Source organism: Callithrix jacchus, chromosome 13 (assembly GCF_049354715.1).
Source record: "Callithrix jacchus isolate 240 chromosome 13, calJac240_pri, whole genome shotgun sequence".
Classification (NCBI taxonomy): domain Eukaryota; kingdom Metazoa; phylum Chordata; class Mammalia; order Primates; family Cebidae; genus Callithrix; species Callithrix jacchus.
Window position 1 is genome coordinate 10,470,822 of NC_133514.1, and position 131,786 is coordinate 10,602,607.

At 48.7% G+C, this 131,786-nt stretch overlaps 1 protein-coding gene, 1 long non-coding RNA gene and 1 pseudogene across 3 annotated transcripts; 2 read left to right on the forward strand and 1 right to left on the reverse strand.

The window, feature by feature from the left end:
- Positions 1 to 27,411: 27,411 nt before the first annotated feature.
- Positions 27,412 to 108,213, reverse strand: BLK (BLK proto-oncogene, Src family tyrosine kinase). Its single transcript, XM_035269856.3, has 13 exons — positions 107,987 to 108,213; positions 55,320 to 55,428; positions 52,578 to 52,629; positions 50,561 to 50,654; positions 49,573 to 49,671; positions 46,018 to 46,121; positions 38,356 to 38,502; positions 37,760 to 37,912; positions 36,426 to 36,605; positions 35,195 to 35,271; positions 30,538 to 30,688; positions 28,843 to 28,974; positions 27,412 to 28,095 (listed from the first exon to the last, which is right to left on the reverse strand). Exons 2-13 carry the CDS (start codon positions 55,425 to 55,427, stop codon positions 27,890 to 27,892), a joined length of 1,503 nt encoding a protein of 500 aa, XP_035125747.3. The 5' UTR covers position 55,428; positions 107,987 to 108,213; the 3' UTR covers positions 27,412 to 27,889.
- On the forward strand, positions 34,730 to 46,346 carry LOC118146725 (uncharacterized). Of its 2 annotated transcripts, XR_008475871.2 has the most exons (4): positions 34,730 to 35,292; positions 36,602 to 36,681; positions 37,077 to 37,254; positions 44,520 to 46,346. It is a non-coding gene; the product is annotated as an uncharacterized LOC118146725 (long non-coding RNA). The 2 variants fall into 2 exon arrangements; XR_013525452.1 differs by lacking the exon at positions 37,077 to 37,254.
- On the forward strand, positions 62,251 to 62,769 carry LOC100412531 (glycine cleavage system protein H (aminomethyl carrier) pseudogene; annotated as a pseudogene).
- Positions 108,214 to 131,786: the final 23,573 nt, after the last annotated feature.

The following is a 131,786-nucleotide window of genomic DNA, read 5'->3' on the forward strand; positions in this document are numbered from 1 at the left end:
TGGTAAGTGGAAGGCTGCCTATAATCCCTGGTCCTGCAAGTTCCTCCAAGGAGATTCTGTTCCATCTATCACGAAAACAGATCCACCACTCAAGACTTTCGGGGTCAACGTGCCCAATTTAAATCTCTGACCCTGAAGCCAAGAAAGATCCCTTGACTCCAGAAGCTCCCAGGCCCGGTGAGGAGGCTGTCAGCTCGGCATCCTCACATGGAAGACCCGTGACTTCTCGCCGGCCAGGAGGTGCTGGCCTGGGCCCCCTGGCCCTGCAGCTCAGCCTCCCGTCACTGGAGGCTGGACACACCTGCTATCCCCGGCCCGACTTCCTCACCCCAGCTGCCTGGAATTTCCCTACGGTGTCCCCACAAGGTTCAGTTCAAATACTCCGTCCTGCTGTGGGAGCCAATGCTTTGAAATGCCTCCTGCCTTCCCCCTCCTGATCTCACCCTCCAGGGGAGGGAGGCAGGTATCAGGCAGGATGGAGGGGATGTGGCTCTCGGGAGCGGTGGGTGAGGTGGCATCCTGGAGGGTGGCATGGTGGGCAGGTAGCCCTTTGCTTGGCTTCTCAGCTCTTCCATCCCTGGGTAACTGGTTCCTCCATTCATAGTCCCACTGCTTTAACCTCAGAATAGATATCTCTTTCCTGGCTGGACCCTGACTGGTGTGCTTCCCAAGGACAGTCACGTTAATACCCATTTCACAGCCAAGAGGAACCGAAATTCCCAGGAGTAAAGTGACCCATCCAAGGCCACCCAGCCAGTGTGTGGAGATGCAGGGATTTGGACCTGAGTCTGCTGTAGTCTGCATCCCAAATGCTGTTTTCCCCATAGCTGCTGACAAGGCCGCTCCACACTTGTGTGGTTCACAGAGTGCTCTGACATCCCTGTCTCTTTGCTCCTTGTTGACCCTTTAGAGAGGAAGTGGGCTGGGATTCACATTCTACATTTTACCCATAAGGCCTAGAGCTATTGGGTGACTTTCCCCAGGTCAGCGAGCATGCTAAGGACACCAAACTCCGCTTCGTACTGAAGGGGGTACTCCATGCCTTTGCACTGGCTGTTCCCACCTCCCGGAATGCTCTTCCTGCCTATCTCTAATCGCTACATCTACCTGTTTTTAAGAAAATTATTATTACAGTAAAATAAAAATAACATGGAATTTATCATTTTGACCTTGTTTTCAGTTCCATGGCATTAGGGAATAGAGTTCAGGGACATGAATTCACCCGGTTGTACAACCATCACCACCATCCATTTGCAGAACTTGTCCATCTTCCCTAACTGAAATCCTGCACCCGGGAAACGCTAACTGCCCATTCCCTTTCTCCCAGCCCTGCCCTCCCCGCTTCTGCCTCTGTCTCTGAATTTGACTCCTCTGGGGACCTCCTGTAAGTGGAGTCTTGCAGCAATTGTCATTTTGTGGCTGGCTTATCTCACTTAGCATGATGTCCTCAAGGTTCAGCCACCTCGAGGTTCAGGGATCAGAACGTGAGTCCTCTCTAAAGCAGAGGACTATTTCATTGCATGGATAGACACATTTTGCTTACGGGTCTATGACCACTTGGGCTGTCTCCACTTTTCTAAATCTCCCGGTCTTTTAAGGCCCAGTGCAAACGTCACTTCCCCTAGGAAGCTGCACTGCACAGGATTGCTGAGCACGTCCAGGAGTGGAGGGACAGTGTCGCCAGGGGCTTGCACTGGGGAAACAGTCTTTCTCCCACCCCAGTGTTCCCAGGCAGCTTGAACACAAGAGAGCAAAAGTCACATGTTGCTCAAAGTCTCTGCCGACTCGGAGCCCTCCATTAAATTCCTGGCACTGAAATTCACCTGTTGGAAATAACTGAAAGAATCAGACCTATAGAATGGCCTTTTCTTTCAAGAAGGAAATGTGAGCGTCAAGTTTAAGTCGGACTCTTAACCAGGCTGGAGGTACTGGAAGGTGAGGATTGGGGCTCTTGACCCCAACGCGGCCCCAGCTGAACCTCTGTGTCTTTGGACACAGAGGACGACTGAGCTTGATGCTCCTGGGAGCTCTCCTGGGTGGCTCAGGGTGGGAGAACTGTAACCTGGTTTCTCCTGTAGCGGGTGTCTCCATGGCCCATGGCCTCAGAGCCTACTCCAGGATGGGGCAGTGGGCGTCAGGTCCTGGGAATGAGGGACCAACACAGCAAAGAAAATGAAAGGAGGCAGAGAAGGAGGCCACAAGCATCCAGTAGTGTGACACATTTTCTGAAAATTTGGAGGATTGCTCTAGAGGCTTAGTCATTTTTTGTTTGCTTTTAAAAAGACAATGGAAAAAATTCACTTTGGCTTTTGCCTGCAAACTACCGATCCCGTTCCAGTGTTGAGGGTCTTGAGCAACCCTCCTTCTCCCACCCCACGGTGAAGTGAAGGGCACAGAAGCAATGCTGGGGGCTGGGAGGAGCCAGGGTCCCCTGGGGCTGCTGTGCAGGCTGCGGGCTATGCAAGTTCATTATGGCGACCCTCCAGCAGGTGGCGGTAATGAGTCTTGGGGAAAGGCACCTTTTTCTAATTCAGCCACGCGCCCTGCATGGGTTCCCTGTGGCTTAAGGGTAAAGTGAGGGGTGTGGCTTAACTTTACTTCAGCATTTGACAGCTGTGGAGTATGACCTGCCCCTGGGTTAGCGGCTACTCCACACGAGATCTTTAGAGGTGGGTCATACTTGCTCTGCTCTGAGCCAGTGACATAGGCAGACAAGTGTGAGTTTGACACAGAAGGCTCTACAGGAACTGCAGTGCCAGAGATCTATGGTAGTGAGGTGCCCATCACAGGAAGTATTCAAGCTGAGGCAGATGATTATTTGTTAGTGATATTGTAGAAAGTCCTAAAACGTTAGATGGGACAGACTTCCAGGTTCCCTTCCCGCCCAGAGAGCCTACACTGGTATTTTACTAAGCGGAAAGTGATGCCAAGCTCTTGAGCTCACTAAGGGAAGGAATGTGCCTTGTCATCACATTTCCCGTCCCTAGCAGCACATAGGAGTTCGTACATATGACGGGCTTCATTGAATAAGTGGGGACGGAGAACTGGGGTCAGAGCTGCCATCTGCTCAGCTGAGAGACTCATGGGGCCCATCTCACCTCACAGATGGTTCCCCAATCTGGGCTGCCATCTTGAAACTCTGGGTGTGCATCAAAGAACCCCCATCTCCAACACCAGCTTTCCACCTCCAGGGACAGAGGACTGGTCATGGCAGCAGCCCCCAGTCTCTCTTTTGTCCTCTCTGTCTCCCTCTGGGGACGGAGCAAGGCAGGAATGACATTGCCACTCGGCAATGGTCTGGACAGCCGGCCTAAATCCAGTAGAGAACTCCGAGTGTCCTAAAAATACCAGTCCCCGCCCCAATGCCCTACCCCAGCCCCCACCCCCAGAAATCCCTGACAGTAACCATGTGCCGCCTCCACGTCACTCAAGGAAACCTTGGCAAATGTCAGCCGCAGTCGCCTGTAATCTTCGGGGAGGTGAGACGGTGCCAGAAGTGGCCGGTTTCTTTATCCACATTGCTCAGATATAAACAATATCGGGAAATAATGACAGGGAGATCCTCCTAGGCCAGCCTCCCAAAACATTTCTCAGTGAGTGAAGTCTCCCCCAAAGCGCAGGCCGTAATGGCCCCGGGGGTGGCAGCTTCTTACCTTATCTCCTGGAGGCAAAAGTGCCTCCGTGAAAGACATTTTTGGTGCCGTGTTCTGGATGTCTCGGTAATCCTCTCATTTATGTACGCAGACAAGGAGATCAAAGCCCTTGGGGAAGCATAAAGCATGTCAGGGCCGGGAGTTTTACATCCATTAGAGCTGACAAATGCTTTGTCCAGCTGATGGGATGGCCAGATAGCCACCCTGAGGACCGGAGGGCCGTGAGGAGGTGGGCTGGCTGGGAGACCCCAGCTGCCCTGGGGCAGGCACAGAGAAGGCCAGGGAGCAGCGGATATGGGAGGAGAGCCGGAGCCAGGCCCCTGCCTCCATCAGCATCCCCAGGTCTTTGATAGAGACCATTGGTGTTTTCTCAATTTTATGAAAAGCGCTGTGAGAAACGCAGGCCCAAGACACTCTTCTAAGAGCCCCAAGGCCCTCCTGTGTGGACATCCTGGAATCACCTCTGGTGGGGAGAAGGCAGGCGTGCAACAGCCTGCCTGAGAGAAAGAGGGTAGAGAAAAGGAGTGAGAAAAAAGCCAGAAAGAGAAGAAACTGAATATCATCAGTTCTCCTTTAGAAGTCACAGGATTGTAGAATTCACCTGCAGCCCAGCCTGTCACCATGGTGGTTGCCATCGAGTGCCCCAGTTCTTCTGGGACAAACAGGAGTGTGCTCCTTGGATCTGTGGAGGGGAGAGCCCTACCAGAGGAGCAAAGGGTCCCTGAGGTGACTGGGAGCTCTCCATGTCCTGGGAGGGCAGAGGCCACTGTTCACCCCCAAATAAGGGGAGGGCTGAAGTGAGAATGTTCGTGTGTGTGTGTGTGGGTATGCGTGCACATGCCTGTGTGAGCATGCACATGGAGGGGGCAGCACCCAGGAGCCATGCCTGCTTCTTCTCCTGGGAACAGGAGCACAGACAACAGCTCTCATAGGTCCAAGAGTCTGCAAAGTGAGTCAGTGATATTACTGTGGTTTCCTAACTTCAGTGCATTCCTGTGGAGCCTCACGGGGACTACTGGGTCTTGTTGGATAGTCGTATCTGGCTTCATGTTGCAAGCCTCACTTGGAAATGGCAAGTGCCTGGAAGTCTCCTGTCAAATTGCCAGGGAAACCTTGCCTTCAGTTCTGTACGCTGTCCTGCCCGGGGCCGTGAGCACAGCCGGTTGCCGTGGGGGTCACTGGCCCTCACAGTGGCTTGGGCTCTCAGCTCCTCTGCTCCTGTGTCCCTCTGTGTCCCAGTGCAGGGTCCATGGTAGTATTGCTAGAACCAGAAGCTCAGTCGGTGAGTCCTCTGTATTTGCCACGTGAAAGAGCCGTGTTGGCCGAATCCATCAGTCTGCGGTTACCCATCCACTCTCCTGGCGGACCTGTCTCAACCTTAAAGTGAAGGAAGTGATGATTCGGGGAGTGCCTTCTGTGTACAGGTTCCTTTGGAGCTAGTCACACGCTTCCCTGTGGAAACAATGTGATACTTCCAAAAGTCGCCCAAACCCATTTCCTAAAACGCCATGTATTCCCAGCAAAAGATGCCATTCTGTTGCAAACTTGCATGTAATTTAAATCAGCAGCCCCCTAACCTTGTTGGCACCAGGGCCCAGTTTTGTGGAAGAAAATTTTTCCACGAACCAGGGAGAAGGGATGGTTCCGGGATGATGCAGGCACATTACCTTATTGTGCACTTTATTTCTATTACTATTACTACATTATAACATATAGTGAAATAATTATGCAACTCGCCATGATGTATGAACACTGGGAGCCCTGAGCTTGTTTTCCTGTAACTAGACGGTCCCATCTGGGGGTGATGGGAGACAGTGACCGATTATCAGGCATTAGATCTCGTAAGGAGTGCGCAGCCTAGACAGGAGGTGGAGCTCGGGCAGTAATTCAAGCAATGGGAAGCAGCTGTAAACACAGATGAGGCTTCCTCGCTCACCTGCCGTTCACCTGCCGCTCACCTCCTGCTGTGCCACCCAACAGGCCACAGACTGGTACCAGGGGTTGGGAACCTCTAATTGAAATGAAAAAACAATTTGATGAAGCTATCATTTCCTTTCCCCAAATACTGATTCTTGAGGGAAAAATTAATTTAATCAACAGAATGCAGAGAGACATACAGAGACTTTTGCGTTCATCCAAGGCCTGCAGGTGCAGTACCGTGAAGATGGATGGCATTGCGTGTTTTTGTTTTGTTTTGTTTTGTTTTGTTTAGATGGAGTCTTGCTCTGTCACCCAGACTGGAGTGCAGTGGCACCATCTTGGCTCACTGCAACCTCTGCCTCCCGGGTTCGAGTAATTCTACTCCTTCAGCCTCTAAATAGCTGGGACTATAGGCATGCACCACCACACCTGGCTAATTTTTGTATTTTTAGTAGAGATGGGGTTTTACCATGTTGGCCAGGCTGGTCTTGAACTCCTGACCTCAAGTGATCTGCCCACCTCAGCCGCCCTAAGTGCTGGGGTTACAGGTGTGAGCCACCGTGTCTGGCCATGAGGTTCACTATGTTTTGGACAGAGGACTGCAGATTGCTGGGAAGAGGTGAGGGCAGGGAAATGGCAGAAGGCATTTGTGCAGCCAACAAACATATGAAAAATGCTCATCATCACTGGTCATTAGAGAAATGCAAATCAAAACCACATTGAGATACCATCTCACACCAGTTAGAATGACGATCATTAAAAATCAGGAGACAACAGATGCTGGAGAGGATGTGGAGAAATAGGAACACTTTTACACTGCTGGTGGGAGTGTAAACTAGTTCAACCATTGTGGAAGACAGTGTGGCAATTCCTCAAGGATCTAGAAATAGAAATAACCATTTGACCCAGTAATCCATTACTGGGTATATACCCAAAGGATTCTATTACAAAGACACATGCACACATATGTTTACTGAGGCACTGTTCACAATAGCAAAAACTTGGAACCAACCCAAATGTCCATCAGTAATAGACTGGATAAAGAAAATGTGACACATATACACTGTGGAATATTATGCAGCCATAAAAAAGGATGCATTCATGTCCTTTGCAGGGACATAGATAAAGCTGGAAACCCATCATTCTCAGCAAACTGACACAAGAAAGAAAACCAAACACCGAATGTTCTCATTCCTAAGTGGGTATTGAAGAATGAGAACACATGGACGCAGGGAGGGGAACATCACACACTGGGGCCTGTTGTGGGGCAGGGGACTAGGGGAGGAATAGCAGGGGGTGGGGGCTAGGGGAGGAATAGCAGGGAGTGGGGGAATAGGGGAGGAATAGCAGGGAGTGGGGGAATAGGGGAGGGTTAGCATTAGGAGAAATACCTAATGTAGGTGATGGATGCATCAAACCACCATGGCACATATATACCTATGTAACAAACCTGCACGTTCTGCACATAGACCCCAGAACTTAAAGTATAATTCAAAAATAAATAAATAAAAAATTCCAGGCAGAATCTAAATATGGTACAGCACAGATGCTTGACAAAACCTTCCAAAGTGTGTAGGTTTAGCAGGAAAACAAAAACAAAAGCAGGCAAAGACCAGATTGTAAACGGACCTTCGGGAACCTGGCCTTTGTTTTTTGCATAATGTGGTATAACTAAGTAATTTTGAGCAGGAAAGTTAAGTGATCGGCTCCGTAGTTAATGAAAATAACTGTCAGCAGTGTGAAGGTGAGACGGGTCGGCAGATGTGGATAGGGAGCAAACCGGAAGCCGACTGCAAAGCCTCGGAAGACACCGTCAGCGGCTGAACTAAGACAACGGCATTCATGATTTGAAGACGGGGATGGGAATCAACTCACAGAACTGACCGGAAGTGTTAACATGTAAGAGAGGAGTCTGAGATGGCTTCCGGTTTCCACTTAGATGGGTAAGGGGACCATTAACTTAAGATAGTTAACACAGGAAAACTAATTAGATTTGGAGTTTATCGAAGTTTGCTTTCGGCTGCAACGATAATATATGATGGAATTAAATGAATGAATAAACGAATGCGCTGATGAATAAAAAACATTTTACTATGCTAACATGCACTAATATCCAAGGAGCGGACATAAATCGAAGCGTTTCCCAAACTCATTTTATCACTGCCATCTTTTCTCTTTGGAAAGAAGTCCATCTTTACATGGGGTTCTGGGGTGCCCGCTGTGGGAAACGGATACATTTCTTTATCAGTTCTCCTGTGAAGCACGCTTGCTGGAAGACAGCAGTGGGATTGCATTTTGGGAGACTCGCCGTGGCCACAGTGATGTATGGTCTGCTTGCACGCTTAACCATGCGTCTGCTGCGCTTACACTGCCTTCTAATGCTAACCACACGAGCTATTCATCTCTACGATGTGTAGGACGCTCACTGAACCTTAAGCGAGGCCCTTCTCTCAGAGATTCCCTTCTTTCTGGTTAGCAGATTGGATTCATTTTCCTAATTTGGGAGTTTTGCATTGTTTGTTAATATTTTCCCTCTGTGCCCTTTCGCTGCATGATTATTTCTCTGGGGTTTCCATGAGACTCGGTAGTCACTAAGTGGCCTTCTTTGCTTCTTGGGAACACACTTGCCTGGGAAAGTTCCCAAGTGACCACTCATGCAGCCTGGCCCGGGAGCATCTGCAGGTGGTCTCACAGACTCCAGGAATCCCGTGACTTGGGACGGGGGACTTTCCAGGGTCACATAACCCATCTCCTGCCTCCAGGAGTGGCCCCCTTACTTCCCATAACATAGTGCCTGGGATGACAGTCTTTGAGAGGTGGCTGACTCTCAATCTCATCACTGACCTCAGCCCTGGTGGCAGCCCCCACCTGCTCTCAGAGCTCCCTCTCACCTTTCTCAAGGGGAAAGACTTGCACAGTGGATGTGGGAGGTTTCAATCACAGTGAAAGAAACTGGGATTACTCACGGAGGAATGTCCCATCAATCACAGAGTGTTAAAAATGCGACCCAGAGGGATTTAAGAGCATAGACACGGACTGTCTGCTACATTTATTCCTGAGGGAGGAGATGAACACCAGGACTCCTGAAGGTCCCTGCCACTTGGGGCACCATGGCGACAGGGAAGGGAAGATGGTGGGTGGAATCGGAGGTAGAAATAAGGTCAAGCAGGGGTCTTCACTTGATGGTCTCAATTCGCTCACTCCTCAAGCATCTGCTGAGCGCCTGCTGTGTGCCAGGCACCGCCTCTGACCCAGGAAACTCAGCTTCAAGTGACGTGCCAGCTCTCTCCAGGCATCCACAGGGCTGTCCCAGAGTCCTAAACAAAACTAACTTGTTTAGTGAACACTTTTTGAGGGCTACTATTTGCCAAGTTAGGCACCAACTTTAATTTTTTAAAAGTTTTGTTTTAGGCCGGGTGTGGTGGCTCACGCCTGTAATCCCAGCACTTTGGGAGTCCGAGGCGGGTAGATCACTAGATCAGGAGTTCAAGATCAGCCTGACCAACATGGTGAAACCCCATCTCTTCTAAAAATACAAAAATTATCTGGATGTGGTGGCACACACCTGTAATCCCAGTTACTCAGAAGGCTGAGGCAGGAGAATCAGCTGAAACCCAGGAGGCAAAGGTTGCAGTGAGCCGAGATCATGCTGTTGTGCTCCAGCCTGGGTGACAGAGCAAGACTCCATCTCAAAAAAAAAACAAAAGTTTTATTTCACCGTGGTAAAATACACATAAAATTTACCACCTTAGCCATTTTTAACTGTACAGTTCTGTGGCATTAAGAACCTTCACAGTGTTAGACCATCGCCGTCATCCATCTCCAGAACTTCATCTTTCCAAACTGAAGCTCCCCACCCATTCAACACTCACTTCCCATTCACCTTCCCGCAGCCCCTGGCAACCTCAACACTGTCTTTAGATTTGACTCCTCTGGGGACCTCCTATAAGTGGAACCACGCAGCATCTGCCCTTTAGTGGCTGGCTTATTTCACTTAGCATAATGCCTTCAAGGTTTGTCCATGTTAGAGCATGGGTCAGACTTTCCTTCCTTTTTTTTTTTTTTTTTTTTGAGACAGAGTTTCTCTCTTTTTGCCCAGGCTGGCTTGATCTCAGCTCACTGCAACCTCCACCTCCAAGGTTCAAGTGATTCTCCTGCCTCAGCCCCCTGAGGAGGTGGGATTACAGGTGCCCGCCACCATGCCCAGCTTTTTTTGTATTTTTAGTAGAGACGAGGTTTCCATATTGGCCAGGCTAGTTTCAAACTCCTGATCTCAAGTGATCCACCCGTCTCAGCTTCCCAAAGTGCTGGGATTACAAGCACAAGCCACTGCACCCAGCCCAAATTTTCTTCCTTTTTAAGGTTAAATAATATTTCACCGAATGGGGTAGACCACGTTTTGCTTATTCATTCATCTGCCGATGCACACTTGGGTTGTGATATGGCTTCCCTGTGTCTCCACCCAAATCTAATCTTGAACTGTAGCTCCCATAATCCCCAGATGTCATGGGAGGGACCCGGTGGGAGGTCACTGAATCATGGAGGTGGGTCTTTCCCATACTGTTCTCCTGATAGTGAATAAGTCTCTCGAGATCTGATGGTTTTATAAAGGGCAGTTCCCCTGCACACTCTCTTGCCTGCTGCCATGTAAGATGTGCCTTTGCTCCTCCTTCACCTTCTACTATGATTGTGAGGCCTCCTCAGCCACATGGAACTGTGAATCCATTAAACCTCTTTTTTTCTTTAAATGAATTACCCAGTCTCGGCTATGTCTTTATCAGTAGCTTGAGAACGGACTAGTACCGGCTGCTTCTACATTTGGCTATTGTGAGTCCTGCTGCTATGAACATGGGTACACAACCAACATTAGTTTTACTTTAACATTTACAATAGCTGCAGGCACTCGTCCCTCCTGGGAGGAGGAGGAGGCATCCCTGAACTACACCAGGCATGCTAGCATGTCGCATGTCGGTGAAGGCGCCCGGCTGTATGAGCGCTTGGTGGCTGTAGCGTTGCTCCAATAGCTCTGAGAGACAGGAAGTGGAGAGGGAGAGACTCCAGGGAAGACCTTGAACTCAGTCCACGTGAGCCATGCAAGTTCAGGGAGCAGAGAGATGACCTAAGAAGGACGTGTGAAGCAGAAAGTGAACCGACCTCGCTCTCCACCCACCTCACTTGGTGAGGCCAGGTGAGCAGGTTTTATAAGTGAGCTGATGGGGCAGGTGGGAGCCTTCCCTGTTTCCTTCCTTCCTGCAGAGGTCACCCCATCAGTGGACAGCCAGGCCGATGAAAGGCAAACCTCAGGATCTCATCCCATTCCGGAATTCTGCAAACCCACTAGACTATGGTGAGTATACGAAACCCAGCTTCTGATCTCTCAGTAGGGGACTTTGCAGGCCCCTCATCTTCCCATCCTAGCACCTCTGGTCACCTCTGTTTGCTGCTTACTCTAAACATGTACAGAGGAAAAGAAATGGCAGCAAACACCGATCCTGCAGTGGAGATTCTTATGAGCAGCCCTGACCAAGAAGAGGAGATCAAAACCTCCTCCAGATGCGTGGAAGCGTTGCCTCCTCCTTCTATGCGCCTGGAGGCAGGAGCATGGGCATGAGCCCATGGTGAGATAAAGTAGGAAAAACACCTACCTACACCTTTAAAACAATGCAGAGAACTAGTGAGAACTTTTTAAAATCATGAAGCATTTTCTTGTATCTCACCTCATTTGTGTGAGGTTGGTGGAGCAGGTGTTATTACTCCAATGCCCACATGAAGACCAGGACCCTGAGGCTCAGGGCATGTGAGCACCTGCTCCACAGCCACACGGCTGGGGAGTGAAATCCAACCTGAGCCCTTGACCAAGACCTGTTTCATTGAAAGTGAATGTCTGTGTCCCCCTACAGTTTACACATTGAATTCTGAATTCATATAGGGCCTTTGGGAGGTGAGGAGGACATAAGGGTGGAGCCCTCACAGATGGGATTGGTGCCCTTATAAAAGGGACCCCAGCATGCTCTTGCCCTCTTTTTTCCAGTTGAGGGCACAGCTAGAAGTCAGCAGTGTGCAGCCACCCAACCACGCCAGCAGCTGACCTCAGACTTCTAGCTCCAGAGGTGCAAGAAGGAAATCTCCATGGCCCGTAAGCTGCCCAGCCTCCAGCACTTCATTACAGCAGCCCACACTCATGGACCCACCCAGAGTCCTTCATAAAGCAGAGAGACGGGACTGGACCAGCCCAGCTCGGCGGCAGTCTTTCACCTTCAAAGGTCTGCGACTCCATCGTGACACTCTCCTCACTGGCAGATGCCACAGACTGGCCTGTCTGTGTGGCTGATCCCAGGGACCTTAGCACCTTGGAAAAGGATGTCTGGAGAGGGCAAAGATCTGGGTGCTCGCTGGTGCTGAGTGCTTCTTTGGGCCTGGGCACTGTGTTGCGCACTGTGCAGCTAACTGAATGCTCATGACCGTTCCAGGCCATGGTAGGGAGGTAGGAGGTATTATTCTCTGTAGAAGAGAAGACTAAGGTTCATAGAGGTCCCATGGAATTCAGAGAATATGGGAGCATGCCAGGAGTAAGTAGAAAGCCAGAGGGGTAGCATCGCTTCGCAAACCACACACATAATGTGCGTTAAACACACCTGCGAGGCCCTGGGCCCTTGGATCGATCGGGCCCTCTTACGCTGGGATACTGCTATGCTCAGCCAGGCCTGAGGCTCCCGGCCCAGGGAGAGGCGCCCAGCTCATCGGATTGGCTGCAGAGGCCGGGTGTTTACATGGTCTTCACTGAGGTGACAGCTCCAGCTTCCAACACAGCCCCTCCCAGCAGCGGGGAGAGTGGCCGGACTGGACCAGCTGCTGGCCCCGGGCTGACCCCCTGACCCCAAAGCTGTCCCAGGAGACAGTTCTGCGGTGGGCCCAGACCACCAACAATGCAGACAGACCAGGCGGAGGTGAAGCGAAGCGAAGGGGGAGCCAGAGGGAAGGACCCCTCAGGCTTGGCCCAGTTTTGGCTCCACATGGGTTTGCACCGAGTGCCCACTGGTGGCTCGCACAGTGGCCGATACACCAGCCAGCCTCCACTGAGCACCACACAAACACCACCGCAGGGCCCTCACCACAGCCGTGTGCTGCATGAGGCACAGCAGAGCAGCAGAGGGTCAGCCACGTGCCTGAGTTTACTACCCCCTGGGGAGGGGCAGAGCCAGGACCTGCATCCTGGCATGGTGGCATTCAGAGACCCCCCAGAGCCCTGCCTCACTCCATTGCCTGGGACGAGATCCCACAGAAATTTCCACCAGAGCCTTTTCAGCTGCATATGTGGTGGGAATGCCAGGGTGACACAGGGACTCAGAACACTGTGGGGGATGAGGGTGGAATGTTTCACGGTCAGTGGGTAGAGGGTCCACCACCCATCCCACCCCAACCCCACCCGCCTAGCATGGCTTCCTTGAGGGAATGCAGCTGTCGCCTGAGGGCTCGTCCAGCCACAAGGGAGGGAACTTGTCCAAAATCAAGCGTGGCTTTCCCAGGGTGGGGTGGTGGTGGTTGCAGCAACTTCCAGTCCTTGTCCCAGGAAGACTGGGCACAACTGCAATTCAGCCCAAGGAACAAGGCATAGCATCCTCAGTTGCACAGAGGTTATTTCCACCAGCCCCCTGCTTCCATCCCCAAACCTGGCCTTTCTAATGAAGCTCTGTCCCATACTGCATGAAAACGGCATGTCATGCAGTTCACAGGCTTCTCCCGCCAGACCCGTTAGGGTGAGCCACATGAAATCGTTAATATTCCATGATTTTTCACCTACGAAATTGCACTTTCATATGGTCCAACCTAATAACTGAGCGGGTCACACTGGCCCAGCAGAATTTGCTGAAAAGCCCTGATTGGAACCCTTAAATCCTACTGTATGCCAAGTCCTTTCGTATGTGGCTGACTCTGTCCCTGCAAAGTGCTCTCCAGGGCCAGCTGTGCCGGGAGCAGCTGGGCCCACCCTGTCGGCAAACCTTGCCAATGGAGGAACGCAGGAAGGATGCTGGACTGGAGGTCAAAAGCCTGTGACTTGGGCAATTCACCCAAATTCCCCGAGCCGTGGTTTCCTCACCTGTACCTTCCCACAGGCTTATCATGCCATCCAGTGAAAGGATCTGAGTGAAGCCTCTCCCTCCAGGTCCTCAGTCAGTGCTGGGTAAGGGGGTGGGGAATTAGTGGGAACCACCAAGAACCATGTTCAGCTCAGAAAGTCTCCGTGAAGATGCATGGGCAGAACAGAACGCTTCGGCATCAGCCAACCCATCCCAGCTCCACTGCTGGGCCCTAGAGGTGCCTAAGCCACTGACGGCCACTGCGGTGGCCACAATTCCCTCTCTGCATCCAGTGCTCGGCCTGCCCAGCTCTTCTGCCCGTCTGCCTGGCTGTGGTTCTTCACACGCTTGTTCGGGCTTGCTGGGTGGGGTGCTCTGGACTTGGAAGGTTGCTGCCCTCCGCTCTACTCCCATCCCTCTCACACGGACCCCACAGCCCACCCAGCCCTCTGAACCCCACTTCTTATAACACACCCACACTTCCACAGCCCTGCCCATAGCCCCTGCCCTCATGGTACAACCACCCCCACAGCCACCTGCCTCTGCGACACCCCACTCCCCATGACCCACCCACCTCAGGACACACCCACTCCTGGGGACACACCCATCCATCTTTACATCTTTCCTGGCCTCCTGGGGAGGAGTCCCACCACTTTTACCTGCCCTGAGAATTTTTTGTTTTTTTTGAGATGGAGTCTTGCTCTATTGCCTTGGCTGGAGTGCAGTGGTATGATCGTGGCTCACTACAACCTCCATCTTCCGGGTTCAAGCGATTCTCCTGTCTCAGCTTCCTGGGTAGGTGAGACTACAGGTGTGCTCCATCATGCCCGATTAATTTTTGTATTTTTAGTAGAGACAGGGTTTCACCATATTGGCCAGACTGGTCTCGAACTCGACCTCATGATCCGCCTGCCTCGGCCTCCCAAAGTGCTGGGATTACAGGCGTGAGCCACCGCGCCCGGCTAAAACTGTTTTAATTTTCATAAGAGAAAGCTGAGGAATCACAGACTTTGAGCTCAGGCAGAGACCACTCTGCGCCCCTCCCAGCTCTGAGCATCTAACGGTCCTCTCTGTTGAGGAACAGCTTCCTGCACTCGTCAATGGCATCAGAGCCCGGGAGGAAGCTACGAACAGATGCCCAGTCTCTGAAAACCGAGGCGACCTCTCCAAAGATTGGAGATTCCTGCTCTCTAAGTTCATGAAGCGATTTTATCCAGAATTCTCCAAAGCTCCCAAAGTCTCCGACTTCAGGTGAGTCTGGGCTCAGACTAGACTCCTGCAAAGGTGAAGACTGGGAAAGTTAGGCTGTCCTATTACTTTCGGAACATGAAGGAACCCAAGAGAGGTTGACCGAGCATCAGCAGGGAGTCGCTTTAAAAGGGAAGATTACTGGCAAGCACATCCAGTAGGTTTCTGGCACATCCAGTAGGTTTGTTTCTGGAGGTGCTGGGAAGCCTTTGCAAGGCTTTTCTTTCCCACTCAGGTGAAATACATTTCTCCATTTGCATTGTTTTGGCAAATCCTATTTCCTCAAAGAGTGTGCCAGAGAAACTCCACCCTGCCTCTTCAGAGTTCTGGACAAAGTCGGAAGAGACCTAACAGCCCTTCTAGTGTTTCCTCTTAAATATGAGGAAGCCAACGTCCCGAGGCTGACCCTGATGCTGATGGTGACGGTACCCAGCTCCTGACACCAGGCTGGCCGGGTTCTAGGTGCTTGTCTCCATGTACTTGACATCTCTGCTCTTGGCATAGGTTTGACACCTCCCTTACTCGCGTGGGTACTTTTGCTGTTCCTGCGTTACAGATGAGAAAAGCGAGGCTGGGAAACCACACAGCTGAGCTCCAGAGGTCCTGGGCCCGGCCAGGGCTCTGACTCCACCCAAAACCACTGCCGGGAAAGCTGGGAAGTCTCCCATTCTCTACTACTGGGCTCAAGTGAGGGATGTCTTTTCGAGCCCCTCTTCTCATCACCCCCAATGGAGAGGGTCCCTCACTCACTGTCAAGGATAAGAGGGCGGAGTGTGTTACCACGTCTCACAAGGGACACTGTGGGAGAGCCAGCGTGGTGCTAACTGTGTTCACCAGAACCCCTGCTTTCCAGGCAGAAGACTCTGCAGTGACCTGTCGCTGTGTTTGCACAAACCTGGGATCTGGTGACCTGGTCCTGGTTCTCCTGTGTATTTTCTAGTGACCTGGGTCATTTACTATCTCTGAGTGTTTCCTCATCTCTGAAGTTAGTTAGGATTGTGTAAAGATGAAAAAGGACCTGGCGCAGTGACTCACGCCTGTAATCCCAGCATTTTGGGAGGCTGAGGTGGGCAGATCACCTGAGGTCAGGAGTTCAAGACAAGCCTGGCCAACATGGTGAAACTCTGTCTTTAATAAAAATACAAAAATTAGCCTGGTGTGGTGGTGGGTGCCTGTAATCTCAGCTACTTGGGAGGCTGAGGCTGCACTGAGCTGAGATTATGCCACTGCACTCCAGCCTGGGCAACAAGAACAAAACCTAGTCTCAGGTAAAAAAAAAAAAGATGAAAAGGAACAAAAAGCACGTCCCTTGCCTGGCGCAGTGGCTGGTCCTAGTAGGCAGCCATTGACATCGATGCCAGGCAACACGACTGCTATTGTAGGAAGTAAGGGTGTCTGAGTAACACTCTCCTTGGGATGGCACAGCCAGGGAGCTGTCCCTAGTGGCCAGAAGTCTCCTCCCCACAACTTAGGATGCTGGCCTGGGTGAAGGGGAGGGGCCTCCTTCTCGGCTGGTGGGTGCACAGCCCGGACCCCCCAGCAGCCTCTCTGGTGCAGGGACAGGGACGATAAGCACTGATGGACTGTTCTGAGGGCTCCCCAGCGGGCACAGGGACAGCGGCGCATTGTGGGGTGGCCTCCCCACTGATAACCTGGGGGAGGGCGCTATCAGGAGAGGAAGTGGGCAGGGACGGGCCAGAGGGGGCCGCTGGAGCCCCAGGGCGGGACCCAACCCCAGGGGTCGCGTCATCCATTCTCTGCCACCAGGCACAATTGCACCAGACCATCCATCACTGCCTGCCGGCCTGGCTTTTTTCTCCTCCAAATGCATTAATGCATTCTTACTACAGAAGACTCAGGCAATGCGGGTAAAATGCCAGCGCCCTTCCTTATCCCTCTGCGCTGACAGCCCCAGCTGCTCCCTCCCCAGAGGTCACAGGGCTCTCCTTGGTTGGTATCACTGGGATCCCTTGCTGCACATTTACACAAATACACGTGTGTGATGAACATGAAATGGCGTGTGTGTGTGTGTAGGTGTGTGTATGTGTGTGTGCGCATGTGTGTATGTGTGTGTGCGTGTGTGTGTATGTGTGTGTGTGTGCGTGTATGTGTGTATGTGTGTGTATGTGTGTGTGTATGTGTGTGTGTGTATGTGTGTGTGTTCTGATCTTTTCCCCTCGCTTGATAGTCTTGGCCATGTGTCAAAATTGGAACCTATGAAGTGCCCATTCATTTTTTTCAAGTTCACTTAAAAAACGTATTTTCTGTAGAGACAGGGTCTTGCTGTGTTTTCCAGGGATTGACCTCAAACTCCTGGCTTCACCCTCCTGCCTCGGCCTATCAAAGTGCTGGGATTCTAGGTATGAGCCACCATGCCTGCCCTGCCCATTCATTTGAATGGCAGGATAGTTTATAAAATAAGTATGCCTTTCTAGCTGGCCCTTTGGACAATTAAAACAATTGTGCCCTAATTTCCTTCAGCTGCCCTGTTGTACCGTTAAGTTGTTTCCATGGTGATTACAACTAAGCCGCAGTGAAGAACGTCGTGAGTTTATCTCTGGGAACAAGAGCACGTCTCACCGTAGGATACTTTTCTAGAAATGCAGCAGCTTTTCGGCGTGTGTGCGCGTCAACATTTTGGAAGCCGAAAACTGCTTCCCCAAAAGGCTTTATGGAATTACACTGCCATTAACCTTTATGAGAGTAACACCTTTACCAACAGCACTGGATGTTAGCAGCATTGCCGTTTTGCCACCTGATGGCAAAACTATCAGGCGCTACTATTTCCCTCGCATTTTTCCGCGGACTGTTGTGGCCGGGCTGTTTGCTTCGTTAGCAGTTCCTCGTTGTTCTCCTGCGCGGCGCCCATTCTTACCATTCGTTCATTTGTCTTCGGGTTGTTTCGGAACAGAAAGAACTTCTGCAGTCTCCTTTGCAGCCGTCCTTTGTGATACGGGCGCTGCACATGTCGTCCTCCCGCCTGACACTCGGTTTAACTTGGTTCACAGCGTCCTTCGTCCCCCTCTGAAGGATTAGCAACCATGCTATCCTCTGCTTTTGAGTGTGTAATTCACACTTCTGTTTTTCACTGACATCCAGTAAAAAATTTTAACAGCTTCCTTCTGTTGAATACCTGACTGCGCCGGGCATTCTGCTGAGCACTGGAGAGGCACTGTGTCGTCCGCTCCGGGTGAGGCTGCTGCTTAGCAAAGGTGCTTGACAAGTGAGGAGACAGCTCAGGGAGGTGGCTGCTTGCAGGAGGCCATGTGGCCGGGCAGGCCTTGCGCCCACATCTGTCTGGGCCCAGAGCCTTGACCACCGTCCTTCTCTTCCTTTCAACCCCAGCTGGCTTTTCTTCCAGCTCAAACCATCCTTGCCTGAGCCCTGACCGAGCATATAGTTTTGGATTAAGATGTTACCAGGTATGGGATATGCACGAAGAGTAAGATAACGACTTGTCCCCATTCCTTTGTGTATCTGACAAATATCCTTTGAGAGCACGTTCTGTGTACCAGATCCTGGGATGCAGGGGCGATGTGTCGGTGGAGCTAGGCCAAGTGTTTAACGCTAGGAGCTAGAAATGAGTAGCCCCTACTCATCAGCTGTTACATGGGCACCTTAGAGAAACAGCGCAATCTGGGAGTGATGCTAGTGATGAAATGCCTGCAGTTCCACGACCGTTTCCTTCTAGAAACCCTGGTTTGGCTAGTTACACGTGTAGGCACACCTACCACAGGCACATGCACACACCCCTCCCTGCTCCAGCCTCCAAGGTGCCGGACATGGACTGTATCGGCTCTTCCAAGAGCCAAGGGCATGTAGCCCAGCGTGCCTGTGGAAGCCCAGGTCCTGTTGGTTCATGGGAAAAGGCTGCCTGGTCCAGAGCAGTGAGCAGGAGGCTAATTTTAACTAAGAGCAGTTGAGTGACCTTGGTATGGAAAGGGAGGCACCAACACAGATGCTCCTAGATGGACCCCTGGCCCTTCCCGAGATGTCAGGCTGAGACTGGAGAGCTCTCCTTGCCCTCCTGCCTGTCCTTCCTCCCAGGCAAGGCTGTCAGCTCTGGGCAGCAGTCCCTCTTCACCTCATCAGTCCTCCGTAATCAGCCTTCAGACCCCTTGGGGCTGGCTCCCATCAGCCCTGTCAGCCTCTGCAGCCCACAGGGGCCTGGGGGCCCAGGGGCCAAGCTGCTGATTGGAAAGGGAGGAGGATGGGACCAGGGTGGGAAGGGAGACCAGGGGTGTCTGGCAGGCTGGGCTCCCAGGTGCCCCCAGGGAAGGTGCTGTCTGGCTTGGGGCTCTGCTGTCGTGGCTGTGTGGGGAAAGGGAGTGTACATATATTGACAACCTACTGTGTGCACTCCATCATGGCCGAAGCTTTGTGTACATTATCTTAGCTCATCCCCAGGTTCCCTTTGAGACAGGTATGCTTGTGTCCATTTTAAAGGTAATGAAACTGAGGCTTAGAGAGGTTAATATGCCAAGAATCCCACAACCGATAGGCGGCAGAGCCAAGAGGTGACGTGAGCCCTACCTGACTCCTCCAAAGCCTGCTCTTCTACGACACAACCTGCAACTGGCAAGGGAGCCGGGCGAGAGGGGTGTGGGCAGGGCACAAGCCTGGCGGTATCTGGATCCAGCTCCCGCTCTGGCTCTTGTTTGCTGTGTGACCTGCAGCCTCAGAGCCTTGTTCTCCTCCTTTCCCAGGAAGCTCTGGCTGGAGCGACTCTGCTGAGTCCTGGGAGGAGGCCAGGCTGACCCGGGCTTATGTCCCAGCTGCGTGGGCTTGGCAGGTGACCTCAGTTCTTGGAACCTCCATTTTTTCATCTACAAAATGGGACCAGTAGCAATCTACTCCTGAGGGCGGTGGTGCTGGCACCTGGAGCGTGAGCATAGTGTCCAGTACACACACGGCTCAGTGGCGTGACTGGCAGGGACTGCCATCAGCATCTGTGTCTGTGAGCATGGGGAGGCCCTTGCTTCCGGAACGAGGGTGTATGACAGAGCTCCCTGGGAGTGGGGGTCTCTTCCGCCTCTTCAGGGTCAAGTGAAAGCCTGAGAGGCCACCAAGTCCCCATGGTGCCAAGTGGAAATTTTCTGTGTGCACCCACAAATTTTAATGTCTCCACATGATCTCTTGAACACACCCAGGGCTATTTTTCGGTCTCTGGCTTTGGTCAAGTGGAGGTGTCTCTCTCTGGATCATCAGCAGGGCCTCCCGCACGGGGACCCTGGCCACTTCACCCCTCCAGGAACTGCCTCACTGAGATGAGAATGTGGATCCATTAAGCCTGGTGGCCCCGTCCACACCAGATGTTTCTCTTCCTCCAATCTTTTCCACCAGGCTCTCACGAACCTTCCTGTCATCCTCTCGGCAGTTTGCTTAACCTTATTAAAAGGATTGCCCCCCGAGGGCCACCGGACAGGCCCTGTGGGTTACAGCTCCCTGCTCTTCAAGTGCTCAGGGGCACATTTAATCTCGGTGCCCTTCAGGGCCCCTCGAGTGCTGGCCATGGAGCTGAGCCCAGGACTCCAGGTCTGGCCCCACCATTTCTAGGGATGTAATATGGATGACAGGCTCAGCGTCTCTTCCCTTCTTCCGTCCAGAGTGAACAGAATGAAGATGCCACACATCCAAGAGGCTGCTGTGAGGAGCCTTTGAGGCAAGGCACAGGAAGCCCCTTTGGAAACTGGAGCGCAGTGGCCATACCGTTTTGGAAGAAAGGCTGGGAGCTGTGGGTCCCTGTTCTACTATTTATCAGCTATGTGGTCTTGGGACAGTTACTGACCCCCTCTGGGCCAGCTTCCTCATCTGTAAAATGAGGATCAGAAGACTACCCCGGGAGTGCTCAAGTCATCGGCAGCTTACACTCAAACACGGTGACTGAGTAGGAAAGGCTCTTTAGCTGTCTAAAGATTCTAAGCATGGTATCAAGTTTCAGCCTTTAACTCCGGAGACTCTGCAAGCCCAGTGGTGCCATGGAGAGTGCCCACAGCCCAGGTCAGGGGCCTGGTGCCTCTGCCGTTCCTGATCTGCCTGTGGATCATGGTGTCACTGCCTTCTGCTATCTGTCCTTGTCACCTGAGACTGAGCGCCCAGAGCCAGGCACAGTTCTTGCCTGTGATGCTTGAGATGCTGTGCATCCAGCCAGTCTCTGTGAACACTTTAGGGTGGGGGTCCAGGCATGTGCACATAGGGATGCAGACCCGCCTGGAGATGTCTGGTTTTGGGGTGGGGGTCCGGGCATGTGTCCATAAGGATGCAGATCTGCCTGGAGATGTCTGGTTTTGGGGTGGGGGTCCGGGCATGTGTCCATAGGGATGCAGACCCACCTGGAGATGTCTGGTTTTGGGGTGGGGGTCCAGGCATGTGCCCACTGGGATGCAGACCCACCTGGAGATGTCTGGTGAGAGTCTCAGCCAAGTTCCCTGAGACCCTGAGGCAGCGCAGGGCAGACCCACCCAGGGGTAAAAAAAAAAGCTCTTTCCCAAGGACAGAACCAGGGGCTCTTCCAGAGGAGAGGACTCCTGCCCCCAGCACAGGCGGGCTTCTCTCAGCCAGGCCCCTGAAGCCCCTTCACCTTCAGTGAGGAACAGCAGAGACTGAGGCATTGGGCCTGAAGGAGCTTGTCAGGAGCACACATGAAACACCTGCGAACCCCAAAAACACGTGAGGGCATTTCAAAGAGGGCTGAGATCCCGTGGGGGCCAAAGTTAAAAAAGATGGGGTCATTGCTCTTAACACCATGTGCCTCGCACCCACTACTAGGATGGCAACTGTTTCCAATGACAGAGAATGACGAGAGCTGGTGAGGATGGGGAGAGAGCGGAGCCTGCATGGCTGACGGGAGTGTGGAACAGCCGCCGGTGGGAAAAGCCGTGTGTGATTCCACAAAGCATTCAACCCGGGGTCACCATGTGATACAGCCGTTTCGAGGAGACATTCGTACAGCAGACTCACAGCAGCATTATTCTCAACAGCCAACGGGTGCAACCAACCCAGTGTCCATCAGCTGAGGAATGGATATGCAAAACGTGATGTATCCATAACGGAAAGTGTTATTCAGCCTCAAAAAGGAAGGAAACTCTGACACGTTACAGCGTAGATGAACCTTGAAGACACTAATGCTGAATGAAATGAGTCAGTCACAAAAGGACAGACACTGTATGATTCTTGAGGCCCCAAGAATCAAAGTCATAGAGATAGAAAGTAGAGCGGGGGGTGCCAGGCTGGAGGTGGGAAGGAATGAGGAGTTAACATTGAGTGGGGACAGAGTTGGGTTTGGGAAGACAAAACAGGCCGGGAGATGATGGTGGCGGCGGCCCCACGGGAGGTGAATGTGTGCAATACACCGGATGGCACCCTCAGCAAATGCCAACAATGGTAAATTTCATGTCATGTGTATGTATTTTACTACCTTAGGAAAAATCAAGGCTGGGTGCGATGGCTCACACCTGTAATCCCGGCACTTTGGGAGGCCGAGGTGGGTGGATCACCTGAGGTCAGGAGTTCAGATCCAGCCTCACCAACATGGCAAAACCCCATCTCTACTAAAAAATACAAAAATTTGCCGGGCGTGGTGTTGGGCGCCTGTAATCCCAGCTACTTGGGAGGCTGAGGCAGGAGAATCGCTGGAACCTGGGAGGTGGAGGTTGCGGTGAGCGGAGATTGTGCCCTTGCACCCCAGCCTGGGCGACAAAGCAAGAATCTATGTCAAAAAATAAATAAATAAAAAACAACATCATGAGGCCTGGGGAAGCTCGAGTCCTACGTTTTAGTCTCTAATGGAATATGTGGTGGAAACTTTCATAAAATATCTCATTAAAGGCAGTTCTCTCTTTGGAGGAACTCTGGATTTTCATATGCGAATTTGCTTAAGGCTGGTCCATTGGTGTTCCAGCTTAGCTTTGGGTCTTCCTTATTTGTAGATGGGACATTTATTCACACCACATATTCTTGATTTTCAAACGAATCCATGAGTCACAAGAATACACTGATACCCACCACAGGCAGGTAGAATGAAAGATACAAAAGCAGAAAGAACCCGTACGCTTGTGTGTCACGACGGTTCAAGAGCTGCACTGTGCCTCCTGTCCCCCACATTCCCATGTTGAATTCCTAACCCCACGGCCTCAGAATGTGGCAGTATTTGGAGACAGGGCCTTTAAAAATTGATAGTAAAATGAGGCCATATGGGTGGGCCCTGGTCCCATAGAACTAGTGTTCTTATCAGAAGAGGCGATGAGGACACAGACACAGAGGGACGACCACGTGAGGACACAGGGCGCCCAGGAGAGAGTCCTCAGGAGAAGCCACCCCTGCAGGCCCTTCGATCTCAGACTTCAGCCCCCAGAACTGAGCGATCCACTTCTGCTGCGTAATTGACGCCCCCTCGCCTGTGGTATTTGTTCCAGCAGCCTTAGCAAAGGAACACACTCTTCCATTTCCAAAATATCCTTAAGTCCTGAAAGCAACCATCCAGCCTCACCTTGCCCGGGAAAGCCAAGCCGGAGGAAGGCCGGGTGTCCGCCTTGCCTGAGAGCGTGCCTCTGAGAACGACACAGGCCTCACCATCCCGTTTTTGACAAGGAAACCAGGGTTCAGAAGGATGGAGTCACTCACTCAAAGTCACACAGCTTGCCGAGGTCCTTGGCTTCTGACCCTGTGTGCTCTTTTGGAAGCTCTGCCCTGAGGGTGGGAAGAGTGTGAAAGTGCAGGAGCTCCCCCTTAACCACAGGGAATACATTCCAGCACCCCCAAACTACTAGACGCTCCAAACTGCAGATGGCGCCGGACCCCATATGCACCGTGTTTGTTCCTATATGTACGTATCTATGATACGGTTTAACTTACGAATTAGACACAGTAAGAAATTAACACTAATAAATAATACAATAGTATAACATATACTCTATAATATTTCTGTGAATGTGGCCTCCCTCTCTCCCTCTTTCTCAAAATATCTTATTGCATGTAGCATTTTGGTACTGCAGTTGACCGCTGGTAACTGAAACCTTAGATAAGGGACCACTGCTGTAGACAAAACAGATCGCAGCAGCAAAAGAACAAAGCTCTGAGCGGCAGAGCTGGAGGCCTGAGGCAGGGAGGTATGGCCGAGGCCAGGGAAGCCCGGCTAGGGGGCCGGGCTGGGATCAGGGTCTCTGAGGGCCCTTCTCTGGGGTTATGATAGTGCTAATGTAAAGCTAACATTTCTGAGCACTTGGCATAAGACAGGCATGTTGGTAAACGCCTCCTGTGTGCTGCTTTCTCTCAACCTTGCAGCAAGCCTGCAATGCAGGTGGCATCATTGTACCCATTGCACAGATGAGGAAACTGAGGCTCAGAGAAGTAAAGCAGAGTCTCCAAGACCAAACATCCCAGGAGAGCAAGTGCCTGATGTTGAAAGGTCCGACTCAGAGACCCTGCTGTTGCTCACTTCGCAGCAGCGCCATGGTGTGTGCTGGCTCTGGAATGGACAGAGGGAAAGACACCAGCTTCTTCACAGGCAAGGAGAGGTCTGGGGTGCCAAGACCTGGGCTGGCCCTCTCATCAGAGCTCTGGGTGTCGGGACGTATGTCCCCACGGCTCAGGCACGGTCCCCCAGCAGTGTCCCCATGTGTGCAGACATATGGTTGGGAGAAGGCGGACTCCACGCCATGAAATACCCTCCCTCCCACCAGGAAGGCAAAGTCCCAGAGCAGGAAATGCTGCTTTAGTGCATACGTGCGCTCTCTGCCTCCTCTCTCCATCTCTCTTCCCCCACACACTCTCACATTTCACTTTCTGGCTGGGCTCCTCATCCTGTATAGACATATGTACCCGGGAACAAGAACATACTAGGACACGGGTTCCGCTCGCGTCACTACTCGGGCAAGTGCGCCCCCTAGTGGAGAAACGCTCCCTTGCCCTTCAAGACCCTCTCCAGCCTCTCCTCTCCCAGGAATACCAAGCTGGAGGAGAGCCAGGTGTTCGCCTTGCCTGAGAACGTACCTCTGAGAATGTGCTGGTCTTGTGGGTTTCTTGTCTGATTTCTGCAGGTTGTCACTTGCATGACAGAGATGGAAAACTCCATAGGCATCTGCTGGTCCCGCAGTTTCAGGACATGAACATGGCCCCCAGTGCTTGGAGCTGGCCCTGCTGGGATGGAGCGCTTTCAGCCTCACACAGCCCTGCCTGGTGGTTCTCAATCCCCGGTGGAGATTAGCACCAGCTGGGGCCGATTAAAGACTGCCGAGGCTCTGGATAAAGCATGCTTACCTGGAACCCTGCACGGGCACTCTTACTATGCCTCCCCGACCCCATTCCACACAAGGTGATTCTAGTGAGGAGCCAGGGCTGAGAGCTGCAAATGCCTGCAATGGAGTCACTTAGGGCGCTTATAAAAGAGGATGTTTCCAGGTCCAGACTTCATCCCACTGAATCAGAATCTCTGTGGGAGGGGAGAGGTTGAAAGACCTGAATTTTATTTATTTTATTATTTATTTTTATTTTTTGAGACTGAGTTTCGCTCTTGTTGCCCAGGCTGGAGTGCAGCGGCGTGATCTTGGCTCACTGCAACCTCCACCTCCTGGGTTCAAGTGATTCTCGTGCCTCACCCTCCCAAGTAGCTGGGATTACAGGCACCTGCCACCACACCCAGCTAATTATTGTATTTTTAGTAGAGACAGGGTTTCACCATGCTGGCCAGCCTGGTCTCAAACTTCTGACCTCAGGTGTTCCACCTGCCTCTGCCTCCCAAAGTGCTGGGATTACAGGCACAAGCCACCATGCCCAGCCTGCATTTTAAAACAAAAACCTGAGGTGAGGTTGGCGAAGCACTGGGTGACTCTTTCATCTTTAGGGGATGACAGTGGGGTCCAGGGAGGTGAGGAGACAGTCCCAAGCCCTGCAGGTTGAGGACAGCTTCCGAGTCATGGGAGCCACTTCACAGGGGCTGTGGGGGGTGCTGAGAGGTGGTGCTCTGGCCTACAGTCCCTGCTCACGAGAGGAAGGAAGGGCTCATTCCTCATCCTGTGATCTTAGCTCCCTCCTCAGCCCCACTCCACAGGAGCCCCAGCATGTGAGCTTGGCCCTCCCATTCACAAACCCCAGCAGCCCCCACTGGCAGGAGCAGTAACCCTGCTGTCCCACGACCCTGTTTACACCCCACCAGTCACATCCTCTGGGACAGGTTCTTGGCCAGGCAGTTTCCTCCTTCCAGCAACCTAGTGTGACCAGGTCCTGGGGGAGGTCAGAGGCCCCACAATTTCTGGAGCCTCCACTGTCTGGGACAACAGAGTTCCCCCTCTAGGTTCCTCCACCTCCAGCATTCTGACACAGCTGGGGAACACCTGTCCCCCTGGGTTCCTCAGCAAGGCTCCAGGCCTGCCCCTGCCTGCCCTTGCAGACTCCCTTCCTAAAGTGCTGTGTTCTCCTGCCCAGCGCTTGCCCACGGCCATTGGGGGCTGTGAGGGCCAAGGACTGAGAGAAGCCTGGTGGCATGGAGTCCGTGGGTTTCCTCATCTGCAGAAACAACTTCATGGTAACCATGGTGACGCTCCCACCTCGGGCTGCTGGAGAATCCAGAGACTGTAGATGAACAGCTATGTGGACTGCATCCTTCCTGGCTGATGGCTGTCCCCAGCACCCCTGCAGGGACTGCCCCTCTCCGGGGTTCTCCCACCAAGGCCCCACTCTCATCCTGTGCTGCCTGAGCCTGCAGCTTGCCCCCACCTCCACCCCCTTCCTGCTGCATGTGAGCTGTGTGTGAGCGCTTTGTGCCTCGGTTTCCACCTTGGTTCTCGGGGTGGCAAGAGTCCTGCCTCGGGGCGTTCTCACAGTCAGAGGAGTCAACACTGACAAGTCGTTTGCCAAGGGTCCAAGGGGAAGGAAGCGGGTGTACAGGTCGGGCCAGGGGGGGTACAGTCTCTGCTTTCGTCTACACCCATGGCATGTACAACACTGCTGCGAGAACCTGGATGAAGAGGTGGGCTTCAGTTAATGACATTGTGTCAGTATTGGCTCATCGGTGGTAACAAACGCACCACCGCTGCCAGGTGTTAGTAGCACGGGAAATGGGCGGGATATGGAGACTGCCTGCTTACTTCCCACCTTTTTTTCCCTAAACTGTAAACCTAAACTGCTCAAATAAAAACTGGATCCATTAAAATCAAAACGAAAACATGCAAAGTGAAGAGGCTCAATGCAGTGGGAGCGGCGCTTCGACGCCCCATCGTCACCCGATCCTCGTTCAGGCACCTGGCTTTGGGGGCTGGGCTCTCATCCTGGCCGCCCCCAAAGCGCCGGCTCCCAGCGTCAGCTCCAGGCTTTGCCCCGCACAGCGCTCCCGGCGCGGGCCCGGGCCACGGATTTATGAGGCCACAGCGCCCTCTGCTGGCCCCGCTCGAGCTCCCGGAGCCTAGACCACGTTGGACCCCCGGCTGCGCCACGCGTGCGCCCCCCCACCCCGTGCTCGTCCTGCACACGATGTCCAACTTGTCACGGTAACGACGCGGAAATCTCGAACGCTCGTGACTTTATTATGGAAAAGCTCCGCAGTGCCAGAGCGCAGCCTAGGCTGGGGCTACCCCTGATGGCGTCGGGTGGCAGGGTGGGGACCCACTCCAGCTTCTGCAGCGGCGCAGGGCTGAGGTCCCCCCAGGGCGCAGCGGCCTGGACGTGGCCACCGGCGGCGACTCCTCGGTCAAGGCCCAACACTGGAGCCTTACCAGTCGCTTACTAGTCCCGAACACCTTAGGAGGCTAACTTAGTACTCCGGATGCCCATGCCAGGTCACGGATGTGGCCCTCTTTACAAATGGGGCAGCACAGAGAGGCCGCGTAACTCGCCTGAGGGCGCACAGCTGGGGAAGGAGTCCGTCCGGGCACCCCCCGAGAAGCTGCCTCTGCCCTCTGGTTTCCCAGTGCCTTCGCGGCCCGTCGGTGCTGGCACGGGAGCTGGGAGGTCGTCCGCGCAGCGGTGGGCACGGGGGCGCCGGCAGGCGCGGGCTGCCTAGGGCTGAAGTTCGTACTGCCGCTCGGTGGCCGTGTAGAAGTCCTCCAGCACTGAATGCAGGAACTCGAAGGTGGGCCGCTCCTCCGGCCGGCTGCGCCAGCACTGGGCGATGACGCCGCGGTACAGCTCGGGCGGGCAGGTGTCGGGACGCGGCATGCGGTAACCGCGCTCCAGGTTGCGGATGACCTCGGGGTTGCTCATCCCTGCGGCAGAGGCAGAGGGGACCGTGAGCGGGGATGAGGGGCAGGGGTCCTCGGTTGGTGGGGGGCCCTGAGCGGCCCGTGGGGCACAATGGGCCCAGATGGGGGACAGCAAGTGCCCACAGGCCCAGCCTCTAAACAGTCCTTTTTATTGCTTAGGAACGCCTAGGAAAGAAAGATTTTCTCCTGCGTGTTGGGCAGGTCCTCTGTGGATGGCACCCTCCATGTCTTGATTACTGTGACTGCCAGGGGCACAGCTAAGCCCATCACTCACGGGCAGCTGGCAGGTGCACACAGCAGCAGGTGACCCAGAGCCTGCCCAGCTGCCCGGCCCAAGCCATCCAAGCCCTTCTGACAGGGGCTGGGGGCTGGGGGCTGGCGTCCACGATTCTGCCCATTCAGGATGGGGCTTTTGGAATCCACTATGGGTGTGATGCCAAGGTAGGCACAACCCGTCCTCAACTGAGAACAGACCACTGGGAATAACTTTGAATTCGGGTGTGCCTTTGTCTTGATTCCAGTCTGTGAGGCTTGTGACCTTTGCTGGAGGAAGGAGGCAGCCCTGTGGCCTGGAGTCATAGTGATGCAGGGGCCAGAGCTCCACCCCAGATGCCACACCTGGGTCTCCGTCCCCACCCTGGGACTTACTCTGAAAAGAAGGGGGCAGCCACAGGCACAGGGACAGGACCTGCCGCCAGAGCCAGCAGGGAAAGCAGGAAGCCCGTGAGAGCTGCGGAGCGAGCCGCCTACCTGGGTATGGCACCCGCCCGTAAGTGACGACTTCCATCAGGAGGACTCCAAATGACCACACATCAGCTTTGATGGTGAAGACCCCGAAGTGGATGGCTTCTGGGGCAGTCCACTTGATGGGGAACTTGGCCCCTGCAGGAAAAGCCATGCACAGCTTTGGGAGGCCATGGTGGGTGGCCTCTACTCTCCACCCTACCCTCACCCTACCCCTGCTCCTGCTGTCCTTCCCTTAGTCCCCCACTGTGGGGCCTTGCAGGACAGGGCAGCCAGACACGGTGGGGGAGCCACTGCCACACACCAGGATGCATGCCAGGTGAGTGCAGAGGCATCTGCAGCACAGAAGGACAATATGGACACTGGTACCATGCAGTCCCACTTTGGTTCTTTAAAAATAGAGTGAGTGGCGTCAATGGGCAGCCACCACATTTCCACCTGGGATGGAAGGGGCGTGTTCCGCCTCACAGGGGCCTTGTTTAATAAAGAAAACACAGCCTGGGTGAGCCATTCAAAGCTGGTGGAGCCTCTGTGAGTCCCTTCCTGCCAAATGGAAACGGTGACACTGGCACCTGGGAGGCCGCTCCGAGGAAGGACTCACATCCGGCCACCCTGTGAAGCCCGAGGTGGCTGGGCCTGGCCAGCATTTGGAGCAGGCCTCAGAGTCTGGCACATCATGGCCTCCCCTGGCCTACATTTCTCGGTCTCCCCAGCCAGCCTGAGTTCCCGAGAGAGCAAACCATATCCCGTCTGGCTGTCACTCGTACGCTAAGCGAATACAGCTTGCTTGCTTGATAAATGTGTGTGATCACTTCAGTTTCTCTTGTGAAGGAGATTTCCACCTCAATTATATTCACAGAGTAAGACAGAGGGCTCTGTGGAGATTCTAATTCACAGAATCAGACAGAATGCTCCGTGGACCCCGTAATTCAGAAGGTTTGCTGCTCACGCATGAAAGCTGTGTTTCCCACAGTGTGCTCTGGGAAAGCCTACTTCTGTGGAAGGTTAATAGGCGCTACATAAAAATAGTATCTGGGGCTGGGTACGGTGGCTCATGCCTGTAATCTCAGCACTTTGGGAGGCCGAGGCAGGTGGATCACCTGAGGTCAAGGGTTCAAGACCAGCCTGGCCAACATGGTGAAACCCTGTCTGTACTAAAAATACAAAAATTAGCCAGGTGTAGTGGTATTTGCCTGTAATCCCGTCTACTTGGGAGGCTGAGGCAGGAGAATTGCTTGAACCCAGGAGGCAGAGGCTGTAGTGAGCCAAGATTGTGCCACTGCACTCCAGCCTGAGTGACAGAGACTCCATCTCAAAAAAAAAAAAAAAAAAAGTATTTGGAGCTCAAATTAGTTTGGGAGGCACTAGGTGAGGCGAATGTAAACGGTTCCTTTGCTGCAGGACTTCTCAGTGCCTTTAATATGTTGATATACACTGGGAATCTCCAAGGCAGGGAGGGGGTGGACTACTGTTTCTCCAAACCAACCTTATCCTAAAGCTGTTCCTCCGTGGGAGGTCTTGGGGCACTACTGTGCTGCTGAACACATCGGGGAAGTGAAAGAAATGCTGATGTAGAGTTTGGAAACAGTCTAGCCCTCGGGTGTCTTCCCTCAGGGCTGTGCTGGGAGGAATTAAGGGGGCTTTGAGGGGCTGGGGAAGGTAAGGGCTCAGGTTTCTCTCGTGGTTGGGGGCTGTACTCACCCTCCTGGGCCATGTATTCACTGTCGATGATCCGAGCCAAGCCAAAATCAGCAATCTTGCAGCACAAGGTCTCAGACACCAGGATGTTAGCCGCCCGCAGGTCGCGGTGGATGGAATTCATGCGCTCGATGTACGCCATCCCTTCAGCAATCTGAGGGAACAGGTACACGGTGAAGTACATCATGGGGGCCTCCACACCAGGACCGAGCCCACCCTGTGGCCCCTGCACAGCCCCTGTGGGCTGCTGGGGAAGGAGCTGCTTCTTGGGTGGAGTAGAAAGTTGGCTGTGCTGCTCCTCAGCTGAATAAACCCCTGTCCTAGAAGCCCAGGACGGCAGCAACGTGGGCATCAGAGACACCGGGCTACCTGTGCCCCTCCCCCTCCTCATTTTCCCTCGACACAGCTGTGTCCAAGGTCTGCAGAGATGGAAGGTAGAAGAACACAGACAGGAGAAAAGGAGAGTGAGGGAGAAAAGAAGAAAGGGAAGGAAGGAGACGGGGAGCAGGAGACAGGGACAGGCGACTCTCCCCGGCTGGCTGGGAGCACAGCTCCTGGAGCTGGGAGCCCTCGGCTGGAGTCACTGACCTCCAGGAAGTGCTTAACCTCCCCGAGGGGCCACAGTCCTGACCTGGAACGTGAGGGATATGGTTTTCAGGGCGCGGGGTTGAGGCAAGCATTAGATGAGGTGACTTGTGGCCGAGGACCTTGCCCAACACCTGCCTCATGGGGGCACGCAGGGAGCACTGGCAGATCCGAGTGGACAGAGACCGTGAGGAAGACAAGCCTGGTCTCTGCTCCCCAGCTCACCAGCTGGGCCAGGGATAGCAGCTTGTGCTGCTTGGTGCCTTGTAGCTGAGGAAACTAAGGCTTTATTCAATCAGTGGATGGAGAAACTAAGGCAGACAGAAAACAGAGAGCACATTTACCTCATCAGACTTGCGACTACAAGAAGCCAGCACTAGAATTGATCCCACTTCACCTGATGCTTGCATTTCATTGGTTTATCCATGAATCCATCCATCTATCCATGCATCCAACTCATCCATCCATCCATCCTTCCATCCATCCATCCACACATCCATCCATCCATCCATCCACACATCCATCCAACCATCCATCTATCCATCCATCCACACATCCATCCATCCATCTATTCATCCATCCATCCTTCCATCCATCCATCCACACATCCATCCATCCATCCATCCACACATCCATCCAACCATCCATCCATCTATCCATCCATCCACACATCCATCCATCCATCTATTCATCCATCCATCCATCCATCCATTCATCTATCCATCCATCCATCCACACATCCATCCATCCATCCATCCATCCACACATCCATCCATCCATCCATCCACACATCCATCCAACCATCCATCCATCTATCCATCCATCCACACATCCATCCATCCATCTATTCATCCATCCATCCATCCATCCATTCATCTATCCATCCATCCATCCACACATCCATCCATCCATCCATCCACACATCCATCCATCCAACCATTCATCTATCCATCCATCCATCCACACATCCATCCATCCATCCATTCATCTATCCATCCATCCATCCATCCATCCATCCACACATCCATCCATTCATCTATCCATCCATCCATCCACATATCATCCATCCATCCATTCATCCACACATCCATCCATCCATCCATCCATCCACACATCCATCCATCCATCCACACATCCATCCATTCATTCATCCATGCATTCATCCATCCATCCATCCATCCATCCATCCATCCATCCATCCATGTATCCCTCCATCCATCCATTCATCCATTCATCCATCCATCCATCCGTCCATTTATCCAACCATCCATCCATTCATCCATCCATCCATCCCTCCATCCATCCATGCATCCATCTCATCCATTGATTCATTAATCCATTCATCCATGCATCCATTCATCCACCCACCGTCCATCTATCCATTCATCCATCCATCCATGCATCCATCCCCTTGCTGCACCATTCAATCAATGCACATTTACTGGTATGGGACTGTGGGGAATATAAACTGAGTACTAAATATATCAGGGCAGCATCTAACACTCATTCTGATAACTAATATTTATTGAGCAGTACCAGAAATATGTATTTTTAAAATGTTGAGTATGGCTCAGATCAGCTTTCACGAAGAAGCTGCCCAGAGCTGCTTAGCAAGAACAATGCTTCTGGGAACATCTGAGCCAAAGGCTCTCTAGCAGTTTCCTGTCCAGGAAAACCTTCATAGAAATGACATTTCACTTGGGCTATGCATGATGATAAGGACTCTGCCGAGTGGGAAGAGTTCAAAGCTTCCTGGGCAAAGGAGACAGAGGGGTGGCTAGGCATGGGGCACAGGGACCAGGGCCATCTGGCTGCAAAGTGGGGCCTGTGGGACTGTGGTTGCAGGGTTCTTGGGTTGGCCAGATCGGGCCTTGGGACTTTGCATTTCGTGCTATGGAGGAAGAAAAGAGCCCAGAAGGGCAGGCCGTGTGTCTGCTCGTGTGTGTGTGTGAGTTTGCATGTTTGTGTTTGAGTTTGTGTGTGTGTGTGTTAATGTGTGTGTGTGAGTCTGTGTGGGAGTCGGGGTGTGTGAGGCTGTGTGCGTGTGTGAGCTTGTGTGCATGTGTATGTGTGTGTGAGCCTGTGTGTGTGTGCGTGTGTGTGAGCCTGTGTGTGTGCGTGTGAGCCTGTGTGCATGTGTGTGCGTGTACATGCGTGTGCATGTATGTGTGAGCCTGTGTGTGCACGTACATGTGTGTGCCTGTGTGTGCATGTGTGCGAGACTGTGTGCATGTATGTGCATGTGCATGTGTGCGTGCGTGTGTGTGCCAGTGTGCGTGTGTGTGAGCCTGTGTGCATGTGTGTGCGTATGTACGTGTGTGCATGTGTGCACCTGTGTGTGCGAGCCTGTGTGCATGTGTGTGCGTGCATGTGTGCGCCAGTGTGCATGTGTGTATGCGAGCCTGTGTGTGCTTGTGTGCGTGTGCTTGTGTGAGTGTGTGCACGCCTGTGTGTGCTTGTGTGCGTGTGGTTGTGTGCACGTGTGTGCGCGCCTGTGTGCGTGTGTGTGTGTATGCGAGCCTGTGTGTGTATGCGAACCTGTGTGTGCGTGCGTGTGTGTGCTTGTGTGCGTGTGCTTGTGTGAGCGTGTGTGCGCGCCTGTGTGCGTGTGTGTGCATGCGTGTGTGTGTATGCGCGCCCGCACCTGGAGAGCCGCTGGCATGGTCAGCATGTGGTTAGAGGCTTCCTATCTGGGAGGTCCTGATTTTCTGACTCCTCACCACGGGCTGTGACCACATCTGGGAACTAAACTCAGACGGGCTTTTCACACCCTTTGCCTCTGGTTCACCCAGGATTTCCCAAGGGGGTGTAGTGGGGACTGAGTAAGAGACAGTGGAGGGTGAGGGAAGGAAGGGGAAAGGAAACAGAATCCGCGGGCAGGCTTTCGCTGGCCTGGGGTTTGAAGCCCATCACCAGCACTCATTTTCCAAAACCATCTCACCAGCCTGCCCAGACGGCTCTCTGCCCACCTCAGTGGAAAAAGGCGTTGTGGCATCAGTTCCTGCAGCGGGGCTCCTGGGTGAGTCTGGGCGAGGGGGGAGGGCTGATGTGGGCGGAAGGTGGGAGGGCTTCCTCTCGGTGGCAGGTGGGTGTGTGTGTACCCATGTGTGTGCCTCACAGGCTGACCACAGACAGAAACGTTTCTGCTGAGAATTCCAGTTTTAACAGGGCCACCAGATGTGCTTCCTGCCAGCTAGAGCTCTCCCCTACACACCCTCCCCTCGACTCAGCTCTTCATCTCATGGAGTCTGGAAGGTTCTGCATGTGAACGTGAGGGTCAGTCCAGGGTAGCCAAGGAGGCCCAGCACTCGTAACTCCCTGATGGCAGAAGGGGGGTGTGGTCCTCCAGGGCTCAGAGACGTCCCTGGCACTTGTGTGTGACCCAGGCCTGCCCATCAGCCTGGGGTAGATGCCAGGGCTGGGCAAGGGCTGGGGGCCCCTGGGGTGGGGGCATGTTTTCAGTGACCTCCTACCAAAGATATCTGTGGGTACCATCTAAGGAAGGGGTGAGGTCACCACAGAACACCCTGGCTGCAGTGGAACTCTTGCTGACCCTGTGTGTTCCCATGACGCCCATTCACCCTTGCTTCCCTCAGAACAGAACAGCCTCATTCCATCACAGCTGCCCAGGACGAAGGCTCCATGGCCCAGGCTCCCTCGCTGCTGCGTGGGGCAGGAGGCACAGTGGCCTGGGCATGCAGGTGCAAGTGCAGTGGGTGACCTTGGGGACGTGTGCTTAGAGGAAGGTGGCTTGACCTCTGCTGGCTGAGGAGAGGATGGGGTGGTAAGATATAAGCAGCTATTGTCAGCAGAAGGTGGCACCCTGAGATCCCAGCAGGTGGGAGAACATGGAGGGGCGAAATTGCCACCTGCCCGGACTGCCCACCTCCTGACGTTTACACATCTAAGCTCTTATGACTTCAGCCTTTCTCTTCCTCGAAGTCCAGCCTAACTCTAACTACTATGACCTCTGAATCACTGACGTTGTTAAGCCACAGGGCCTGGAGGAGGAGAGGGACTCGGGAAGTCAGAGGGCACCACGCCGCCCCTCCTCTGCACTTGGTCCTTCACCAACCTGGGCCGACATGTCGATCAGCCTTGGGAGTGACAATCTGCTCCCTTCATCCGTCTTCAAGAAATCCAGCAGGCACCCTACGAAAAGAGAAGCTGCAGGTGGCCTTCTGCAAAGTGACCATCCCTGGCGGTGCCAGCCTCTCCCGGCATGAGCGCTTTCCCACGGGGGTGGGAAGTGGGAGTTTGCACCCTCAGATCTCTCCGTGCATCAGGAAGGACCTACCTGCTGCTGTCAAGTGCCTTCCCCTTCACAAAATGCCAGGCTCAGCACCCCAGGAGGCAGCGCATATACCAGCAGTTGCCCAGCAGTTAGGTTTCAGCCAGGTGCAGGGACCTGTCTGAGGTCACCTGGCTGGGAGCTGGGAGGAAAGCCCCAGTGCTGACTCTACAGTTGATGACCCTTCTTGTCTTTTCCCCCATGTCAGCCTCGCTCCTTTGATCCCTGCTGGCAGACACGCTCTGCCTCTAAGGACCAGGCATCAGGAAGAAAGCACCAGAGGAGAGAACTGCCCCCCCGGCTTTGGCCGCAGGGGACAAATGCAGCTCCCCTGGAATCGGAGTGCTGGGAGGGATGAGTGCTTGCCCTAGCAGCAGGCTGGAGGTGCCCCCAGCACAGTCTCAGACTGGGGCCCCCTTGGGGACAGTTGTTAGGGAGCTGTATTAGATGGGCATGTTAGGATTGCAGAGGAGCAGTGTGCGGTCAGGATCACAGGAGGAGTGAGAAGGTCAAAGGCTCAGCCCAATCCCTGGCCTCCTGCCCCATGAGAATCTGGCCACGCTGGGGACCTCAGAGGCCATCGAGCCCAACCTCTCTGGCCAACCTTGTAAAATATTCACACAGTTGTAAAAGCTTCCCGGACCAGGAAGCAGTAGACCTGGATGTAGCACGGTCCCTGCATGGCTGGCCTGGGGCTCCTTTGACTTTGCAATGCTCTGTCCCTCCCAGCAGGCACCCAAGAGTGCTGGGCACAGAGGACACACTCCAGAGATGCTGGCTGAACTGCTCCCGAGCAGAGAATGTAGCCCTGTCAGAACCACTTCGCCCTCCCGTTTCTCACCCTCCCCCTATCCCTCTGGGCCCCCATGCCATGCCGTGCCCTAGGTCTGCAGGATGCTGGCTAACGGCTCCCTGTGGAGCCCCCTGGCCTGGGGAACCCACTGCCACAATCCCCCTCCTCCTGCAAAGACCACCCTGCTTCCTCACTCTGAGGATGCAGCTCTTCAGGCCCCACCTCTGGCCATGTACTCGGTGACAATGTAGATGGGCTCCTTGGTGACCACGGCATAGAGCCGGACCAGCCGCTTGTGCTGCAGGGTCTTCATCACGTTGGCCTCGCCCAGGAAGGCTTCCGGACTCATGGCTCCCTCCTTCAGCGTCTTGATGGCCACCTTTATGTTCTTTTTGTAGTAACCTGAGCCCGGGGGAGAGAAGAAACCGCTCAGAAGACAGAGACCTTGCTTGGAGGCGATCGCTTAACCAAAATCAGGGTAAGTGCCCAGGAGCCATCCCATTCCAGGTGCCAGAGCTGGAACGCGCAGCTCCGGAGGCCGTGGTTGCATGGGGCCTACCTTGTGTCCCAGGCCCCTTCTGTATGGGGCCTCAGGCAATGGAGGACTCCCTGCCTGGGGTCTGTTTTGCCTCTCTGCCCCACACCCAAGGTCTGCGTTCTTCTGTCCTGCATGTAACCTGCCCCCTTCCTACCCCTTCTCTATGTGATGAGTCTCTTCTATCACACGGTGGCTCCTTGATGAAAATAAGCACACAGCGGGGCAAACCTGGGCACGAGGAAGGGGAGTGAGGGTCTCCTTCCTTCTGAAGCCCCGTGGCAGACCTGTCCCCGTCCTTAAACTGCCTGTGTCTCCACACTCTCCCTGCACTCCAGGAAGTCCCTGTGCGCCCTGAAGGGCCGAAGACAACTCTACTCGCCTTTCTAGAGGATCTGGGACTTGCCAGGGACCTGGGTGCAGCTCCTGCCAAAGGCACCTTGTGTAACAGCCCCAGGCAACGGAGGACTCGTGGACCAGTCCAGGGATAAAACGGAACATGAGTTTTCTATCCTGGTAGGCAGGGGATGGGGCAGGTGTCAGCAGCAATGGAAACGTGAGGACGCTGGGCCTGGAGGTTCCATGACCTGGCCGACATCCCACAGCTGCCCCAGCATGCACTCAGACCCTGGAACCTCATGGCTCAGCACCTTGAACCTCCTGTTTCCTTCTGGGTGATGGAAAGCTAAGGGGAGTTAGCGCCATTGCAGCTCAATGAAAAAGCCAGTCGCAGGCAGAGGACAAGGGAGGGAGCGACCTGGGGGCTGGGAGAGCTGAACTCTTCCTGCTCTGCCACCACAGTAAGTGGCCCGGCTGTCATCACACAGCTCTGTACCTCCGCCGGCTCCTGTGTAAAATGGATGTACTTGCCTCTATCCTCAGTCCCTCCCAAGTCTTCCAGGGGAGGGATGACACACTATAAAAATACTGAACCTTCAGCCTTCCTCAGCCACTTCTGGACTCAGGATGAAGCGTGGGTGGAATGTGGGGGAGAAAGACTCCCGCGTGTACACACACTTACCCATCCAGACGTCGCCAAATTGTCCAGACCCGAGTTTCCTGACCAGCTTGAGAGACTGCCGGGGGATTTCCCATTCATCCTGGGCCCAGGGGTTTTGTGGGGCCAGGCCCACACAGGGCAGGGTCAGCCTCTGGCAGAGACCATCCCCCTTCTCTGCATTAAGAAAGAAAAGATAGGGCTGGGGGTCACCAGAGCAGCCAGGCTCTCTCTTGGGAGCCATGTCACTCCTAGCTGGGCCCCTCACTCCCCAGCCCCCCCCAGCCCCCCCCAGCCCCCCTGCATGGGTGCATGCACACACCTGCTAGTGCACACCCTCAACTGTCTCTCTCTTTGCACAAAGCAGTGCATGCTGTGTGACCTGCTCACCGTAAGACTGAAAATACTTGCCGCTTTCTAAGGGGTTCCCTGCTGAGCCAGGAGGGGGTGTCAGGGCCACCAATTCGTAGTGCTGAGACCTGCTACCTTCTTAGGTCTAGCTTGGGGATGATCTTCCCTTCCCCCAAGGTGGCACCAATGACCCACACAACTGGGGATCTTAGCGAGAGACACAGGGGCTCTTGGCACAATTCCCCACCCGCACTGCACACCCGTCTTACTAGAATAGTGCTGCACCAGGGCCTGCAGTGAGGGGAAGGTGATCCGGGGGGAGATGTAGTAGCCCCCCTCATCCAGGGAGCGGATCTTATAGTGCTTGATCAGCTCCCCCTGGGCAGTGACGTCCTTCACAGACAGGGAGAAGGCACCTGGAGGGTTCATGGAGACAAGGAGAAGGCATGGAACACAGGACTGGGATTTAGGCCTCATCTTAAAGCTTGAAAAAAGTTCCCCAGTGCCGTCTTCCACCGTCACCACTCCCACCACAAGTTCCCTCACCCTGCATCTCAACCTCCGTGCTTTCTGAAGCCTTCCCCGTAAGCTAAGCCTGACTGTGACCTTGACATCCCCCCAGTGTCCCCCAGGGAATCAGCCAGGGGCTCACAGAGTTCTGTGGCAGGCAGGACATTTTCTCAGTAATCATGTGGGTCCCCCTTGGGCACCTGGTCACTCGGGGGACCCTTTGCCAGGGACTATTGTGAAATCTCGTCTCGATGGAGGGACTAGGAGCTTTATTTTCTGGCGAAGGAGGATGTCTCCTACTCCTACAGGCAGCCAATCACAGCTGCAAGTGCCCATGTCCATGGTGGAGAGCGTAATGAGCTATTCCCAGGGGCTCTGTTCAAATTCATTTGCTGCCTGTTACACGAACCTATCATTTTTGTCTTCTGGCTTTATGTTTTCCTGCAGGCAAGTGGCAGCAGATGTCAAGGGTTAAGGGCAATTTAAGAGGCAAGAGTTTCCCGATGAGAACCGTTTTTCCATGAGCTTGATGTTTTTATAAAATGCGTCTGTTCAGCTACCTGGGTACCAGGACCCCACCCTCCCTCCACCCATTATTTGGGAAATGGGGTCGCTGGGGCCCGGCAGAGTTCTCAGCAGGCCATGGGGGCTCTCAGTTCCCCAAGTCCGCGCCCACCAGGAGCAGTACCAGGCCTCTCCGCCAGGGGTCAGGCGCGGAGCCTCGTTCTTGGTGTGGACGTTGGTTTTCCGCAGTCCCGTTTGACTTGAGGCTCTTTCTTTCCTGTCCATTCCTCCACCTCAACCCTCTACCCCTCTCCAGTTTCCCTCAGCCAGAGTGCCTCTCTCTCATCACCTCCTTGCAAAAGGACGCCCAGAGGCGTGTTCCAGCCCAGCCCATGCCCCCAACCCCAGCCTCAGCCAGGATGCTGCAGACTCCTCCCGACCCTGCCCGGATGCAGCTGTGCCCCCAGTCTCTAAGGAACCCGAGCCTGGCCTTAGGGAGTTTATTAACCAAGGGCTTTCTCCCCATTTTGTGGGCTGCACCTGTGTCGGATGCCTCTGGTGATGAGCCCAGGAACCTGCTCTCCACGTGGTGATGTCAGCCAAGCGCACTGACCTAAAGGCCACTCTCACGAACCTGGGCTGCACTGAAGCCCCATCCCTGATGGCTTCTGACAACTTTGTATCCTTCTTAAAGAGGACCTCAGATCCTATCAGCTTCAGGTTCACAAAACCTGGACCCCCTCCCCTGTAGTATGGCTGGACTGCTCTGGGCAAGCAGGGGCTGGCTCTGAGATGACGATTTCTCAGCACTGAGGGACTGCCTGACGCTGAGCTGGGAAGCGAGTCTGTCCTCACATAGACACCAATAAACTGAGGCTTGACAGGCTCAGGGACACCGTGGAGGCCACAAGGGGTAGGACTCACTCCCCTGCTTCCATCCCTGTCTTGAATCACTACTGTTGCTCCCAGAAACAGACGGAGCTTGCTTTGGAGTCGTGTATGTGTGCATATGTGTGTGTGAGGTGTGTACATATCCTGCTCCTTTCCCACCCCTCCCCTATGTAATGAGTCTCTTCTATCATACAATAGAAAATAAGCACACAGCTGGGGGTAACCTGGGTAGGAGGAAGGGGCGTGGGTGCATATGTGCAATGTGTGCATGTGTGCGTGTATGCATGTGTATGTGTGCAAGTGCATGTGTTCATGTGTGTGTACATGTGCATGTGTGCGTGTGCACAGGTGCCTGTGTATGCACGTATGAGTGTGCATGTATGCATATGTGCATACGTACATGTGTGCATGTGCATGTATGGTGCACGCATGCCTGTGTATGCATGTGTATGATTGTGTGCATGTATGCATGTGTCTGCACATGTGTGTATGTGTGTGCATGTATGCATCTGTGCATGCGTATGCATCGTGTGCACATATGCCTGTGTGTGGGCACGTGTGGGCACACATGTGTGCATACATGTGCGTGCATGCATGTGTGTGCATGTGTATGTGTATGCATGGTGTGCATACATGCCTGTATATGCACATGTGTATGTGTGTGCATGCATTTGTATGTGCATGTGTGCATGTATGTGCATGTGTATATGTATGCATGGTGTGCACACACACCTGTGTATGCACATGTGTATATATATGAGTGTATGCCTGTGTGTGTGTGTGTGTGTGTGTGTGTGTGTATGTGGTGAGGTGATGATGGTTGAACAATCCTGCAGCCCTGGTCCCATCTGGCCAATTCCCAGCTTGGACTGTCTTCCTGGGGTGGACATGGACAGGAAGAGATGTGAGACTCATAGAGAACCCCTTCTTCCTCCACACCAGATTGGGTGGGGGGCGGGGCTTTCACATCAGAGGGCACCTTAGCAATAGGCAGTGGTTGAAATATCATTTCTAGGGTGACATGACATGATGTTTAGGATTTGCTTTGAAAGAACAGGGGTGGAGTGGGGGATACAGATGAAACACGACTGGCTCCAGTGATAACTGTTGGAGCTCGGTGGTAGGTACCAGGGGTTCCGCTGAACTATTTCCTCTACTTCTGTGTATGTCTGACAGGCTCTGCGACCACAACCAAACGTTTATGTCATCTCCAGTGACTCCCAAATTGTTTCTTGGACAGAGGTGCTCTGCCACAAAAATGGAATAGTGACAATATCCAATATGCATCTAAATATAAAATGTATATATCTATGTGTACGTATAGGTGTGTATATGTATATACAAAATGTATATATCTATGTGTACGTATAGGTATGTATATGTATATACAAAATGTATATATCTATGTGTACGTATAGGTATGTATATGTATATACAAAATGTATATATCTATGTGTATGTATAGGTGTGTATATGTATATATAAAATGTATATATCTATGTGTACGTATAGGTATGTATATGTATATACAAAATGTATATATCTATGTGTACGTATAGGTATGTATATGTATATACAAAATGTATATATCTATGTGTACGTATAGGTGTGTATATGTATATATAAAATGTATATATCTATGTGTACGTATAGGTGTGTACATGTATATACAAAATGTATATATCTATGTGTACGTATAGGTGTGTACATGTATATACAAAATGTATATGTGTATGTATAGGTGTGTATATGTATATACAAAATGTATATATCTATGTGTACGTATAGGTGTGTACATGTATATACAAAATGTATATATCTATGTGTACGTATAGGTATGTACATGTATATACAAAATGTATATATCTATGTGTACGTATAGGTATGTATATGTATATATAAAATGTATATATCTATGTGTACGTATAGGTATGTATATGTATATATAAAATGTATATATCTATGTGTATGTATAGGTATGTATATGTATATATAAAATGTATATGTGTATGTATAGGTATGTATATGTATATATAAAATGTATATATCTATGTGTATGTATAGGTATGTATATGTATATATAAAATGTATATATCTATGTGTATGTATAGGTGTGTATATGTATATATAAAATGTATATGTGTATGTATAGGTGTGTATATGTATATACAAAATGTATATATCTATGTGTACGTATAGGTATGTATATGTATATACAAAATGTATATATCTATGTGTACGTATAGGTATGTATATGTATATACAAAATGTATATATCTATGTGTATGTATAGGTATGTATATGTATATATAAAATGTATATATCTATGTGTACGTATAGGTATGTATATGTATATACAAAATGTATATATCTATGTGTACGTATAGGTATGTATATGTATATACAAAATGTATATATCTATGTGTATGTATAGGTATGTATATGTATATATAAAATGTATATGTGTATGTATAGGTGTGTATATGTATATACAAAATGTATATATCTATGTGTACGTATAGGTATGTATATGTATATACAAAATGTATATATCTATGTGTACGTATAGGTATGTATATGTATATACAAAATGTATATATCTGTGTGTACGTATAGGTATGTATATGTATATACAAAATGTATATATCTATGTGTACGTATAGGTATGTATATGTATATACAAAATGTATATATCTATGTGTACGTATAGGTATGTATATGTATATACAAAATGTATATATCTATGTGTATGTATAGGTATGTATATGTATATACAAAATGTATATATCTATGTGTATGTATAGGTATGTATATGTATATACAAAATGTATATATCTATGTGTATGTATAGGTATGTATATGTATATACAAAATGTATATATCTATGTGTATGTATAGGTATGTATATGTATATATAAAATGTATATGTGTATGTATAGGTATGTATATGTATATACAAAATGTATATATCTATGTGTACGTATAGGTGTGTATATGTATATACAAAATGTATATATCTATGTGTATGTATAGGTATGTATATGTATATATAAAATGTATATGTGTATGTATAGGTATGTACATGTATATACAAAATGTATATATCTATGTGTACGTATAGGTGTGTATATGTATATACAAAATGTATATATCTATGTGTATGTATAGGTATGTATATGTATATATAAAATGTATATGTGTATGTATAGGTATGTATATGTATATACAAAATGTATATATCTATGTGTATGTATAGGTATGTATATGTATATACAAAATGTATATATCTATGTGTATGTATAGGTATGTATATGTATATATAAAATGTATATGTGTATGTATAGGTATGTATATGTATATACAAAATGTATATATCTATGTGTATGTATAGGTATGTATATGTATATATAAAATGTATATGTGTATGTATAGGTGTGTATATGTATATACAAAATGTATATATCTATGTGTACGTATAGGTGTGTACATGTATATACAAAATGTATATATCTATGTGTACGTATAGGTGTGTACATGTATATACAAAATGTATATATCTATGTGTACGTATAGGTGTGTACATGTATATACAAAATGTATATATCTATGTGTACGTATAGGTGTGTACATGTATATACAAAATGTATATATCTATGTGTACGTATAGGTGTGTACATGTATATACAAAATGTATATATCTATGTGTACGTATAGGTGTGTACATGTATATACAAAATGTATATATCTATGTGTACGTATAGGTGTGTACATGTATATACAAAATGTATATATCTATGTGTACGTATAGGTATGTACATGTATATATAAAATGTATATATCTATGTGTATGTATAGGTATTTATATGTATATACAAAATGTATATATCTATGTGTATGTATAGGTATGTACATGTATATATAAAATGTTATCAGGCATTGGTGCATTCCAAGAAATCCTGCACAGAGCACCCCAGTTTTCCAGTGTACTCCTCCTGCTCCCCAACCTGGTCCTAGCCATTGCCCTGAGGGGCAGCGGGGCCTCATGGTCTCCCCGGAGAGTCACAGGGCGCTGTGACAGCTTTCCATGCTCTGGCTTTCTACTCTCCGGCTGCCGTCCTTGAGTCACAGATGAAATGAAGGGACAGCCCAAGGGTGCTCCCACCAGGCAACACCCCATCCATTCTCAACACCCCAACCACAGGGAACCAAACTCATATTCCAGTCACTCTCTCTTCCTTCCCTCCTCTGATGTCACTGTCACCAGCTCCTCTCCTGTTAAATTGGCCACGAGGCTGTAGCCGGTCCCTGTGGACAGCTTCCTGATGAGCAACGCATTCTTCACGTTGTGTGGGAACTCCCTGGATCACCCTAGCTTGCCACACTGTAGAGCCTGGGAAGCCTCTCAGCCTCTTAGATGATGTGGCCACTGGTGCTTCGGGCTCTGATGCTTACTGCTGGCCTCCGGCAAGTCATTTCCTGTTTCAGGGGCTCACTTTGACCATCTGTCAAATGGATTCGTATCTTACAGATGAAAAGCTAGCGGCCAGTGAGGACCAGGCACCGTAATAGGGTTCAGTGCAACACATGCATCAACGGCCCCAGACTGGAAACAACCCGATGCCCACAGCATGAGAATGGCTAACTTGGCTCTGGAACGGTCACACCTGAGATTCTGCAGCAATGAACATGAACAGGCTTACCATCCCAACCACGTGCATGAATCTGTTACAGGCTGAATCATGTGTGCTCCCAATTCCTATGTGGAAGTCCTAACCCTCAGTCCTGAGAATGTGGCCATATGTGGAGACAGGGCTTTAAAGGGGTGATTAAGGTAAAATGGGTTGGTATGGGTGGGCCCTAATCCAATGCGACAGGTGTCCTCATAAGAAGAGATTAGGACACAGACACGCACGGAGGGACGGCCACATGAGGATGGACATGGAGAAGTCGGCTGTCTGCAAGCCGAGGAGAGAGGCCTTGGGAGCAGCCAATGCTGCCGACACCTCGGTCTTGGGCTTCAAGTCTCCAGAGCTGTGACATAACAAACTTCTGTCGTGGAAGCCACCCAGTCTGTGCTACTTTGTTACAGCAGCCCAGAAAACTAACATAGAATCTCACAAACACTGCTGAGGGGCAGGAGAAAGTCACACAGAAACAAACGCAGTCATTCTATCTGCATAAAGCTAAGAAACAGACAAGACCTGGTTGCAAAACTACAGAAAAGTGAGGAAGGGTTTCCACCCGAGTCAGAACAGCGGGCAGCTCCTGGGGGTGGGGGCTGAATCAGGAGGAGCCCGAGTGGGGAAGTGAGGGGGGCTCCTGGTGGTCTGAGATGCTCTATCTCTTGGCCGTGGTTACACAGGGATTTGTGTATTATTACCCTATACAACTTAGAATTACGCACTCATACTTACGCAAGCTTTATATGTGTTTTTGGTTTTATGCCAAAAAACATTAGGAAGGAAAGAAAGCAAATGACAGAGAAAGTGAGAAAATCCTGAGGGTAGTGGCAGCAAAGTTTTGCTCAGTTATCAGTCGATTTAAACTCGTGTCTAGACTGGCATGGGCTCCCCACAATCACTACCCTTACGTCAGGCACAGACCACTTCCTAACCTATGCTACCTGCAGCCTCTAGCTGAGATAATCTCCCAGGATTCTTTTGAGCTCCCCCAATCCTTGATTCCAAAGAAGCTGATGGTTGAGGGCTCAGGGTTCCCCCTGTCCAGGCCCCACTGGCCTTGCTGTTCCTGCTGACCAGGCAGCATGGCCAGTCTGGCATGGGGCCATCCCCGTCCACCCGGCTTCCCATGCCCGGGTGGTTTCCACCCTGGACAGGGAGGACTGCTTTTGTGGACAGCCCCCACCTCAACTCCTGGGCAGGGCCTGAATTGGAAGGAACACAGGCCCAGAAGCTGCTGGTTCTCCTGGCAGTCACCCCTTCCCCTCTCACTCCAGGGCCAGGCCTCTGGAGAGGGCCTCTCGGGATGCGCAGGGCAGGGAGGGCGGGCAAGGCCACCACGCCTACCTTTGTTGGTTTCACTCTCTCTGATGAGAAAGGAGCCAGCCTTGTTGACTGGAGCCAGAAGCTGCCTCTCAGCCTCCTTCCGGCTCAGCGATCTAAAGAACCACCTGGAAAACAGCAGGAACTGGTGAACCTCAGAGCAGACCTGCTCCTCGGAGTATTCCCACTGAGCCTCCCTCCTGAGCTGCCCACCCCCAAGAAATAAAGTCTAGCATTTCTGCTCCCAAGTCGTCCCTGAGATGCTGCTCCCCACACTGGGATGGAGTCAGCGCCCTCTGTCCCCCTGCCCTTTCCGTCCTTCCCGTCAGCCCTGGACTCACTGTTTCCTGCAATGAAACAAAGACATTATTTGGGTGACTTTTGTTAATTTTGCTTTGGAAAAATGCACCTGCTCACTCTCTCCAAAGCACAGCTGCGTATCACAGGCACATGCCTGCCTCCTTGCTGTCAGAGGTCTGGAAGAGGCAAACTGCCGAGACTCTCTGAGCAGGGACCCCAGCATGTCCCCTTCAGTATGGGGTTGTTCTGTGTGGGAGAGCCCCACGGTTCCCCACACCATTCTGGGGAAAGATGCAGGGCCCACAGTGCCCAAGAAGATTCATTGTTGCTGGGCCCCAGTACTCAGGCAGAGCTGGGCCCTGTGAACGGATTTGTGGGGGCCCTGGCTGGCCGAGTCCAACATTCCCAGTGCCATAGGGACATGGGGGAGGAGGGGCTACAGGATTAGAAGGTTGGGATCCTGCTCTCCTGTTAGTTGGTTCTGAACAAGCCACCCTCCTAGGAGACTCCGAGGCTGAGCCCTGAGTCCTGTCCGTGGAGGAATACAGGGGAGGGTTTGTGGTCACAGTCCCTCCCTGTTAGCCTGCAAGGCCATCAGACATGGGGGACGGTTCCATCCAGGGAAGCCAGGAGAAGGACCGCTCTTGTTTAGCTTGGAAGAGCAGCTTGCTCAGTGTCACACAGCAGCCTGTTCACTGTCACACAGCGGCCTGCTCAGTGTCATACAGTGGCCTGCTCAGTGTCTCATTGCCACACAGCGGTCTCCTCTGTCACACAGTGGCCTGCTCAGTGTCACACAGCGGTCTGCTCAGTGTCACACAGTGGCCTACTCAGTGTCTCATTGTCACACAGCGGTCTCCTCTGTCACACAGCGGCTTGCTCAGTGTCACACAGCAGTCTGCTCAGTTTCTCAGTGTCACACAGCAGTCTGCTCAGTCAGTGTCACACAGTGGCCTGCTCAGTGTCACACAGCGGTCTGCTCAGTCAGTGTCACACAGCGGCTTGCTCAGTGTCACACAGCGGTCTGCTCAGTGTCATACAGTGGCCTGCTCAGTGTCACACAGCAGTCTGCTCAGTCAGTGTCACACAGTGGCCTGCTCAGTGTCTCAGTGTCACACAGCAGTCTGCTCAGTCAGTGTCACACAGTGGCCTGCTCAGTGTCTCAGTGTCACACAGCAGTCTGCTCAGTCAGTGTCACACAGTGGCCTGCTCAGTGTCACACAGCAGCCTGCTCAGTTTCTCAGTGTCACACAGCAGTCTGCTCAGTCAGTGTCACACAGTGGCCTGCTCAGTTTCTCAGTGTCACACAGCAGTCTGCTCAGTCAGTGTCACACAGTGGCCTGCTCAGTTTCTCAGTGTCACACAGCAGTCTGCTCAGTCAGTGTCACACAGTGGCCTGCTCAGTGTCTCAGTGTCACACAGCAGTCTGCTCAGTCAGTGTCACACAGTGGCCTGCTCAGTGTCTCAGTGTCACACAGCAGTCTGCTCAGTCAGTGTCACACAGTGGCCTGCTCAGTGTCACACAGCAGCCTGCTCAGTTTCTCAGTGTCACACAGCAGTCTGCTCAGTCAGTGTCACACAGTGGCCTGCTCAGTTTCTCAGTGTCACACAGCAGTCTGCTCAGTCAGTGTCACACAGTGGCCTGCTCAGTTTCTCAGTGTCACACAGCAGTCTGCTCAGTCAGTGTCACACAGTGGCCTGCTCAGTGTCTCAGTGTCACACAGCAGTCTGCTCAGTCAGTGTCACACAGTGGCCTGCTCAGTGTCTCAGTGTCACACAGCAGTCTGCTCAGTCAGTGTCACACAGTGGCCTGCTCAGTGTCACACAGCAGCCTGCTCAGTTTCTCAGTGTCACACAGCAGTCTGCTCAGTTTCTCAGTGTCACACAGCAGTCTGCTCAGTCAGTGTCACACAGTGGCCTGCTCAGTGTCTCAGTGTCACACAGCAGTCTGCTCAGTCAGTGTCACACAGTGGCCTGCTCAGTGTCACACAGCAGCCTGCTCAGTTTCTCAGTGTCACACAGCAGTCTGCTCAGTCAGTGTCACACAGTGGCCTGCTCAGTGTCACACAGCAGCCTGCTCAGTTTCTCAGTGTCACACAGCAGTCTGCTCAGTCAGTGTCACACAGCAGCCTGCTCAGTTTCTCAGTGTCACACAGCAGTCTGCTCAGTCAGTGTCACACAGTGGCCTGCTCAGTGTCTCAGTGTCACACAGCAGTCTGCTCAGTCAGTGTCACACAGTGGCCTGCTCAGTGTCACACAGCAGCCTGCTCAGTTTCTCAGTGTCACACAGCAGTCTGCTCAGTCAGTGTCACACAGTGGCCTGCTCAGTGTCACACAGCAGCCTGCTCAGTTTCTCAGTGTCACACAGCAGTCTGCTCAGTCAGTGTCACACAGTGGCCTGCTCAGTGTCTCAGTGTCACACAGCAGTCTGCTCAGTCAGTGTCACACAGCAGCCTGCTCAGTGTCTCAGTGTCACACAGCAGTCTGCTCAGTCAGTGTCACACAGTGGCCTGCTCAGTGTCACACAGCAGCCTGCTCAGTTTCTCAGTGTCACACAGCAGTCTGCTCAGTCAGTGTCACACAGTGGCCTGCTCAGTGTCACACAGCAGTCTGCTCAGTCAGTGTCACACAGTGGCCTGCTCAGTGTCTCAGTGTCACATAGCAGTCTCCTCAGTGTCACACAGTGGTTTGCTCAGTGTCACACAGTGGCCTACTCAGTGTCTCAGTGTCACACAGAGGTTTGCTCAGTGTCACACAGTGGCCTATTCAGTGTCACACAGTGGCCTACTCAGTGTCTCAGTGTCACACAGTGGTCTGCTCAATGTCACACAGCATCCTGCTGTCTCAGTGTCACGCAGCAGCCTGCTCAGTGTCACACAGTGGCTTGCTCAGTGTCACACAGTGGTCTGCTCAGTGTCACACAGCAGCCTACTCGGTGTCTCAGTGTCACACAGCGGTTTGCTCAGTGTCACACAGCAGACTACTCAGTATCTCAGTGTCACACAGTGGTCTGCTCAGTGTCACACAGCAGTCTGCTCAGTGTCACACAGCGGGTTGCTCAGTGTCACACAGCAGTCTGCTCAGTGTCACACAGTGGTCTGAACTTGTCATCTGGAACCAGCAGAGGGGCCTTTCCAGCAGAGCTAATTTCCTGTCCCCTTTTTGCTGGTGCTTGCGGGTTCCCAGGTCAGTCCCATTCTGGTCCTGCCCTGCCTAGCAGCCCAGGGAGCAGAGACAATGACTGGACCTTGGCTCCAAGGGACTTCCCGTGCCACCTACCTCTCCACTTCCAGGCTCTCCACTCGGGCCACAAAGTTGCTGGGCACATAGCCTTCTCTTCCTGTGACGAGTGACTTGGCCAGCCACCAGGCTCCAGTTCTAGCGGGAGCAGGAGAAACAGAGCTGTGATCATGGCCTCTGTGGGCCCATCTCTGGGCAGCTCCCAGGCCTCCTCAATGCCACCTCTCCCTGGAAGGCACAGAATCCGCAGAGGTAGACAGTATGGCAGGCAGGAAGGGGCTGTGCCTGCTGCTCCGTGGTATGGTGGGTATCTGGGTAAGCTCTAGGGGGAAGAGCTTATCTGTACAGCCTGACCAGCCCAAGAGGACCCAGGGCTCTGGCCAGCAGCCTTCCTCTTGATGAGTGGGATGTGTTCGGAGCTTGGTGAGGGACTTGGGACAGGCTTGAGGAAGACACAGTCGGGCGGCCTGTATAGGATCAATAGTCAGGACTTTCATGAGCTTGGCTCAAGGTCACTGCAGAACTTCAAGAACAAAATCAGACCCTCAGAACTCCAGGGGGCAAGACTGGTCACCCAGAGAGCGGGCCTAGATGGAGTTTCTGAGAAGGACACAAAATGAGCTAAAGCAGGATGGGCGTGTGTAATCCATGTGGGTGTCTGTCTTAAGAAGGAGACAAATATGGACATGACTGACTTAAATGCAAGGCTCTCAAGGAACAGCCAGACCGGCCTGCATAAAGGACAAGGTCCACATGCCCAAAGGAGTCAGGAGGGCTGCATGGAGGTGGTGGCATGGAACATGAACTTTGAAGGATAAGCGGGAAGTTGTGAATGGAAATCACTTCACCAGAAAGAGTCTGGAGAGGGGGACAAAAGGGCCAAGTTCAAGAAAATGCTGGGGCTAGGGATGGGGGCAGGGCAATGGGGAAGGTTTCTGGGGTCAGCCACGGAGGATGTGGTGGGCAGAGGAGGGAGGGATGTGGTGGGACTCCTGCAGGGACAGGGGACGGCGTCCTGGAGCCTCACCCCTTCAGGACCTGTAGCTTCTCCCCCTTCAGCATCTGCAGGTCCCGGTCATTCACGGCGGCATAGTCATAGAGGGCTACCGCGAAATGCTCATCTGAAAGGAACCAGGGAGAGATGACCAGGCCCCCGAGAGGGAGGGCAGGGCTGGGGCGAGCCTGTGATGGGAGCCACCTCTGGCTACCAGGAGGGGCGGTCTTCTGCTTGCCCATGCTGGAGATGACACTCTCATCCAGAACAGGCCCCCACCCCCACCCGTGACCCTGCCTGTGACCTCACCAGGACGGGCTGCCCCAAGAGCCCATCCTGTCCTCCTTTCTGGATCCATTAAGAAGCCCTATGGCCTGGGCAGGCCATGTGTGAGTTCGCTGGTGGCCAGAGGTCAGCACAGGGAGGCAGCCACTACTGGGCTGGTGGCCTCAGGCCCACACTGGGAGCCAGTGCTGGCAGTCCCTCATCTTATCCCACACCTGGTCTCAGAGGCCTGTGAGTTCCTCTTGCCCTTTTCCTCCTCTACCTCCTCCCACCTCTGTGCCCAAGAGGGGTGGTCTTGCCAGGTGGCAGCTGGAGCCCTGGCCTCCCCACTGTCTGTGCCCGAGCTCTGCCACACTGCCTGTGGCTGCCAGTGTCCCATGGACCCCCTGACTTGCTGGCAGGCCCTGGATGGAAGGGGCAAGAGGGCTCGGGAGCTTGGAGCACCATCTTCAAATGAGTACTTCTGTGACGAGGGCTCTCTGCACAGCCCTGGGAGCCACAGGACCCACCTGGTGAAGGTAACCTGGAGAGCGCTTAGCTTCTCCAGGTGAGGTGGCTCAGCTCTGTCACTGAGCTGAGGGTGTAACCTTGGGCTGGTCACTTCTCAGCAGGAAAGAGGGGGTTGGAATAGGCAACAGCGGTTCCCTGCAGTTTTAAGATCCAAGTTCTGCTCACGAGTGTGACAGATACTGAAATTTCCCGGGGAGGGAGTCGCATCTACCTGTTGTCACCCCTTCACCATTCCTGGGACAGAGTCGCACCCCATGTGCTGAATGCCTGTTGTATGTGGCGTGAGCAGGTTAATGGGTGTGACCCAGGCTGGCTGAGGCAGCCTTTCCCCATGCTGTGTGGACGTGGATGATGAGGAGGCTGCGGGAGGTCACTGTGAAAAAGGCAACCTCCTGGGAGCCCCTGAGGGCGGAGCCTCTGGCCCAGGAAGACCAAGCTCATTCCCTACGGCATCCAGCAGGCCAGCCCACCAGAGCAGAAGTGGAGTCTGGGGACCAGGTGCAGTGGCTCATGCCTGTAATCCCAGCACTTTGGGAGGCTGAGATGGGCAGATCACCTGAGATCAGGAGTTCGAGACCAGTCTGACTGACATGGTGAAACCTTGTCTCTACTAAAAACATAACAATTAGCCAGGTGTGGTTGTGTGAACCTGTAATCCCAGCTACTCGGGAGGCTGAGGCAGGAGAATCACTTGATCCCAGGAGGTGGAGGCTGCAGTGAGCTGAGATCACATAACTGCACTCCAGCCTGGGCGACAAGAGCAAGACTCTGTCTCAAAAAAGAAAAAAAAAAAAGGTGACATCTGGGGACCAGGGAGGGGGCATGGGTGGTTAGGTGATCAGCAGGTGACTGTCAAAGTGGCTGGGAGGGGGAAACAAGAAGGTGTCCTCCACGGGGCGCAGCCCAGGGCTGGAGGCAAGGGCCTGGAGCCACTGCCCATCCTCTGAATTTGGGAGTTAGACTCTTTGCAAGCTTGGGTTTGATGATGGTGTGTGTCTTCTCTGGGACCCTTATTTTTATTCTTGTTTACAGTTTGTAAAGTCTTTCATTTTCAAAAAGTCCCACCAGGCTCAGGCAAAGTAAGGAAATTCATGCTTGGTTCCTGAAGACACCCCCAAGAGGCACGGAGCCTGGGCCCCGCTCAGCTTCCCCTTTTTCTCTTCTCCAGCCCTCAAGCTGCTCCCGACTGTTTCCTGTTCAACTCCACAAGGGGAGGGGGCCGTGGAGACTCAGCTTCCCGCACCACCCTTCTTACCTTCGTCCAGGTGTTCCTCGGGCCGTGGAGGAGTAAGGTGGTTAAAGACAACCTTGGGTAGAAACCATGCATGAGTTATTCCCGTCCCTGCCGCAGGCGCAGGGCCTGAGCAGGCAGCCAGGTGATCTCCGGGGACCCATTGTGGGAGGAGAGGCAGCCGCCGGTGGGGGCTGCACAGGGAAATTCTGAACCCAGGGACCAGCACCACCCTCAGATAGACCCCCGCCCTCTGCTGCCTTCGCCCTGACTGCATGGGGGACCCCCCAGGGTAGATAAGAGGTAGCTGTGGAGAATGAGGGGAAGCCCAATCACTTGGGCTTAACATTCTGGCTCTGCCTCTAAAAGAGCAAGCTGAAAATGGGTATTTGTGGACAAGAAAAAATACTTAAGAAGCATATTTCCCCAAAACTCAGCAAACGTATTTGTAGATATATATAATGGAAAGAAACTTTTGCGTATGTGAACCAGGAATCATGTACAAGAGTGCTCCTAGCAAAAATAATAATACAGAAACAATTTTCTTTCTGTTTTGTTTTTTGTTTTGTTTGAGATGGAGTCTCGCTCTGTTGCCCAGGCTGGAGTACAGTGGCGCAATGTTGGCTCACTGCAATCTCTGCCTCCTGGTGCATGTGGCATGAGCAGGTTAATGGGTGCGACCCAGGCTGGCTGAGCCAGCCTTTCCCCATGCTGTGTGGGCATGGAGGATGAGGAGGCTGCAGGAGGTCAAAAAAAAAAATTCAAGCAATGCTCATGCCTCAGCTTCCCGAGTAGCTGGGATTACAGGTGCCCGCCACCATGCCCAGCTAATTTTTGTATTTTTAGTAGAGATGGGGTTTCACCATGTTGGCCAGGCTGATCTGCCCTCTTTGGCCTCCCAAAGTACTAGGATTACAGGTGTTAGCCATCATGCCTGGCCAATAGATAAACAATTTTAAAACGTGGAACTAACCCTCATGACAAAGAATAAACAAATTACAGTGTACTCATTCAATAAAATTAATGAGCTGCAGCCACGTGCATCAGTGTCGGTATATCACATGCATAACACGGAGCCGAAAACCCAGTCTCAGAAGCATGTGTGATGTTGGATGTAGCTGGTTTAAAGCTTACAACAGGAAAAATGAAACTAATTATTATTTAGGGGTATATACATATGTGATAATATTAAAAAGCAAAGCCTGGCTAATTTCTGTATTTTTTAGTAGAGATGGGGATTTCACCATGTGGGCCAGGCTGGTCTTGAACTCCTGACCTCAGGTGATCCACCAACCTCGGCCTCCCAAAGTGCTGGGATTACAGATGTGAGCTACCGCGCCCAGCCCAATATTCTCTTTCTCATTCCATGTTTATTGAACACTGAAGTAGCATTTTGCAAAATGCTATGTATGTATGTTTCCATTAAAAATAAGAACCCATGAATTAAAGAACACACAGAAAGGGTCTTGAAGCAGGAGCTCTGAAGAGCTAACCCTGGTGACTCTACCGAGTGGAAAAAAGGGTAATTATAGTTTCTTCCGTAATTAATATGTATCATGTGACTTTTTTAAGTTAAAAAAACTCCAGGTGCTATTACTTATTATCATAAAACTTTGGGGAATTAGTCAGTCTAAGTTCAAGTTTCCCCATTTGATCAATTATTTATTCCACAAACATCTTACTGGTTGTGTGCTGAGCCTGGCATGAAACTGGGACACAGACAAATAAGAGACCCGGGTTCATCTAGGAAGTGGAATTAGTAATCCCTGTCTGCCCATCAGGCCCCTGCTAGGATAAAGAGATGACCATGTGGGCATGAGGACAGCGCAGGGGGAGAGGGTCCAAGCGTGGCTCCCAAGTGCCCCAAGCCAAAAGGAGGTCACTGGTCAGGGAGTGGGAGGCACGCAGAGTCATCTAAAACGCACCTTCAGGTCAGGCGTAGTTGCTCATGCCTGTAATCCCAGCACTTTGGGAGACCGAGGAGTGCGGACCACCTGAGTGGGCATGGTGGCATGTGCCTGTAATTCTAGCTACTCAGGAGGCTGAGCCATGAGAGAGAATCGCTTGAACCTAGGAGGCGGAGGTTGCAGTGAGCCACGGTTGCACCACTGCACTCCAGCCTGGGCAACAGAGCAAGACTGTTTAAAAAAAATGCATCTTCAGACATGCAGTAGCCATCAAAGGGCACTAACTGCTTTATAAGGACATCAGACTGCACGACTAGGAAGATGCATTCCCCAGCAATGAGACTTTTCACTTGAAATTTCACTTTTTTTTCCTTTGGAAAGTTTTCCTCATTTAAAATGCCCATGGCATTCCAGTTAAACCTGAGAGCCTGCTCGGGAGGTGAGGACAGGAACCCTCCTGTTTCATGATGCTTATCTCAGGAGAGCGGGCACTTTGCAATGCCCACAGCAATGCCACATAGGAGCCAAGGGTCTCCAGGAGCTGCTGGGGAGAAGAAGGAGTGGCTGCAGCTAGATGCCCGAATCCTCCCTTACGACACCCTCTCCCCAAGCTGACCTTTTTAACTTCTTATTCTCTTCCCTGCTGCCCTTGAGAAATGAGCTCTGGCTAAGAATTACTGGGTGCTATCCAGGCCGGGTCCTGTGTGTGTTTTATTGCATGGCACACCTGCTTACACCGTGCAGATCGTTACATCCCTATCAGGAAGGCACTTTTGCTATACCCATTTTACAGATGTGGACATTAAGGCATAGAAGAAGTAAGTAACCTGCTCTTGGCCGGGGGTGGGGGATCACTCACCAGGGGTGGCAGTGGTGGGGGGGCCTTGTCCTGGGCGCTGGCCTTCAGGGGGCTCCATTGGCCCTTGTCCTTCTCATTGACCTGCCTTTTGCTGCTCACCATCCCCATCCTGTTTGAGGCACACAGCAGACAGAGGATATGAGAGGGCAGGGCCTCAGATCCTCTGCACAGAGGGGTTCCCCAGCCCCTTCCGGGAGGCTGGTTAGAAAGGTGGGGTGGAAGTGGGAAAGCAAAGATCTCACAGTCAGAACTCGGGTACAAGTGGGTGGGTGAGGTAAGTGTGCGCTCATCTTTTTTCAGGGGTCCATAGAGCAGAAAGCACAGCATTTAGCACACAGAAATCATCTGGCTGGAGATAACCGCCAGAGACCACTGGGGTGGATCCCGGTCCTCAGGGGACGGGAGCCTGAGCAGGAGGCCATTTGGTGTTCTAGAAAGAGCCTACCGACGTGTCTGGGCTCTCTGGGTTTAGTCTTCACACTGTCACGGGCTGTGTCACTTGGGAAAGTGACAATTTCTCTCCGGGCCCATTAGCTCTTTGGTAAACAGCAGGGGCTTTGTTAGAACATGACTAAGGCTCTCTTGCACTCAGATTTGTGGGGGACACACTATATACATTTAAGACAGACAGACAGCACAGGCGTCGGGGCCCAGCTGCCGCTCCACAGCAACATCGGGGGGGTCTCTTTAAAGGGGGGAAGTTGTGGTCAGTTTTTTTCGTTCGGTAAAGAATCTTAGGATAGCAGATGCAGGAAAGACCCTTTTGACGCCACCAACACCACCATGTTGTCACCATCCTCATTCCAGGGGTGCTACTAATACATTAAGGAGCTTGCTCAGAGTCAAACAACTGGCTGGTGCAGAGCCAGCTGGAGTCCAGTCTGACCCGAGACCCCTGCACTCCCGCACTGACATCAGCCTCTTCCCAGAGACGCAGACATCACAGAGAGGAAGCACCCAAGTCCCCACACTTGTCGGAAGGCCGTGCTGTTAGTGGTGATTTCCTCTGGATGTACGCACCCTATTTCATCAATTCGAAGACGAACCATTATCACATTTCAATGTCTCTGAAGTGGGAGGCCTCTTACAATGGAGGGTGCTTTGCAGTATAATTAGTAGCAGCATATTTTTTTCTATTTTAATGATAAATTAAATGCCAGCCTTCCTATCGGGGGTGTCTTAGATTAAATGAAACACAGTCATGTATTTCTCCCGGAGAGTTGAAAGCACCTTCCTCATGTCATTTCTCCTCAAACCCACTTTGAAAAAGAAAATGCTGTAATAATTTTTGATACAGGACGGCGAACCACAGAAGTAAAGAATTCACAAGTGTGTTTTGTAAAGTATGTCTTGCATACAGAACACACAATACTTTGCAGTTTGAAGGAATGACACTTTTTACGTACAAGAATTTCTTTATGTAAGCTCAGATCATCACCAAGTGAATTACACTACCAGGGTTACGAGTATCACTTCGGTTTTCAGAGATTTAGGGCTTCAGAAGTTTGAATAAGAGATTATGGCTGGGGTCAGTGGCTCAGACCTGTAATCCCAGATCTCTGGGAGGCTGAGGTGGACAGATCCTTGAGGTCAGGAGTTCTAGACCAGCCTGGCTAACATGGTAAAACCTTATCTCTAGTAAAAATACAAAAGTGATGGTGTAGGCCTGTAATCCCAGCTACTTGGGATGAGAGATTATGGGTTTGGCTGGGCACAGTGACTCATGCCTGTAATTCCAGCACTTTGCGAAGTTGAGATGGACAGATCACTTGAGGTCAGGAGTTGAGACCAGCCTCGCTAACACAGTGAAATCCTGTCTGTAATAAAAATACCAAAACTGGTGGCACAGGCTTGTAATCCCAGCTCATTGGGAGGCTGAGGCAAGAGAATCACCTGAACTCAGGAAGTGGAGGTTGTAGTGAGCCGAGATCATGCCGTTGCATTCCAGCCTGGGCAACAGAGTGAGACTCCCATCTCAAAAAAAAAACAGGGAGAGAGAGAGATTCTGGGTTTGTAGTTTGTATTGGGAATGGCTACTGAATTTTACCAGGTGCCCATTTAGTATCTATGAATATGACACATTTTCACCTTTAATGTAATAAATTATGTTGGTAAATTTTCTGTGATTGAAACATCCTTGCATTCCTGTAATAAAAGCTATTTGATTACAGCATATTAGTCTATTCAGCACATGGACGGATTCTTATTAGCTAATTATTTTGTTTTATTTGTTTTGAGACAGCGTCTCACTCCGTTAACTGGGCTAGAGTGCAATGGCCTAATCCTGTCTCACTGCAACCTCTGCCTCCCAGTCTAAGGTGATTCTCCCACCTCAGCCTCCCAAGTAGCCAGGATGACGGGCATGTGCTACCATGCCCTACTAATTTTGTTGTTGTTATTATTATTTTTTGGTAGAGACAGGGTTTTGCCATGTCACACAGGCTGGTCTCAAACTCCAGAGCTCAAGCTACCCGCCCACCTCAGACTCCCAAAGTGCTGAACTTACAGGTGTGAGCCATCATGCTTGGCCCTCTTTGCTTATATTTTATTTAGAATCAGAATCTGTATTCCCCAGGGAGATTTGTCTATGCGGCATTATCATTAAGCAGCACTGGCTTTGTAAGGAGTATTGAGGAGCTCTCTCTTTGCTGTCTTATGGTCTTGAGTGGTTCCATAGCATTGGGGTTATCTTCTTTACAGGCTTAATAGAACTCAGCTGTGAAGCCACCTGTGTCTGGGGCCCTTTCAAATAGTAAATCTTTAAAGACATTTCCAATTTCTTCTGTAGAAATGATCTATTCTTATTTTTCTCCTCCTTGTGCCATTTTGATGATTTATATGATTTAGAGGACATTTTTAATTTCTTCTACATTTTCTAATTTGTTGCCATAAACTTTTATGTAGTATTGTCTGTAATTATTATACTTTGTTCTCTTTTTTGATTGTGATTTTTTTCTTCTTCTTAATATAAGGTTGATGTTATTTTAATTAAAATTATAATTCATAATTGGGTAAAATCATCTGAGGCTCTATGTGACTAAATTGTTTTAACCTAGCTTTATAATTATGAAATAGAAGATTGTGATCAAAACAGCATGAAATTCAAATAACAAAAGTAGACAACAATCATCACAGCAGAATAAAAAACATACAGACTTTGGTGTATACAGGAACCACATATGTGGAAAAGATCACATTTTAACTCAGTAGAAAATTGATAGTTTATTTTAATAAGTGGTATTGGAAAAATGGCTATTTACCTTAAGGAAAATACAATTGATCCCCAACCTCACACCATATTAAAAATAAATTCTAGGTGTACTGATAAAAAAAATAAAAAGCAAAAATGTAATTAAAAGAAATGTAAGAAACTGTGTACATAACCCAGAGTTTGGAGACAACTATTAGCAAAGATAGAACAGCCAGAAGCTGAGAGAACAAAAAATGTACAAATTCATAAACATTAAAAGTATTAGATGGTATAAGAAACTGCTCATGAAGTCTTTAGATAAGCAATAGATTGGGTAAGAGATTGCAAAGCATCAGATAAACGTCTATTCAGAAGAAATACGAAGCTCATAAAATATTGACAGGAAGTATATTGTAGCATATAATCCATTCAATAGAAAAATGTGTGAAGATAAGAAACAAGAAGTTAGTGCCACACGGGTCCAAATAGTGAAGTGTTTATTATAATTATTGTTTCACTTGTTCCTTCCCACTCCATTTCTAGGATTAATCTTCTGTGACGGCTGGAATCTTTCTTTTGCTTATTGTCGAATCCAAGTTGCTAAACACACGTCCGACACAGAGTGTGGGCTTAATAAATGTTTATCAGACAAAACATGAAGTATTATTGGAAGACGCAGTCTTTTAAATTCTTTTAGAAGTCAATCTTTTAAATACTGTTAAAATAAAAAGGCACACATAGCTTTTGATTTTCAGCCCCACTCTGGACTACCTCAGATTGATAAAACGTCATTATATAGACATATATGAGGGACGAAAATGTTTGTTGTAGCAATAGCTGGAGCGACAATCCCCTCCCCCACAAAAACCCCAAATAAAAAAACGACGATGTAACTGCTCAGCAACTAAAGAACTGTTGAATAAATTCACACACTACAAATCTCTCAAATATCATACAACTACCAAAAAAATGTGCTGGAGCTTCACCAGCGATGTCAAGAGTAATTTCTATACCATGTTGTGACATGAGAAAAGCAACACCCAAAGAGGTACAGAGGGAGTCCCACATTTGCAAACACCAAATAAATAGAAAAGAAACCCGTCTTCAGGTGTGTGCATGTTTGCAGATTACACAGAGAGAGGCTGGGGAGGATGAGCATCAAGTGGTTTACTGTGGTTATTGCTAGAGGGAGGGAGAGATACAAAACAGAGGTGGAAGGGGAAAAAATCAGACTTAAAAAACTGTGTTTGCTAATGGAAAGCAGTGCCCTTAAAACATATTTTCTAAACGGTGAACACTGTTTTGTTTTGGATGATAGGACTTCATGTGACTTTGACATTCTTTCTTGTAGTTGTATATATTTCTTGAATTATTTAATACTAAGCATATATTACTGATACAAGCAGAAAAATAAAAGGAGGATGTGAGTGATTTGCCTGGCAACAGAGGGGCACAAGGCCTGGAGCCTGCAGTTCTCAACAATGACCACTAAGCAGCCAGCCGGGGCTGCCTGAGCCGCAGGCCTTTCCTGGCCTCTCAGCCTCCCTGGCTCAATCAAGGGCCAGTGGTCAGCAGCTCCTAGTGCATGCCGCAGACTTGGAATCAAACTTCCACGTCTCCCTGGGTAACCAGCCCTCTTGTCTTCCTTAGTCCAGCCAGCCATATTGCTATTGACTTTAAGCTTCCTGGCAAAAACCTGTGTCCACTGAAACAACATAATTGAACACTGATTGTTTAATTTATTGAACAAAGAACTGGAGAGAAAGTAAACTTCCTAAAATTAAATGACCCCTACTTACACTTCTATGTCCTGCGACTCCTTAGCAGTGTGTGTGCAAGTGATTTCGCATGGCTCTCATGAGTTCCTGGGGTCTCTATGGGTCCCCCTACTCCACTGGCTCTGACCAGAGACCTGGCTTACTCAGGAGCCCATGTGACAACAAGGGCTGTCACTGGTGCTCTGGCTGCACCCAGCAGTTTCAGGTCAGGTGGAGCCAGGAAGTGCAGAAGTCCAGACAGAGGCAAAAGGCAGCACACACCGGCCAGGGACCCAGGTGGCTTTGCTGCACTGGAGGGAGGGTGTGAATCTGTGTACGTTTGTGAGAGAGTGGGAGAGGAAGCACACACACTTATGTGCACCTGTGTGTGCGTGTGAGAGCATGCGTGTGAATATACCCATGTGTATGCGCTTGAAGATGTATGTTTGTATATATGTGTGTGTACTTGTGTATTTGTGCACGTGTATATGCATGTGCGAGACAGCATGCCTGTGCACGGTGTGTGTGTGTGGGGATGGTGAGGGGAGTTGCAGGAGGAGGGGAAGGGGAGTTGTTTATTTCTTTGAAACCAATTCGGCCCTCTGTACACTTTCACCGACCAGTGTTTGCCTGGGGAGGTGCTCAAAGCCTGACACACAGCTTCAGTCAAACAAGGGGTGTGGTGGAGCCAACAACTGAAAACAGAAAAACTAGAAACCCCTTATTGCCCTTGACTGCATGTCATGGCTGAAAAGCACTTGACAGATAATGGGGTTTTTTTTTAATATTAATGACAGCCTCCATAAATTGGTTACAATTATCCTCATTTTACCACTGAAGGAGAGGCGAGGTGGCTTGCTAAGGTCATGCTGAAGGTGGCAGAGCTGGCAGCTGGAGGGTGTTGCTGTCTCCAGGGCTGCTGGAGCCCTCTGCACAAAACAGGTACACGTGTAGCCCTGCCTGAGGCTCTGTGTCCCTTCTGTGGGGGACAGTTCAGATTCCCTGTCCCCCACCATGGCAAAATAGTTTTGCTATTTCGTACCTGGAAACCTTGCCACGTTATGTGCTGGAAGCTTGGCCTTTCTGACTTAACTTGCCAGACATAGATGGGCAGTATCCAGGTAGAAGAGGAAAACCTACTGGCAAAGCTGGGGCTCAGCCTGGGTGTTGCAAACACAGTGCCACGCCAGCTGCCCACGTGAGATCCCACGTGGAGCGTCTCACCAACGTCCAGGATTCCAAGTCTTCCCAGTACAAACTGCCAGTGCTACACCCAACTTGTAAATAAAGTACAGTGATCGGCCTGTGGCTCTGAATTAAAGAATTTGAGTTAAAATTCATGTTTCGTGTCTCAACTCAGGATAAACTACTGAGATGAGGCTTCCTCAGCTTTTCCCCAGTACTGACCCCTCCACGTATGGACCTGAAACTAACTGCCCGGTGACGTCTCTCAGCACCTAGGTTCTTCTGTTTATCCAGCCACAAACATTCAGTTGCTGTCAACCAGGAACCATGTTGGGTACAGCGGAAGGTTCCGGCATGAAACAAGGATGGAGCCTGTTCTCATGGGAAAATAAGGAGGTAAGGCATGCACCCAATTCCAGCAGTTCAGAGTGGACACAATTATGCAGCAAAAAGAAGCCCGAGTAAAGTGTTTTGTGAGCTCAGCAAAAAGAAATTACTTCCACCTGGGAGAAAACCCTGGTCAGACCTGAGAAGAATGGCTACTATATATATTTTTTATAATATATATATATTTTTATATTAAAACTATTTTTTATGAAACATTCCAAAATACACTAAAGTCAAGAATATTGGCCAGGTGCAGTGGCTCATGCCTGTAATCTCAGAACTTCGGGAGGCTAAGGTGGGCAGATCATATGAGGTCAGGGGTTCGAGACCAGCCTGGCCAACATGGTGAAACGTCATCTCTACTAAAAATACAAAAATTTGGTAGTGCCGCGACCTGGGTACCCCTGTGAACATGGCGCTGCGAGCATCACGGAGCATGCGGGCCGTGCTCTGCACCCTGCGCGCGGTCCCTTCACCCGCCGCGTCCCGCCCGCCGAGGCCCTGGCAGCTGGGGGCAGGCACTGTCTGGAAGCTGCGCACAGGACCCGCTCTGCTTTCGCATAAATTCACAGAGAAACACGAATGGATAACGACAGAAAATGGTATTGGAACAGTGGGAATCAGCAATTTTGCACAGGAAGCGTTGGGAGATGTTGTTTACCGTAGTCTGCCTGAAGGTGGGACAAAGTTGAATAAACAAGATGAATTTGGTGCTTTGGAAAGTGTGAAAGTTGCTAGTGAACGTTATTCTCCTTTATCAGAAGAAGTCACTGAAATTAACGAAGCTCTTGCAGAAAATCCAGGACTTGTAAACAAATCTTGTTATGAAGATAGTTGGCTGATCAAGACAACACTGAGTAACCCTTCAGAACTAGATGAACTTGTGAGTGAAGAAGCGTATGAGAAATACGTAAAGTCTATTGAGGAGTGAAAATGCAACCGCTAAATAAACCAGAATGATTGAACGCAGCCCAGCAGAGTGGTCTGAAATTAGTGGTGGGTACAAGACTTAGAACAGCCACTTTTAGCATTACTGACGGGAAAAAAACTACAGTTCACCCTGCTAATGAAAGACAGTGCCCTTTAACTTTCCAATGATTATACATAAACATAATACGTGTCTTTTTCACAATATCCTGTGATTTTTAGACTAGGCTTTAGTACTCAGAATTCATGAAACTAACCATGTTAAAAACTAGTTATAAAAATTACATGATTCAGAGATAACGTTGTTATTCTTAAGCCTTATGTGATATTGTAACTTGTGTACATCCATACGTGGATTTGGGGTGAAATACTTAATGATCTGTCCACTGGAAATAACTGGGAGTGAAGGAGTTTTTGTTCCTTGTATAGTATCAGATGAAGAACAACGCTATCTTAATTTTGTAATGCACCACATTTGCTGGTGCTATTTTTATACAGTGAAACAACAGCTTTGCAGCAAAATAAAATACTTCTTCATTCATCAAAAAAAGAAAAATACAAAAATTAGCCAGGCATGGTGGTGTGTGCCTGTAATCCCAGCTACTCGGGAAGTTGAGGTGGGAGAATCGCTTGAACCCAGGAGGTGGAGGTTGCAGTGAGCCAAGATCACGCCACTGCCCTCCAGCCTGGGTGATAGAGTGAGACTCTGTCTCAAAACAAACAAAAATGAAACAAAACAAAAAAAAACCCGTCTTCCACACTTATCACCAGATTCAATAACTAAATTTAAAATTGTTTTCTGGGTTGAAGTATTTTATATTGTATCATCATCTTGTTTTCTCTAAATGAATGAAACTTTGAAATGACAAGAAACCAATGTAGTGGAGCAAGCCATTTCAACCCCCTGTATTTTGCATTTGTTTCTAAAGCAGGGAGCCATTTGCTCACATAATCCCAATGTCATTTTATCACATCGGATAAAACTAGCAATATTTCCACAGTATCCTCTAACCATCTCGCCACTGAACCCAATTCAAAATCACATTTTAACAGCCGTCTCAAAAATAGCTTCTTGCTTAGTTTGTCCTACTCAGGATTCAAACAAGGTTCATACATAACTCAACCTCTAGGTTTCCTTTAAACAGGAGGCCCTTCTGCTCTGACTTTGGTTAGTTTCAAGCCACTGATTTGTAAAAGCCAGTCCTATAGGATGTTCTGCATTTTGGATTTTGCTTCCTTGTGATGGTTCATCACTTGCTCTTCCCTCTCATATTTCTTATACACAGAGTTACCTCTGTAGGCTCCGTTAGATGCAAGCTCATCCCCTCTTGGTAGAGATGCTGTTGAGGGGTGATCTGTGCTTCACGTGGTATCCTATCAGGAGGCTCGTGTGGCTACCTGCACTATTGTTGTGTTGTGATGCTAACACAGGTCCAGGCTCAAGCACTCCCACTCCACCACTGACAAGTTTCTCACCAACACTGAAAAGTTCCATTAGGGGTTACAAAATGGGCGTGCTCTAATTCCATCACTCCCTCCACATTTGTTAGTTGGGATTTAAAAGAGCAAAGGATGAGAAACCGGGAACACCAAAAAACAACAACAACAAACAACAACAAACAAACAAACAGGCATACTCCCACCAGCAGGGTTGGATAGTACTTGAGAAATAGGTGTTTTCCCAAAGACATGAAGGTGGAAGACAGATTCGGAAACAAAGCTTTTCCATTGCTGGATTGTAGCCTGTGTGCTAGAATCATTCACAGTTAGTGCCTTGTACAATGCCTTTTTCCCCCTCCCTCCCTCCCTTCCCTCTCTCACTTCCTTTTTTTTTTTTTTTTTTTTTTTTTTTGGAGGCAGAGTCTTGCTCTGTTGGCCAGACTGAAGTGGAAATGGCACAATCTTGGGTCACTGCAGCCTTCAACTCCCAGGTTCGAACAATTCCCCTGCCTCAGCCTCCCAAGTAGCTCACTACAGGCGTACACCATCATGCCCGGTTATTTCTTTCTCTCTCTCTCTCCTTCCTTCATTCCCTTCCTTCCTTTCCTCTTTCCTTCCTTCCTTTCCTCTTTCTTTCCTTCCTTCCTTTCTTCCTTCTCTTTTTCTTTCTTTCTTTCTGTCTGTTTTTCTGTCTTTGTCACCCAGGCTGGATTGCAGTGGCATGATCATGGCTCACTGCAGCCTTTAACTCCTGGGCTCAAGTGCTCTCCCATCTCAATGTCCTGAGTAGCTAGGACCACAGGTACCTGCTATCATGCCTGGCTAGTTTTTTAAACAATTTTGTGTAGAGATGGGGTTTCCTCATGTTGCCAAGGCTGGTCTCGAAAGCCTGGGCTCAAGCAATCCTCCCGCTTCAGCCTCCCGAAGTGCTGAGATGGATACAGGTGTGAGCCGCCCCATCTGGCCTCCTTGAACAATACTTTTTAAATGCCAGCAGTGTTTTCCCAGCACAGCACAGAGCCTGATGGTGAGATGCTGCTCTGTAACACCTGGCTGGCTGTGGAAGGGCCTTGGGCATGTGTGGCCCCTGCAAAGGGGTGACCTAGCAATGCCAACATGTGAATTGTATGCATTTCAGCACAGTTAGGAGAAGAAATCTATGGGACCATTTAAGTTTTTTAAAGTAAAAAGATGTGCTGTGGAAGTTCACCTCCCCCCGCTGTTGTGGTAAAGCTGACAGAAGAGATTTTCAGGTGGTAAAAAGTTTGAGGGTGCTGAGCAGACCTTCAGGAAGGAAGGGAGAATGCATTTTTAGAAAGCTGTGTTAGGTCAGAGGAAGGCACTTGTTTACTGAACGACCTACATTTGATTCTGCTAACCGGGAACCTGGGGATTCATTAAGTAATTCTGGGGACAGATAACATTCCTTTATGTGAGCAAAATTCCTTCAGTGGGAACACCGTGAAAATGTATATTTTAACAAACCCTCACAGTAGTGATTTTTAAAATATGTTAGCGATATGCCCGAATGTCAATACAACTACCATTATGTCCTGCACTGATGAGATGATGGGCCTTAACCTATTTTTCAATTTTTAATTTTTTGCATTGTTTGCATTTTTAAAAATTAAATGAAAAATCAAATCATGGGGTTCATTACTTCCTAATGGAGTCAGTTGTGATTCTTTGGCGCAATAGTTCTGAACCAAGTTTGCATTTTAACCAGTGGGGAGTTTGCTGACTTCTGGCCCTGGCCCCAGCAGTGCTGGTATCTGCATTTTTAAGAAATGCCCCAGATGATGCTGATGCAGGCAGATCACAAACCCCACTTCACAGAGACCCTTTCTCCAATTGGCCGAGCTTCTGGAGCACGGCCTGTGACAAGGATTGAAAGGCAGGCCCACCAACACGGGGCGCTACCTCCTCTGAGTCTCCCAAAAATCCACCTGCAGTTTTCCTGCCGGTGATCCTCTTGTCTCTCCATGAAATCCATTATTTCTGTCCTCCATACAAACATTTGTTACATATTAGTGTATTTTTGCATAGTTTTTTGACAGAGGGAAATAACTTCCCTTTTTTATAATAACTCACACCTCTGTGGTACTTTCTGTAAGCTAGACAGATCCTCCTCCTCCTTCCTCCTCCTCCTCCTCCTCCTCCTCCTTCCTCCTCCTCCTCCTCCTTCTTCCTCCTTCTCCTCCTCCTCCTCCTTCCTCCTTCTCCTCCTCCTCCTCCTTCCTCCTTCTCCTCCTCCTCCTCCTTCTTCCTCCTTGTCTTCCTCCTCCTCGTCTGACAGGGAAGAAACTGAAGCATGGAACAGAGATTTGAGCCATGTCTCTGACTTCAAAGCCGTGATCTTTCCCACGGAGGGTCACAGATGTCCTCCCCAGATGCACATCTGGTCACGACTTGAACTTCTCTTAAAAGGCTCTAGCATCATTCAGTCCTTTGGAGTTGCTTCTCCAGTGTTTACTCAGCAGAACCAGAGATGGAGCGTGTAAAAAGGGAGCACACACAGAGAAGCACCTCCATCGGGTTTGAGGGTGCAGGAGAACATTTGGACTGAAAATGCTGGTTCTCTTTTATGCTTTCAAACATGAGATTGGAAAATGTTAAAGAAAGAAAAAGAAAATAAAAAGGTCTGAGGCCTTTAACATGCTCGGATTGATTGTAATTACTGAATGGATCTAGAGACATGGATGTCCTGCTGGAGAGGCAGAGATTTAAAATTAACTTACTAACACTGTTGCAGGATTTGCTCATCACATGAAAACATGAAGAGTGATGGGCCGGCACAGTGCTTAGAACACCTTCTGACTCAAGGTTGGGTGTTATACCACGTGCTTTTCATGTATTATATGTAGCCCTGACAACAGACATATGCCTTCCCATTTTACAGATGAAGAAACTCAGGCTCCTTGAGGGTTGAGGACTTGATCAAGGTACAGTAAGTCACAGAACTGTTACTCGAAAACCAATTTTATCCACAGGTAACTTAACAATGTGCCACAACCAAGTCTGACACTCTCTAAAGAAACACAATAATATTCAGCACCCACTACTCATATTCAGCGTTCACAGTGCATGTCATCCAATAAAAGTTGCCAGGCATGCAAAGAAACAGAAAAACATGACTCCCATCCAGGAGAAAAGTTAATTGATGGGAACATAAGCAGAAATTGCACACATTTTTTAGTTAGTGGACTACAGCCTTAAAAAGGAAATGACAAATTCTATAAACTGGTTCAAATGAAGAACTGAAAGCAATAAGACAATGAAAAGAGAAAACGAAGACAGAAAAAAAATTAAGTGGGTCTGCTAGAGATGGAAAATACAACATCTGAAATTAAGAAAAAAGAGAGACCAAAAGTAGTGGCTCATGCCTGTAATCCGAGCCCTTTGGGATGTCGAGGCAGGAGGATCACTTGACCTCAGGAGTTCAAGACTAGCCTGGCTAACATAGTGAAAGCCTGTCTCTACTCAAAATACAAAAAGATTAGCTGGGCATGGTGGTGAGCACCTGTGATCCCAGCTACTAGGCAGCCTGAAGCAGGAGAATTGCTTGAACCCAGGAGGCAGAGGATGCATTGAGCCGAGACCACGCCACTGCACTCTAGCCTGGACAACAGAGTGAGATTCTGTCTCACATAAATAGATATTTAACATTTTATAAAAGGAAAAAGAACATGGCCAGGTGCAGTGGCTCATGCCTATAATCCCAGCACTTTGGAAGGCCAAAGTAGATGGATTACTTGAGGTCAAGAGTTTGAGACTAGCCTGGCCAACATGGTGAAACTCCATCTCTACTAAAAATGCAAAAATTAGCTTAGTGTGGTGGTGGGCACGTTAATCTCAGCTACTCAGGAGGCTCAGGCAGGAGAATCACTTGAACTCGAGAGGCAGAGGTTACAGTGAGCAAAGATCATGCCACTGCACTCCAGCCTGGGCAACAGGGCGAGGCACTGTCTCAAAAAAACCAAAAAACAAAAAACAAAAAAACAACTTTAGATGGGATAAATAGTACATTAAGCACTGCGCAAGGAAGGTCAGTGAGCTTGGAGTCAGAGCAATTGAAACCACCCACAGTGAAGAAAAAGGTGAACAGCAACAACAGAGCATCAGTGAGTGGGGAAAAATTAGCACGTGGTCAAAAACATGTAATTGGGCTACCAGAAAGACTATGAAAATAAAGCTTAAAGAAACCAAAAATGGAAACTACAAATTTGGTGAAAACTATAGACCTGAAGATTCAAGAATATCAACCACAAGTATGACGAAAACCACACCAAGGTACATTATAATCATATCACAGAAAACCAATGACAAATAAAAACAATTGTAAAAGCTGCTTTAAAGAGGTACATTATAGTTTTAGAAGAAAACATAGAAGGAAATCTTTGTGCCCCTGGGGTGACAAAGGATATAAAGAATATGGGTAATAAGATTGCAAATATGATCTTCTATTCCCTTAGAAGAGATCATTCCCTTAGAATAGATTATAAACTACAAAAGAAAAATTGATAAATTAGACTTTTCAAAGTTAAGAACTTCTGCACTTTAAAAAAAAATTAAGAAAAGAAATAGCTAAACCAGAGACTGGCAGAACATTTTTGAAAAACGGGTATCTGATATGAGACTATATAATTAACTTATCAACTCTATATATGAAGCCAAAAATTCAAGTAAACAGACAGTTAAACATAGAAGACGGCTGAGTGGGAAACAAACACATGAACAGGTGTTTGGTATCATCAGTCATTAGGGAAATGGTAACTAAAACCACAGTGAAATGCCACCACACAACCACCCAGATGCTAAAGTTAGATGAATGATCATACCAAGTGTTGGCAAGGATATGGAGAAACTGGAATGCACTCGACGCTGATGGTAAGGTGAAACGAAACAACGACTTTAGGAAATAGTTTGGGAGCTTCTTATCCTGTGACCAAGAGATTTCACTTCTTGTTGCTTATCAAAGAGAAATGAAAACATATGACCACAGAAAGACTTGACATATATGTTCTTAGCATTGTTACTCATATTAACTAGCTCCCAGGTGGAAACAACCAAAATATTCAGTAACTGGAATAATCTTTTTATGACATTTTGCTTAAAGTATTGCTGATTCTTTTTGTTTTGCTTTTCAGAGTCAAGAAAACTTCTATTGAGCTATTTACAACTTTAACAATTAAGCAAAATATACTCCTGTAAACAAAATTTAGAGCATATTTCTTTCTCTCTGCCTGACTTCTCCAGAATTTGGAAACTATTTGTGAGTATTTTTAACATATTGGAATATAGTTATTTGAGTAAGTTCAATAGGAATTGGTTTTCTTTTGTAGCAAGACATAATTGGAGACCCTGGTTATTTCACCAAAGCTTTGACTAGGACAACATGTTTTTAGACTGATTTAGAAATGGAGGTTGACCTTTGAACTGATGAAAGCCCCTTGGAGAAACTAGCCTCATACCTTGTCCTGTTAAGGATTCCTGACCTATGGCAAATAAAGAATATCACTTTCTGACAGGCCCAGGAACTCCAACATACACTTCTTGGGACCCCAAGAAGAAAGGAATTCACCAAATTCATACAACTATCTGCAGGCATAACTAAACCCTTGGCTGGGCTCAAGAGGCTTTTAAAAGTTCTAATCTGAGATTCCTTATGAAAAAAAATTCCAACAAAGACAGTTAGAAAAAAAAAAGCCTATATGGCCAATAATTATTCTTGCTGCACTTTATGTAAATGTTTAGGCAAAGTATAATAAGGCAAACTTATTTTGCAAATGAATGGTTCTTGTCTTTAATAAAAATAAACTGTAGAGAGAAAATTATGTTTCAAAACAGCTACAGCATGCCTATTATTAGATTCCAGCCTCATCCACTGTGTTTGAGTCTCTGCTGACGACTCCATATTTGATTGGTTTCCAGGGTCATTCACCTAGATTTTGTAAGGGTTCGGGTCAGTTCCACTGACTTCAGGAGTTCGGGAACTCCTGAAACTAGCACTTTGGAAACCGATCCTGCAAAACTGTAACTGAGGCGGTGAAAGAGACTGTGAAAAGAGACAGTGAAAGAGACTAACCTAACCAACTCCATCTTGCTTCTAATGTCCCAGCTGTACTTGTTCATTCCCAGGCACAGGCTGAACCAACTTTGAGAGGAACTTAGTTTATAATTTGTGGTTTAAAACAAAGACGATAACAACCCATTCCCAAAAGAAACCTCCTTCTTTCCTGGGAACTAGACTGCCTTTGTAGGACTAACAAATTAGCCACAGGATTAGAAATTTATGATTTGGGAGTTATGCAGCTGGAGGCTACAGGATTCTGATCCTCTCACCAACCTGCTCCTCAGAGCAGTGCTTGAGATATTTTGCAGACCCCGTCCTTGATGGATCAGCTGGCACTACCCAGTTGGATAAACTGGCTCATCTGATCTGTGGCCCCCACCCGGGAACTGACACATTGCAGGAAGACAGCTTTGACTCCCTAGGATTTTATCTCTGACCCAACCAGTCAGCACTTTAGACTCACTGGCTTCCTCTACCCACCAAATTATCCTTAAAAATTCTGATCCCCAAAAGCTTTGGAGGCTGATTTGAGTAAGAATAAAACTCCAGTCTCCCACACAGTAATTCTCTGTGTGAATTACTCTTTCTCTATTGCAATTCCCCTGTCTTGATAAATTGGCTCTGTCTAGGCAGGGGGCAAGGTGAACCCACTGGGTGATTTACACTTTCACTCTTTACGTTAGAGCTAATTATTATTATTATTTTAAATTTTAAGTTCTGGGGTACATGTACAGAATGTGCAGCGTTGTTAAATAGGTAAATGTGTGCCATGGTGGCTTGCTGCACCTATCGGCCCATCACTTAGGTATTAAGCCCAGCATGCATCAGCTGTTTTTCCTGTTGCTCTTCTTCCGCCTCCCCAACAGGCCCCAGTGTGTGTTATTCCCCTCCCTGTGTCCATGTCTTCTCATCATTCAGCTCCTACTTATAAGTAAGAACATACAGTGTATGGTTCTCTGTTCCTGTGTTAGTTTGCTGGGGATAATGGCTTCTACCTCCATCCACATTCCTGCAAAGGACACACTCTCATTCCTTTCTATGGCTCATTATTTTTCTTCATTGAAGTTCTGCATTAAAGCTGTGGATAAGAGCACTAATGTTTCTGCTCTACACATCTTGGACCCCTCCAACCAGTTACCTGTAAATACATACAGACAGTTGCAAGTTGCTTCCACTCTTTTTGCCCTGAGGGCAACCCCTCCCCCAATTATACCCCTGTCAGCAGCCATTAACCTTTTCCTATCTCCATAGCTCACACATACCTCAGGATTGAGGTATGCTGAAGCCCAAGTGTGTGTGAGGGGGATTGAAATCACCTTTGCAAAATTATGACAGCAAGAGAATCTGACATGGCTGACTATCTTGCTTCTGACCTCCAAGCTCTCCTTGGTCATTTCTGGACATAGGCCAAAGTAACTTTGGAAGAAGTTTAGTTTATAGTTTAACTTAGAAGCAAGGATGATCATCAGGTGCTGCGGCTCACATCCATAATCCCAGCACTTCTGGAGAACAAAGTGATCACTTGAGCTCAGGAGTTTGAGACCAGCCTGGACAACATAGCAAGACCCCATCTCTACACAAAGTACAAAAATCAGCTGGGCATGGTGGCATGTGCTTGGGGGCCTGAGGTGGGAGGATCACCTGAGCCTGGGAGGCAGAGATTGCAGTGAGCTGAGATTATGCCACTGCCCTCCAGCCTGGGTAATAGAGTAAGACTCTGTCTCAAAGAAAAAGCAAGGATAATAATAGTTTCAACCTAAAACTAACTCCGTTCTTGCTCAGGGACCAAAAATCACTCTTGTAAGACTAATGAAAGGCCACAAGAATAGGATTATGAAGGGATCTGGATTCTGCTATAATGTAGACACAGTTTCTAAAATGTAGGCATGGTTTCTGTAGTCCCTTACTGCTCAGGAGTCGTGGCCAGGGGTCACAAGATTTTTTACTTCCCCGGTTGCTCCTGTAGATAACATCACTATTGTAGAACCTAAGACTGGTCTTTCAAAAATTTTTTTTACCCTTAGACTTGTGCATTCTGGTGACTGATGGACCCAACCCAAACTCATGACTCAACTGGTCCTGTGGCTCCACCCAAAGCAGGACTCGCTCATGAGGGCCATTTTCCACACCCCTATGATTTCATTTATAAGCAATCAACAGCATCCCTTCTCTATTCCCCTGCCCACCAAATTGTCCATAAAAGTCCTGACCTTCACGCCTTTGGGGAGGCTGATTTGAGTGACAGCTCCAGTTCTCCCATGTGGGCTAGGCTTGTGTCAATTAAACTCTTTCTCTACTGAAAAATGAAAAATTCTAGATAAGGCAAAGCTATGGTTCTAGAAAGCAGATCAGTGGTTGGAGGTAGCAAAAGGGGTATGAACGAATGGGGCTAAAGGAAACTTTTTGGGGTGGTGGAAATGTTTTCCATTTTGATTGTGGTAGATTTTATATGAGTGTTTATATTACCAAAAATGCATACTTGGGCCCCAAATGGGTGAATTTTATGGAATGTTATTTACACATCCTTAGAATTGACTTTTTAAAAAGAACATTTGCAAGTCATTGAAGGGTGTTGAGTTTTGTATAGCCTTTGGCGTATTGAGTTTTGTAAGCTGGAAGAAAAAGCGTATTCCTGTCTAGACATCCACATTAAGCCTTAAAACCAATGAATGGCCCCTTTGCAAACATGCACACGCAGGGAAAATACAGGACATTAGGCCGTCCTCTAGCAAAGCAATGATAAAGCGTTTAAGAAAGAGAATAGCATGAGGTATAACAAATAAGGAGAGCTGATTTTGACCCCCAAGCCCATAAGAGAAAACAAAAGAGCCTTCATAAAACCTTGATATCGGGGAAATTCTCCCTAAATGGCAAATTTTAATGACATAATATCAGATGGCCTTCTCTATGTATCCAATTATCCTACTCGATTCTACAGAACAAAATTTACATAGTTATATTATTGTAATGCCTGATTTTCAATTGAAAAAGTTTTGAATATTAACCTATTGATGAAACACAGTAAAATTATATAAGAACTGAACAGGACAGAATATATATAAATATATATATTCACAAATCCACACACACACACACATATGTATATATATTTGAGACAGAGTCTCGCTCTCTCACCCAAGCTGGAGTGCAGTGGCACAATCTCGGCTGCAACCTCTGCCTTCTGGGTTCATGTAATCCCCGTGCCTCAGCCTCCCTCCACAGTACGTTTTGCTACTACAGGCATGCACCAGGACACCCAGATAATTTTGTGTTTTTATTAGAGATGGGACTTCACCAGGCTGCCCAGGCTAGTCTTGAACTTCTGATTTCAGGTGACCTACCCGCCTTGGCCTCCCAAAATGCTGAGATTACAGGTGTGAGCCACCTTGCTGGCCAGAATATAAATTTGATAAGCCTTAATATGTAAAAATAATAGTATAACAAAAAATAAGATGTGATGTTGAAAGCAGTGGTGGCGGGCAGGTGTCAACTTTTACATACTGTCTATAGCTAATGAGTTGAAATGTAAACATTTAAGGATAAGGAATAACTGATAAAAATCCAGGAAGTGGAGAGGGGAGTGCGCAGGTGATAGCCAGGTAGGAAAGAGATAGCACGATGAGGTGTGTTCTGCTTCTGTTGGTGTATTTAGCCAGAGATATCGACATTAGTATTTCTTGAAGTTGTACCTGTAGTGAAAAGGATGTTTAAAAACAAAAGCTACAGCCATGCGCGGCGGCTCATGCCTTTAATCCCAGCACTTCAGGAGGCCAAGGCAGGTGGATCACCTGAGGACAGGAGTTCGAGACCAACCTGGCCAATATACTGAAACCCCATCTCTACCAAAAATATAAAAATCAGCTGGGCTTGGTGGTGGGTGCCTGTAATCCCAGCTACTCGGGAGGCTGAGACAGGAGAATCTCTTGAACCAGGGATGCAGAGGTTACAGTGAGCTGAGATCCTGCCACTATACTCCAGCCTGGGTGACAGTCCAAGACTGTGCCTCAGAAAAAAACACAAAAAAACAAAAGTTGCTCCATGGCCTGCCTCCGAGAAAGGCACATCAGTGGTGGCAGGGGAGGCGAACTCTGAATTTTCAGTTTGAAGCTTTTCTGACTGCTCACATTTTTGAAAATAATATTCATGGATAACTTGTATAATAATAAAATCTAGTTAAGCAAATGGATAGATAGGTAAGTAAATTAGTAAAAGGATAAAAAAGATCTGAACTGGCAAAGAAAAATGCCCGGGACGTGTTATCATTACGTGAAAGAGTACATTACAGAATGTTCTGTATGATCCGATACTGGTTGTGCGAAATTTAAAAAAAGGAGTCTATTAACACATTTGCAGATGAAAAGAAAATGCCTGGAAATTTTTGGTAAAACTCAAAACTGCGGCGGGGCGCGGTGGCTCAAGCCTGTAATCCCAGCACTTTGGGAGGCTGAGGCGGGTGGATCACGAGGTCATGAGATTGAGACCATCCTGGTCAAAATGATGAAACCCCGTCTCTACTAAAAATACAAAAAATTAGCTGGGCATGGTGGCGTGTGCCTGCAATCCCAGCTACTTGGGAGGCTGAGGCAGGAGAATTGCCTGAACCCAGGAGGCGGAGGTTGCGGTGAGCTAAGATCGCGCCATTGCACTCCAGCCTGGGTAACAAGAGCGAAACTCCGTCTCAAAAAAAAAAAACAAAACTCAAAACTGCTAACTGTGGGACTTCTGGGGACTGAAATTCACAAAGGGATGAGATCACTTTACATTTCGTTTTAAGTACCTCTGAAGGATTTCGGTTAAACACAAAGTAACAAACTCATGTTGTCTAAATACCTTTTTAAGATGTGATATTAAAAACAGACAAGCAATTACTTAAAGCAAATACGACTGTGCGCTGCTGAGCACCGTTAGAAAAGGCGAGGGTCAGGATGAAAGAGGTGACAGAATCTTCTTCTTTCAGTGCTAAATCCATGCAGGGAGGGTTGAGCCTTTTAGGAATCACATTAAATATGCTTTCCCCTTCACACAGTCAATTTGCTTTTGATACGGGAAATTCAGAAAACAGATAAATTAACTACAACACCATAGTCCACAGAGAGCCAGAGCCACTCTGAACATTCGTGATATGTAATTTTCCATGGCCATTTTGGTTTAAAAAGTGAAACGGGATCATTATCTACATCCTGTTTTATGACCTGCTTTTAGCAGTGAGTATCACCGTCATCTTTTCCTGTCGTTCCTGTTTTGTCTGCAGCAACCTGTGAGGGGCTGTCGGCGTCTGATCCTGAGGTTTAATGAACTGCTGTCATTTTCCCCAATGCCACACGCCCCAGTTGTTTCCATTTTTTCAAGATAATAAACATGCTGCAAAAATGTCCTTTGCTCATGTCCTTTATCTTTGCTCATATCTTCCCTTAATTTTTGTTGAGGTTAAAAATCCCGGCTAGGCACGGTGGCTCATGCCTGTAATCCCAGCACTCTGGGAAGCCGAGGCAGGTGGATCGCCTGAGGTCAGGAGTTCAAGACCAGCCTAGTCAACATGGTAAAACTCTTTCTCTACTAAATATACAAAAATTAGCCAGGCGTGGTGGTGGGTGCCTGTAATCTCAGCTACTTGGGAAGCTGAGGCAGAAGAATCGCTTGAACCCGGGAAGTGGAGGTTGCAGTGAGCCAAGATCGTGCCATTGCGCTCCAGCTTGGGCAACAAGAACGAAACTTCATCTTAAAAAAAAAATACAAACAAACAAACCACAAGTGGAATTACTAGGCTAAAGAGGATACATAACCTTTCTTCGTCTTCTGATATATCTTGGCAAATTGTCCTTTAGACTTCGTGCAGCAGTATGGAAGTGTGTATTTCCCTGCACTTTCTCTAATAAGGATTACTATTCATCTTTTCTGAGCTGGCTTACAAAAAAAGTGGTCTTTTACTTTTCAATCCCATTTTTTATTAAGCAAGTACTGCACACATAGAAAATCAGAAAATTCTCATCTATGTGAAGGAAAAAAATCAGCCACAACCCTACCACCTGGAAAATCATTGTGAATATTCAGCGTATGCATTTTCAAAGGTGTTACACACACATGTGCTCTTGGAAAATGGGCCGGACTGTTTATAGTGTGTCATAACTTGGTTATTTCTGTCAACAGTGCAGTATAAATTATATATAAGTAAATATATTTTTGAACCATATTAATAACTATATGCTATTTTACAAACTTACCATTAATTTATTGAACCTCTATTGATCAAGTAAGTTATTTTCAACCTTTGGCTGTTACAAATAAACCCACAGGAAACATCATTGTAACGCATGTATTTAGTTGTCCAATATTTTTAAACTATGTTTCCGTAACTGGAATTATGATGTTCAAGAATAGCACATTTTTAAGGATCTTGATCTATGAAGCTAAATTAATGTCTCTAAAGGTAAGGCTGGTTTACATTCTCATAGTGATGAAGGAAAGCATTTCTCCAATCCCTGGGCAACAACTTATATCAAATTAAAAAAACAACTTCGTCAGTCTGCTGAGTGAAAAGTGATGAAAAACATAGAATTAATTTACTTTTCTATTTTTTTTTTTTTTTTTGAGATGTACTCTCATTCTGCTGCACAGGCTGGAGTGCAGTGGCATGATCTCAGCTCACTGAAACCTCTGCCTTCTGGGTTCAAATGATTCTCTTACCTCAGCCTCCCAATTATCTAAGATTACAGACGCATACCACCATGCCCGGCTAATTTTTGTATTTTTAGTAGAGACGGGGTTTCACCGTGCTGGCCAGGCTGGTCTCAAACTCCTGACCACCTTGGTGTCCCAAAGTGCTGGGATTACAGGCGTGAGCCACCACACCCGGCCGATTTTATCGTGCACTTACTAGCAACTTGTTTATATTGTGTTTCTCATATTATGATTTGAACATCATGATTTCTACCCCTTTTTACATTAAGGTATTTGTCATTTTCTCAATGACATGGAAGACCTCTTTTTATGATAAATATATTAAATTCATACATTAATGTCATTAATATAAATATTTTTCTTAATTTAGCTTTTGCTTTTTAACTTTGTAATATTTTTTGTTATCAGACAGAGTCTTGCTCTGCCATCCAGGCTGGAGTGCAGTGGCATGATCTCAGCTTACTGCAAACTCCATCTCTGGAGTTCAAATGATTCTCCTGCCTTGGCCTCCCAAGTACCTGGGACTACAGGCAGCCACTACCACACTCACTAATTTTTGTCTTTTTAGTAGAGACAGGGTTTGATCAAGTGGGCCAGGCTAGACTCAAACACCTGACCTCAAGTGATCCTCCTGCCTTTGCCTCCCAAAGTCCTGGGATTACAGGCGTGAGCCACCACACCTGAATGAGCTTTGTGCTTCTATTATGTATTACAACATGGTATGTATTATGCATAAACAGCTGTTATTTCTACCCAGTCAATTTATTCACCTTTCCTTTGTTGTTCACACTTGCAAATGTCTTCTTCAATCCCACACGTTGGAAATATACAACTATTTTAATTTTTTTACCATTAGCTATGAGTATTTTAAAGGTATAAAAAAAGCAGAAAGTAACGTGACACTGCTAAGATCAAACAATAAATATTTTGGTTCACGTCCTTCCTTCTCTTTCTTTCCTCTCCCTTTTTTGTTCCAGATCCAAATATACAACTACAGTTTGGTCATTATTTTCTCCTCTCTTCCTCCTCAAAAGTAAGAATTATCATGGAGTTAGTAGGTCTTAACCATGTATGATTTTGAACATTTGTGACATGTATAAGCAATCATAAGCACTATATATTACTGCTTTGTATGTTCTAAACTTTTAAAAAGTGGCTTCATAATATATGTAACCTTTTTGCAACTTTTTTTCCCAAAAATATGTGTTTCTGAGATTTGTTTGTTGTAATATCCGGATTCCCAATCCTTTTTTTTTCTGTATCCTTTTCTATTAAATGAACACTCTTCCTGTTTATTCATTCATTCTCTGAAGAACACTGTTTCATCATGATAAACAGCATCGGGATGACATCCTCATACGTTCCCCCTTGTGCATGTATGTGAGAGTTTCTCTGGACAACATAGGGAATTTGGGATTTAATATTGAGGGATTTAATTTACTTGTGAACTTACAAGGGAGTGGGCTGTGTTCCTTCATTGGCACTGTGGATTCCCAAAACGCTCCCCAAAGCGATCAAACCCATTTATCATCCACCAGCAATACCGGAGAGTTTTCATCTTCCTCATATTCTCACCAAACCTCATATTGTCAGATATCAGTTTTATTAGTGGAATAGATAATAAATGGAATCTTTTTGTTTTATTTGTTTTAACTTGATTATTTTTGAGATGCTCATGGGTTGCATGGGTTTTTTTTGCCTCTGTATATGGCCTAATCATATATTTCGACCACTTAAGAAAATGCAGTTTTTTAAAAACTCATTTCCAACACCAACTAAATACATAATTTACCTAGAAATGTACCTAATAAAATATGTACAAACTTGTATGGAGATGTGAACTTTACTGAAAGATAGTGAAGAAGGGCTTAAAGAAAAGGAAAGATGGGTTTACCACGATTAGGAGGACTCGCCATTAAGAGGCATATTCTCTCTGAATTATTTAAAAATCAAATGTATTTCCAGTCTTTATTCCAAAGGGTGTTTTTGGGGAACTTTACAAGCTGGTTCTCAAAATTTTATGGATAAGATAAGGCTCAAAATTGGAAAAGATATCCATGAAGGATAGAGAGGAGTCCCCTCCCAGATGTCCACACTTACTAAAAGTTGCGGTGATGAAGTGGACCAGAGAGTGCAAAACTAGAACAGGGAACAAACACGGGGCCCAGACAGACCCTCACGCACAAGCTGGGGAGGCGACGTGGGCAGCCAGGGCAGTGTGGGCCACTCAATAAATGATGCCAAGAAAATTGTTTTTCTTTTTATACAGAAAAAGACATAAAACTGTGGCCTTCCTGCACAACCATCCTCAACTATTGAATCCAACTTGATTGAAGACATAAATATGGTTCAGGTACAGTGGCTCACACCTGTAATCCCAGCACTTTGGGAGGCTAAGGTGGGCGGGTCACTTAAGCTCAGGAATTCGAGATTAGCCTGGGCAACAGAGTGGGACCCCATCTCTACAAAAAAAAAGAAAAATTAGCTGGATGTGATGGTGTATGCTTGTAGTCCCAGCTACTCAGGAGGCTGAGATGGGAGGATTGCCTGAGCCTGGGAGGTGGAGGCTGCAGTGAGCCGTGATCGTGCCATTGCACTCCAGCCTGGGTGACAGAGTGAGGCTCTGTCTCAAAAAAAATCTTAAAAATTGCAAATCAAAGACAAAAATTAAAGCTTTTAGAAAAAATACAGATATCTTTAGGATACAGATAATTATTTAATGACCTGACAAATCAAATATTAGACAATACAATTTTTAAAAATCCATCTTTCTTACTGATTTGAATTGTCTTCCTTATCACTTCCTCAGTTCCCACATAATCATGGGCCTGTTTCTGGACTCTGTCTTTCCCTGCATAGAACCATGTAAGTTAATTACCCCAGTTCAACGATACAGTTTCAGTTCCTTTGTTAAAGATTTTCTTCATTATTCTTTCTGATTCATTTTACTTATCTCACTTAAGGCTATGATTTCGACAAGTTAAAAATTCCTGTATTCATTATTATTGGCATTACATTTAAATTCACATATAATTTTTGGAGAACTGGCATTGCTCATGTGACTGCTGAAAAAAGAAAGCCATTGATTTTTGTGTATTTCAGTTCTCTTATTAGTTCTAATAACTTTTCAGTTACTTGTCTTAGATTTCCCTGGAAGACAGATATATCATCTGCTGTGCTTTTTTCCTAAATGTGTAGATGTTGTATTGCCCTTTCTTGTTGTTTTACACAGGCAAGAATTCCCAAAACAAAGGTAAATAATCTCAGTGTTAGCAGGTGTCTCTCACTTCTGAACTTGGCTATGGGCTTGCAGAAGATATCTAGAAAGTTTCCCTTTTCTTTAGGTTACAACAGGCTTTTACAGGGATACCATTGATTGTGTTTCCCTTTCTTTCTCTTTCTCTCTCTCTTTCTTTCTCTCTTTCTTTCTCTTTCTTTCCTTCCTTCCTTTCTCTCTTTCTCTCTCTTCTTTCTTTCTTTCCTTCTCTCTCTCTCTCTCTCTCTCTCTCTTTCTTCCTTTTGACAGGGTCTTGCTCCATTGCCTGGGCTGGGAGTTTGTGGCATAATCATGGCTCACTGCAGCCTCAACCTCCTGGGCTAAAGTAATCCTCCCACCCACCTCAGCCTCCCAAGCAGCTGGGACTGCAGGCATGCACCACCACACCCAGTTAATTTTTGTATATTTTCATAGAGACAGGTTTTTGCCATGTTACCAGGCTGGTCTTGAAATCCTGGGCTGAAGCAACCTGCCTACCTTACTTAGCCTCCCAAAGTGCTGGGATTACACATGTGAGCCACCACGCTCGGCTATATGGTTCTGAATGCTAGCTTGTCTTTTCATAGTGGAATGAGCCCTCCTTACACATATTAAACACCATGTTTGATTCAAATTGCTTGTTTTTTTGTTTTTGTTTTTGTTTTTTGAGATGGAGTCTTGCTCTGTCACCCAGTCTGCAGTGCAACAGAGCAATCTCCGCTCACTACAACCTCCACCTCCCGGGTTTAAGTGATTCTCCTACCTCAGCCTCCCAAGTAGCTGAGACTACAGGCACATACCACCAGGCCTGGCTAACTTTTTGTATTTTTAGTAGAGATAGGGTTTCACCGTGTTAGCCAGGATGGTCTTGATCTCCTGACCCAGTGATCTACCTGCCTTGGCCTCCCAAAGTGTTGGGATTACAGGCATGAGCCACTGTGCCTGGCCAAATTGCTTGTTTTGTTTTTTACAAGCATTTTGATTCTATATTAATAAGCCAAAGTTATCTGTGGTTTGTGTGTGACTACTTATTTTTTCATAAAATTCAAAACTTTACATGAAAATAATATGTACTCATTACAGAAAAAATTTAAACATAGGACATTATAAAAAAAATTTCTTCCCTGCTACTCGGGAGGTTGAGGCAGGAGAATTACATGAACCCAGAAGGCGGAGGTTGCGGTGAGCCGAGATCGTGCCATTGCACTCCAGTCTGGGTAACAACAGCGAAACTCCATCTCAAAAAAAAAAAAAAAAAAAATTCCCATGTCCTGAATACACAGAATATTTTGGTGTATTTCTTCTTAGTCTTTCTGGCAGTGGGGGCAGCGAGAGATACGCACATTTTCAAGTTGTTTATGAAACTCAAATCAGTATATAGGAGAGTTTAAACGAGCTAGGATTCAAATCCTCACGTTACACTTCACAAACTACGCCACATTTGTCAGCTTCCTTGATCTGTTTATGTCTCATTTTCTCAGTCAATAAAATGGAGATAATGATAACTACCTCACAGAGTTATTCCAAGAATTAGGAAATAAAGGTAAAGTTCTTGGTACGATGCCCAACACAGAGGCCTCCACCTAAGCTCTGAGAGGCTATTACCTCTCACATCACATGTTTGTATGTCTCTTATTACTTAATACTAAACCATAAACCTTTTTATATCACTCAAGCTTCTAATAAATACCACTTTTGACATTTCACTACATGTGTGAACATATGAATGCATGTATGTATATAGCTTCATCTATTATTTGTGTATGAATTATTGCCTACATTTAAGGATTCTTCCCTCAGTTTAGCCTCTCAGAAGAATCGCTTTGGTCTGATACCAGGGGAGTGTTTGGGGGTTCCTGGTCTAGACTGCCCAAGTTGCTGTCCAGAAAGCCTGTGACAGTGTTGGCTCCCAGCGGCCCCACATGAAGGCAGCGAGGTCCTCTAGCACCCAGGGGAGTCCCAGAGAGGGTCTGATTCCTTCCCATGAGGATTCATTATCCCCTGAACAAAAACTTTTGAGATCAATTTTGCACCAGGCTGGAGGCTACAGCCCACATTCTAGTTGACGCAGGGGGAGAGTAGACGGGAAGGCAGACAGCAGACCAGCAAAGCAAACAGCCACTGATTTCCAGGAGAGGCAAGTGCCACGAAGAGATTCAAATAGGATGACGAGACAGAATCATCGCACAGGCCCAGGGCTATTCGGATTAGAGAAAGACCTCTCCCAGAAGGCGCAATGTGTGCTGGGGTCTTCAGTGGCAAGGAGAGGTTTTGCAAAGCACAGAGAGCAGAGCAGAGAGACGGCTCTAAATGGGCACAGGCTTGGTGGGTTCCCGGAGGAGGAAGAAGCTCCTTGCACTTGGAATAGAGCAGCCAGGGATGGCGAGAGGAGGGCAGGGCCTGGAGACCAGCTGGGGAAGCATTGGAATTTGTTTCCAGTGCCATGTTGAGCCATTGTATGGTTTTAAGCAGGGGCCGACTCACCTCTAATGGGATCACTGCAGCTGCTGTGTGGAGGAGACTGTGGGGTGCTAGGGAAGCAGGACACCAGGTGGGAGGTCACTGCAGGAGACTGGTGAGAGGTGGCTATGGCAGGGCAAGGGTGTTGTTAGTGGAAACGGTGAAGTGGATGGAAATACTGAGATGCCAGTGACAGAGCGGCAGTGACTTTCAGAGATGCAGGGGAGAGAGACACCCTTGAATCCTCCCAAAGATTAAAATCTTCTGCCCTCCCCCATCCACCCACAGTGGGCATCTGTGTTCAGAATTGGAACCCAGTCTCTAGCAGGCATTTACAGGGAAGTGTTCTAAATAACTGAATGCACTGAAAAACTCACAGAAAGTGCATTTTCCCTCTGGGAAGCCTAAGCTCCAACAGGATGCACCGTCTAAAAAGCAATCGAGCTGGTGTCTCATCTCAGCTGGGGTCTGAATCTGAGAGTCCATGCCTTGTGGGGAAAGACCCCCAAGCCAAGGCCACTCTGTGCAGGCTGCCGGCACACCTGGGACCTAGGAGAAATGGGCTCTCTGCCTGACTCACCCATGTACCCACTCTGTACCCTGCACACTCTCTTGCCCCTCCAGCCTTGGTTTCCTCTTCTGCAGAGTGAGCTCTGAGTGCCAGCATCGGTGGCAGGCCCTGACAGTGAGGTCGAAGCAAAGACAGCTCACATCTTGCTCTGATGATGCCTCTAGAAGCCCCCTTCCCTCCCTCGGTGGGCACAGGGCTGGGCTGCTCTCAATACTATAGAGAAATGCAATTCTCTGGCTTTCCAGAAGTCAATGTCAGCTCTGAAAGGTGACCCTTGACTCAGATTCAAACTGCTGGGGCCTTGGGCATATACTCTCACTCCCTGCGACAGGACCAAGAGCTTTGCCTGCAGCACCAGGCTGTAGCAGGGGCACTGCCTTGGCTGTGTGCAACAGCCTGTAAGCTCTGGCTTGGCTGGGAAGGCAAGAGGGTCTTTAGGAGCTGAAGCTGTCCCTGCCTTGTCAAGGGCCTGGCAGCTGTCTCCTGGCCCCACACGTGCTGTTCTCTCCCACACACTTGAGAAAAGCTCAAATATCACACCGAAAGCAGACGAGGCCAGAGTGGAAAACTTGAGCTGCCACCGCAGGAGGATCTGGGAACCTGGAAGCATCTGGAGCATCCGGGCGTGCTTGGCAGCTTGGAGGCTGATGCCAAAAGAGAGCCAGGGAAAGTGGCTGGTAGAGGTCAGAGAACCAGCTGACGATGTCACCAAGTGATGTGGCCGCCTGGACTAGTAAATGTCTCAGACTTAAAGTAGGCAGAGCTGAGTTCCTGGTCGTTTTCCATTCTTGTGAATGGCAGCTCCATCCCCCTCAGGCTCTTTCTCTCCTATTCTGCACATACGAATCCACACGCAACCCTGATTTCTGTTAGCTGTCCTGTCCGCAGGCTGCCAGAAATAGACATCTCTCTGCCTTGGCCGACAGCCGGGTCTAAGCCACCTTCACTCTCTCCAGGATACACACAGCGACTCCTGACTGCTCCCCTCTTCCCTGCCCTCCCACCCGCCTATTCCCAAAGGCAACCCACTGTGACTCTAGAGAAACATTAGGTCCCATCACATCACTTCCATGCTCAGAACTCTCCAGTGTCCCCCATCTCATTCAGAGTAAACTTCAAAGTCCTGTATGGAGTTTCCTTGACAAATTAAACATAGAATTCCCCCAGATGATCCAGCAAACACCGCTGGGTGTGTACCCAAAATGGCTGAAAGCAGCGACCTGAGCAGGTATTTGTACACTCATGTTCACAGCAGCATTGCGCAGTGGCTAAAATGTGGCAGCAGCCCGGGTCCATGGACAGACAATGCAGAAACCCAGTGTGGTCTATATGTACAATGGAATTCAGCTTTACAAAGGAAGGAAGTGCTGGCCCATGCTACGACATGGGTGAGCCTTGAAGGCACTGTGCTAAGTGAACCAAGCCACATACAAAAGGACAAACACTGTGTGATTCCACTTAAATGAAGTCCCTAAAGTAGTCAGATTCATAGATACAGATGGTAGAGTAACAGGCATCAGGGGCTGGGGGCTGGGGGCTGGGTCAGGGAGTTCGTTTAACAGGGCTGCCATCACAGATATAGTTCTTGGGAAAATGGGGGAAGATAGAAAATGCATAGGATCTACTAGATTATCTGTCTCTCAATGGATCATTAATACATGCTCCTTGAGTAGATCAGAAAGATCTTCCAGGAGAGACAGCGATAGGACAGCTGCCACCATTTCAAACTTTCTCTGTGCCACGAGGTACATCAGCCCCTGGCACCCCCATTCTGCTTTCTGTTCTCTGAATGGGACTAGTCTAGGTACTCACTTAAATGGAGTTGCAGTGTTTCTCCTTTGTGTCCGATTCTTTCCTCTTAGCGTAATGTCTTTGTGGGGCAGTGACGGAACTTCCTTCCTTTCTAAGGCTGAATGGTATTCCACAGAGTGTACAGGCCACCATCTGCTTACCTGGTCATCTGTGCACGAACATTCGGTCCATCTGCAATGCCCGCCATACCAGGCACGCGAGTGCTCACGCATCCCACACCAGGAGGCAAAGGCCTGCAAAGCCTTCGGGAAATGCGCTGTGTATTTTCTGTTCTTTATGATTTTGCTTCTAAAATGCCAGCAGCAGCTCACTTGATTTCATGAACAACTAAGGTGATTCCCTGTTTGATTTCCTGAGTGAAGCCACTTTTCTGAAGAACACAGACTGCGGGAAGATGCTCTAGGCCACCCCCTCATGCAGGGCACCGCCTGTGACACAAGGCTCTACGGCGCGGGAAACATGGCATTTTTAGCCCTGAGATGATATTAGAAAAGACAAATGTCTGAAAATGAAGGAGGTAAGCAACAGGCCTAAAAACACAGAAAAATAACGCAGTTAAAGGAAATGGACGGAAGAGGGAAATAGAGGCAGGAAGAGGGAAATAGAGGCAGGCGGCAGGAAGCAAAGAAGCCAGACAGTAAAAGAATGCCTGAGAGGGATGCAAGCAAAAAGGGGAGCAGGGAGGACCCCCGTGTGTTGACTGCTTACTTCATCCCAGACACTCCCCCAGGCCCTGAGGATGCAGGTGGAGCCGCCGACATGCCTGACGCCCTGTCACTGCCTCTCAGCTCCCGTTCATCCCCAAAGCCTCCCAGGAGGCCAGCCTCCACTCTACAGGTAAAGAAATGAAGAGGGACAGAGGTCAGGCTTTCTCGAGGTCCCTCAGCCAGGAGCAGGGCAGGCAGGTTGCAACCCCAGGCTGCCTGGCTTTCCAAGACCCATCTTCCTTCCCTGCCGTGGCCACCTCCACGGGGGACACCAAACCCCACTCTAGAGCTTCCATCTCATGGCACCAACCAGTAAAAAAACGCAAAACCCCGAAGGTCCTTGGTGCATGGCGACTGGGCATTTGCAGTGACTGCGGGCCTGTGTGGAGGGAGGGGAAGGACTCCCAGAGGAGCAGCTTGTTGGAGGACAGGGTGAGGAGAACTCCAGAAGAGGTGGAGGTCATGTATACATCGACCCTGGAGTGGGAGCTCCCCGGGAAGGGGAGGGGACTGAGGTCAGCAACTGCCAGATCTGAGCAGGTGGAGCTAGCTGGTGAGTTGCATCAGAAATGATCTAGGACTGTAACAGCTTCCTGGGCTCCTGCATATGATACAGAAAGTCAGAAACAGGTGTGGTCTGAGAGTGTGGTCTGTATTTTTTACTCCTCACCCCTATTCTGATGCTTAGCCAGGGCTGGAATGGAGCCCTCTGAAGAATGCAGTGGCCCTGCCACACAGGCATATACACCAGCCACTTGCCAGGATGGGTCCAGAGAGCAGGCTCACAGGCTACTCAAGCCCAGAGGTGGGGACAGTGCAGTCACAAGGGCTAGTGGATGGAGAAGGCCCACAGTAGCAGCTGTGGCTGGGAGCAGCATCTCTGCAGTGTCACTTGTACCCCAGCCTCTATCCCAGCTGTCCCCCTCACTGCTCAGAGCTCAGCGTGCAAGAAGTGTCCTCTACTCTGCTCTTACCAGGCTTCTGAGAACTGTGTGGCCTGTTGGGCCCTGGACTCCCTGGGGGAGGCCATTGTGGGGCGCTTGCCTGTAGACCCCAGACACCCCTGTCCCGGTGTTTAGTGTCCTGCCTTTAGGATGGGACTAAGACACCAATGCCCTTCTCACAAAGGACAAGCAGGTTTTCTCGCATTTGCCAGGGCAGTGGACAGGAGCACTCCGGGGACAGATTGAGGCTCTGTTTGCTCAGTCCTGTCTTTCAGCTGAGTTGGAGCAACCATTAAGACTCAGCGACAGGCTGTGTTGTGTGTGGTCAAGGAGCCCAGGGCTAGAGACCTTACCCAGACCCTATTCACTTGAGATCACGAGGATTTTCCCTTGCTCATTTCCTGAGATCCCGAAACAGTACGGTTCCTTGTGCCAGAAGGGAAGGTCCGGATCCCCTTGGCAGATCCCATGTCATGGCGGGGTTTATTGGGTTCCATGTCATAAAACACCAGACCCACGGAGACCTATAAAACGTCCCAAACATTTCCCTCTCAAAAGTCAGGCCAAGGTGTTGAATTGTTTTCAAGGCACAGGCTTCTCCGAGTGATGGGAGACTCTGAATCCACCTGGTCTGGGCCCTGGGCTCTGTTACCCCAACCTGACTTCACACAGGGTCCCCATGCAGCGCTGCGGTGTGGGCTGCCCACCAGCCACACTTAAGTCACATGGAATTCAATGAACGCCTGCAGCCTGTCCTGAGCACCACTCTGTAACTCTGGATGATTATTTAGAAGGCACTTTGGGAGTGCGATGCCTCAAAGGCCTCCCTGGATCACTTGGTATGAATTCTGCAGCCCAAGGTGCAATCCTGTGTGAGTCACTTCATCTCATTGCTTCTGTCTCCTCTGAGCAATGAGGGCTGTGGGTGGATGATCTCAGAGTTGCCTCCAGCCCTAACATTCAGGGGCTATGATTCCACCATAGATTTAGGAGGCACTGAGGGACAGACAGTCTGGGCTCTGATCACAGCTGTAGAGAAAGAGCGTGGAGCCTGGAGATGGTCCAGCCCCAGCACTTTTGTGCCCTAAAGGAGCCCAGGGGTAACACGGGGCTCCATCAGGAATGGTGCCCTGGTTTCTCTTCGCCTCTCCACTCCCCCTCAGCCTCCACCATGGTCCACAAATCACCAAAGTCTTCATTGTTGACAGCATCAGTCTCGTTCCCCTGCTTTTCCACCCCCCACCCCCCCCGTACCATCAATGCTCACTTCAAGACTCAGAGGTCCCGTTCCCGAGCCAGCTGTGTGTGGTATATGGAGGGTAAGCCCTGGGACCCAGCACGCTATGCTGAGGCTCAAGGCAAAGACCAGTCTCAGCAGTGGGCATGGACAGGAGGGAACTTACAGGAGGATAAAACAAGAAAAGAAAATATTTTATCAAGGACAAAAAAGAACTCCGAGAGAATCTTGCTTCAGCCTTCAATGAATGAGTAATTCTTTCAGAAAGGCAATTATGTTATGTGGCCCATAAGACCTTAAAATTGAATTATCTGGCCAGCTGCGGTAGCTCATGTCTATAATCCCAGCAGTTTGGGAGGCCAAGGCGGGTGGATCACTTGAGGTCAGGAGCTTGAGACCAGCCTGGCCAACATGGGGAAACCTTGTCTCTACTTAAAGAACGAAAATTAGCCAAGCATGGTGGTGGGTGGCACCTGTATTCTCAGCTACTCAAGAGGCAGAGGCAGGAGAATTGCTTGAACCTGGGAAGGAGAGGTTGCAGTGAGCCAGGATTGCACCACTGTACTCCAGCCTGGGTGGCAGAGTGAGACTCTGTATAAAAAAATATAATAATAAATAAAAATTGTATAATCGTACCCATCATTATAAGACAAGGTAAAGCCAAAAAGGCCAAAGTGCTCTCATGAAAGCTAGTTCTTAAGTGATTTCATGTTACAGGATTCAGAACATATAAAGTACTTGGAAGAGTGCCTTGAACTAAGCGCTCTATAAATATTAGTTATTACTATATCATGGCACAAAAATATTGTAGCAGTCACCCCAAACCATGAAGAAATCACTGTATTTATTAAGTTAGAAGACTGCATATGGCTGGACACAGCAGCTCATGCCTGTAATACCATCCCAGCACGTTGGGAGGCTGAGGCAGGAGGATCACTTGAGGTCAGGAGTTCGAGACCAGCCTGGTCAAGATGGTGAAACACTGTCTCTACTAAAAATACAAAAATGAATGTGGTGGTGGGCGGTGCCTGGAGTCCCAGCTACTTGGGAGGCTGAGACTACAGCCTTGAACCTGGGAGGTGGAGTTTGCAGTGATCCGAGATTGTACCACTGCACTCCAGCCTGGGTGAAAGAGCAAGACTCTAAGAAAAAACAAAGAACAAAAACAAAAAAACCGGAAGCCAATGTAATTTACAGCAAAATTTAAAAATCTCTCTGAGCCTCAGTGGCTTTATCTATAAAGTGGGGGGGGGGGGGGTGGAAATAAGTTCTCTGCCTGCCTGAAAGGAGCTTATTGATAATACAAAAATAATTTGTAAAACATAAAGCCCCATATAAAATCTTTGTTGAGACCAAATTATAAAAGCTAAATGATTATAACTGCTGTTTTTTCAGACTATCCACATCTACGTCAGATGGCTAACATGTTGTCAGAGGGATTTCAGGGCAGGGTTTAGGATGAGGAATTTCACGTGCTTATGATGATACTGACTAGACCTTGTTATGAGATCACAACAAGCTCTGGAATAGAGCTAAGCAAACAACACAGTTTTCTCTGGTGTCCTCCATGGGTCCGCTTGATGAACTAGTCTTCATTCAAGATGTCGTCCACACATCACCCCGGTATTCATGCAGTCATCCCTTCTGAGCCCACAGCGCCTCTTACAGGCCGGTAGCAGAGAACGCAAGTCCACGTCTGCCATCTAAACTAGACTCCCGAGCTCTTTAAAGAAAATGCTTTTTTGTTCATTTGGTTGTTGATCTTTGCATTTTCAGCCCCATCTTACCACTTGAAACACTGTAGACATGCAGTAAATCTTTCTCTTCTTTGAATGAATAAATAATCCAACAATGACAGAAAACCCGCACATTAGAAAATGCTTACCTTCCACCTCTCGAGAGCACCCCGGTGCCAGAAGGAGCAAATAGTTTAATTTGCCAAGACAATGGTAGAAAGATGTCATTCACACTCCCAACCAGTGATATCCTGAATATTGATCATGGATCATTAGGTAATACTCTGGGGTCAGGAAGGCACCCTGGTCTCATGTTGAATGTCGCACTACACCTAACACGCCCGAAATGAAAATATGATTTCCTCCTTCTCATTGCATGACTGTTTGCCGTATTTCATGAAGTCTAACCCCTTTAATGACCGCCAGTTTTCATCAACAATCAGTGGGAAACCTAGCAGAGATTCCCAGAGGAAGAAAGGAGAAGGGAAATTGAATTATACCCCATGTTCTTTGCTTCAGGTATACACACTTGATTTAAAGAAATTTAAGACAGAATTACTAAGAGAGAAAGGAAATCAAACACATTTAGGAAGTCAAAGTCACTCACAGGTGCCCGAGAGGTGGTTGTTAACAGAAATCACTATGTGAAGGGAAAAGGCCTAACTGTATTCAGGAAGCCAATGGGCCGAAGTCTCTGACTCGGTTGGGTGGAATTTACAGGATTCCTTGGCTCCTTCGGCCTTGTGACAACACTTCAGTTTGGTAAATACCACTCACCTCCTATGGTGAATGCTTGTAGTAGGAAAGAGCAATTAACCAACCACAAATATTTCTGTGTCAGTCTGACTCCCTGGTGAGAAATGCAAAGCCTGTGGGATCCATCTGTTTTTAAAATGCCAAAGCAAGTCCGTTAGTTAAGAACCACGGACGGCCATAATTAAGGCTGAATCTCATACTTTAACACATTAGCAATTAGCTTTGGTTTAAAAAAGTAGAAATAGAAGCAACTGCCTTAACCAAGAGGCTATTTTTTTTATTTAATTGTATTTGTTTGAGACGGAAACTCCAGGCTGGAGTGCGGTGGTGTGATCTCGGTTCACTGCAATTCTCTAGCCTCAACTTTCTGAGTAGCTATGGCTACAGGCACGCACCACCAGGCCTGGCTAATTTTTGTATTTTTAGTAGAGATGGGGTTTCACTATGTTGACCAGGCTGGTCTCGAACTCCTGACCTCAAGTGATCTGCCCGCCTCTGCCTCTCAAAGTGCTGGGATTATGGGCATGAGCCACCATGCCCAGCTCATGAAGAAGCACGTTAGCACAGTGGGTATATGCATACAGAATTGACAGCAAGACAGATTGGGTTCAAATCCAAGGTTCCCCACGTGCTCACCATGTGCTCTTTGGCCGGTACTTCTGAGTCTCAGTTTTTTTCATCCTTAAAATGGGTTTAATATATTCCTTATCCCATTACTGGACCTGTATCTAAGCAAAGATCTTTCTATTTCTTTCATTTCAATCTCAGATTCCTATAAAGGGGGAAGAGACACATAGAGAGAGTTGGGATTTTTAAAATACATTTTTGGGGCCACAGCCCCCACTGAGAACCTGATGGAATTACAGACACTATCCCTAGAAAATACACTTATTACATGCATGCCAAATATTGCGTCCAGCTTCAGGACCCCTCCCCAGACAAAGCCCCTCAGTTATTCACGGACCTCTGATTGGAAACCCTGGTTTAGATGATGGGACAAACGCAGCCAAAGCCTTGGGTTTTGTTTCATTATGAGTCATTTCACTTCACAGAGAGGAAAGTCTGCTCTCCAGCCAAAGACGACATCAGCGACCCTGGCCAGCAAGCATGGCTGTCAAGGAGCTGGAGAAGAGAGACGAAAAACTCAGGTCTCTGTCACACTCACTTTAAACGCCGTTCAAAGCTCACCCCACTCCTGCCCCCAAAAGAGTGTTTCATGTCCCCATAGCCTCGTAATTCTCTGACGGGATTAGGAAAGAAGTGTCGGGCTCCGTGATCTGATTCAGAACGACTTTGCAAGCTGCATGTCATTCTTTCAATCAGCACCCTCTGATGATGAAAAATATGGAAGCCAACGAAACACTCGATTGAAACGGTGATATCGAGTTCATACAAGAAAACGTTATGCGGGCTCAAAAATGATGATTCTGAGCCCTCAAAAGTGATCAGAGTAGCAGTGGACAAGATGCTTAGTTATGATAAAAGAAAAGAGAATCCGATGTGTTCTGCTCTTTATGATTCCGGCGATGAAAACTGTGCATCCGATAAATCAAGATGAGCAGCTCTTAGGGAAGAGTGTTCGGTTGGCAGCATTATTGATGGTTTGTATCTGTTTTCAACATTTTCTAGGGTATTATATAATTTTGACAGTTTAAAAGTCAGGAGAAAATTATACATCTGTGCAAAATCAGCCTGTTCTTCCAAGCGGCTGTGGCCAGCCTGCCCCTCTGAGCGACCCAGCTCTTTCTGTGGCTTCTCTGGCGATTAGGCTGAAGAGGCAGCTGGGTAGCTGCAGACTCACAGAGCCCTCCCAGGCTTAGACAACCACAGAACCCCAGCTGGGTGAGTGGAAACAGTGGCAAGGGCACAGTCGCACCCCAGCGCCCGCCCTGCTTCCTATCAGGCCCCATGCAGTCTGAGTCTGCCGCATGAAGACTGGCTCATGGAGGTAGGTGAGGCATTTCCATCTCTAAATCCATGAGAGCCTCTGATGTTTGGATTCATGTTACTCATGAATTGGCTGTAAGTCAGCTGTGAATGACCTGACCAGGGCAACAGCCCTATGGGTGGTAGGCAGCAAAGTCCCAGGGCTGCCATACCCCAGGCCTGGCTGGCTTCTTGCCGGCATCGGCTAATGCTAGAAACAGACGTGGGGTCCCCATGACATCCCTATGGGTGCTGTGAGATTAGCTATTCCCATGGCCGCCACTGAGAGAGCATTGCCAAGTTTCCTGCTGTGTAACTTGAGGAAGGGGTAGCAGCTTCAACAATCAGGTGGCTGCTGTGACCTGGTAAAGGGGCAGGGTCAGCACCTGAGTCACTGTTGTGATGCCTGCTAAGTTATGGCAGTGCCAGCTGCACCAGCTCAAGGCCCGCTTGCTCCCCATGGCCTGGGCTGCTACCAACCTCCCTTGCCTGCAGCTGGGGGAAGTGATGAGTGGGAGGCACAAAGGGCCCCCAGCATTTCCTTTTCAAAGCCCTCAGTAGATGGGCGGGTGCTTCCTTCCAGCCCTCCACAGCTCCTCTGGCCTCTGCACAAGTGAGCTCCTGTCTTGTCTGATGGCCCCAAAGGGCAGGACCAGCCCCCATCACAGTTGTATTTGGGTCGGAAGGACAGATGGGTGCACACAGCCAACACTAGGGGCTGTCTTGTTTCTGCCCCGAGGCCCAGCATGGTGTCTGGCTTTCTGCATGTCTCCACAAGTAACGACTGACCAGTGACAGTTCCAATAATTCTGGGTGACTCAAAGGCAGAGGGAATGTGGGAGAGGACTGACATGAAGGACCTTCTGGCCTAGGGTGGACAGAAGCAGAAAGCAAGGAAGATGTGAAAAGCCACGGGTTGGGGCTGGAGCTACTGCGTGGACAGGAATGCGGCTCACCAGGAGGGGCCAAGAAGGTCCCATGGCTCCTCCACAGGGCCACGTCTTAGACAAACTTGCACCAGAGCCTCCTAGTGGAGGAAAGCCGTTCTGGGTTCCAGGTTTCCCGAGGCCTGCAGTCACCCAGTACATGCCCCATGTGAGCACAGCTCGAGCTCACCGTTCTTGGCTCTTGACCTCCCCTGAGTAGTCGTGCGTGTGTCTGCAAGCCACAGATGATTTCACAGCGTGTGCTTAGCCCTCGTGTCATGACACTCTTCTCTTGCCCTACAGCAGTGGCAGAGGCAGTGGTTAATGATGATGGGCGGAGGGTTCAGGGCACTGGCTCTGGTGCTTTCAGCCCTGGGCATCGGGCATGTTCCTGATGACATCACGGGGCTATTGTGGGGACGATGTGACTTTAGGGGTGAGAAGCACCCAAAGCCTGGCGGTGATGCCCTACTTGACCAGCGTGCCTGATGTGCCACACAGAGCCATGGAAGGGCACACTGGAAGGCTGTCAACTCCAGCCCTGATTAGCAATGCTGGGCCCTGAAGCCCAGAGAGAGGAAGTCATCAGGCCAGATGGCCAGGCCAGCGCCCAGGCGTAGAAGTGCTGGCTTGGGGTGAAAACCAGCTTGTCATGGGCTGACGTCTTAGCGGTCTCTTCCCTGCTCTCCTGGCCTCAGGTTCCCCCTCCGGTCCTAATCCAGGTTGCCATCCTGCCTCGCTGTCATCTGCAGCCTCAGCCTGACCGATATTTGACACCCAGTGAGCTTGATGTTGACATGGGCCCAGTAACCCCCCGAACCCCCAAGCTGGTCCACCGAAACTCTCCAATCGGTTTCTCCTAAATTCCAAGCACTTGACCCCTCCATACCTGGACCTTTTATCTCCACGGGGTCCACGAAGCTCCTGTTTCTTCCAAGTTCTTTTAGAGCACTGACTTGCCTTCTGAAAGCTCCCCAAAGCCCTGCAGGGTGGGTGGTGTCTTCCTCTGCAGTTGGGGTGGCCACCCCTGTCTTTCTTGGGGGCCATGACAGGCCCTTCCCTTGGTAGGATCCATTAGTGACAGCTGAATGGTGGTCCAGGCCAGGCCTGCTGCAAATCCAGGACCATTCCCAGGGGCAGGGTTTTCCGTGGGAGGCAGGTGGGGCATTCTGTCTTCTTCCTTTACAATCCCAATCTGTCGTCCTTCCAATTCTAACTAGTTGTCAAGCTGTCCATCCTCCCTAGCCTGCCTCAGTTTCCCTCCCCACTTCGCTCTTCTGGTGCCAAGGGTGTTGTTACTCTGCTCCTGGCTTTGTAAAATCGCAGTGTACATTTATACTCCATGCTGAAAAAAACATCAGCGTCACAAGCTTAGCGATGCTTACATGCTGCTCTGTCAGCAGATGGGACAGACCTGCTTTTCTGAGACTGTTCTTCCTTCTGTTTACTATTTTCTCTACCCACACCTGAACCCATTTATGTTGGTTCTAGACCCACTGGCACGGGGAAGCAGAAAGAAAAACAAAAGAACTTTCCCACTTTAAGCCTGTGATGCAGATATGACTGACTGAGAGATCTTGTTGAGACAGTTTGGGCAGACAGGTCTCAAGTGGCCTCCCTGAGAGTCCCACCTCAGGGGGACCTGGAGTGGGAGGATGCATCCCTTGCCCTGGGATGTGGCCCAGAATCTCTGCGTAGGGGCTCAGCCAGGGCCAGAGGCTGACATGACACATCCTAGCAACCCCCTGCACAAAATGATGACAAAGACCAGAGAGGCGATCCCTGAATTCCTGAGACTCGTGGGGCTCCCAGAACTTGGACCCAGCCATGGAGAGAGGGGTGAGCACCCTGAGCTGAGAGGTCAGTTTCCTCTTCCCAACAGGGACGGACCCAACCATGGAGAAAGGGGTGAGCACCCTGAGCTGAGAGGTCAGTTTCCTCTTCCCAAAAGTACGTGTTACCAGATGTTCTATTTTTGCACACCAAGCTGTGGACTGTGATTCACACCCAACATACATAAATTCTCTCTGTCAATCATTCACCTAAGCCCACCCACACCCCTCCGGAGGCCAGAAATGCCTTCATAAGAAGCCTAACTCAGCCTTCCACCTTCCACAAAGCTAGTGTCATTGCCAACAATTGCAAAGGTTCAGCACATTCTGTCACTTTGTTTTTTTCTAAAAAATGATAAATGAGCCAAAAACATCTTCCTAAGTGTCTTCAGGCTGTGTGACCTTGAGAAGGTAAAAGAATAAAGACAGGAGACAAATTCTGCCCCGGCATTATCCTCCCCCAGGTCTGTAAACAGGACATAGAAGAGCTTCAAGCACATACAAGGTCATCTTAAAGACACCCCATGATGTGGCAAAGAGACAGCTCCAGAGCCAGGCTGGTCACCGTCTGCGTGACCTCAGGAAAGGCACTCAGATCTCCAGGTGTGCGTCGGAGAACCAGGATGAAGAGCCAAGTATACCTGGCAACCGATCCAAAGCCTGTTCTACCATCTGCCTCCCTGTTGGGCCCAGTGCAGAAAGCGATTTGTCATGCCTGGTGGGGCCAGGGGCAGGGCAAGAGGTAGATGGGGACAGGGCTCACTGGAGGCAGGGACATTAGGACTGGACTTCCAAGGATACATAGGAGCTCTCTGAGGGAGATGGGCATTTCAGGCAGGGAGTGGGGTTGTCAAAAGCTCTGAAGTGTCATATGTGCCAGGAAGTCCTCAGCGACAGGACAGATGGGCCCAGCATTCCTGGAGAAGAAAAGAGACCCAGACTGTCCACTCCTTGGAGGCCTCAGTGTGAGACTTGGCCCTTGTTCTCAAACACAGAGGAGTTTATGGTGGTTTTGCCCTGGGGGATGATGTAGCCACATTTGAGTTTTGGAAAGACCTTGCCAGCCACACATGGAATGGATTGGAGTGGCTGCAGAAAGAGAGATGAGCTCCAAAGATGCAGGACTATCCAGTCTAGAGGTGAGAGGGCCTGGACAAAAGCAGTGGCGCTTGGGAGCAAATTTGAGAAAGGAGAGAACAGGTGTTATTGCAATTTTGCCCTTACTTGGGGACACTGGCCAGAGGCTCCAGTTGGCTCTGCATTGAGCTGTGAGTGTCCAGGCCACCCTCTGCTTGGCAGGTCACCATGGTGGGCTCGAGGACAAGGGGTAGAGGGAGTGGGTGCTGTCTCCCTTCTCCAGGCCCATTCCAAGTAGAAAACAGAGATCTCTTGCCACTGGACAACAGGAAACTTTGAATGGTAGAAGGAATAAAAGAACTCTGTGAAGGATGGTACTCCCAGTGACTCGATTTCTACAAAATAGATGAGGCCTGGGAATCTTTATGGGACAGAGGTTATTTCTTCACTTTCGTTGCAATGGAAGATGATTTTGCTGTTGTTTTTGGGAAGTGTATAGGTGTACCTGTATGGGTACCTGTTATCTTTGCGTGTTCCTCTGTGTCTATGTGTGTGTTCTTATGCATGTGTGTCTGCATCTGTGTCTGTGTGCATGTTTGTGTCTGCATGTGTCTGTGCATGTGTGTTTGTCTGTGTGTGCACATGCTCTATAGCAGTTACCCCCTTGCCTGATATATGGCCTCAGAGATGTCTTCTTTTTAGTCTTTCTTGTTGTAAAATCCTTGAAACAGAGTCCACATGGACCACTTAACCCAAACACCACATGCTAGAGAGTGCAGGGTACCCAACACTAAATATGCAATCACCCTTCTCACATCTCATCTCAGGGATGGGGGCAGGGGGCGCACTTCTTGGTTACTTAGACTGTCCTCCAACAGCAAGTCACCATATTGGAGACATTTTTGAGCCCATGCTCTGTGGAGCCTGAGCTAGCAGTCCCTCCCACCTGCAATTAAGTAAAAGTATTTAGCCATGAAGATTCATAAAAGATCTTAAACGCACGCCCCTGTGATGGCATCACACACACGGTAAACAGCTCCTGAAGGCCCCTGCTTCTCCTCATTCAGACTTACGCCTTCTTCCTCAGTCAGTTGTCAGCAGGTCTTCAGTCAACGAAAGGAAGACGAAACATGAAGATGCCAATTTTCTTACACGTAGGCAGTCCAAATGGCCGCAGAGAGGCCAGTTTGACAGTCCGAAAATAAATAGGAGGAGGGAGGGAGGAGGGTGGAGCTTCATCATGAGAGAGTGGCTTTATGGGCAGGCAGCAATTAGGGGAACCTGATTCGAAAACAGAAGGTTCCGTGCCACCGAGATGGATGGTGTGGAGTCATTCCAAGCAACTGCAATGAATGCATGGCATGTGGCCCCCGCTGCAACGCATGCTTTCCCTCTTCCAAGGGCCTTGTAGAGAAAGGTTTGAAACCCTTTTCTTGGCCACAGAGGAGTGTGACTGTTGTGCAGGTGAATGGGATCTTTGCTTTGTCTTTTTTTTTTTTGAGATTGAATGTCACTCTGTTGCCCAGGCTGGAGTGCAATGGCGCAATCTCGGCCCACAGCAACCTCTGCCTCCTGGGTTTAAGTGATTCTCCTACCTCAGCCTCCTGAGTAACTGGGATTACAGGCATGCCAGGACCCAAGCTCCAAGAAAGGCTGGGGAGATACCAGTCCCAGGGTAGATCCCCTCATCTCCCGGCCAGGAGCCTCTCTGGGGGTAGTGTTGATGCCCACTTTCTAGTTCTCACAGGGCACTTGTCTTGGTGGCTACGTGGGGGGCAGGAGGCTGGGAAGATGCCCTTGACCAGCAGTGGGGGGAGGGCTGGCCACTTTCACTGCTAGCCTAGCGTGGCCAGCAGCCTCAGCAGAGGTGAAGGCCTGGCAGGAAAATGGGTAGAGTGACCGCTTCCATCCTTCACACCAGCACATCTTCACATCAAGAGAGCAAATGTCTTCTGGCCAGTCTCAGCCCTCAGACCTTGTCAAAGAAGAGAACCTCTGCTGACTTCAGTCAGTGCCCAGAGCCCTGGTCCACTGCAGGAAACTGCCTGGCCACATGCTCACACTGATCCTGTGGCAAACGCCTCTCCAGAAGGGTCACCATGCATGAATCCTGAATACAGGAAGAAGCAGAAAATAAAAAGCATCCTACATCGACACAGGGGCAGGTGACAAAGCTGCACCCTCTCCCTTTGAGAGTTACCAGACTTCAATCCTTCCTGTACCGGCAGCCCCAGATCTTTCTCATCTAATGAAACTGGATAAAATCTATCAACGCTCTTTGCAGAAGAGTGCCAACCTACACACAAGCTCGTATCCAAAACAAGGAGCTGCCAGGCTGCCAGGAGACGCATCAGGGGCCCAGGGGCTGGAAGGTCAGAAGCAACTTAATCCAGGAAGTGCAGAACATCAAATGTCCTTTTAGATGCTACGCGTGGCTGCGTGCTTCACACATACACATTCTCTGCACCTGGACAACCTCCAGCATCAGGGCCTTCTACCGTTTTGCACCCCAGCTGTACCTTTACCTCCCCCGATCCTCTCTCGGTATCCCTGGTATCAAGGTGTGCAAAGAGGCCAGCAGAGAGTGGGGATGAGAAGGCACCCAAGAGGACACCCTTGTAGCACACGGTTGTGGAAAGCACCAGCCCTTTGGCGAGGGGGGACTTCAGTTGGCAGCAGCTGAAGTAGGCACATGACAGCCACGGGGAGAGGTTCTCTATCCAGGCCCCTAGGCCACCCCCTTCCCCGCCACCAACCACAAAGCAGGGCCACCCACCCGGGCCTCCACTGTCGGCCTCGGGACTCAGGAGAGCCTAGGAGGCAAGTTATTCTCCACTTGTTCCCACTCAGCGAAGCCAGCTGCAGGCAGGACCCTGCCCTCCAGACACTCTACCTCTCCAGGAGTGACGCACGGGGGTCCAGCGTGTCCCCATGTGCAAGAGCCAATTGTTAAATTCTCAGGAATTTTGTGAGCTGAATTAGTCAAACCATTATGCAAGATTAAGGTATAAAAAACGATATGGGCCGGGCGTGGTGGTTCACGTCTGTAATCCTTTGGGAGGCCAAGGTGGGTGGATCACTTGAGGTCATGAGTTCAAGACCAGCCTGGCTGATTCTACTAAAGGCACAAAAATTAGCCAGGGGTAGTGGCGGGTGCCTGTAATCCCAGCTACTGGGGAGGCTGAGGCAGGAGAATGGCTTGAACCCAGGAGGCAGAGGTTGTAGTGAGCCAAGATTGTGCCAGTGCACTCCAGCATGGGCAACAGAGTAAGACTCTGTCTCAAAGGAAAAAAAGAAAAAGAAAAAAAAACACCTATATAAATTAAAATGATAAAAAAAAATCAATGTTAAATTATAAAAGATATAATTACATGAATTCTATGAAAACAAAGATTATAAATACCTAAACCTCATCACTTCCTAATTATTTTTACTACATCTCAATAATAACTGTGCTTTGAGGTCTTTGACAGTGTCTGTAAGGCAGAAGCATTCTGTAGTGCTGTGCTACTGCACGTGTCTTCCCAAACCCAGGTCCACGCACATCATGCCACTGCACGTGTCTTCCCAAACCCATGTCCACGCACGTCATGCCACTGCACGTGTCTTCCCAAACCCAGGTCCACGCACGTCATGCTACTGCACGTGTCTTCCCAAACCCAGGTCCACGCACATCATGCCACTGCACGTGTCTTCCCAAACCCATGTCCACGCACGTCATGCCACTGCACGTGTCTTCCCAAACCCAGGTCCACGCACGTCATGCTACTGCACGTGTCTTCCCAAACCCAGGTCCACGCACGTCATGCTACTGCACGTGTCTTCCCAAACCCACGTCCACGCGCGTCATGATGGCAACTTGAAACTGGCCCTGATGGGGGTATTTACACAACAGGGATAGGCAAATGCTACAGATGGGCACTGATTTGTCTTGTGGACTTTCTATACTGAAAAGAGCATCTTGTCTGTAGCTAGAACACTGCAAGTAGCACAAAAACTTGAGGAAACTTTTTTAAATATTAAAAACTATGATCCAATTCAGCAAAGAAGCCAATCATGGCGCGAAGGCTGCAGGCTGCCCCACGTCTTTGCTGTTTCACTTTGATTGACTCCTTAGCAGAAATGAACGTTTCAGTGTTCGTGCCAACGCCACGCCTGATCATCCGCTGCAAGCGCTGCTTGGCTATGGCTACACCAGCGGCAACATCACAAAAGCTTCCCGTGAGATCCGGTTGCCTATGTGGTGTTTAGAATAGGGATTATTGTATATTTTGTTATTTGTAAATTAAACGCTGTACACCCTTCATATCAGTACATGTTATCGTGAACTTAGGTATGTATACGGTACATTGTTTCCCAGAAAGCTGGTTGTTAAATGCTTTCTAGCACTACGCTCTTCATCAGCAAGATGCCTATCTCGACCTCACACTCCCCCCAGGGCGCTGCCAGGTGCCAGGGAGCCCATCAGATAGACAGACAGACACCACAAGTAGAAATGATTCCTTTCCATGCCAATGTGCAAAAATAAAGGAAAGGTCAGCCTTTCCTAGAAAGCATCAAATAAAATCAAGAAAATGGGTTACTACTTTTGAACCTATTTTCATGTGTAATACATTAAAAGGTATCATTTTATTTATTAAAATAAAATAATAAAATTAAAAATATTACTTAGTTTCTTATTTTTTTTTTTACTCTGTCGCCCAAGCTGGAGTGCAGTGGTGTGATCTTGACTCACTGCAACCTCCACCTCCTGGGTTCAAGCAATTCTTCTGCCTCAGCCTTCTGAGTAGCTGGGACTAAAGGCATATGCCACCATGCCCAGCTAACTTTTGTATTTTTAGTAGAGACAGGGTTTCACCATGTTGGCCAGGCCAGTCTCAAAGTCTTGACCTTAAGCAGTCCTCCTGCCTTGACCTCCCAAAGTGCTGGGATTATAGGTGTGAACCATCTCAGCTGGCCAAAATGAAGATTATTATTTAATTTTATGTAAAAAACCAACTACACCACAGAAATGGCAGGAATAAAAGAATCTTAAAGTGACTCCTGAGTAGCTGGGATTACAGGCATATACGTACTCACGGTAGCTCATGCCTGCCATCCCAGCTTTCGGAGGCCGAGGCAGGCCAACTGCTTGAGCTCAGGAATTCGAGACCAGCCTGGGCAACATGGTGAAAACTCATCTCTACAAAAAAAATACAGAAATTAGCAAGGCATGGTGAATACCTGTAGTCCCAACTACTCAGGAGGCTGAGGTAGGGGTTTTGCCTGAGCTGGGGAAGTGGAAGCTCCAGTGAGCCATGATTACACCACTGCACTCCAGCCTGGGAGACAGAGCGAGACCCTGTCTCAAACAAACAAACAAACAAACAGGCCAGGTGCTGTGGCTCACACCTGTAACCCCAGCACTTTGGGAGGCCGAGGTGAACAGATCACTTGAGGTGTGGAGTTTGAGACCAGCCTGGTCAGCGTGATGAAATCCTGTCTCTATCAAAAAAATACAAAAATTACCTGGGCGTGTTGACATATGCCTATAGTCCTAGCTACTCAGGAGGCTGATATGGGAGAATCGCTAAAACCCAGCAGGCAAAGACTGCAGAACCCCGAAGCTGAGATGAAACCACTGCACTCCAGCCTGGGCAACAGAGTGACACTCTCTCTCAAATAACAAACAACAACAAAAACCCCCAAAATCAATAGAAGGTGGAATGTCTGTAAAAATAGGCTATTTCTGTAACTCTAATAGACTCACAGCTGCACATTTCACTGTCGGTTGGCTCCCTCAGTGAACTCTCTGTTTTGTGCACAGATAGGAAACTAACCCTTAGTGAGCACACACACTATATATCAGGCTCTTTTAAAATGCTGTCCTGCTTGTATTTGTTTATTTATTCCTTTCCTGGTGTTTCCAGAAAAGATTTGAGACCACTTATAAAAATATATACAATACACCAGAATAGAAAAAGAGACAAAGAAATTAGACCAAAGGGTAAGTTAGGGCAGAAAAAAAATTTGTGTACAAAGCTGGTGCACGGAAATACAGACCGTGACATGCTGGTACCCAGCTGCTAGTGGTTAGATGCAAATTGGGCTTTAAGTGTCCTGGAGTCCAAAGTACAGAGAAGAAAATGATCAGTCTGAAGAGTCCATGCCTGTAAGACATCCATTGCTCCAGAGAGGCATGGATTTCCCGGATCTGGAGTCTGAGAGTCATCCTCCCAAGACACCTTCCACGGAAGTCCTGGGTAGAATGGGGAGCAGCTCAGTGTGCTCTCAGCAATAAATGCCACCATGAGTTTCCAACCTCTGTTTCCTATGCAGCCTTCAGCACAAGCCAAGGACAACGTACCCATGCCAAGCAAGGATGCCCACGTCTGACTCAGGAAATGAGGTTCTCTCAGCATCTCAAGCACCGCGAGATCCAGACACACAGCTCTTGGACTGACTGTCTTGATACAGGGAAAGTTCCCAAAATACAGTTATGCATTGCTTAACTACGGGATCTGTTCTGGAAAACGTGTCGTTAGGTGATTTTGCTGTGCAAACATTGTATACAAAACTGAGATGGCAGAACCTACTCCAGGCCTAGGCTGTGAGGCACAGCCCGTTGCTTCTAGCTGCACAGCTATACAGCATGTGACTGTGCTAAATACCGCAGGCAACTGTAGCCTAATGGTAAATATTTGTCTCTGAATATAGAACAGGTGCAGTGAAAACGTAGCGTTGTAATCTTATGAGACCACCATCATATATGCGGTCCGTCGCTGACCGAAATCTTGTTATGTGGCCCGCGACAGTCTAGGTTCATGTCTCTCAATCTCATTAAATTTACTTTCTCTTTTAGAAACAACAACACGCTCTCCTTTTCGAGACTTCAAAATGATTATTGTGCATAAAAGGAAATCAAATAAATTATCACGTAAGAGGTGTCTTTTTGAAAAACAAGGACCCCCGGTGGTTCTGACGTTGAGAATTGAGTGCAGCTGATAAGAAACATGCATGCTCCTCAGCTTCAACTCGCCTAAGAGTTAGGGCTTTGTAATTTAATTCTGACAGTACTGTGACGTTACCGATGAATAAAGCAACAAGACGGAGAGGGTATAATTAACCCACCTGAGATCGGTAAGGCTGCTAGTATACAGTGGGGTCAAACTACTGTCATCTCAGGAAGGCCCACAGTGGCTTGGTCACATTGCCAGGGCTGAACCTTGCACTGGGGCCCTCTGGTTGACAAGGCCAGCCATCTAACCATTACCCTGCAGGACGGGACTGCTCAGAGGTGGCTGCTTTGTCTGACTTCTATGTCCGAGTCCTTTCTACCTCCTCGTATCCACAACATACTGAGGGAGAAAAGTAAAGTATCCTTACTAAATATTTGACTGGATGATTCCAAGTATTTTGGGGTTCACAGATCCCTTTGGGAATCTCATTAAAGATGTAAATACCCACCTACATAAAAACCTGCTTAGAAGTTCAGGGAGCTCAGAGCACCAGGAAACTCATCAGGATTCCATGGACTCAATGCTCAGAACTCCATCCGTTAAGCACAGAACCTCGAATGCCCTTATAGACACCACATGGCACAGTGTGTTTCACACATACACAAACCTTCCCTTTACTTGAACGACCTGATTGTGGGAGACTCCCTATGTTTTGCATCCCAGGCGTCTTGTTTGCCCCCCACAGGTCCAGGCTCAACATCCTAGGTACCAAAGTGTGCAAAGAGGCCAGTAGAAAGTGGTGATGAGAAGGCCCGCGAGACAACTTCCTTAAATGCAATGTGGGAAGCACCAGGGCCTTGATGAAGGGGCACCCACAAGCCCCTCAGTGGACAAGGAGGAGCCTCCTCTATGTCTTAGGCTTGGGACCCCCATCCCTTAGTTCTGTTCAGTTCTCACATCTGTGCTTGGGGTGGGTGCCACTGCTCCCATTTCACATTCCCAGCTGGCGGGTGCACAGCCAGGCAGAACTGGCTGAAAGGAAGCCCTAATGCTTTCCTCTATACCACACTGCCTTACAGGAAATGGAATGTGCCATAGGGCTCAGATGCCTCTTCTCTTTCTTCCAAGGGCCCTGTCAAAACCCCAGCATGCTGACGACACTGGAGGGCACCATGGTTAGGGATGGTTATTTAATTACCTTTGCTTTTCCTCTTTCAAGCTTTCAACCTCATGTCTTAACCTCAATTTTCATTCAAGGTTTTGCCCTTGTGTCTTTCACTCAAGAACCACTTTACCAGATACCCCCAGCAGGCCAGGCACTGTGCTGCTGGGTGCTGGGACCTAAAGGCACACATATAGGGCCTGTCCCTGACCTCAAGGAGCTCTGGTCCAGAGAGCCTGGCAGGCCTCAAGCAAGAGGTGGTTGCTGGGGACACACAAATGGGCTTGGGCACCGTGACTGGGAGGAGACATCCCATCCGCACTTGCCCAGGACGTCAGAGCAATTGAGAGTTGCCTACATGGGAAGGTGGGAAGGGGATTCAGACAAGCAGGAGCATGTCACGGAACATTCCAGAAATGTGAGGGCTGCTGTCACCGCTGCATACAGGCTGGCAGTGAGGTAACAGATGTGACAGGAAAGGCACCACCTTTTAGCTGTGATTTTCCTGTAAGAGTTGTGTGATTGATTTCCATCTGAGTATCTGGAGATTTCCGTCTACATGCTCTCTTCCTGCGGCTTTATCATTCTTTCTTCCTTCTCGCCTGCTTCAAAAGCTTTTCTCTAATCAGGTGCAGCGTCACCTTTGAGCAGGGCTCACCTGTTCTGCTGGGCCTGCAAGCGGGGCCAAGTTTCTCTGTCTGGTTGTTACCACTCCACACACGTGACCCCTGCAAGCAAGGATGCTGGCCGCTGGTGGTCACACAAGATCAGAGTCCTCAAACAGGAGCTGGCCCTTTGAGTCCCTGGAGGCCACAGTTTACTCTCGAGGAAGGGCTGTCCAGCCCAGCTCACAGCTGCTTGGCCGGCCAGATTCTTAGGGGCTGGTTGAGCCCAGAGGAGAGCAGATTCCATCTGGCTGGAAGGCCGTACTCCCCCAGAGGCCCGGGTCCTCACTCCCTCCATTCTTGGCCTTCTGCTTCCTTCCTGGAGAGGAGTCAGGTCTGGGTAGCTGGGCCTGTGCTTGGGGTACCAGGAGTCTACACCTGTGCAGTGAGCTTGGCTGGGCAGACAGTCCTGCAGCTCCTGACACAGAACAAAGGCTCAAAAATGCATGCTGGCCCAGCCGCAGTGGCTCATGCCTGCAATGCCAGCACTGTGGAGGCCAAGGTGGGAGGATGGCTTGAAGCCAGGGGTTGGAGACCAGCCTGGGCAACAAGCAAGACCCATCTCTTCAAAAAATAAGATTTAAAAATTAGCCAGGCACAGCAGCATACCTGTGATCTCAGCTACTCAGAAGGCTGAGGTGGAAGGATTACTTGAGCCCAGGAGGTCAGTGCTGCAGTGAGCTATGATTTCTTGCCACTGTACTCCAGCCTGGGCAACAGAGCAAAACCCCATCCCTGAAAAACAAACAAACAAAAAATACAAAAAACAACTCCTACAAAACCCATTGAACAACAACAACAAAAACCATCCACGAAAATACCATGAAGAGAGGCAAATACAGAGCTATTCTAGAATAAGGTCGGGGCTGGGAAAGAGAATGACGGATGATCAAACAGGCAGAAGGTCTGCTATATTCCAGAATGTTCAAAGAGAGGGTGCGACTACCAGGCCGCAAATGCCAGTTTTCCCAAGAATGCCCAGGATTTGGAACTTCTGCTCTGAGGAAGAATGAGTCTACTTTTTTTTTTTTTTTAAATATATTGCAATAATTTTAGATTTGGAGAAAAATTACAAAGATAGTCCGGAGAATTTCCATATGTCCTTCCACAGGTTCTTCTAATGTTAACACCTTACCTAACATGGTACCTTTGCCAGAACTAAGGAGTAACTGTGACCCTAATATCAGCGAGACTCCAGGCCTTGTTTAGATTTCATCTATTTTTCCACTAATGACCTTTGCAGTGTTGTTCTAGGATTCAATACAGGATGCAAACTCTGGGTTTGGGTGTCCTGACTGTCACGTCTCCTCTGACCTGTGGCACTTACCCTGTCTTTATTTGTTTTCCATGACCTTGACTGTTTTTTGTTTTTTTTTTTTTGAGACGGAGTTTCGCTCTTGTTACCCAGGCTGGAGTGCAATGGCGCAATCTCGGCTCACCGCAACCTCCGCCTCCTGGGTTCAGGCAATTCTCCTGCCTCAGCCTCCTGAGTAGCTGGGATTATAGGCACGCACCACCATGCCCAGCTAATTTTTTGTATTTTTTTTAGTAGAGACGGGGTTTCACCATGTTGACCAGGATGGTCTTGATCTCTTAACCTCGTGATCCACCCGCCTCGGCCTCCCAAAGTGCTGGGATTACAGGCTTGAGCCACCGTGCCTGGCCCGACTGTTTTTTTTTGTTTTGTTTTAAGTCAGAGTTTCACTCTTGGTGCCAAGGCTGGAGTGCCGTGGTGCGATCTCAGCTCACTGCAACCTCTGCCTCCTCGGTAAAAACAATTCTCCTGCCTCAGCCTCCCGAGTAGCTGGGATTATAGGCGTGCGCCACCACACCCGGCTAATTTTTGTATTTTTAGTAGAGACAGGGTTTCTCCATGTTGGTCTCAAACTCCTGACCTTAGATGATCCACCTGCCTCAGCCTCCCGAAGTGCTGGGATTATAGGCATGAACCACCGCACCCGGCCTGACCTTGACATTTTTGAAGGTGAAATCTGTTGTGGAATCTTTCCCAGTTTGGATGTGTCTGATACGGTCTCATGATTAGACTGGGGTTATGAGCCGATGGGAAGAACTGCACTGTTGTTGCAGGTCACAATAGCAGCCCAGCTTGTCCCTGGAGATGCTAAGCTTGATCGCTGGGTGAAGCTGGCATCTGCAGGTTTCTCCACGACAGAGCAACCACTTCTCCCTTTCCACATCCTTAGTCCAGGTCTCACTCAAGGTGAGGGGAATTAAGTCCCCCTCTCCCGAGGGAGGAGGATCTGCGCATATCACGGCGAACTCTTCTCTGCTACTGCAAACGCACGGTTCCTTAGTTCCTTGGTAATGTGGGTAGATGAGGGTGAACTTCATCTACCCATATTACAAGATAAGTGGAAAAGTTGGCAAAGCCTCACAATTTAAACAAATCCTTTCAAAATACGTGATCAGCTCTGCTTTCCTTTTCACAGTTGGTGTTTCCTGGAGAAGCAGATCTCTTAACCAAGATCACTGTTAAATCAATTCAGTTGCCCCATCCCCGAATACATGAAAAATGGAACAACTTCATTCAGAAACAAACAAAATGAAAGCAACCACCAGTCATTTGCCTCGAGCCAGACGCTCCCTACCTGTCCCGCTAACCTCCGTACACTCTGCACAAACGATATCGCCTCCTATCAAGAGGCCAAGTGACTTGCCCACAGTGCAGCGGTGGCCTGTGTGTGCCCACCCAACTCTCCTTCCACAGCCCACAGTCCTCCTTTCCTCTGTGGCACATTCACTGATTTTTCCAACTTCCAGAGCTCAAAAAGCAGAATCTACCCTGGATGGATAAACTTTCACAAATTAAAAATTCTCAAAACTGGAAATGCACAAACCACAGGGCAATTGATTCATAGCTGAGGCAGAGATCCTATTCATGCCTCTTCCTCCGTCTGTAGCACCCACTGAACCATCTCTGCCTGCTGTCCCCATGACAGGCCTTGGAGCACCGTTTGTACAATTTAAAGGCAGACGCTCGAGAACCCGGAAGACGAAGCCTCACCTTGGCAATGCTTCAGTGGTGTTGCACCATAGCTCTTCAAATCCTGGCAGCCTTACAGTGGAGCAGACTTCTAGAGTCAACCAGCTGCTTCCAACACCATCCTAAAGCAAATGCCAGTCCCAGATGAGTTCTCATCTCAATCAGTTTTCATGGCTTGTGGCTTTCTGGCAGCAGACAGAGGTGGCAGCACCGCTGGTCTGCAATCAGAGCCTCCCCAGCCCCCCAGTGAGCAAGTGCAGCAGGGGCCCCGCCCTCCTGCTGAAGCTCCTGTGGGCTTCCTGGGCTTGACTGGGGTGCGGGGGGGTCCCTCAGCTCCATGAAAACGCCTGAGGAACGACCATGAGCAGCTGCCCTTTCCCTGGCCCTGGGCCACATGGGTCTCAATGCCCTTCTGTCACCAGAAAGTTTTCTCATGGGGTTTTGGTTTAACAGCACGGCTGGTGTTTTTCCTGCACCGAGTCCGGCAGGGTTAGCAAACCTCCACGCTGACTCTGTAAGGTAATTTGCCTGCCGTGTGGACAGATGCTGCAGAGCTCAGGGAGAGGTCTTGGGCTCTGCCGTGTGCCATCTGTGTGCACCAGGGAAGCCGTTCTCTCAGCCTCACTGGTTTTGTGTTGTCTTTAAATGATGTTAATAATAGCTAGCACACAGGACATAAGCAGCATTAAGTGGTAGAATGGGCACGAACGGTGGGCACAGAATGGGTGCTCGGTCAAAGCTAATTCCTCGTTTTATGGTTCCCTAGCCAGTAGTGACTTAGATCTCTTCAGTGTTGGCAATGAAAACTCAGAGGAGGAGAGAACAAGAGTAATGGAGGCGATGGGAGAAGGATCCCAACTTCTCAAGTGGTGAGTGGTGTCTGCAGTGGTGGGTGGCATCCTGGACACAGCAGTCAAGGGACCAACAGGACCAAGAAGGCTTCTGAGATGATGTTAGAGTCTTGCTGGTCAGACCAGGCGTGGTGAGCCGCTCACCGGTCAGCTGGTTCCTTTCCACCGGTGTTTTGATACTGGCTTATCAGAGGAAGCCACTCAGTGGGCTCTCTCTTCTCCCTTTGTGGTCTTGGATCCTTGACAGTGGGTGTGGGAGGCAGACAGGCCAGCTTCTACTGCACGGTCCAAGTCTCAGTTTCCTCATGGAGTTCATTTCCTTGCAGTGGACTAAGACCATACTGAGCTGTGAGTTATAGCTTTGACAGGTGCTCATGTCAATAGAAGCAGCAACACAGAGTTCTGGGGTTTTAAGACACTGTGGAAATAATGTTTCACTTCCCCGGGGTTTTGTGAGAATAAATGGATCATGCATCATAAGCATCTATTACCATATTTAGCACATATTGGACTCCAAATACCTGGAAGCTCATGTGAATGTGGCTGACTGCTTTAAGTCCCGGGTCTGATCTTCTCTGCGAGGTAGCAAAGGGCTCAGACCAGTGTCCAGAACCCTGGGCCAGCTCGGTCCATGGCAGCTCCCGTTAATTTACTCTTACATTCACCTCCTGGTACTACTACGCGGACCCGACCATGAAACACAGGTCGAAAGAGTTCCAAACTCTGTGAGCTTCTGATTTAACAAGTGACTGATCTGAGATGAGATGACTCAGTCTTCCTACTTCAATTAAATTAACGCAGCACAGTTTTCTGAACACCTGCTCTGTGGTAAGCACCCGCCGGAGGCTGGAGATGCCAATGTATCTACGCTCCATCCTCCTCTGAGGGTCTCAGCCTAAGGAGCTTGCGGAAGGGGCCTGGTAAGCAGATCGCCGCAGTGGAGCACGGTAGGTGCAGCCACTGAGTCCTCAATGGGGCACAGCGCTAGACCAGAGGCAGGGGCAAAATTCTATCAGGGGTCACTGGGGGAAGCTGCCAAGGGATGGCTTTGAACATGATTTGTGACTAAGACTCCTACAGACTCTCAGAGACAGATCCCCGGGCAGAGTCTTTTGCTGAACCAGGATGTTGTGATGTTGCCTGAACCACTTCTAACATTTTGTCAGTGGGGCCTAAATAGATGCTTTTGGACAACTATAATATACTTGACTTCAGGGAATAGACAATATAGTGGGGAGTAAGAAATCCAACTTCCTACAAAGAAAATCCATTTTCCATCTACCCAAGGTTAGAGTGAGAGGGGATGTGAGAATCTGCAGGGAGGTATGCTGGCCCTTACGTGATCCAGGATAAAACATTACCTTTCTGTCCACCCCAGCAGACAGAGGTTGTAAAATAATCACACACACACATACACAACACTCACTCACTATCTCTCTCTCTCAAAGGATTCCAGCAGCCACTCAGAAAGAAAACAAGGAAATGACTTTGCTCATGGGTTCCAGATGTCTGAGCAGAAGTGAAAGTTAATTTCAGCCATTTTCACCCTCGCAGTCACAGGCCCATGAGAAAGGCAGAGGAGAAGTCAGGAAAGGACCCTGGGGAGAACATGGAAACCGTGAGACGTGTTGGGGGAGGCTTGGGGAATCCTTTGTTAGATACCTTTTTAGAAAACCTCAGAGAAGTTTTCTCAAGGCTGGACTAAGACTAGACCCCAGCTCTGAAACGCCCAGCTCGGCGTTCAACATCGCTGGTTCTCCCATTTATTTTTGTACATTCGAGGTGACTTATGCAAAATTCAGCTCTCCTTCCATGTGCCGACGCCGGCATCCTAATATCTGCACATCTCTGATCCAAATCAAAAGCTGTGAGCAATAGGTATTGGAGTGGAAGAAACATGAAACCAATCCGACTGGACTGGTTCACCTTGGAAGGGTCTAAAAAGCTGGCCAATTTCCTTTTGAAAAAAAAGCAGGTATAAAACTAGACAAAATTGTCAAAAACAACAATTTCCGGGTACTGGAAAATGACCCAAAACAGACAACAAACTGATAAGGGTTTAATCTTAAAAAGCCGCTCCTGCATCAGAATGGCCACAAGTCTGCGGACATCTTGCCTGAAGCTCCCCAGCCCCTGGCCTGAGTGAGGAAAAGCACAGGTTACCTAATGGGAATAGTGGGCTTGGTTCAAGGCCTGTCACTGAAAACCAGTAGCTAGGACAGGCGTGGTGGCTGACGCCTGTAATCCCAACACTCTGGGAGGCTGAGGTGGGTAGATCACCTGGGGTCAGGAGTTCGAGACCAGCCTGGACAGCATGGTGAAACTCCATCTCTACTAAAAATACAAAAATCAGCTGGGCGTGGTGGTGGGCCCCTGTAGTCCTAGCTACGCAGGAGGCTGAGGCACAAAAATCACTTAAACCCTGGAGGCAGAGGTTGCAGTGAGCCAAGATTGCACCACTGCACTCCAGCTTGGGTGACAGAGCAAGACTCCATCTCAAAAATAAATTAAAAAATAAATAAAAAGAAAACCAGTAGCTACACCAGCAGAAGGTGGTAGATTTGGCCTGAAATGGGGTGATGAGAACCTGTAGTTTCGTGAGTTAAAGTTCATGGAATCAGTCCTGCAGAATCAGAAAGCAAAAATCTGCAGCTTTACTGACTTGGGATTATAGCGTTTGTTCATGGTAGACAGATCAGCCAGGACTGTGATGAGGGGAACCTGGAAGTAAGCAAGCCATGAGAGGGCTGAGATACTAGGCTCCCTGCACATCTCAGACTGGGGAAGAAACCAAAAAAAAAGGGGGCAGCAAAAAGTGAGAGCCAAGGGAGACCTGAGGATGTGCAAAAAATTATTTGTTTGGTTTAAAATTTATTTATGTATTTAGAGGGTACGAGCGCATGTTTCTTACATGGATATACTGCACAGTGGTGAAGTCTGGGCTTTTAGTGTGCCCGTCACCTAAATTGTAGGCCTTGTACCCAATAGGCAGTTTGTCTGTTTTTTTTTTTTTTTTCCTTTGAAACAGGGTCTCACTCTGTCCCCCAAGGTGGAGTGCAGTAGTGTGATCATATCTTGTTACCGCCTTCACCTCCTGGGCTCCAGGGATCCTCTTACCTCAGCCTCCCAAGTAGCTGGGACCACAGACACATGCCACCACACCCAGCTGGTGTTTTGTATTTTTTGAAGAGACAGGGTTTTCCCATGTTGCTCCAACAGGTAGTTTTTCAACTCTCACCCCCATCTCACCCTCCCACCTTGTACAAGGACTTATACATGTGAATGTGTTTCTCCAGCCACACACAGCTCTGGCAGCAGAGGGTGGGAGGCTTAGTAATTCAAGGTATCTGATCATAACTTCCATCCAAATAATTGTCTCATCATTATATAATGTAGGAATAGAGGACACCCTTAGAGAGCCAGACTGAAAAACAAAACAAAAAAATGCTACAATAAAATCTACACCATAGTTTCAGTGGCTGCACACTGTGGAGGAGATTAATTCTGCAATTTAAACTTTTAGAAAAGTGAATGGAATCTAGAATCACTCAATGTCCAGTTTTCAACCAGAAATTACTAGACATGCAATGAAACAGGAAAGCGTAACCAAAAAAAACAAAACAGACAGTAGATTCAGACAGGGCTTCAAAGCACTTGTTATAGCTATGCTCAAGGAATTAAAGAAAAATGTTCAAAGAATTAAAGAAACTTATGTTAACAACGAACCAATGATAGTTTCAATAGATAATGGAAATTACAAAAAAAGAATCAAATGGGATTTCTACAGCTGAAAATTACAAAAATTTACTACAAGGATTCAAGAGCAGATCTGAGATGGCAGAAGAAAGAATCTTTACATTTGAAGATAGAGCAGAAGTTACACAATCCAAAGAACAGAGAGTGAAAATTCAAGGAAAATGAACAGACCCTTCAAGACCTATCAGAAAATACAAAGTGTTCAAACACAAATGTGATAGGAGTCCCAAAAAAATATGAAAGAGAAAGAGGCACAGAACAATTATTTTTTTAACAAAAGCTGAAAATTCTCCATGTGAGTGAATACCATTAACTTAGAGAGTCAAGAAACTGAATAACCCAAAGTTAAAAAACAAAACAAACAAACAAACAAAAAACATAAAGAGACATCATAGTCAAAATGCCAAAATCAAAGAAAGGAGGTAAGACTGGAAGCAGTGAGAGAGGGAGGGAAACAGATACATCGCATTCAAGACAACATGATCCGTGGTGCATTTCTCATCAGAAACAATGGTAACTGGAAGGTGGTGGAATGATATTTTTAAACTGCTGAAAGAATAATAAAAACAAGAACAAGGACTTTCACCTACAAATTTACCATCTGATAAAACTATCCTTCAAAAATAGAGGTAAAATAAATCTTTTTCCAGATAAACAAAACACAGAATTTGGTTCTGTTGGACTTATACTATAAGAAAAATTAAAGGCAGTTCTTCAAAATGAAAGAAAATAATATCAGATAGTAATCCAGTTCACAAAAAAAAAAGAGCTCTGGAATAGTGAGCATGTAGGTAAAGTGAAAATACAGAATATAATAATTAAAATACAAAATATATATGTATACATTACTTTTTCTTCTCTTAACTTTAAAAAACACACACAGTTGTTTAAATCAGAAATTGTAATGCCACACTGTGGGTTTATGACACCATATGGCATTATACATATAAATTCAATATACATGACAATAACAGCACAGAGGACGGAGGGTGAGGAATGACGCTATAATTGTGCAAAGTTTTTATTTTTCACCAAAAAAGTAAATCAGTATGAATTTAAAGTAGATTATGATAAACTGAAGATGTGTATTATAGTCCCTGGAGCAACCACTAAAGAAAAAAGATGCAAAGAAACAGAGTTAAAAAACAAGCAGAATAATTTAAATGGTATACTAAAAATATTTTAATATAAAAGTAATTGGCCAAACACAGTGACTCACACCTGTAATCCCAGCACTTTGGAAGGCCAACGTGGGAGGACAGCAAAACCCTGTCTCTACAAAAAATACAAAAATTAGTCGGGTGTGGTGGCATGCACCTATGGTTCTAGCTACTCAGGTGGTTGAGATGGAAAGATAGCTTGAGCCCAGGAGGTAGAAGTAGCAGTGAGCCATGATTGTGCTACCATACTCCAGCCTGAGTGACAGAGTGTGAGACTGTATCTCAAAAATAAATTAAAAAATAAAATAATAAAAGTAGTCAATTAAAGAATAGCAGAGGAGGTCGAGTGTGGTGGCTCATGTCTGTAATACCAGCACATTGAGAGGCCAAGCTGGGCCAATCACAAGGTCAGGAGTTCGAGACCAGCCTGGCCAACACAGTGAAACCCTGTCTCTACTAAAAATATAACATTAGCTGGGCGTGGTTGCAGGCTTCTGTAATCCCAGCTACTTGGGAGGCAGAGACTTCTGTAATCCCAGCTACTTGGGGGGTGAATTTCATGTTTCAAATCCAAACATGAAAAACTTTATTAAATTTAAAAGAATTAAACACTCCAATCAAAATGCAAAGACTGTTAGACTGAAAAGAAAGCAAGACCCAATTCTATGCTGGCTATAGAAAATAAACTTTAAATTCAAAGACACAAACAGATTAAAAGTAAAAGGACACACAAAAAAAATACATACCATGTGAACAACACATAGATTACAACTGGAGTGCCTATATTAATATCAGATAAAATAGACTTTAAGAGAGGACATATTACTGGGTAAAAAGGGTGACTTCATAATAAGGAAAGAGCAAGCAATAGCCAGAGATGTCAAAATTATGTTCATGTACCTTTTTGAAAAGCCCTAGAAATACCATTTGACCTTGCAATCCCATTACTGGGTATATAGCCAAAGAACTATAAATTATCCTATTCCAAAAACACATGCACATTTACAATAGCACTGTTTTTTGCTATCGCAGCACTCTTCACAATAGCAAAGACTTGGAACCAACCCAAATGTCCATCAATGATAGAATGGACAAAGAAAATGTGGCATATATACACCATGGAATACTATGTAGCCATAAAAAAGGATGAGTTCATGTCCTTTGCAGGGACGTGGATGAAGCTAGAAACACCATCATTCTCAGCAAACTAATACAAGAACAGAAAACCAAACACCGCAAGTTCTCGCTCATAAGTGGGAGTTGAACAATGAGAACACATGGACACAGGGAGGGGATTATCACACACCAAGGCCTGTTGGGGGGTGGAAGCTAGGGGAGGGATAGCATTAGGAGAAATACCTAATGTAGATGATGGGGTGACGGATGCAGCCAACCACCACGGCACATGGATACCTATGTAACAAACCTGCACGTTCTGCACATGTACCCAGGACTTAAAGTACGATTTAAAAAAGACAAAAAAACCCTAAAACATGTGAAGCAAAACCTGACTGATTTAAAAGTTCAATACACAATATACCAATTATAGTTGAAGATTTTGATATTTTTCTTTCAGTAACTGATACAAGTGGAGAGAAAGTCAGAAAGGATAAAATGGAATGGAAGGACATTATCAAACAACTTGATTAAACTGACAATAAAAAAGCAATCCACCCAGAATATCCATTCTTTTCAAGCTTACATAAAATATCACCAGGATAGACCCTATGTAAGCTATAGGGTATTAAAGCAAGTCCCAATGACTGTAAAGGAATAAAATTATACAAAATATATTCTCTAACCATAATGGAATTAAATGAGAAATCAGTAACAGAAATAATTGTGGTAAGTTTATTTGCTGTAAATTAAACAACACACTTCTAAATAACCCCAGTCGAAGAAGAAATTAAGTGAAAAATTAAGAAATATATTGACCTGAATCAAAACGAAAGTGTGGCACATAAAATGTAATGGCAGCAGCTAAAAAAAATACTTAGAGGGAAATTTATAGCTATAAATATTAATATTAGAAAAAATACAAGGTTGGTCTACAATCACTGAAAAAGAACAAATGAAACACAATATAAGAAAGGAAGTTAATAAATTATAGCAGAAATCGATGAAATAAAAGACAAATAAAGAAAAGAGAAATTGGTGAAACCAAAGATGGGTTTGATAAATCTACCTGTCAACAAAGATTTTATTTTCATCACAGAATCTCCAGAGGCGTCAGGAATTAGAAGTGAGGGTAAGTTTTCACTTCTCTCTCTCTTCTTTTGGAATTCACAAAATGTGTATTTGGCTCACTTGATGCTATGCCATAAATCTCATAGGATTTCTTTAATTTTTAAAAATTTTTTCACACCTCTGACTGTAATTTCAAATGGACTTGTCTTTGAGTTAAATGAGTCTTCTGCTCAATTCTGCTGTTGAAGCTCTCTACTGCATTTTTCATTTCGTTGATTGTATCCTGCAACTCCAGTATTTCTACTTGGTTCTTTTTTTTTTTTTTTTTTTTTTTTCATGATTTCTAGTTCCTGAATATCTCCTTTTGTTCATGTACTATTTCCCTGTGTTCAGGAACTCTGTTTTCTTGTAACTAACTGAGCTTCTTTAAAATGATATTTTGAATTCTTTGTCAGGAAATTCATAGATCTCAATTTTGGGGGGTTATTTACTAGAACTTTATCATATTCATTTGTTGCTGTCATGTTTCCTTGATTTTTTTGTGTATCTTGAAGCCTTGCCTTGGTTCCTTCACATAAAGGAACAGCCACCTCGTCCAGACTTTAAAAATCAGCTTTGGTAGGGAAAGGCCTTTACCTAGGGGTGGGCACAACGACACTGGTTGGAAAGGGTGTGAGCAGTGCTGGGTTTGGCACAAGGTCCTGGGATGCTGCCACTTCTGGGTGCATGTGGTGATGCCAGGTCTGGCCAGTGGGCACATGGCCACCATTAGTGATGGGTCTGATTGGTAGGTACACATACAATGGGATGGGGTGTAAGAATGCACATGGTGGTGACTCCAGCCCTGGGGGAGGCATAGTGGTGGCTCAGGTCCCAGGAAAGGAGCAGTGACGGCTCTGGCTCTGGAGGGGCACAGTGCTACGGACTTTGGGCAGCTCTGTGAGCTAGGATCGGCATTGGTGAAGACTGTGTGGTGCTCACTGCCTGTGGCAGCAGTAAGGTCTGTTAGTATCCTCAATTATAAAGGCTTCCAGGGTACTTCTGCTATCCTTTTTTCCCATTGGAAGAAGCCGTGACCAAGGGTGTACCTCTTGGCATTGAGCTGTGCCAGCCGGGGATTGGGGCGAGGCAAATGAAATGCTTTCAGCAGTCTCATACATGGCTGTCCTCTGTCATTGCAATCCACTGGGGTGTTGCAGCTTTCTAATTACACTTTGGAGTTCTCTCAGAGCCATTTCATACATGAGTAGTTGTTAAACCATCGTTTTTATGGATGAACAGGGGTGGGACCGCCTAGTCTGCCATTTTGCTGATACCACTTCGCCTCTATTTCATTTTCTAAAGTTGGTTTTGACCAACTAAGTTGATTTTCACTACCACTCAGGGACCAAGCCTCACAGAGAAAAAAAACAAAAACAAAAACAAATCCCCCAAAACCACTGGTGTGGAGTGTTCAGAAGGAACTTTTTTCGAGCCCAAGAAGCAACTGAGTCCAGCAGGATGAGCACTTTACCATCCTGTATCTCAAAGTTGAAATCTTAGTTTCATAAACTTACCAGCTGTGAGATTCTAGCTGTGCCACCTCACCACGGAGCCTCAGTTTTCTCATCTCCAAACTAAGATTACCAGAGTTCTTAGAATTCTTGTGAGAGCAGGCTGTAACGTGCCTGGCCCTCAAAAGGCACTCAGAAAATGTTCATTACCTTTTCTTTTAAATCAAAAGTATGATGTCCAAACAGTGTGGATCTTTACATGTGGTCCTCATGTGTCTCTCAAAAAGTTTCATGGTTAACACCTTGGAGTCTAGAGCAAGACTCTGTGGGCTTGAACCTTGCCACAGACATTTGACAGCTCCAAAATTTGGAAAAGTTGCCTAATTAAGCTGCGGTTAGTTTCCTTGCCTTAAAATGGAGATAGTAATGATACCGATTTCTTTGTGAGGATTCAACAAGCTGAATTTTACAAAGCATTTCTAGTAGCTCCTAACATACCAGACGTTTACTATAATCACCGTAGCCCTGCTGACTAGACACGTGAAATGAATGACAGTGAGGAGGGAACCGAGGCTCCCTGACTCTTAACTGAGGCAAGGGAGGGACTCAGTGATTTTTCTTTCTTTCTTTTTCTTTTGTCTTTCCTTCCCTTCCACCTTTCCTCCCTCCCTTCCTCCTTCCCTCCCTTTCTCATTCTTTCTTTCTCTCTTTCTGTCCATCTGTCTTGTCTTTTTTTCCCCCAAGTCTTACTCTGTTGCCCAGGCTCATCGCAGCCTCGACTTCCAGGCTCAAGTGACCTTCTCACCTCAGCCTCCCAAGTAGTTGGGCTACAGGTGCATATCACTTTTCCCCGTCTGCTTTAGAAATTTTTTGCAGAGACAGAGTCTTGTCATTTGCCCAGGCAAGAACCTCAGTTATTTCAGAAGTCCTCCTAAAGTCTGTATTCTGCACACCTGAAATTCTGTGGATAGAGTTTGTTACGAAGGGCATTGCATTTCCCTAAAATTCATATGTCAAAGGTCTGACCCTCAGGTACCTCAGAACGACTAGACATCGGGATAGAGCCCTAACAGCGTGATTACCATAAACTGAGCTCATTCAGGAGGGCCTGTGTCCAATCTGACTGATGTCTTTACAAGACAAGGAAGCTCACAGAGACACCAGGGATGTGTGTGCACAGAGGAGACATGGTGTGAGAACACAGGCAGAAGACAGCTGTCTGCAAGTCAAGGAGAGAAGCCTCGGAAGGAACCAAACCAGCAGGCACTTTGATCTTGGACTTCCACCCTCCGGAACTGTGAGACAATAACCTTCTTTTGTTTAAGCCACCCCGTCTGGTGGCATTTTGTTATGACAGCCTGAGCAGACTGATTCGGAGCTTCACAGACAGCCACAGGCTGGCTATTTAAGCTGACCACCTACCCTCTGAGACCGTGGACATAACAGTTTGAGGCAGTCTGTAGAAGGCTGTGGGTGCTGTTTTCAGTTTTGCCTCAGTGTTTTGTTTTGCTGTTGTGTTTAATCCACCTTTCAAAATTCCCCGACTCCCTTCCTCTGGTAAGAAAGTACTCCCTGGTCACAGGGGAGAGCAACGACCTGGCGCCTGCTGATTACAATGTCCCACTTCTCTGACGACAGGCATTGCTCCATGGAGCGGTTTTGTGGCCCCTACAGCCGTTCCGGGATTGCCACACAGAGAAGAGTCATAACAGCTAACACTGATTGCACTCTGACTATGACCACCTCCTGTTTCAATTTCCTTTCAGGTGTGAACTCCTCTAGTTCTCACACCACTCTGTGAGATACTGTAGTTTCTTTTACTGTTCCCTGAGAGGTTAAGCGACTGGTCCAAAATCACAAGGTTAGTGAAAGGCTGAGCCAGGGCGGCAACCCAGAGATCCCTGCCTCACGGCCCACACCCTCTGTGGAGTCAGTAAGCTCCAGCTGCTGGTGGGTATTTTCCCAACGACATGGAGAAGGCCTGTGTGTAGTCATGGAGAAGCCACAAAGAGGTTGGGTGGTCTGGGGTGACAGCACCGGGAGAGCGAGGCAGCAGATCCGTCCTGTTAGATCACGCCCTCCATGGAGTGATGCTGATGTCCTTCACTCTGCTTTCTAGAGGAAGCCACTGGCCTCATTTGGCAGCACTGAGATGGGGCTGGGCTATGAGGATCCAGCAAAGTCCCTGAAGAGGAGCCGTGCCCTCTAAGGGCCCTTGGACAGGTCAGGACTCAACCGCTCACCTGCAGAGATCCAGGGCCGTCCTGAGATAAAGATCCTGATAGGGTTTGGTCCTGTGTTGCCACCCAAATTTCACGTCTAATTGTCATCCCCAGGGTTGGAGGTGGGGCCTGGTGATCCTGGGACATATACCCCATCATGATAGTAAGTCGGTTTCCTGAGATCTAGTTTAAAAGCGTGTAGCGCCTTCCTGGCTCTTTCTTCCTCCTGTTCCCACCACGTAAGATGTGCCTACTTCCCCTTTTGCTTTCCGCCGTGATTGTAAGTTTCCCGAGGCTTCCCCAGCCAGGCTTCCTGTACAGCCTGTGGAATCTTGTGCCAATTAAATCTCTTTTCTTTATAAGTTACCTGGTCTCAGGTATTTCTTTACAGAAGCATGAGAAAGGATTAATAACAGAACCCAACTCAGCCAATAACCTGAAGGGTTCCCTGCTGACCACGTGCCCTGTTAAATTGCAGTTGGAAACAGCAATCGTCACCAGACAGAGTGACTGTGTGGGTGAACAGTGAGCTGGTCTAATATCGAGCAAGGCACAGGTGCTCACCAGGGGTCCTGACTGTTTGGATCCCATTGTCACTTGGGGACAATGGAGTTCATCTCTGCGTATCTGAGGGTGGCTATGATGTTTCTTTATGCCAGAGTTTGTTAACCCTGGCTGTATCACCAGAACCCACACCTCTCATTTTCAAGCCTTAATGTAAGTGTAAGATCTACCATGTGGAATCTTGGGGGCACTCATCCCAGGAGCTGACACCCTATGTTGCCTTCCAAAGCTCCCTCAGGGAAAGAGGCCCTCCCTGACCAAGGAGCTCCCATATCAAGCTATTCAGAGGCCTCCAAGGTTTCTGAACTATTCCAAGCTGGGCCCCACTCTAGAATCCTGGGAATGTTGTCAATAGTGCCTGTGCATTGGGACATTGCTCTCTTTCTCCTACATAGCAGTGTCCCTTCAAAAAAAAAAAAGGAAGGCAGAAATGCCCTATCAGAAAGTAAGATCCCCAGTGTGGCTGAGCTCTTGGAAAAAGTACACTGGCTAATTTCCTACCTGTCAGCTGACTGGAGCCAGCCCCTGGGCCTAGGACTTAGGTGCAGATTTTGTGCAGAGAGCTAGGAAGGGCCCCAGAGCCACCTGCAGGGGAAGCTCAGGGCCAGCACAGGCTCAGGTTTGAGGTGCTGGGGCAGAAAGGAGTGTGAGCGGATTTGAAAGGGAATAGAGTAGCGGGAAGATGGTAAAGCGCACTAGAGCCCTGCAGCCACGCCTTTGGTAGCCCCTCACCACGTGTGAGTCCCCGTGTTGGCTGTAGCTCTGCACCAGGCCTCCCAAACAGGTGCCTACCTGTCTACATCACATCTCCACTTGGTGTCACTTGGGTGTCAACTTAGGGCTTCAGACTTAACGTGTCCAGGACCAAGCCCTCGATTTTTCCTTAGTCCCACTTCTTCCCCAGTTCAATGACTCCACAGCATCAGTGACTATCTTGCTCAACCCTGAAAGCCTGGTGGCCATCATCCTAGTGGCTCGGTTCCCCCAGCCTGCTAATCCTAAGGGTTCTACCTCCACCATTATCTGCAGTCTGCCCACTTTCCCCATCTCTGCTGCTCTCAGCCAGGATGAGGCATCAGTTACCTGGACAATCGTCTTCTCTGATCACCTTTAACTCCCCTGCCCCCAGTACTCTCCCGAGTCATCCTATTTTGTTTTCTTAATGGTATTTATCAAGACCTAAAGGTGCCTGGTACACTGGTGATCTGATTGCTATTGCCTTGCTGTTCTTTACTGCCACTGTACCTCCAGCAACCTCCAACACTCCTTAGCTCATTAAAGGTGCTTGGTCATAATTATTGAGTGATTGAAGGGATTCTCACACATGGCCTTATTCTCCCCATTTTACAGGGTTGGGGGAAGGAAAGAGATTTGCTCAGGGCTGCAGTCCAGTGAGGAGTGACACCCAGACCAGATCCCAGGTCTTCTGACCCGCAGTCCAGTCCTCACTTCTCTCCAACACTTGGCCTTTTAGAAAACATTCCCCTGACTTCCAGACCACAATCCCGCTAATGACTGGTTTGAGCTGACAGCAGATGCTCCGGGAACATCAACCCCTGAAGGCTGAGCTGCCACATATCAAACTTTCTCAGTAACTTCAATAATATAAATGCCAACATCTATAGCTCAGAAACTCCAGGCCATTCCAAGACCCCTCAACGGGCCACCCCATCCTGGCCAGGCCCCCCCTGGTGAGTCATGGCTGAGTTCAGGGAAGCTCTTTTAGGCTCGAATGTTCAGGAGAGTCCTGGTCTCACCCAGGGCAGCAGCAGAAGCCGAGGCCATGCCAGCATCAGTTGATGTACAGAAACCAAGCCCCAGGAGCAGGAGGGTGTGGCTGGAGCTGGGGTGGCTGTGGAGGTGAGGGAGCTGCAGATGTTGGCAAGGGTTGGGGGGTTCTCTCTGGGGAAGTGGAAGAGGTTCTGGATGAGACAGAGAAGCTTGGAGGTCCCCAGAAGACCTTGAAACCTCATAACTCACTGGGGTGAGGCCCCAAATAGCTCCCACAACTACCTGAAATGCCTCACTTTAACTTTTCATTCACAGAGTACCTTGCTACATTGTTCTGAAAAAACACCAAATAAAACGTTTTTAAAGAAACTGGTGAGGGGAGGGGTAGAATAAGTCAAAGGGGAAGATAAGAGCAGAGGAGTAAGACAGAGCTGGGAGGGGGACTGCAGGCTCAAAGCCTGCCATGAGCGCCTCTCCACCTGATAGGGCAGTGGGGAAGGCAGGAGTCCAGGACCCAGGGTGAAGAGCACAGCTCCGGTGCTCATGGATCCATGTCCAAGAGAAAACAAACAGCTGTTCAAAGAAGCCCCGTTCTCCTGAGACTGAGATCAAACAAAGTTCAACCAAAGTTTCAGAGGGTCTGGTAGGTCCCCTTGAGGGGATGCTGTGTAATGTGGGACATGATCCCCTCAACACTCCTTACAGAAGCCCAGGACGAGGCTCATGGGCTGTTTCCTGTCCCACACCACATGCCAAGGGGCGGGAAGGTGTGGGGAAAACAGAGTGGGCAGGAGAATCCATGGACCCCATTTGAAGCCCCTTTGGGTCCTTGGTGAAAAAGGCTATGGACAAATCATTTTAACTCTGCGGCTCAATTTCCTCATCAATCAGAAGAAAATGATACATTTACAGAATTACTACAAGGAAGAGTAAAATTACAAATACCAATGCATTATAAAGCTATAATAATTAAAACAGTGTGGAATCAAGTAACTCAGGAATATACAGCTAGATCAATAGAATTGAACAGAATGACTCATGCATATATTGAAACAAAGCGTATTAAAATGTTGCCATTTTCAACCATCAGAGAAAGGATAAATGACCCAATAAACAGCTCACTAAATGGTGCGGGAGTACTTGGGGTACCCACACAAAAACAATTACATGCTTACCTCCCTGGTAACCAGAGAAATGAAAAGTAACAGTGAGACACCGTTCTCTCGTATCACACACAAAAAAAGTCAGTCACTCTCAGGAGTTGGCTTGGTTCATAGGTAAACAGATCCCTAGTGGTTGGAAAATACACGGTTACATTGATATATGGAGTAAATTCTGCCAGTCCCTAGTAAAACACAACACGTGCTGGCCCAGTCACCCAGGATGTCACTTCCAGGAGCCTGTGCTCGAGAAGCATGGGTGAACAGAACACTATCTCAGTGCAGTGAGAGAACAACAGAAATGCCCATCAGGAAGGGAGTGGGTTGTTGAAGTGGCTTAGATCTGTGTGTATCAATAGCAAATGGCAGGCTGGACACAGTGGCCCACGCCTATAATCCCAGCAATTTGGGACACCGAGGCGGGCGGATCGCCTGAGAGCAGGAGTTCAAGACTGGCCAACATAGTGAAACCCCATCTCTACTAAAAATACAAAAATTAGCCGGGTGTGGTGGTGGCTGCCCGTAGTCCCAGCTACTCAGGAGGCTGAGACAGGAGAATCAATTGAACCCGGGAGGCGGAGGTTTTAGTGAGCCGAGATTGCGCCACTGCACTCTAGCCTGGGTGACAAAGCAAGACTCCATTTCAAAAAAGCAAATTGCAGAGCAATGCATATAACATTATACCATTTAAAAAAATACAGAGAAACAAAATAAAACTGTGTGTGCTTTATATACACCTGCATGTAGAAGTGAAACAATGGGTTAGGGAAATAAACCCTGAACTTGCAGCAGTGATTATGGGGAGGAGGAGCTAGAAGCAGTATTGAGGGGTGGGGGTTGATTAAACAGGGCTCAGCCTTACCTATAATATTAGAGTTTTCTAGAAGAATCGATTTACTTACATCTAGCACACTTTTGGGGCTGGGCGCGGTGGCTCAAGCCTGTAATCCCAGCACTTTGGGAGGCCGAGGCGGGTGGATTACGAGGTCAGGAGATCGAGACCATCCTGATCAACATGGTGAAACCCTATCTCTGCTAAAAATACAAAAAAATTAGCTAGGCATGATGGCGCGTGCCTGTAATCCCAGCTACTCAGGAGGCTGAGGGAGGAGAATTGCCTGAACCCAGGAGGCGGAGGTTGCGGTGAGCGGAGATCACACCATTGCACTCCAGCCTGGGTAACAAGAGCGAAACTCCGTCTCAAAAAAAAAAAATCTAGCACACTTTTAAAACAATATGGACTATGAAAAACAGAGAGGAAATTCTGCTGAAATAGCAATAACGGTTCATGACAGTTCATGGGAATACGGATGACTGCTATTTTCTTTTGGGGAGAAATTGGGACCAAAACAAAATCTAAAGCCTCTATTTTATTTAAAAAAAAGAAAAAGAAAAAATCTAAATGTATGATTGAAAAACGATAAAGGAACATATGTGCCGAGTGGCTGGTGTAACTGGTGTATGATGCCAGCCATTGCTGCTTCATGTGGGGACTCTGGAGAAAGCAGAGGGCTTAGCTGTGTCCTGGAACCTGAAATTCCCCACTTAGATGCCTCAGGGTAAAGGACCACTCTCTTGAAGAAAGCAAACATTCTAGAAGGATCTATCCAGGAAACCAGTGCTCAGTCTCCACTTACTGGGCTTCTTTGCTTTGTACTAGCCAGAGTTGGTCTCCCTGAGGGAAGGATGCCTCACAAGATGCCCTGTGGGGTGGGGTGCAGCCTCCACGGGGTGGGGGCAGGTGGGGACCTCAGGCTCCCAGAGACCACCAACAAGGGCTAATTGAGCAAGGATATGGGAATTCGTGGGAACTGGAAAGGGAAGGAGAGGGGGCTTCAAGTGCTTCCCCAAGAAAGAAGGGGATGGGGAAGGACAAATGCCCCCTCCAGAGAAGGGGCTGAGAGGAGGGAGGGGTGGGCCTTGCCCCAGGGCCTGCCTGCCTAAGGCCTGTTCTTCTCCTCAGCCACGGACTTCCGCCACTTACCCCACCCTACTGGGAAAAGCAGACCCTCAGCTCCCAGAGCCTTATCTCCCCTCAGCTCCCCTCAGCATCCAGAGGAGCCACCTTCCATTGCCTGACTGCCTTGGGGACCGGCTCTGTGGTGAGCAAATAGGCCAGGCTGGGTCGGGTCAGGCCCAGAATAAGCCCGGGAGCAGAGGCCTCTTGGACTTTGCACAGCCAGGCTGCCTTTGCCCTTGGCCTCCATTCCTCTCCTTGTGGCCCCCCACAGGGGTGGGTGGCCCCAGCTTTGCTCTGAGAGACTCTCCCTTCCCACCACCCTGATTTCTCTCCCACAGACTCAGCCTTTGCCTCCGCCCTGGCACCCTCACTGCAGTCCAAAACACCGTCTCCCAAACAAGGCGCACAGGAGAGTATGTTAGGTCCACACAGGGCTCCAAGCCGGAGGCTGCCTACGTTCCCACCCTCTTGCTCAAGCCAAGGCACCCATCCGCCCAGCAAAGGTTTCAAGGCCAGGGACTGCGCTGGGGCCCTGTGTTCCCTTCCTTGGCTCTATCCGCCCCCACCCCAGCTCACACCTGGGCTCCCGGAGGCTCTGGAGGGGGGTGGGGCAAGTCACGGGATTTTCCCTATGACTGAGCAGAAAACACTTGCACATACCTTGCTCCTGGCTCCGGGTGGAGGGCTGCGGGAGGGAAAATGCCGCCATCAAGCCTGGGCCGGGACTGATGTTTGCTACCAGCACACTGGCTGGAGGGGATGGCGAGTCCAGCCCAGCTTCCCCTGCAGGCTGGGGGCACCTCAGGAAGGGGTCTGAGCCTCTGGGTCTACAGAAAGGATGCGTCAAAGTTTGTCAAAGTTTGCCCTTTGCCGATTTCCAGAGAAAGGAGATGGAATCTTCTACAACCCCATTTTAGCTCCTTAGAAAAGAGGTGAGATCACACAAGCCCATGAAAAGCAGTGCGGAGGTCCGTGCCTGTCTTTCTGTCCTTGATTGGGGGCGGATGGCAGTGGGCACGGGTGGCCACATCACATCAGCGGTGAACTAAGGGCGCTGCTTCCTCTGGCCTCTCCTTCCTCTCCACCTGCTTCATTCCTAGGGTTGGCGAGGACACACAGCCTGGCTCACACACCCTGGCACCAACTACTCACCTGGAACATTCCTGGCTTCTCCGGTTGTCTCATCTCCCACCATTCCTTCTTCAACAGAGGAAACTGAGCAGAAGTGTTAGTGAGAAGGTAGGCTCATTCATTCATTCATCCATTTGTTCACTTGTAGAAGTATTACTGATTAGGTACCCACTGCATTTCAGCTCTGCGCTAGGCCCTGGGAACATTTCTTACTCAAAGATGAGTCGGAAACCACCCCTGAGCTCATAGGACTTGTAGTCTACTGGGAGGATAGACGAGGTCTGCAGCCACGGGGGCGAGTGTGGGGGCCTCAGGTGTCCCGGGTGATAGGGAAACACAGGTGAGGGGCAGAAACAAGAGTCGGGGGAGGGAAAGGAGCTAGAATCAACTCATTTAGGGAAAGATTAGAGAATCTGTGTTTTCTAGGACCTGTAAATAGGCGTGTCTGACCTGACTGAGTCAGATCATTCAGTTGGTGCTGGATATATTTGTATGGGTGTGCTTGCGTGGGAGCGTGTTTTTAAAACATAATGGCTCTTCCGATGGCAAGAAGGCTTTTGTGGGAGGTTCAGAAGGAGGATGATGTGTAACAGGTTGGACCTCAGCTGCATTTTAATCTTGGCCTCCGATTTCCTTTTGGCCTCCTCTGAGTGACTTGCACGGCTGAACATCAGGCTGAGAAGGCCCAGCTGGGGATGGGGCGGGGTTGACAGGCTTTTATGCAGACACTGGAAGGTACTTCCACCTGCCAACAGATTGTTTTTCCCTCTTGGAAAACTTCAAAGACAATCCAAGACCTTTGACTCTGTGAGCTGGCACAAGGGTACAGAGAGGCCCACAGGGAAACTGACTAGGAAAACTGAGGCCAGGCTGGAGGGGCACAGAGAGGGGTGTGGGGAGGGGGCCCCCAGGGACAGCAGGCAAACTCTGTCTGCAGAGGAAACACTGTCTGAGGTAGGGGCAGCACCGTGGGCCTTGGCTGCAGTACTCAGCCCCAGGCTGCCCTGGCCCTTCCTGCAGCCGCCGGACCGCACAGTCTGCTTGGACCAAAGCCTTTATGAGACAGTCAGAGGGGACCATTCCTGCTTATTTGTTCATTCTGACAGTGTCCTGGGGACTCCCACGGGCTCCTCACTCCAGGACACCTGGCTTCTGGGCAGAGTACACCCCCTGCTGAGCATTTCTCTCTCCCTTTCCTCTCCTCTGTTCCCTCTCTCCCCTCCCCTCTCCTTCATGGCGCCTTAGTTATTGATGTTGTTGTGATTCTTCTTCTTCCTCCCCCTCCTCCTCTGTCTCCTTTTCCTCTTCCTCTTTCCTTCCTCCTCCTGTCTCCTCCCCATAACACTATGGCTTCATCCCATACAGCCATTTTTCCAGGAGGGCTGATTGTGAAACATTTTGATCAGACCAGGAAACATCAGTGGGTTCTTGCAGAAGTGATTTCTCTGTGTGTTCATCAGTCTGTCCCCTGCACTGTGGCTTCTCCCATCTTCCAGGACCTTAGCTAAGCCCATCTCTGGGTGTCTGTCCCGATTTTTCTCTTCCTTTCTGCCTCTAGTTCTCTCTGTGAAGCAGATACCAAGTCTCGATTCTAAAATGTGAACCACAGCATGGCAGCTGACCAGGGTGGAGTGGCTTGCTGCGTTCCTCGACTGGGAAGTGCTCTGGAGTCTGTGCCCAGAAACTGCGGCTGAACCACGGGGCATGTTTGTCTGTTCCATGTCACGTTCCAGACAGGGCTACCTCGTGCTGGGGGAAGACAAACAAGGCAGCTAAGATATGCAGGAATGCTGCCAGCTTGCTTGTTGAATATTTGCTCATGCTGTGCTTGGTGCCAGAAAGAGTGAAAGCCACGCCCCTCTTTAGGTGGTGCACAGTCGATAAAAAACAGCGTTGGTCGAACACCACGTCTCACATCTGTAATCCCAGCACTTGGGAGGCCGAGGCAGGCAGACCACCTGAGGTCAGGAGTTGGAGACCAGCCTGGTCAACATGGCAAAACCCTGTCTCTACTAAAAACACAAAAATTAGACAGGTGTGGTGGTGGATGCCTGTAATCCCAGCTACTTGGGAGGCTGAGGCAGGAGAATCGCTTGAACCCGGGCGGCAAGGATTGGCAGTGAGCCGAGATCGTGCCACTGCACTCCAGCTAGGGCGACAGAGGCAAGACTCTGTCTCAAAAAACAAAAACAAAACAAAACACCCCCATTTCCTATATGCTATGCCCTAAGTTTGTCAGGCATTTTCTAGCCGTTAATTCTGATCCTCACAATGACCTTCATGGTAGCTCTTGGTACTGCCGACGTGTAGAGGAGGAAGCTGAGGCTCAGGAGGCTAAGGGCTTTGCCCAAAGCAGCCTGACAGCAAAGGGCAGACCTGGGGATAGAACCGCACCCGCACTGCGTGCACTTCCTCCCACCTGCCTGCCAGGATGGGATGAGAAAGATGCTGTGGGTCCCTTTTGTTTGGACATCTACGGCGGGGGGGGGGTTAGAGCTGATTTTAGGAGAGAAGACATGTATAAGGGAGGCTCTGATCCCACCATCTCCTCGGGGTACAATTCTTGAAAAGGGGTTGAATATTAAGAGCCGAAGGCCCGTTTCCCCCAGAATCCCTCCCAGCACTGGTGAGTTGTAGGGTCCAGCCCTACAGGGTTCTGTGAGCCCCTCCCTGCTGGTGTGGAGACGAGAAATTGTAGAAATACAAGACACAAGACACAGAGAGAGAGAAAAGAGAGTTTGGGCCTGGGGGTCCACTGCCAACCAAAGCTGAGAGTCTGGCAGTGGCCCCGAGTGCCTGCACACTCTGACGAGTACGAAAGCTCGGGGCAGGGAAGGTAGGGCATAGGTAGGGTGTGGTCTTGGTGGTGCGCGACTAGGGGCAGGGTAAAAGAGGGTGTGGCAGTGATCGGGTCAAGTACATCACCTGTCAAACAGGTAGGGGCGCAGAAATTTTCCGGAGCCGACTGAGGTAAGGTGTGTAATGCGTCAGCTCTTTTTCTATGCTAGTCACAAAGACATTAGATTTACGTTACTTTTACTAATTCTTACAAGAAAAAAGAAACCAGGTGCAGAAGCGGGTCATGAGATTGCCATGGAACATGACACAGAAGCACAGCATCACACAGAGACAGGTAAGCCCCCGGAAGTCTGTGGGCTTCCCTGACAGCATCAGGCCTGCCGCCAGAGCTTGGAGAAGCGGAGTTTTCTCCTAACTCCTCCGAGGAAGAAGACGTCTCAGCTATTTTGGATGTCTCCTTCCCTAGCTGGCTAAACAGCAGGCACTTTCCCAGCGCTGGCACTGCCTGCCACTCAGCCAAGGCGCCCTCCCACGGCCCTTAAGCGGGTGTGACAGAGGGCTTAAAGTGTCTTGCCTTAGAGTCATTCATTTCACAATGTCACCCCAGGTTCACACTTTCAACCTGAGAGGCATTAGTAAAAGAATTAGGATCGCCTATGAATAACTAAGAATAACTCACAACTACTACAGTTATATTTCTAGTTACTTTCTTCTTCATTATTTATATGGAAACCGGCTGAGGCTTTTGGCTCCTGCCTCAACACTTATGGGATCTCCCCCCTACAGTGAGTGGCAAGCGGTCCTTCTCTTTCACCAGCTCCTCTCACTCCTGCCTCTAAAGCCTGTGCTCATGTCTCGGCCTTCCTGGTGACAGAACGATCATCCCTGTATGCAACAAGTTTTCCTGACATCAGTGTGTCCTGTACACCTTGGTTTCTCGAGGTGTCTCGCCTCCGGTATCATCAGGGATTGATGGATGGAGATGAAATGAGCTCCTATGTCCTCTCTCCTGCAGCACCGATATTGCCACGGGCTCTTGAGTTGGAGAAGCCACTGGGCTTCCCTGACCTGGCTTCCATAAAGGGCTGCGTTCTACTGCAGGCCCTAGAAGCCCTGGTCTTGCCTGCAGGTTACCCTGAGCTCGAGCCGGCTCTTCCCCGGGACGGGGTGCTGCATTGTGCCTGAGCGTCCCTGGCTAGCTCTCATTGTAGTCTCAGCACCAGCCTGTCTCTTCTTTCTTGCTGGCCTTGATTTCTAGTAACTGCCAGAGCCCCTTAATTGACAGTTCCTGGTCCTGCCTCCTGCCTCTGCCCAGGTGGATAGAGTCCATTCAGCAGGTGCACACTGTCATGGAATCAGGGTTCGGAGGATAGCAGAGCTGGAGCCCCTTGTTCTAGTGAAAAGAAAACCATCCAACTAGAGGAAGGGGTGTGACAAAGTTCCAGTTAGTAACAGAGCCCACACTGGAGCCTGGATCCCCAGCTCCTACTCAGGGCTCTTTCCATTCCTCAAAGCATCCAGGCTCACCAGGTGACATAACTGCTTAGAATCATGTCTAGAAGGCTCTCCCCTGCCCATCAGGGTCACCACTATGCTGTTGTTAAGTGGTGACATTTCTGGTGCCCTTCAAATGCTGTGCATGCAAGAATCACTTGAACCCGGGAGGCGGAGGTTGCAGTGAGCTGAGATCACACCACTTCACTCCAGCCTGGGCGACAGAGAGAGGTCTTGTCTCAAAGAAAACTAAACAAACACAAAAAGCAAGTGCTGTGTGTGTTCAAGAGGCCTCCTTCCAGGCGTCACCAGGGATGCACTGGTGCTGGGCCAGGAAACACGTCCCACAGCATCTTCTAGAAGACCATCTTACAGGAGTTCACAAGATAAAGCAGCAAACTCCGCACAGCATGATGGAGAGGAGCGGGATTCAGAAGGCGATCACTCGTGTCTGTGTGCAGTGTGCTGCGTCATTTGCTCCTTAAATAAACCAGCAAGAAAGGCCCAAAGCAGTCCCATCTGAGAGCCCCAAAGCGAATGCACAAGGGCAGGTCCACACGCCAGGTCTCTAAATATTTGAAAGTTATAAATCAAGTTAATAAACTGGAAAATAGGTTTCGTTCTTTCCTCCCGCCTTGACAAATAGACCTTTACAACAATGTCAAAGGCGAGGCTCTGATTTGCATCCTTGGACCCTTGAACATAGAAGCGAAGTGGGAGTGAGGCCTCAGCCCTCACCTGTGGCTCCTTCGTACTTTTCCCACCCAGTGCTTGGACAGGGGAACAGCCTAGCCTGAGAGCCCAAGCTTCATCCAAACCCCATAGACCAGGAAGAGGCCACACAAGCTTGAACGTGGCACATCTGGGCAGGAGATCCCTGGGTCCTGGGTCATCAGGGTCCTGGGTGGAAGGGAGGGAGTGGACTCTGAGTGGGCACCCCCTGGCCCCCAGCCATTTTTGCTTGGAGAAAGCACAGGACAGGGCTCTCTCAAATCCAGTGCAGGCAGCCCTCTTGCTCGTGGACCAAGACAGTACTATAAATAGTAAAATAGTTTCCATTTTACCGATGAAGTAACTGTAGCTCAGAAAACTTTAGTGACCACATTGCACATACTAATCACCAGAGGAGCTAGGACGTGACCGGGGTCTGCCTGACTCCAGGTCCCTGCTGTCACCATCTCCATTGCTGTCCCACTGTCATCATCGCCTGGGACATGCAGGGGGCCCCATCGCCCTGAGCTGTCAGTAACACGGAAACAACCTCTGCCTGGGCATCCTGTCCTGACCTCTCACCTGTTCAGCTCCTCTGAGCT

Coding starts and splice junctions, on each gene's coding strand:
- BLK (XM_035269856.3), bottom strand. CDS start 55,427: ATGGGGATGGTGAGCAGCAAAAGGCAGGTCAATGAGAAGGACAAGGGC. Junction 37,913..38,355: donor CCTGGTGCAGCACTATTCTA/GTAAGACGGGTG, acceptor TTCTTAATGCAG/AGAAGGGGGATGGTCTCTGC. Junction 36,606..37,759: donor ATTTGGCGACGTCTGGATGG/GTAAGTGTGTGT, acceptor CCCCGGGCTCAG/GTTACTACAAAAAGAACATA.